We start from the raw sequence: 144,179 nt of genomic DNA on the forward strand, positions 1-144,179 counted from the left end.
CCAAGACCAGGGACGACGACGAGAACTGGTTGGACCAGGGCGAGAGAGCGCCAGACCAGCAGACTAGCTACACAATGCAAGCAAAGTGGGCGAAGCTAGGTAACAACCAACTAGCTTCATGATTTGTATCTCAACAGAGAGTGAGACTTCATTTGAGGTCCCACCGTGATCGCCAAAATGAGAGCACCTGTAGCACGGATAATGTGCAGTGCTCTCTACAGTGGGTAGTCCTCAGTGCAATGTGCATGACAATCTCACTCAAACAGACTGAAAAGAAAGGAACCAATAGACATCAACTGAGCTCGCAAAGACACAATAGCAGACCAAAACATATGACTCGACTATCTCAAAGAAGTGATACAGACTTTGGCATGGAAGCACACTCAGCTCCAGCCCAGGACTCACAGGTATAATGGGGGTGTCGAGGCTCAGATGTGCCAGGATGGTGAGTGTTGTGTGTATCAACTCACTCTAGTGTTAAGTATGGAGCTTGATTTACCCTTGTAATTTTTTGTGGTAAAAGCGCACATTTGTAAGGCCCCCATTATGAGGAGAAGCCATCGTGCGTGAAGGAAAATCACTCACCGGAAACCAAAATTTTCACGGATAAGAATCAGGGGCAACTTTAAAGGCCGGAATATTCTTTTTCGCCGGAATATTATGGCCGGACGGTGGCCGGAAAGTGGTCGGAAAACAACCGGTCGGTTGGCCGGTGGCCGGTAGTCAATGGCCGATGGCCGGTGGTCGGAAGTCAATGGCCGGTGGCCAGTGGCCGAATTCAATGGCCGGTGGCCGAATTCAAAAGCGGACTTGTCTTCTCAAGGGCGGCCACACATGGGCGGATTGGAGGGTCCGATTTGGACTTATTCGCACAAGGGCGGCTACACATGGCTGTCTCTCATAAGAGAGGGCAGCCCTTTTGGCCTATAAAAGGAGGCCATTTCTACACACATTTCATAGTGTGAAGTTCATGCAACAAGGTGAGTGTGAGGTGGTGAGAGTGAAGCAAGGCGGGAGCTCCATTAAGGGTATAATCCCTTTGTAAACTACTTCTTGTTTTGAAGTACTAAAGCCATTGAGTGGCTGCTTTCCCGTGGACGTAGCCCACATTGGGTGAACCACGTATATCGTGTGTACTCTCTCTCTCTCTCTCTCTCTCTCTCTCTCTCTCTCTCTCTCTCTCTCTCTCTCTCTCTCTCTCTCTCTCTCTCTCTCTCTCTCTCTCTCTCTCTCTCTCTACTCTATAATCTCGTGTATATAAATCTGTCTCTCTCCATTAAGTAATCTACTCAATTATCTATTTAGCTACGTCTTATTTCCTAACATCTAAACGACTACGTACAAGATAATCCTGACCAAGCCACTACTACTCATATATACAACCATAAAGAGCCACCAATGGCTCATAAATGATAGCATCTAAGTCTATCTCCATTGGGTGGTGGTGGTGACCTGACCACGATGTCCACTAAACCACCGTATCCCTGCCACATTTCACTGCCTAGCGAGCTCGTCCAGTGTGAACCGACTAGATCAAAGACCAGCTGTAAAGTCCAAACTGTACTAACTGTCCTATGAAACTGACATTGTAGCCTACTACACCACTCCTACTGGGTGGACTTTGCGTTTGTCAGCCAAAGTGACAGTAAAAGTGGCACTCTTGGTGGGCACCAAACCAAGCTCTCGCATGGTGAACTCTGGCATGAGGTTAATACCTAGGGTACCAGTGGGTAGGAAACCGTACATGACTCTTCAAAGGAAAGTGTTGGTAGATGCCCGCCACTATTTGGGCACGAGGGGTAGAGAGCGTGGATTTCCCTGAGAAGGTCACCCCTAAAGGTAGGGTCTATTTGGAGAAGTTCTTACAACGAGACGCTTTTGTAGGTGGTCTTTAGAATCTCCTCAGCTGGCAATGATGTTAACCAGTGTAGCCTTCCTTGTGGCAGAGCTTGGGCTTCCATGTCATGTAGGGCTTCGGTGTAGTCTTGCTCCAATGCCGATGGCATAACCGTATTCTGTAGCTCTGGGGATGTTTCTCCTTCTTCCACTTTTGATTGCAACTTAGTTGACACCTTCGGGGGTCTTGTCGGCAAAATATTTTTTGTGGGCAAGGAGAGGTTCTGGACTATTCTTTGAGCTCTCTTGAGTACTTTAGTAGTGCCCGAGATTTCTTGATCCAAGGATGCAAGTGAATGTGAAGGGTGAGGATGAGTGGATGGTGAGGGTAAAGTGGATACAGTGGACTCTTGTGGCAAGCACAGAACTTACCGAGATCATGTTGAGAGAAGAATATGGATGTTTCTTTGGGCAATCTCTCATGTAGTGATCTTTGGCATCTGGACAATTTCTGCATGGTAGGGCTCCTTCTGGTAAGGAACATCTAGTTCGGTAATAACCATATTTGCCACACCTATAGCACATCACCGGTCGGTTGCCTAGCCCAGGGTTGGTGAGGCATGGAGGGAGAGGTGATGTTGGAGAAAAAACTTGGTATGGGCTAGGGGTGGTATAGAAGCTCTATATCAAAGGACCACCATAGGGGAACACAATAGGTATAGTGGGGGATGGTAATAATGGTGGGGATGTACTAGGGCCTAAGTGGGTAGCCCAAGGTGAACCGACAGAGGGGCCCATGGGAGCAGTGCTCATGTGCATGGTTGAGGCCAAATTTTGGTGCAGATGGTGGACAGCCTTCAGATGGTAGCAATTCTTGGCTTCATGACCTCCTTTGCCACAGAACTGACAATGGACCATCATGAGGCATTCCTGAGGTGGGTGGCCGAGGTTGTTGCAATTCTTGCACCATACTTGGGCCCTGGACTCTTGTTGTGTTTTTAGTTCTTCTAGCTCCCTTTTGAGTTGTGCCACCAAATCTATATGCTGAGAGGACCGAGTCGAGGTTTCCAATGATGTCTTTTCATCTTGTAGTATCACTCTATGCCAAGTTTGGCCCACACATCAAGCTCCAAAGCCTTGATTGAATCCTCATGTTTTTGTGCTTGAAAACTCTCTTAAATTTTTGCTCATTTCCCTTAATTGTGTGTGTGTGTGTGTGTGTGTGTGTGTGTGTGTGTGTGTGTGTGTGTGTGTGTGTGTGTGTGTGTGTGTGTGTGTGTGTGTGTGTGTGTGTGTGTGTGTGTGTGTGTGTGTGTGTGTACGTGTGTGTAGCACTTCTAAATACATATATATATATATACACCTATATACACGCAAACGAACACTACAGTTCACAGACCACTAATTCTAGGACAAGACAATGGATTTGTACAATAATTTATTTGCAATTGAAAATAAATTTTGTACAAGGCAGTAAAGATATCAATGTAAATCATGGGATGCAGTCGTCCCCAATTTCGGAGTAATGTAGCTTCCAGTTAAGCGAACATCCATAGTCATCAATAACAGAACTGAATGCTTTAATCAAAGAAGGTAGCCCTCACCTGCACCCATAGCCACAAGAAAACAATTCATTAGCACGTGACTGTACACAGGAGATTCATACTTACCTTCTTCCAAAAAATAAGCATCCTCAGCCAGTCAGCACTACCCTTTCCTTAATAGACTGACTGCCTTCCAAACCACAATACATCCATACAGATAGATCAACAAGAGAACTGGCATTTCCAATCCACCAGGGTCAGATTTATCACATCCCAAAAATACCTTGATTTATAGAACCTGGAATTTGTTCCCACAATCTGTTTATAAAACGGAAATCTTCAGCTTTAGTCTAAGAGGCTTGTATCTTCCAACAGTCCAGTGGTAAACACATACCATAATTCCCTATATCAAATAAATCAGTTCCAGAACAGGGTTTATTTTAAAAAATTAAAACAAGACTACTTACCTTCAGTCTGTATAGTAAGCTAGAGAGAGTAAAAAACTCCATATCCTTGTTGGTAAACACTCATAACTCCAATTACAGAACAAAGCGAGAAGGAGTAAGTCACCCTTGAAATAACCATTTTTAGGGTTTCTTACCGTTGGTGAGTTACAACAATTCCTAAAAAGTTTCATTTTAGCCTCCAAATTACAACCAGTAAGCAACCACCCCGGCAAAAAGCCCTGTCAGAGCAGACACTTCAAGTTTTATACGCTTCAAATCAACAAACCATTTAATGATATGCATAACTTCAATATCCTCAGCACATTAAATCCCACTTTGCTGCCCTAAAGTCAACAGCTCGAGTCACAATCTTTTTTTTCCGTAGCAATATGCCCCAGCCATGATATCCAAAATGCCATCCAGTAACCAGTCAAAACACTTCCTCAAGCACTAGATCCAATTGAAAGAGCAGTTAATTTTACCAATGTTAACTGATATCGCAATCATATATTTGAAGCATTATTTCTCGTTAAGCACACAGGCAGATTCAGATTTACAATATCCCCTTTTTTTTAATTTAGAAACCAGCAGAAATAAAACCTGTAAATTTGATGCAGAAGCCTCCATGATAGCTTTCTCACTTTTTTTCGGCATGATGAAGTCACACAGCAACGCAGAATTGAATGCAAAACAGAGGTCACAAATCACGGTGCTAAGTGAGCATAGGCGCTCACCTTATGATTTATTTATAGGCGAGCTTCTGTCACGCTTCAGAAGGGCATGAAATCTGCACGCTTCCCCCATCGAGGCCGGCCTTCAAGACCATCCACTCCGGGATCATACTCAGCACGAGATCTAGGAATGTGAAGCCAGTAGAGAGCTTCAAAAAACGTCTCAGCACAATAAAGCAAAGGCATTCCTTACAAGCGGCAGAACGCCAGCGCGCGATATACACAACAGAGTACTGCAGAGAATATGAAACCTCATACAGGTGAGAGTTTTACAAGGTAAGTTTTCCCCTTTATGTACAAGGCGGTCCCCACCTTCACAATATAAAAACACTTTAAACTACCAAACCATATTATGTGTTAAATTGCAAGTGGCAGTAGATAGCAAGTGTATGTTCGCCAATAGTCGTAATACCGATATACGGTCTTCATACAAGCCAGTGCTCTCGATCTTGGGTGGATACAAACCGACAGTAATCCATAACACCTACACCTCTTCAAAGTCTATGGTAAAAGATCCGTCCACTAGGACAGATTTAGAGATAGAAGCTAAAGCAAACTAGACGAGGCATACGAAGTAAAGTGCTTTTCTTTTTGTTAAAAACACAACCATTGGGTTCAGTCACCACTATGTCTGTATAAGACGAGCATCTTTTTAACAAACCAGTGCATAGCAACTGTCGAGAGTAGCAAATTGAGAGTTAAAAGCAAACATCTAACATTGTCATCAGGTGTATTCTACATATTTATCTGTTATGACTCATAATGGGGATCAGGTTTTAGCAATATCTATTGCACATCTTTAGCAGTCAAGTGAGTCTACTAAGCGAGCCACACTCCTCCGTTATGAACGGCTTTTATTTTCTCAATTAGGAACATCTGTGTCTCAGACGAAGTGGTGGACATATCAGAACCGAGTGGCCAGGGTGACTCTTTGGGGTCGAGACCATTTTAGGAATAACATTCGTCTGGCGATGGTAACTGAAGCAATGGTCATAGGGCCACGATACTATTATGTAGAATATTCAATGAAGCAAGGTTTTTCAGAACGATTATATCTGCTAGCCCAGTTTCTTCCATCGCAAAAGGATTTTTTGTATCGCAGCTATGGCCAGCCACTCAGAGGGTATTTCAATATTACTCCACGAACCCTGGAGTATGGTGTAATCTTATCTACTCAAATCCTACCTTTGTCAGAATGTCCAAACACTTGTTTCTACTGTGACAGCTATTTGTGCGATCATGTCATGGATGGTCTACTAGACATGTAAAGGTGAAGAGCAAGGAGGGGTTTTTTTTTGTAAAAAATCAAGTTTCTTTCAAACTAAATAAAGTGGTGAGCCTTGAGAAACGACTCGTGTATTAGTGTGTGTCTGTGTGTGTGTTCCTCCTTTGAATGAATCTTTGTGGCCTCAAGGGCAAAGAGGAGCTCTTTAATACATTGGAAAAGCCAATTGTGGGTCCCCTAACTTCACGAGCGTCCAAGGCTCTTTGGAACCATCTACCCGCCTGTCAAATTCTTAGGGTTGGGTCCTGGGGAAACCTTCGCCAAATTAATGACACAGGCTAGATCCCTTGTAGCCAGGTTACCCCAACAACCAGGTGATTTCATGATCAAGAAGTGGGTGGAGAAGGCCTTGCCTGCCTCGACTCAATAGAAGCTTCAAGAAACATTGCGGATTGAAGCTACCATGGATGATTTTGTTGCGGCTGCCACAACAATCAAAAATGCATGACTACAATTTGTCCGCTCGCTACGTAACTCTTTGCCCACTGTTCTTCTGAATGACCCTACTACTGACACCCTGCTTGCTCTCAAAAAAGAGTTAGAAACTCTTAAGCTGCAAAGGGGAAAAGCTTGTGGAAGCCTCTACGCACACACATACATCTCAATTCAAGTTATGCTCTCAATTAAAGTAACTTGGCTTGGAGAAAGTAGGAAAATCAAACAACAATGCACACATAATCAAGAAAATGCAAAATGCAATGAAAGTACGATTACAACCATAAGGGAAAGAAGGAAACCGAGTGGTCTAGCAAGAAAGTGATGCTCTGAGGAGATCTAATGCTAACACTAATATACTAGGATCAAGTGAATGTGATAGGAAGTGCTAATCACACTCCCAACTCCCTGAAATCCACAAGCTCTCATGCTTTCAAACCATAGTGTTACCCAAGCAATATATCTAAGTCTTACTACAATCTGTGCTAAGAATTGTAGATAATATAGGCAATATCGTGTAAAAACCAATTTTGACATAGTGGTTGAGTTGGACAACTCATTCAGTGAATGAGAAAAGTGTCAAACCCAAACCTTTGTAGTCTTACTAAAATCTATGCTAAGAGTCATGTATAATAGGATTACACTCAAGCAAAAAGAGTTGAGCATAAGAGTCGAAGTCTACCAACAAGTCAATGGAGTGGTGCAGAATCCGACATATAGTTTGCAGTGTTATGGGAGGACATAAACCTTCAAAACCAGCTTGTAAAGACATCCCCTATGTGTTATACATATACCTTCTTTGTGGAGAATCAATTAAAAATCTTGCTCGCAAAGTATACTATTCTTGATGCAATTTTGTGTATTCGTACAGGATGTCTCATCATCATTGGGCCTATGCATTACTCTATGGTTGCTAATCTTCTATTGTTCGTATCCCTTGAGCAATAGATACCTTATTTATACTTGTTATGTCAAACTTTAATATATGTGTGTTTTGTTGTTTTGACATGTTTGGTTTCATATTGTTTTGAAGCTGCCAAAAGGAAACAAATTGGTTTTGTTGGACTATAGGGTACATAATATCTAGAGTTTGAGCATTTTTTATAGTAGCTACATATATATTTGCATTCAAGGGCACTGCATTATGAATCCTCAACTTTTGACCATAGAGTTCATTAAAAAGTCATAGGTGATAGGTACTTAGGCGCAATGAAATAATTGGTAACATGTCATGGGTCATTGGTATCCTTAATTCTTGCATGTGTGGTAGTTATCACATGTGAACAGAGAGAAGCCCTTTCTTTTGTGCTATAGAATTATGAAACTAGACATTAGATTTTCTATAAGGAAGAGGATGAGGTTTAGGAAGGCCTCTTTATTTTCCATGAGATTATGGAGGTGATTACATTTTGACAAATAGATGCATGCCATGTGTGCAAGAATGGTGGGTGTGTAAGAGAGGTGTAAGAGTGGTCAAATGTTGCACTTTTTTCTCAAAAAAAGAGGGTGCATAACTTTATGATTTTTGGCCTTTCATAACTCCTACATATGATTTTTTATTTGAGCGGATATTATAGATATGTAATCTACACGCCGAGCTCTTGCCGTAGCTATGTTACATGATATGGTTTTTCCCGCTAGATTTTAAATTTTATTTTGGGTAGAAAATTTGAATTCAAATAAAGTAATCGTTTTGCCTGTTTGAATTTAAAAGTTGTCCTTTGATTTCTTTTTTAATACGAGATGTTTGACTCCCTTAAACTGCCAAATAAAGAGGCCCCCTAGACCCCATTCTCTTCCTAATGATAGTTTGAATAGTTTTTTTGTCACATTGTTTTATGTTTGTTTAGAAACGTTCAGGTGTTTTGAGTTTCATTTCATTTTGAGGGAACAAAGTGGGTTTTCATGTTAATGTGTACTACAATCACGTAGGTATACCAAAGCTATTTATAGTTAATTCTTTATTACTCTTGTACATATTCAATAATAAATGATGTGCATCATAGTAGACATTATGTTGTTATGACTCAATTTTGAGCAATGTAAGAAACTCCAACTCAGTATAGAGAGAGGTAATTCTAAAAAATACAAAAGTAAATTTTTGGAATTTTATTTCTCATAGTACATACGTAAAAGTTTGCTTGATCACCTAAATGCATGCTTGTACAAAATGCTTTTTGAGAGCCCAATTGAAGTGTGCACAAAAAATCATCTCCATGAATCTTAATAAGTGATGTGATGTGCAATGAGAGAAAACACATAAGAGATGTTTTCAAAATACAAAAAGAATATCACAGATGCATCTGAAACGTCCAAAAACCTCAGGATAGCACTTTAAAACGCTCAAATCGGATGTCTCTAGCTCAAAATATAGCATTTTCCTAGCGAATAGAGGCCCAAGAGATCACTCATGGCCTCTATTCCTTTGGTTCTGACTTTCATATTCTTAAATAATACGCATCAATCGCTATCAAGTACACTTTATTCAAATTTGAATTGCGAGTAGCTCATTAAAATGTGATTGATGCTTGCGCGAGATGTACACGTTGGTGCAGTCAAAGTTGGCCTGTGCAGGGATCAGTAGGGATTGGCGGCTCTTGATTCTGAGCCTCGAGCATCGAGTTACGGCCTGGTAAAGTTGGAAGCACTTGGAGGTAGGGAATATACAGATGATTTTCTCGGTTTTTTACGATCTTCGATAGTGGGTTCGCAGAAGACCAAAGCCAATGGGGTTTGCTTGTGTTGGAGTTGGCAATGGGAGCTTCCGACCCGTTTTTACAATGAAGCAATTGGGCTTGTGAGCACCGAATTGTGGGACTCAGAATAGGTAGTGGGAACAATAATTTTTCTCTCATAAAATGGGTTTTTGGAGGCCTTGGAAGAACATTGAAGCTGAGCATGCCACGTGGCACGTAAAGGTCCCACATGCGGGGTTTTGAAGCGAACACTCAGGGTAGAAGTCCGAGGTCGTGGCCCATATGGAGGGTGTCCAAGGGAGAGAGAGGAAGCTCCTTGCATTGTTGAGCTGTGGCGATGGCGGGCCTCTTGAGACGCTACGTGTGGTAAAGGAGGCAGCGTTTTGGTGGCGTTGGGCACGTCCGACGGCTCCACTTGGCAGCCCAATGGATGCAGGTGGCAAAAATCGAGCAGGCGGTGTTGAGCGACTGATGTGTGCTGGTGGGCAGTTGTTCCCGTGTCCGTAAGGGCCCCGTTTTTAGAAGGAAGCCCCCCCCCCCCCCCCCCCCCCCCCCCCCCCCCCAACCACTAGGTCGCTAATGCATAGGACCTAGGGGTAGGGGATGAGTCCCACAGAGAGAGAGAGAGAGAGAGAGAGAGAGAGAGAGAGAGAGAGCCGAAAGGGCTTCCAAAGAGGGCAATTCCAAGGGAGGCTTCACATGAAGAGAGAGAGTAAGAGAGAGGGGATGGACGGGTAGAGCAAAGGGGCCCAAGTCAAGTCGGGCACTAAGGTGAAAAGGAAGGTTAAAGGATGGTCTAAATGTGAGAGAGAGAAAGAGAGAAGGTGTGGGAAGGTGAGTCTGGGGGTTTGTGAGAAGGCTCCAAGTCCAAGGGGGCAGTTAAGGGCTAGGCAAAATGGTCAAAAGAGGAGGTCAAAGGAGCAGTGCAAAGCCAAGCTTGCCAAAGGTGGAAATGAAGCAAAAAAAAAATTTAAAAAGCCTAGGGACACTAGCGACATCGCTAGTGCACCCCTCTCAAGCACAAGCAAAGAGGAGAGAGCAGATGCAAGGCGCCTACCCCCTCCAAAGTTGCCAAAAAAGAATGCCAAATGGGCCAATCAGAGGCCAATTTCCAAAATTGAAGGGTGCACCGCTATAAAAGTCATTTTTTAGTCATTTTTAGGGGTTCTTTTCCTGCCGTTTTTTGCAGGGGAGCCAAGGTGTATGTGGGTATATTCCTAAGGGATTTTTTGTACAGAGGTGTGTACCTGCAAAGCCCCAAGAGTGTTTTTTCTTTCCCGACGACCATGTGGGTGCGCCGTTTGATGTAAAAGAGTTATAAAAGGAGTGTGAGCAGTGGTGAATCTTCCATGGTGTTTCTCTCACATTGATTCCCCTGACCCCTTCTCTACTTCTTATGCTTGTGTGTGCGGTGCAAGTGCGGATGTGTGTGCCCCCCCGGGCCCCTTCTTTGTGTGTAGAATGGAAGCGAGAGTGTGGTTTCGTGTGTGGCAACTATGTGGCTCGAAATGCGTGGCTACCTGAGTGTGTGCACGTTTACGCGTCAGTGTGTGTGCGGGCGGTGGCTTGCTAGCACGTTTCGAGAGTTTCGAAGGTGAACTCTAGTGGATTGGGGTGATGTGTACGCCCTGGGCTATAGAGAGGCAGTTTGTTTGTGTGTCGGATGTGTTCTCCCATTTCCCCTCTCCATCTTCTGGTGCCCCCACGGAGGATCTGTCTAATGCTCCTAGTTGATGTCAAAGTGGTGCTTTGGTGATGCCAAAGGTGCGACCTTTGAAGCGCTTCTAAGGAGGTTTATGAGTGGTGGTTGAAAGGGATGCTGATAAAAGCGGTTGTGCAATGGGTTGTTGAACAGGTACATGATTTTCTAGAGGAGGATATAGCTTTACATGGTTGGGAGGGTGGGTCGCGTATGTCAGGTATGTTCAATGCGAGTGATGGTGCAAGTATGTCTTTGGATGGCGAGCACGATGGTGCTCTATTTGATGTGCTTGGTGATGATGTGCTTGGTGTTGATGTGTTTGAAGTGAGCGGTATGCCAATGAGTGCATGGAGTGGTAGAGATATGTTGTTGGCAGTTTGGGTGTTTAGCTAGTTATGTACCTTGGTGTGGCACTATCCACGGGTGTTACAGGTGGATGGAAGAGACCAGTGCAAGGTGTTTGACACCGGTGGTGACTATGCGATAAAGCAGGGCGTTAGGCAACCCGCTTGAACAAAGGCGGCGAGTAGCAGGTGCTAGTTTTTGTACATATGCTAGGTGTTTTTGTGGTGTACAGAGTGTGTGTTTGGAGTGTGTAGTTTTTTGGTTCAATAAGCATGTGTGTGGTTGAACATAAATGTTCAACTAGGGGGTGGGCAATGATGGTGCATCCAAAGTTGGTATGTGCAAGAAAGTGCTCTATGCCAAGCTGTGGGTGCTAGCAAGTGCAAGATAAAGTGTTAAGGCCAATGTGGAAGACCTGGGCAAGCAAATGTTAGGGGAGGTGTATGCCTTATGCGACTTTTAAGGCCAAAAAGGCTCTGAAATGGTCTAGATAGGATGATAGGTAAAGGTGTCCAAGATGTTGGTTTGAGGCCCTAGAATGAGGTCTTTCAGATGTTGTGCAAGCTGGTCCAGACGGCTCGTCAAACGGAGCCCTAGTGTGGAAGATATTGTAGTTTGAAGTTAGAGGGTTTAGCAGATCTGGGACGGATAGGGTAGCCGGGGACAAATGGCCAAAGTAGATGTTAGTAGATAGATTTGTAGTGCTCGAATCCTGGCACATGGTCATCTTTTCGGATTTCGAATCGGAGCTCTGGATTCCAAGTTATGGCCATCAGAAGATTTGTCGGGGGCCAGTTATGGGCCAAGTTGACTGCAGGGGGAGTCGTGCCATTTGGCCTTTTTTGGGCCTTGATAGAGTTTGAGAGGGTTCTATGTGATGTATTGGATTAGCAGGGATTGACAGCTCTTGATTCTAAGCCTCGAGCATTGCGTTACGGCCTGGTAAAGTTGGGAGCAATTGGCGGTAGGGAATATACAGATGATTTTCTTCGTTTTTTACTGTCTTGGATAGTGGGTTTGAAGAAGACCAAAGGCAATGGGGTTTGCACGTGTCGGACTGGTGTGCGCTCCTTGCCGCACTGTCAAAGCAAGGGACTTGCCGACACACCGTGTGCGAGCCACAAATGGCTCCAAGCACACAACAAGACTAATTTAGCAAGCTCAAGAGAGCAAAGGGTGTGTCACTCACCGCTCTGCGCTCGCCTTCTTGGTGGATTCCTCGCCACAATGAAGAAGAAGCTGCATTCGTGCCGCGCTCAACCGCTTCGCCGCCGTCGTGCCTTCGTAATGCTCGATCGCACACACACTCTCCCTCTCTCTCTCTCTCTCACATACACACACACACAAGGAGGTGAAGAAGAAGAAGATGGAGATGGAGATGGAGCAAGAGCACTCTTCTATTGCACAAATGAGAGAATGAGTGAATTTTAGGTTTAGTTGGCTTTTATATGAGCTCACCCCATTCACACTTGGGCGCCCATGCTTAGCCAACTAATCCCTTGAATGTCCCAGTTAGAGTGCGCCTCTCATCGGCGATCACTCTTACCCTTTTCCTATTGGTCCGACAAGCCCGGTACCTGACTCTACCAAATACATAATACACGTCCGTTGTAGGTGATGGGGTGTCCGTGAGCCGTGAGGGTTAACATGCCCCCCTTCCTGATGTAGATTCTGTCCTCGGAAGCTATTGAGTTGAAGCTCGTATGTCGAGGTGGAAGAGCATTTGAGATGAATGTCCTTAGGCTTCTTCAGTCACTGCAAAATCAAACAACATTGGCACAGTAATTGCATTCTCATAAGTGATTAAAAAGCATATGCAGTTTTAGGTAGACAAATTGATTGGTAAAAGAATTTCAAACAATTTGTCACCAATGAACATTAAATTGCAATGTAATCAAATGCATAAACAGATGTAAAGGTAAAAAATTAAACAAGTCTGGGGTCGCTAATTTGACGATCGAAAGGCACTAGAGATCGAATATTAATCCCATGGGTAAGCTTCTTAATTTTCTGTGGTCAATTAAGTTGTTTAATCGCGAGAGCCAAGTATTCATGTTCGAGGGCTGACTAGAGGCTATATCTAGAAGACCTTGTAGTTAAGCTACCATAAAAGGAATTTCTCATGAAATCGTCACCTGACTGATTACTTTTTCTTTGACCCCCCAAAGTCTTTTCACAGTGATTCAATTTTGATGTGTGTGCTTATTTTGTATGCCTTGGGTTTTTTGCTTTTCAAGTAAAAGCGCCCATACTGGGAACCTCTAGGGCTCTAGTACCATAGGCAATACATGTGAGTGAAGTACCAAATCAAGCTGAGATTTCTCTTCCAGCTTAAGATTTTATAGTGTGGCACTTTGATTTTTTGTTTGTTCATTTTCAGCATTTTAATTTTGTAACTTCGGGGGGTCATATAACACTGATACACCTCCCCAGGCTCATCACACTACTAAACTCCCTTTATAATACTTAAGCTAAAGGTCAATAGGGTCAAGCCCACTAGAAATCCCTAGTACATTTCACACAATGCTGCCTAAATCGGATTAAGAACCTAAGTAACCATTGATTATTAGGAAGGCATTCCCCATGGTATTAAGAGAAGATTTCTAACACCTAACTTGGTCAAACTAGCTTAGTCGGACTGCTTGATTTTTAAACCTAGACAAGTGATTATGACAAAAAATTACATTGAATTAAATGTTTGATACTAAGCAAATGCGGTGAATATTAGGCTACCAATCACAATTAAAGCAGACAATCATAGATGCAAAAAAGATAAGGACCAATGCTAATGGCCAAGAAACACCTGTTTGTGTCGATGGTCGCGCTTGATTTGAAGAGTGAGTCGAGATAAAGATTCAATGAAGGTCCGAATCCTACCAATAGCAACACGCTCCTGTACACAGTAGGAAACAAAAGGAATACCTCCAGGAGGCACATTAGTGGAAAAAGGTACCAACACTTATTGAACACAACAAAAAACATAAGGAACCCTAACCTAATTATTTGCACTCCCCCTAGAGAGTCAAGGGAATAGGATATTGTAGAGGTTGGGGGGAAACCCTAAGGCTAAACCCCTATCTTCGTCGTCGAGATAAACAAAGTCGTCATCCATGAGACCATATGTGCCATCCGTGTAGTCGTGTAAATTTTCTTCTTCATCATAGGTGCCCATGTTTACTAAGAAGGTCACTAGACGCCTATAGTCATCTTGGTCAAAAGGGTAGGCTTGTGCAATGGGAGAAATGCTCTCTACTAAGTATGGATCAGACGTGGTCAAGAGACGTATTAGCCATTCTAACTCCTCAAAATTCCTCTCACATGCTAGCGTACCTATCAAATCCCATTCACATGCAAGCACTGGAAAGACCATGTGAAATATTTGTGAAAAGTAACGAGGGTACCTCTCACCCAAGGCAGGAGTGGATGACTCTAGCATACTAGCCATATCTGTACACGCAAATAGATGATGGTTAGAGTGCAAATATTACAAGGGTCGTGTTCTTGTGCATAATTTGTCTTTATGATTTGTGTTATGGCTCTTGCTCTTTTACTTTTTTATCTTGTTTTTGTGAGTATAAGGCTTTATATATACATTCCCTAAGATTGGAGATTAAGAGGTCAGGGAGAAAGGGTGAGAGGGAAGCAAGTGAATGATGGATGTCCCTAAACACTCCCCCCTTCCTTGGGTAGATCATATCGTTTGAAATGATGTTGTCACCCTTTGAAACCAATTGTTCCAATTGGTAATAGGTGAGGATTTTTGCCAGTAGTTTTCTATTACCCTAGGTGCCTCGTCAAGTTGCAAGGGTGGTAAGGTACTCTCCCAGGATCGAACTTGAAGTGGTTCATCAGGTGATTCTTGAACATTGGGAGGTGTGGATTCTTTTGTAGCTTCATGGAGGTCCACTACTATAGATGGAGGCTGTGTAGAAGCTTTTACCTCTATGGATGTATTACATGAGGAGCTAGAAGGTTCATGGAACTCCCCCCTTCCTGAGCTAGGTGGAATAAATTGGTTTTGCCTTGGAGCCCAAACTAGCTCTGAACTAGGTGTGTAGCATTCTGTGATCTTTCCCTTCCCACGGTCTGCCATTGGCTTTAGCGTTACACTGTTTGACTCATATGGGTTTGTTGTCGATAGGGAAGGACACATTTTACGTTTAGGTACCCAAATTTGCTCATTTCCATCATAGTAGCCTTGGGCTTCTAATAGTTGTTTTGGAATCCATCGTGATTTGGTCTTGACTCTCCTAGGGCGTGCTCTTGGTTTTCCCGGGAAATTTTTTCTTGGAATGGATGGGAGGGTTGAGGTAGTTGGAAGTAAGGCCTTGGGGACCCATTGATATGTACTCTTAGGTTGTGCAGGTTGAGTACTTGCAATATTACTGCTTGCTGCAACTACAGTGTTGAAGTGCTAGATTCATGGGTAGCCGGCAAAGACGAGTTAACCACCTTGGCTTGTGAATGTTGGCTATCCTTGAACTTTGCTAGAGTTTGCAACGTAGGTGACTTTGCTTGAATGATAGGGGTAAGAGTCGGTGGTCGCGTAGTGACACTACCAGTATCCCAATCAATAGTGCATTTGGTTGCCAACATCCACGTGCGTCCCAGGTTTACGTTGCCTTCCATAGCTCCTGCGGGCATGACTAGAAACCTCTGCACTATGCTTCCATTGTCATAGACAACAGGGGTCTGAAGGACTCCAAGAATAGCAGTTTTCTTTTTATTAATGCCCTTGACTTGCATCGTACTCGGGGATAGGGTCGGTTTCCCTAATTGACACCAAACTCCATAGGATAACAAATTGTGTTTAGCTCCCGTATCTAATAAGGCATTGTATAGTACTTTCCCATAGGGGCTATTTAGCTCAATTGGGTATCGTAGGGGTGGCTCAGATTCTAATGAGTCGTCATCGGTGTCCTCGAAAAATGCTTGCGTGATTCCCAGATTAGCCTCTCGTTGGCATCTAAGACGTTGTTGTCGTTCTCGAGCCTCAACTCTTGCTTGGATTTTTTTAAGCTCTGCTTGTTCCTTGGCAGCCTTCTTTTTATGGATGGCTTGCAACTCTTCCTGGCTTAGAGGATCATAATATCTTTTGAATTTACTCCCATTAAGGAATCCAATGGTTTCAACTCCATCTAGAGTCTCCACACGAATGGTACCTTGCGGAGTAATTTCACACACTCGATATGGTCCCTTACCAGCGTATTTCAATTTCTTCTTTTCATTACGTACCCCGTACATAAGAACTTTATTACCAACCTTGATGTCTTTATCCTTTAAATGGCTATCAAACCACTTCTTTCTCCTATCCTTCTCCACTAGAGCATTTCGCACAGCTAATTGCCTTTCTTTATCTAGCCTTTCCAGGATATATAATCGCTCCACTAAGGGGTTACCATCCCAACCTTCTTGAGAAGCTACTCGAAGACTAGGAATCACAAACTCCCATGGCATAACTGCTTCTTGGCCATACACCATCTTAAACGGTGTGCAATTAATAGCAACTTTATACGCAGTACGATAAGCCCATAAAGCTGATGTAAGCTTTAGGTCCCAATCAGTGCGATGAGCCTCGACTGTCTTTGTCAAAATGGAGATGAGAGTTTTGTTGGTACTCTCAGCTTGGCCATTTGCTTGGGGATAATAGGGTGTAGACTTGTGGTGATATATCATGAATTTTGATGTGAGTTCTTTTATTACTTCATTTATAAAATGAGTTCCATTGTCACTCACAAGTTCAAAGGGGCATCCAAAACGTGTGATAATGTTCTCCAAGAGGAACTTAGCTGTTGTTTTTGCATCCGCCTACTGTGTTGCTTTTGCTTCAGCCCATTTGGTTACATAGTCGGTAGCCACAATGATATATCGTGATTGTGTGGTACGTGCAGCCGGACTAATCGGTCCTACAAAGTCTAAGCCCCACTTTTCAAATGGTTGGGTTACCTTGATGGGATATAGAGGCATCCTATCACTTCTTTGTGGCTTCTTGAAGCGTTGGCATTCATCACATCCCTTTGCAAAAAGTGATGCATCCTTAAACAGAGTGGGCCACCAATAGCCTGACTGTAAGATCTTTCGAGCAGTAAACTTTCCTGAAAAGTGACCACCAGCTACGCCCATGTGTGCCTCTTGTACAATATATAAATACTCATCCTCGCGGGCACAGCGTCTAAGAACATCATCTTTTCCTCTCTTATAGAGAGTTCCAGCCAGTAAGCAATAGGGTTCGCATTCCTTGATTAATTTTCGAGCTATATCTTTTCGCAGTTCTTTGGGTGGAAAACCATTAACTAAGAAGTTAACAATCTTTTCACTCCATTCACGCATTGTCTCAACAATGAACAAAGGAGTATCAGGCAATTCATCATCAACCCCCGTAGGAGCTTCGCCATTAGGGATACGAGATAAATGATCCGCCATGACATGTTTCCTCCCAGGCCTCACAACAACGGTGAAGTCAAACTCAAGAAGAATTAACAACCATCGTGTAATTCGATCTGTGGAACACGGCTTGTTTACCAAATATAGCAATGCTTGATGATCAACATAAAACACAAACTTGGTAGCAAGAAGGTAATAGCGAAATTTCTTTACTGCGTAAATCATAGCTAGACCTTCGCGCTCTGTAGTAGTGTAGTTCATCTCGGCATCATTTAATTGGCGACTTGCAAAGCTAATAGGGTAGTCCAATTTATGTTCTCCTGGTTGAGTTAGAACACACCCAACAGCAAAATTTGATGCATCAATATGCACATGAAAAGGTACATTCCAATCAGGTGTTCACAGGACTGGAGCACTTGTTAGGGCCTTCTTTAATAACTCATAAGATTGATGACATTCTTCCGTCCAGTGAAACTCGATAAGAAGCTTGTACAATGGACGCACTATCTCGGCAAAGTTTAAAATAAACCTTCGATAATAACCAACATGGCCCATAAATGTTTGAACTCCTTTATAGTTAGTAGGTGGTGGCAAATCGGCAATGGCTTTAATCTTACTTTCATCTGTGGATATCCCGTTCTTGGACACTATATGCCCTAGAATGACTCCATGCTTAACCCAAAATTGGCATTTGAAAGGGTTCAATGAGATGCGATAAAATCTGCACCTTTCAAATATTTTTCGTAGATATAACAAATGCTTCTCTCAAGAAGAATAAACACAAAGGTCGTCTAGGAAAGCTTCACAAAACTCCCTTAGAAATTCTGTAAACACAGTGTTTATTAATCGTTGGAATGTAGCAGGGGCATTCGTTAAGCCAAAAGCCATAACACGAAATGCAAACACTCCAAACTCTGTGATAAAAGCAGTTTTAGCTTGGTCCTCTAATGCAATTGTGATTTGATTGTAACCAGAGTACCCATCTAAAAAGCTATAAGCCTCCTTGCCCGCAACTCTTTCAAGCACATGTTCTGAATATGGCAAGGGATAATGATCTCTCCTAGTGGCTGCATTAACTTTCTTGAGGTCCACGCACACTCTTAGTTTCCCATTATTTTTTGGCACAATGACTATTGGAGAAACCCATTCTGAGTGCTCAATAGGGTATATGAATCCACATTGGATAAGTTTTCAAATCTCCTCTTGTACAATTTTGGCGTACTTAGGATTCATTGGATAGGGTCGTTGCTGGACGGGTTTAGCAGTGTTGATCATGAGAATTGTATGTTGCACCACAAAAGGTGGAACGCCCTTCATGTCATGATATGTCCAAGCAAAGATATCCTTGTATTCCTTGAGGAGCTCCTTAAGTACAGCCTCTTCAGTTTCGGTAAGGTCTTGAGCAATAAAGACTGGTTTAGACTCCTCACCTAGTTCTGCTAATTCTATCTCTTTAACTACCACTGGACCATCATAGACTCCACTACTTCCATTGGTAGGTATTCGTTGGGCTTTGGCATACACAACCTTTCGCTCCCCCATGGTATAAGATTTAAAATGTTCAGGAGCCGTATGTAGGTCAGCAGGCTCTTGTCCTGACGGAGTCCTTTCTTTTAGTTCTGCCTCCTTTTGTTGTTGTGCTAACTCTGGGTTTTGACGTCTTCTTATAGTTCGACTCAACTTCGGCTCTGTAACCTCCAATTGAGCGAGGTCAATGGGTCGCGGGCTGCACCACATGACACTCTGGAGATGTTCACCCCAATTTTCTACTAGCTTTCGATGAGCATCACATGCCCCTAGATAGCTAAGCCATTCTGCAGTAGATCTTTCCTTGTTTATCCTAGCTCTCACATTTGCTCGATATCGTCGTCTCTTATATGACCTTTGTTTCTTGTTAAGGTTTTGATTTTGGTAAATGTTTGAACTCGACTCGCTTGATAGGTCTTCGCTTGTATCTTCTTCACTCTCATATAAATTACCATAGATGGTCGTACTAGACCTTGAGTGTTCAGTTTCTATACTTGGCTCACTCGATGTTTCCTCAGGTTCTGAATCCATTTCTCCCTGAGATTCTGATTCTGATGTGTATTGGCCTGAAGCCTTTGAGGAATCATCGGTTTCACTCTCAGGTAGGTGTGCCTCTTTCTTATCATCGGATGCTACATGCGCTACACCTAACATGTTTACTGGTGCAATGTGTGGTATCTCTTCCCCATCTGGTGTTACCCAGGTTGTTCCTCTAGCTCCACATGTATCTATAGTTTCCGCTAGGTGTACCCAATCGACATTGTCTGACTCAGCCATTCCGGGTAGGATATCCATATAAGGAGAGTTCTCCCCAATATTCGTGTCTTCGTTACACGTGTAACAATATTGTAATGGAGCTGAGTGAATTGTTGTGTCTGATCGATTATCAATGATGAATTTATTTTCTAGAGGATGCGTTCGACCACTTAAAAGATCAACTCGAATGACAGGGTCTTGGAAATGTAAGTAGACATGGTTTTTGGACCAGTCATGCACCATTTTTGCTTCCCTCATGAATGGACGCCCTAAGATCATCTCAAATGACATAGGATGCTTGGAAAAATCTATAACAATGAAAGTCTGCCTTACCTTGTGTCCCAAGACCTTCATCCTGAGATCCTTAAGCATTCCAATAGGCGTAACAATAGATCCATTAGCCATTTTTACCACTACGCTTGTGGCTTCAAGGTGAGGTCGCCCCATAGACTCCCAACAACTCTTTGTCACCATGCTGACTCCCGCACCACCATCAAGGACTCCCTTTACAGTTAATCCTTTAGTAGTGATTGGCAGAGTAGCATTAGATTCATCACCTTCAAAGTATTGCCCCAACTTGTTAACGGGTACTTCAATTACAGATTCATGTCCCGCTAGGTCAGATGGTGGTGCTAAATGTTCCTCATCATTCATTACCGAGTCAGGTTTGTTCATATGTGCAAACTGTGGTAATTCGGCCTGTAATTCTCCATAGAGGAAGGCTCGAAGAGCTGAGACTAGCTCGGGGTCTTTATATAGTTTGGACATGATGGTGGTTCTAACTTCTGAAGACATGAAATCCATCAATTTGGCAACATTTAATGGCATCTTGTGGGACGTAGGACCCTGACAAGAGAATGGTGAAGATGGAATCTCCACTTCCTCAAGGGGGTCGGGCATTCCCTCACCAAACATTCTCTCTAGTAGGAAAGGTGTGTGTCCACTTTCAGATGTCCTACCCTCACTCTCTTCCTGAATGATACTGGGTATAGCTAACGGCCTATAGTTCTTGTGAGGTTGAACTTGTGTGGGAAACACTGTGTCCGACATCTGGATATGTTTGGGTTCAGGTTCTAATGTTCGTTGAGTTTCTTCCACCAAACCCCTCAGTTGTTGGACTCGTTCAATTTCCACTGTTGGGTTTTGATAGGTTCCAATCTTTCTCTTGCAATCCTCATTTTTCGTCTCTCGTGGCTTATCTTGGGGGTTCGCAACTGGGTGGTTTAACTTTGAGTACTCTTTTGGTGTTCGTCGTAGTTCCCTCTCGTGATCCTCCTCACTGGCTTTTTCCTTTGTAGTAATAGTTTTGGTCTCCGTGGTCTCTATCGAATCTGAGTCATCCTCAGGGTCATTCATATACACGGGATCCTCTCCTGTCCCTATGCTAGTCTTTGAACTAGGTTTTGAGCTAGAAGCATTAAGGGATTTCTTTCTTCGTGTTTTCTTCTTTCTCGCTCGGCCAATGGATGCAGCATCTCTCTCTTCGAGGATGTAATTTTGCTTTTGGATCATCGGCCGTGTGAGTGCATTCACTGGTGCTATGTTTATGGTTGGTGGTGTCCCATCAACAATCTCTATTAAGTTCAATGGTGTGATTTTCGGTGCGTTTGTATTGTTAGGACACTGTGCGATCAAATGATCTATGCCACAACGATTACAAATGAGTATTGGCATTGCCAATGCACTCCCTTGACTTGTTTGCATTAGTGCAGCATTCTTTTGCATTCTAATGGGGTACTCAGCTACTCGATGTGGTCCACCACATTCGTAGCACTGAAGAGGTGGTCTCCTGGCAAAACTATTAATGTTTTGGCCTCTTGCTGCTAGCGCAGTAGCTTGATATACCGGTTTGATTTGTCCCCAATGGTCTTCCATATAGTACATGGGACACTCCTCAAGCATGTCGACTCCATAGGTGATACTAGGGTCTATGTCCCTTCGCAATCTACATAAGTACTAGATGACTCGCAAACTATTTGGTTCATAGGTGTAACTCTTGGATGAGGGGGTTGCGGTCCTAGCACTGGAGGTGGCAACGGTGTGGTTTGGACCACATTTTGGGTTCTAGGGACCATGTGCTGTAATGGCAACTGTTGCTCCATGGGTGGGGTAGGCATCAATGCAGGAACTCGAGGTGAGTCTGCCCAAGCTATAGGCGGTCTATTTTCCATGATGCGTTTAAGCATTAGGCAATCCTTCGCTTGATGGCCATACCTACCACACACGTTACAAGTCCCGTTAAACTTTACTCTGAAAGTAGGGCATTCACTCGTAGTATGTGGGCCCAAGCAAATTGAGCACCATTGTTGCTCCCTTCTTGGATACATGTGAGTGTTTTGTGGAGCACGATTTACCCCTAAGGCTTTCTTGGATGGCCTTGGTGAGATCTTGCCAAAGTCATCTCAGATATCGTTGCTCTTTCACGATTGGCTTTATCTTCATGGCTATGCCCTGATGCTTGCGAGCTACTTGACTTCGGCTCGGCAACACTCTTTCTCCTGCAATCTTTAATTATCCTCCAAATTGGATTGCATTCATGGTGACTGCTTCCCAAGTAGTGATACCTCTAATGACTAGGCCATTATAGATACTTTCATGTCGTAGTCCCCTAATGAATCTATCGAGCAATTGGCTGTTGTTGAATCGCTCGTTTGGATTGCATCGAGAATTCAAATTCTTTAGGCGACTAATGAAGTCTCTCACGGATTCACCTTCTTCTCGCTGGGCTTTTTGGAGCTGAGAGGCTACACCCCAAAGTACTCCCTCTCGTATGTATTCTTTTAAGAACAGTCTCCTAAGAGTAGAGTAGATCGTTTTCTCTTCTACTCTTAAGGTTCTATACCAATCTCTAGCTTTTCCGCTTAGGGTCAAACTCAAAGCCTTACACTTATGTAGCTCATTGTGCTCTTCCAAGGAATCGCACACATGTTCAAAGACTTCCATATGCTTTTTAGCATCTCCGTCTCCACTGAATTTCTGTGTGAGCTTAGCTACTTGAACTGCCTTGCTCCTAGGCTCTCTATCAGGTACACTACGCATGTTTTCCGCAATAGAGCGACCGATAGTTTGAGCAAATGCTGCCAAATCTCCTATTTGAGTAGGTATAATGGGTGTATGTGCTCCTGGAACCACATGTGAGATGGGAGTTGGCCTTGGCCTTGGCATACGCGCGGCTTTGGATCCCAAATTTTGTATGGTGGTGTACCAAACGGTGGTCCAAAGTTTACAGGCGTGGCCCTAGGCATAGGGGGTGCCTGATATGGCATGTTATTATTAAATGGCATGGCTCCACTTGTATAAGAGCTTGGATAATTCCATTGTGGATTGTAAGCTCTTGGAATAATCGGAGGTGTAGGAGCTACATGAGGCTGAGGTACGATAGGTGCACATGATTGATACATACATGTAGGTATAGTTGGGGGCACTGTGCTACTAGGCATCGGCGCAGTGTTAACAAATGAACTCCATGGTGTACTTCTTGTCATGCTCACCATTGGGATATGCATGGTAGCCATAGTGTCATTAAGAGAAAGATGAGCTAGATCTGGGAAGGTAAAGCTGCCACTTGTGAGCTCTGATTGTACTGAGGCTCCTGGCGAAACAACATATGGAGGATCAATGGGGCTCACTGAGGGAGTCTCCATTTGTGACAGGGTTGGTTGGTTGGCCTTTCCCGTATCCAAGAATCTCATTAGGCCTGTTGAAGGCATGTTGATCCCTGTGTTCTGTCTTTCTAACTCGACAATCCTATGGAGGACATCACATACTTTCTGTTGTTGCTCATCTATGCTAGTAGCACCCGATGTGGATTGTAGAACATCTAACCAACCCACATGATAGGTGTGTCCTGTGTACCGATCAGTTAAAGCTTCAGCTTGTAGTTCATACTCCCAATTTTCGTTTAGGAATATCCCATCTAGGCCTGGCGTGCTGGAGGTTTCCCTTCAAGTGGAAGCATTATTGCTCCCCATAGCTTGCCCCTCCGTGACTGCTACCTTGGGAGCACTCGGTTGCTCGACTGGCATGATTGTTGTCATAGGAGCCTTTGTTTTCAGGGCTCGACTTTGTTCTAGACTTCGTAGGTTCTCAATTTCCCTCTCCCTTGTTGCTTGCATGTAGCGTTCGATCTCTTGTACTTCGGCAAGACTCCTACCATCGGGTAGTAAAACCTCAGAGGGAGATAGTCCTAAAGGATCAGGAGGTGTAGTGGATGGAACATTCACATGCACACTCTCAAGAAGCATAGGGTCCATTTTAGGCATGAATGACGAATTTACTTCCCCACTCCCTTCATTTATTTCATTAACCGCATGTTCGGAGCGAGTAGCTCTACTAAGGGTCTCTTTTAAGCGGCTAAACACGCTGGACCCGGGCCGTGGGCCCATGGCATGCATGTCTTGACTTGAACTATCAGGGTTTGGTGTAGGATACCTCTCCATGACTTCGTAGTCAGAGGAAGAATCACTAGACGCGATATGAGGATCTTGGGTCGCGCTACCTTGAGTCCCGGCCGAAGGTCCAGAACCTAGGGTGGAGGAATAATGGGTGCCCGCGTAAATGGAGGCACTACCAATATGCTCGTGCTCTAACACTCGTCCAGATCGTAGGTTCATATGACTTGGATCCCCTAGAAGTGTCAGTGAGGGCCCGTGAAGGCTGCTCACCTAGTAATTTTGGGTGTTTTGCAACCTAAGTCTTTTCTTATTTATTTATTTTTTGATTTTTTGGTCCTTTTTTTCTGACCCAGCTATAGAATAGAACGTATAATAGCTCAAAACGATTGTCTCGGTCAGAGGGACATGCCGTGCTTTACAGCCTTACGTTTGGTCACTTTATGCCCTCGGAATCCCTAAAACCGTCAATTTCTAGTAGGGAACTAGGCCCAAATTAGAACGTCTAAGGGAGCAAGTGGGAAGAGAAGGGACGAGAGTGGAGGACTTGCCCCACATGCTCTCATTCCCTCTTGAGGGGGTAGGGTATATATATAAGAGTGAGTCTAGTATATATCATAAGACTGAGGACTGAGGCCTGGGCCTGGGCTTGGGCTTGGGCTTGGGAAAATGATCTCGATCAAAATTTTAGTGTAGCCCCCCAGTCACTCACGCTTAAATATTTTCGGTTTTTTTAAATTCCTAAATTCTTTTTTATTTTTATTTTTTTTACGATGATCGCGCGCGGTTCAGGTGACCCTTTCTTGGCCACACACACTCTCACCTACCTAACCTCCCAGTCAACAGCTCACAGAGAGCTCACTACCTTATCTACTTGCTAACAGTGCTGCTAACCACCGACTAATCTGTTAACTGCTTATTGACAGTGAGCTAACTATCCACCTACTTCCTCTCTCACTACCTTGCTGTGCAAAGACTGTGTGCAGCCAAACCTTGACAGAAAACTGTGTACAAACTGTGTGCAAACAGAAATTGCTAACTGCCTTCCTACTTATTCATTCACTGCAAACAAGCTAACGACTACTAATTGTGCAAAGACTGTGTGCAAACAGAAAACACAACATTATACAGAAATCACAGAACTTGCAGACAACACAGAAATTAACAACTTACAGAAAAACAACTCATTCCTCTTCCTCCTCCTCTTTTTTCCTACTACAAACAACTCATAAGAGAAGCACAAAGTGCCTCTAGGGCTTAGTGCAAGGCGATTCCCCGGCAGCGGTGCCAAAAATGTGCGCTCCTTGCCGCACTGTCGAAGCAAGGGACTTGCCGACACACCGTGTGCGAGCCACAAATGGCTCCAAGCACACAACAAGACTAATCTAGCAAGCTCAAGAGAGCAAAGGGTGTGCACTCACCGCTCTGCGCTCGCCTTCTTGGTGGATTCCTTACCGCGATGAAGAAGAAGCTGCAGTCGTGCCGCGCTCAACCGCTTCGCCGCCGTCGTGCCTTCGTAATGCTCGATAGCACACACACTCTCCCTCTCTCTCTCTCACACATACACACACACACAAGGAGGTGAAGAAGAAGAAGATGGAGATGGAGATGGAGCAAGAGCACTCTTCTATTGCACAAATGAGAGAATGAGTGAATTTTAGGTTTAGTTGGCTTTTATATGAGCTCACCCCATTCACACTTGGGCGCCCATGCTTAGCCAACTAATCCCTTGAATGTCCCAGTTAGAGTGCGCCTCTCATCGGCGATCACTCTTACCCTTTTCCTATTGGTCCGACAAGCCCGGTACCTGACTCTACCAAATACATAATACACATCCGTCGTAGGTGATGGGGTGTCCGTGAGCCGTGAGGGTTAACAACTGGGAAATGGGAGCTTCCGGCCAGTTTTTACAGTGAGGCAATTGGGCTTGTGAGCACCGAATTGCGGGACTCATAAGAGGTAGTGGGGACAATAATTTTTCTCTCGTAAAAGGGGTTTTTGAGGCCTTGGAAGAACATTGAAGTTGAGCACGCCACGTGGCACGTAAAGGTCCCACATGCGGGGTTTTGAAGTGGACACTCAGGGTATAAGTCCGGGGCCGTGGCCCATATGGAGGGTGTACAAGGTAGAGAGAGGAAGCTCCCTGTGTTGTTGTTGTGGCGATGGCGGACCTCTTGAGGCGCTACGTGCGGTAAAGGACGCGGCGTTTTGGCCCCCCGCTTCTCTACTTATTCTGCTTGTGTGTGTAGTGCCGGTGCTGGTGCCGATGTGTGTGCCCCCCCCCCCCCCCCCCCCCCCCCCCCCTTTCCCCCCATGGGGCCCCTTCTTTGTGTGCAGAATGGAAGCAAGAGTGTGGTTTCGTGTGTGGCAATGCTGTGTGGCTGGAAATGAGCAGTGGAATGCGTGGCTAGCTGAGTGTGTGTGCGTTTACGAGTCGGTGTGTGTGCGAGCGGTGGCCTGCTAGCACGTGTCGAGAGTTTTGAAGGTGAACTCTAGTGGATTGGGGTGTTGTGTACACCGTGGGCTATAGAGAGGCAATTTTTTGGTGTGTCGGGTGTGTTCCCCCGTTCCCCCTCTCCAACGTACAAGTACCTCACTTTATAGGATAGCAAAAGTGGGTCATAAAAAGGCGTTCGGCGGTTGTGCAAGGTGTCACTATCAAGCGCCTTACTTTGTTGGTGATACTGACAATTTCACCAAAATGGTTTTCATACACATTTTCAAAAATAAGGAAGAAAACTTTTTCTACGTAACATTAGCCTTCTTCCTATTGACTACGGAGCATTCTCTCACTAGAGCTAAAAGGCCCAAGAATGAGTCCATTTCTTTCCTAATGCATGAGAAACATTAAACACTCGACATCAGTAGAGATCTATAGCTACACAAACCTCTCAAACCTATGCAAGAAAATGAAGCCCATAGAATCAAGCGTCTACTTCGAAAGAGACTGTCAACATGAATACATAGCTCAGCCTCTTAGGAACATTTCAACCTCCATAGGCACCTTTGAATTGTGCACAAGCATCATGAACACTAAAATTGGAAGGGGGGGATCTTAACTGGCTTCAATAGAGTTAACAACTTATTGTTAAAGCTCCACCAAAGTGAAAAGCACCAAGGTGGAGATGCACGGATAAGTCAAGGACTATAGATAGACTATGCTAATGCAGTCACTTATGGTAGAATCCCTTTTATTTTTCTAACAAAGCAACAATGAATAAGTGGATACATGCTCATTAAGAGGTCCATCTTGTAACCAAATACAATTCATGTGAAACCTTTGCCTTGGGTACTTGGACAATGCATTAGTGAAACCCTCGATATGTACATAAAGACACTATACAAAGTGTGAAAGGACACGGTTACATTGTTATGTCTAGAATTGTGGAGAGCTCTTGTGTGTGTGTGTGTGGCTATGGCTATGGAGACCTTAATTCTTTCCATGCTCCCATGGATTTAGATCTAATGCATTTCTCTTTCCTCATTGTTTCTCCCATTTTCAATGATTGTTTATGTGTGCATGTGGTTTCCTTTATGCACCCATAAAACCATGTGGTTTCCTTTATGCACCCATAAAACCATGTCAACCTGCTTCCAATAGCAGCTAAAACTTTTGTACTTAGTGCATGCCCAACCATTTGTGTCGTATTGCTTAGATGATGCCCATTAGTGACAACAAACATGCCATGCTCAATGCATCAAATCTTTGTCTTTTTTTAGGATTCCCAATAGTGAGGGAAGATGATCAAGGAACTAAATGATTGAAAATTCTTTATTTGAGGAATCAAGAATAGACTGATAAATGCAAGAAAATGCATGATCAAGTAGATTGAATCATCGATAACAAAGAGTTGCATGTGCACACATGAATGTGTGTGTATAGGAGACATGATACAAGAAGTAGCTTATAGTAGGAGGAATAACATAGTAAGACACAACTTGCCATAAGCTTTTTATTAAAACCATTTTCCATAGGGTTATAACTATGTGTGCATGTAGTTACAACCATGCCACCAACATAGGGTAAGGAAAGTCCCTATTACTTGCCACCAAAAACCGCAAGAAAAATTTTATATTGTTTAATGTGGAATATATGTTCAAAAAAAATTTATATTGTTCAAAAAAAGTAAAAGGTATTCCTAATGGCTTCAAAAACATTAAAAGGTTTTCCTCATTCAAAGATTCTCTCAATAACAATAGAAACGATGCGTTAGTCTAGCACGCAGCAACGGACAATGATGAAGTACGTAGATTGGCAATAGTATCAGCTAGACGTGAGAAGGACGGATACAACATTGAGAGAGAGAGAGAGAGAGAGAGAGAGAGAGAGAGAGAGAGAGAGAGCAAGGACACTTTAAAGAGAAGAAAATGCTAAAGGGGAAATAAAGGAGAAGAGAAACACAAATGGATCACCTCTTTATATGGACACAAAATGTCTTTTGACTTTCCACCTTCATATGTTTTTTGACTTTCCACCTTCATCTGTCTTTTCATTTCTTACACTCACCCTTCACTTACGCACTTAATATGTTTTGAAAGATTTATTTTTTTCGAGATTAGGGAGAGCTAATGTTTCAATGGGAATTTCCACTTGTTATTGATGCCCACTCTGTGTGGAAAATAAAGGCCAGGAGAAAGTTGAGTGTCTCTGCTCCATGGTTAGCCTTCAAGATGATGTGTAGGACCTTAGGATCTTCTCTATAATCTTACAATTCCTTAGATCTCTATCGATTATCCCTAGATAGTAGTGTTCTATCTTTGCCAATATTGGAACACTAGTTCTTTAGTCGCCATGCTTGCCTTTTTTGTAGCATCTCATGAGGTGGTACCAAGAGCACGTTTTCTTTATATAGCTATACGGGAGATTTTTTCATCATAGACTTTGGTGGCTATAAGGCGTGGAGTTTCCTAGGATGTCACAAGATGCTCCTTTATGATGGAATTTTATGTTTGTCTCCTCATTGGTTTTACGAGGTAAGTAAGGGGTGTATGTCCATATAAAGTAAAATTTTGGAAATTTTAATGGGTGTTGGAGTGAGTATAAGGGTTTTCTCACATGTGTAGGTGGCCCACCAACCTTCCCACACTACAAATGTCCCATTATTGGGGACACTAGATCCCTCAATAGGGGTGTAATGCCCGCCAATACTTACCCGCCTTAGAATTTCTTGGAAGTTGTAGGTATATCTACAATCCTTGCACCTTTTGAGGTATCTCTTGTTGATTCTCCATAGTGAGGGTCCTTCAAGTCCTTTTTGTCTATATAAAACACATATGTAATGATTGTCATGCATACACATCTCCGAGAAGTCAACTCTTCTTTTGAATAATGGGCTATTTTTTTATCCTAGTGTTGCGCAATTCTTGAAATGCTAAGTTACTTTGTGCATTATAAATCAAGAGAGTTAATTGCAATAGAGTGGGATTGGAACCTTCCTTTTGGAATCTTTGAGAATCTGCTCGTTAGATTCTAGAAAAGTACTAGCCATCAAATGATCACCAAGAAAACACGTTGATTTATGAATAGGCTCAGATGGATGCATTGAGGGACCCATGTGGGGAGGAGTATCTCTTTCCCTTGTCTAGTGTCATTCTTCTCTCCTCTCACTCTCTCGTCCTCTTTGCCATGTGCATGCATAGCACTCCGCTCTATGAGGTGTGCATGTTGATTTTCTCTCATCTTATGTTGGTGTGCTTCGGTGGTTCTATACCAAGCATTGCTAAAATCATTATCATTTCTACCTTATTTAAAATTCAACAACCATTTATTGTATCCAGAAACATAATCATTGACAATTCTATCATTTCTTAAATTTTAAATCTTCATTCTTGAATTTTCCTTCATAATATATTTGTTATTTAAATCTTAAATATTCATCTTCAATGTGAGCTTTCACTCTAGACATGATGAGGAATCACCTAATTTATATCTATATAGCCTTCAAGTGTAGGTAAACTCTACACATAGCAAGTAATTTCAAATCTCCTAAACCTACTTAAATGACGTCCAAGTGTGAGTCAAACTCTACACTTGACAAATAATTTTTAACTTACCCTACTTAAATCACTTCCAAATCTGAATCAAACTCTACACAAGGCAAGAGGTTACTACTCTATGTATAAATCACCTCCAGTGTAAGCATTGCTCTACACTTGGAAGCAGACATTTGCATAAGTTACTTTTATATGTGAGTATGGCTCCGTACAAAGAAGTAACTATAAATCTAAGTTAATTTAAATCACTTTCAAGCGTAAATTTCTTTTACACATGGTAAGCAATCACTAAATTTACTCTGACTAGTTTACTTCCAAGTGTGAGTGAAACTCTACACCTGATCTATTAACCATATTTTCTATTTGCTACACTGTTTCTACCTATCACACTTTGAATTGAACTGTAAAATTTTCATTTTTTACCAAAAGAGAAACTTTATTTCTAATTTAAATCTCAATTGCTACAAAAAAAATATTTTTTTGTTTTTAAGGTTTTTGAGTTCACCTCTAATGCAAACTCTAAAATTTTATTTCTAATTTAAAGCTCAATTACTCTCAAAAAAAAAATTGGGTTTTAGAGTTCAGTTTTGTAGTGAACTCAAGGCAAACCTTTCAAAAGAAATGCCTACAATGGCGAAAGGCTTGCAGATACCTCTCATATAGAAGTACATATTTTGATCAAAATCAATAGTTCAATCAAACTATATTTCGATCTTATTATTAGGAAATTATATGAAATGGTGCTTTTGCTAATACGGCACCATATAATACATTCGCTTAATTTGGGGTTTTGTATAATATGCCCAATTAAAGCGTATTATGCATACACTATATAATGTGCAATGCAACTTAGCCTAGGACAAAACTAATGTCTTGTGAGAGCCCACACATGAGACAAACTCTCAACCTCCACTCTTTTTTTGAAGTGCAGGGGTCATGCATCATGGAAAACATAGCCACGGTACCCTCCAAGGACTTTGCCACTAACCTAATTAACCCTGGTACCCAGACGAAGCATGCAAAGGTGCTTTCCATTGGAAAAGCGCTCTTGGGCCAAAGCGTGGATGTATTGCTAGAGAGTAGTCACACTAGAGGGAGCTAGAGCTTTTTCTACTGTTGTGGTAGTTACTACCTCATGTTGCTATTGTGGTTGTTGATGCTATTGTGTCTTGTGCTACAATCCATTATTGTGACTACTCTAGTGGCTATGACATGGTGCCTATTTTCAAAAGAAATCATGGTGTTAATTAAAAAAAAGTCATATGTACATGCAAATCTACTACAAGAACATATAATTATCAGTGCCATCTATGTAATCTTTTTGTATATTGTAGTGGTCCTTGGTAGATATCCCTACAATATGGTATTTTTCAATTTTTCACACTCTCTACTTCATCATCTTCATTAATATGCCACCCACGTGATTTATCATCCATTCTTAGTAAGTCTTAAATTGTTGTGATGTAGGCCATATGTCACTGTGTACCTTTGATGAAAATATAGTAGTGGCAAAAACCTTGAAATTTTTGTTTCAATTGCAAAAGCACAAAAAAAACTCACAAATAAAATACACTCTAATGAAACTAGCTTGGCCGTTGATGGATATGATGCTTTAGGAGTAAGGGGATAGCTTCACGGTGATGACCGTGTTGCTTGAACATAAAACTCCCATGGCTTCCATAGAAATTCTCCATGGATTGCAAATGATGAAAACCAATGGGACTCGTCTAAGACAGGGTTAACTTGAAACTTACGTCGAGACAAAACTCTAACTCTCAAGAGACTCATCATTTATTTATTTTTAATAACATGTTTGAGTAGACATTAAAAGGATATAGGAACCAAAGGATTTTAATGCAAAGAACATAGTCTAAATTTCACCTAGGACTAAGAATTTACTGAGAAGGTTGGAGGTGGATAGCCCTAGCATAACATAGAAGTTTATGTGTATAATTTTCTTTTGCTGGGTGGTAAAAGGCCAGCGCAGGTGTTTAATGAATGATGAAAGAGAAGATTGTACTTAAATCCCGTGTCTCTCTTGTTTAAGGACATTGTGGCATTTAAGATATATTTAATGTTATGATGAAAAGGTTTCAACTTATAATAATTGAGAGCAACACATATACTTGAATAAGGATCTCAATATTTGAAGTGTCACAAGTTTAGCTTCAGATGTCAGATGTATGTACTTTCATTAAGAAAAATATGAACTTTGCATGGGCTTTGAATAAATCCCTAATTTTAAGAGATTAAGGTTAATTTTGTGTAGAGTTTGGAAAACTGATGTATTTAATAGGCTAGTTTTGAGTAGAATTCTCTAACCTTTTTTTAAGGCCATATAGTTTGTGCTCCCTTTCCCATGCCACATCATCAAAACCATGCATAACCCTAACCTTAAAAATTGATTTTTTTTCAAAAAAAATTGTTTTCACCTATTTTTTTCTCAAAAGTTCATCTCAACCTATATACATATCAAAAAAAGTTTTTTTGACCTTTTTTGGACTTACACTCACTAGAACGACAATTTTTGAATTCTTCTTTTCCCTCCAAAAAAAATAACTCTCTCCCTCTTCTCTCCCAAGCAATCTCCTACCTCTCCCCTAACTCTCTCCCTCTCCTATATTTTCTCCCTTCCATTGCCTTGTCCCTTTGCATACTTAGGTTTAGCAACCATAGTGCTCAACAATATCACAAACCATGCATTCCACACACCATAAGTGTCTACATTTGCTTGCCCACAGAGTTTGCATCAAAAGTAGCACTTGTGGGTGACCAAGATCATCACAACAATGTCGTGCTACAGGTTGACACCAGCGTTGATCGTTGGGTAGATGTAAGTGATAGTCTATACACTCTAATTCATTTTATATTGTCTTTCTTTCTCTTAGAATGTTCAATTCAAATTTTAAACCATTTTTCACCAAAATCTCCTATGTGTACACACACACACACACACACACACACACACACACACACACACACACACACACACACACACATGCACTCACTCATCTCCTTCTCTTTCATTGTAGAGCTTGCATAACTTTATAATCTTTGACATAATATATCTTAAATACCACTTGTCCTCTAAAACAACCTTCTTTGTTACATCTTGCAGTACATCTTGCAGGTAGGTGCTTCAAGTCCATGCTTATTAGAGGTGGGTAATTTCATCATAATGTATATTTCAACATTGTTTATTCCCAATTAGATGGAAATACTTGCAAATTTGTACAGCATATTATACTTAGAGAGTGTGTTTGTTATATAACTTGCAAATGTTAAATTCATACATGTTTTTGTTTGAACAGGTTTCTAACACATCATGGTACAAGGTGACCTCTTACTATGTTAGTTGACTGGTGGTGTTTGTAACAATGGCTCAAAGAACTGGCATAACATAAACCTTTTACCGAGGCACAAAGCTCTCCTCAAGCAATGTGGCTCCCACTACACCAAGAACCATTATGCTAACATAGAGAGATCCCTAGTAGGACAATACAATAGCTTTCCATCAGCAAGACATCCTTTCCTAACATGAGGGCACCCCCACCAAAGATATTTTTATGTGATAGGTCACCCCATGAGGATACCATGTCATGGAATGGATGCAAGAACTATGACCGCACTACCCCTTAATATCTATTCATGAATGTATGTTAATCAATGTCAATGAGAAGAAATTTGGACTTTTTTGTTTGTTGATGTGTAAGAGCACTCTAGCTCTACCATATTTTGAGCTTATTTGGTAAGTTAAATAAGATTTGTAATCATTTAAAGTGTAAATTTGTTTTTGTTTGATAAGATTGTACGTGAGAAGACATGATAAAGTTGAAAAGATCTACAAATGATGTTTAAGGAATAAATCTCAGTGAGATTCCTACCATGCACTTGTGACATCAAAACTAATAGTATCATGTTTTTGAAACAATTGTGTTGCTTGACCACAACCAAAGTCCCATTTTCACTGTTTCTCTCCTTAAACCCTTTGATTTCTATTGTTGTGAGGGGGTCCAAAGGGAAGTCTATTTTCAAAGTTTTAGCAATAACTTTTGTCTGAAGGAAAATTTGGTTGTTTTAAAGTTTGTACACAATCTAGGAGTTCATTCTGATTGTTTTCCTTCAGTTTCAAATTTTGACCCATTGCACTCTTTGGAAGCTACTTTTGATAGTGCTAGAGTGAGATTTTGGGAAAGTTTTGTATGTAAAAAATATAGCCCTCAACACAAGGAAAAACATTGGGTCTTTGAGAATTTTCATTTTCCATGGTTTTGATGCTTGTTGAAGCACGTAGATTAAGGAAAAAGTAAGAAATACCTGTTTTATATCATTTTTGTAGAAATTGCCAACTTGCAGGTTGATTTTTGGAGAATTCGAGCAAGATATGACTTTTTAGCATCACATGATGGTTAAAGATCATGACGAGATGAATAAATTGATGTGAGACAAGCCCAGGCAGATTCAGAGCCGATTGGGAGCTGCAACTTATTGGGTCCCTGTTTGGCCATTATGTGCGCCCTTGTGGCCCCTCTTGTTGAGGGGCCCTGGGGCCTTAAAATGGAAAACATACCCTTTTTTTAATGCATTGCCATGAGATAGAGATGCGGTGTTTGATGTACTAAGAGCAAGATTCCCCCCCCGCGCGCCCATTTTGCTATGTGTTCAAAAGCCTCACAAATCTTGTGCACTTAACACTCAGTACTAAAAATTAGCCAAACAAAGAGCCAATTTTTACTTCCTTGTGTCCATCCCTTGTTCTTGGGAATGTTTTGATAAATACATTTCTTTGGTATTTGAAACCACGTGTGACCCCTATTGTTATAGTATCCAACCAAAGGTTTTTTCATTAGCAGTTTACATAGGCTTGAGTGACACATATCTTCTATGTCAACAAGATATGCATCTATGATTTATGTTTACACTTTCTCTATCCAAATGAGCTACATAGTAGAAGTCAAATCCACAATTTAAGAGGGTGGAAAGTGTTGTTTTTATATATTTTTTTTAAATCAATTTTTTGGGCTTTTTAGTGCACGTTTTTTACTTTTGAAGGTCAAAAATTCTTTTTTGACCATGAATTAGATTTGGGGAGCTTTTAAGGAGGGAATTTTAAATTTAGAATTTTTTTTTGCTGTATTTCTAAATCCGAGCCAAAAAATAGGGGGAAACAGGTCAAAGTGGTCCCTCCCCCCCTTTCCCTAGACACCTCCCTTACCTTCTCACTAGGCAAGAGGCCATTAAGAGATGTAAGGCTAGCTTGTTCCTCTACTTTTTTGAGGGTATAGAGTGTGTCCACCCCCCTCTTCCTATTGGTTGTCTGATTAACCTTAATTCTTTTAGAGGGTTCATATATTTCCTAATGTAACTCGTAAAAAACTATATAGTAGGCCTTTTGTAGATTCAAGCAAAGGATGGAGGAGGAAAGTGCCACTAGAGCTAGAGAGGGTGTGAAAACACAACTATTGAAATTAAAAAGCACCTATGGATATCCAATAAAATATGTCATGTTTTCAAAATGTCAACCATTGAACCTGGTTCTAGAATTGAACTAGTCAATAGAATGCATTGAGATGGATCTAGTGATCTTTAGAAGATCTAAATTTGCTCTGATCATGTTGGATTGGACAACCATGGCAACGCATGTGTATGATCTAATGTAAGTTATTGTGATGAGAGGATGTTTCTTCATAGTTTTATAAAATAAATTTGCCAGATGAAAGAGGAGGATAGAAAGGTGCGGGTCATGTTTTGGGAGATAATGAATGCAGTCATGTTAAGTAATGGCCATCCCCCAACATATTTTATAGGGTTCATGCTTACAAAGCTTCCCAAACTAGAGAGAAAATTGCATCATTTTTAACTAAGGGTTGCTAAATATTATGGATGGAAGAGAGTGTTTATGTTTGTTTCACTAGGAACAAAGACTCAAAATTCATACTACTCAATTTGTAAACAAAAATTTTCAAGAACACAAATGGCTATGTGAAATGTGGCATTGTGCTTAGAGAGAGGAAGAAGCAACCATGTATGGATAAATTCGTGCATGGTGAGCCATTGGCAAGGTGGCATGGACCACACATGACAAAATTTTCCCTTTCTCCACATTACCCAATGTCGAGGGAGAGAGCCAAACACATGGCACGTGGAGAAAGGGGGAAAAATTCATTAGGTGAATGAAATATGTTGGAGGATGGAGGATTTAAGATTCAAAAGCAATGATGATTGAGCCGACAAGCGTGCAATATCCTCCAAGTGTCTTTGTCGCTACCACTAAACAAATTGACTCTGTAATATCTATGGAAGCAACGATTGAGGGGCATGTTGTGATAGAGAAAAAGAACATGTGACATTTATGGTAGAGACTTCAAGTTTTCAAGTACGTGACGAGATGTATGAAGTGCATATGCAACGAACCCAATGTGTACTTGTAGAGACTTTTTCAATTGAGCAGCACAAGGATGGTCATACCTTTCCTGAAAACAGATTTACTAATTTTTTGTGTATCCTTGGATTAGATGAAACCCACAACATGTTTACCCATCCATGTAAGCTCACAAATGATAACCTTGCATGAGTATTCATGCTTGTCGCACATTATAGGTTGGACAAAAATTGGGATTTAAAAAGGGCATTTCAAGCGAGATCGATGCTCTATAAAAAAATTTATAGATCGATGCTCTATAAAAATTTTAACTTTCTTGATTTTCGTAAATGTTTTGGGATTCCCCCATGGTGTATAGTGCTATGGAAGCTATTGTGGTGAAAGTGAATATTTTGTACATGGTCAACTTTACCATGTTGTTATGTTCCGACCTTCTTGCTTTTGCTAGTAGATTGTTTGAAAGTAGTCAATGTTAATTGCTACTTGTAACCTTCTGTTATTACTGGAAAAATTCTTGAAATTGATTGGTTCGTCTATGGCATGTAATCTTTTTCTTAAACACCAAATGCTTATAGCAATGTGCAAAACAGGATGTACCTTTTAACCGTTACAAATATTTGATAGAGTATATATTAACAGGCACTATGTATGCTTTATGTGATTCTACACAGTGAGTTCATGCTCTTGTAAAGGTGTTCATAGTGAATTGTTTGTGCGTGGCCAGTTCCATGTCGTATTGCTAGGTTCCTACTTTATTTCCTCTAAGAATGTAAAGAAATTGATATTCCTCATGATTATTGGGATAATTTGATGGATCCCATAGCAAAGGCTATGGGAGTGATTATTGTGGCAGTAAATTATTTGAAAGTAATCAATCTTAATTGCTTATAGCATTTAGTTAAGAAAGTACTATTAACTGTTTGAAGAGAGGTCAAGGTCTTTTTTTGCCATATGGTCATGTTCAAAATTTATATCTTACAGCAATGTCAAAAAATTGATGCAGCATGTAGCATTCTGGTGTTACTAGAAAAAAGCTTGAACACGGTCAATTTGTCCATGATATGTCATCCTACTATCATGCTTAGATAAATGTCAAGAAAAGGGTGTACCTTCCAACCTTTATGAATATTTGATAGAGTATTTATAAACCAGCGTTATGTATACTTTTTGTATCCGTATAGTAAATCCGTGCTCTTTTAAGGTGTGTATGTGGTGGTAGGCATGTTTCTGTGTTGTTTACGCATGATTCCCATGCAACAATCTTCTAATTTAAGAAGCGAACTTTAAAAGCGAGCTTCAAAAGTGAGCTTTTTTTTAAAGAACATATCACATGGCACAAGAAAAAGTAAAAGCTTACTCAACAACTCACTTAGAAAGCTCACTCAAAACCTACACTCGCATCCACGTACATTCAAGAAAACACAAAAAGAATAATGGCCTAACGTCACTTAAGCAATCTCTATAAGCTTGTTGTTGCTTAAGCAATACAAAATCTCAAAGATATTTGCTATGTAGAAGCCACACTTGTGTGTCATTGATGAATTCGCTACCAATGGCATTGCTAACGCAACATTACCGTAGCAATGCAACAACTAACGACTTGACATCATTGCTTATGTAATCCTCAAGGGTCAGTAGACATTGATGCTCCTAGTAGTGCAGAGTTTGGTTGTGGTGATGACACAATATGGTGAGCAACAAACAATGAACACCTCACTAGACTTTTAATGATGGGCCCTAGCATGAAAAAGAGAATGGGTATAGAACAAGTAAAAAAGATCAACTGCTTTTGTATGCTTCACAACCCAAAGATTGCAAAGTAGCTTGATTGATACGACGATACAAAGCAGCAGAGAGAAGATACAATAAATTCTTTTTGAAGGATCAAACATCCACCAATGCACTTTTCCTAGGGAGCTTGAGGTCCTAGTTTCTTTCATGAGTGTTAGATGGCTACATGAGGCTTTACTCTCTCAAGTTCCATCTTTGTAACTTCCACCACATGCATATTTGGATCCATCAATGGTGGAACTCCGTCTGCTCCTCTCCGTGTGAACCTTGATAAGCTCTAAATGCTTATCCGTCAATGCATCCCAAATGAGATGATAATTCACCTCAATGTGCTTTGATTTGGACTGGAACATGGGATTCCTTGCCAAAGCAATGGCACTCTAATGATCACAATGCAAAATTGGAACATGCTAAATGTCTAAGTCTCCCACTAGACGTGCCAACCATATAGCTTCCTTGGTGGCATCTGACATTGCAATGTACTCGGCCTCTGTAGTGGAAGAAGACGTACAATTATGGAGAGATGGCCTTCAAGAAATGGTTCCTCATGAAAATATGAATATGTAGCTAGATGTAAACCTCCTATTGTATTTTTAATCCACATAATTTGTATTTGTATACTCCTATTCTCTTTGTAATCCACAAAATATGTATCCCTGTAACCAACAATAGATGCATCACTATTACCGAAGCGTAAGGACTTGCTCATTGTACCCTTCAAGTACTTGAGGATATGTTTCATTACTATCTAAGGTTTCTTGCCAAGATCAGCCATATACAGACTATACACTCCCACTACAACTGCAATTTATGGACTCGTAGCTACCATAGCATACATGAAACTATCTACAACTGAAGAATAGGACGCACTTTCCATTTCTTTTCTCTCGACATCTAGCTTGGGAGAATCTGTTTTGCTTAGTTTCAAATATGATGATAGTGGGGTACTCACTACCTTCTCCCCATGTATAGTGAAATGCTACAAGATTTTCTGGATATAAGATTCATGAGACAACTCAAGAATGTCATTTTTCTTCTGATAAGGTGTGAAGGAGCAGTAAGATGTCTCTTAATACCTCTCTTGCTACTAAATTCTCAAACTCCTTAGAAACATACTCTCCACCATTATCAGTCCTCAAGCTTTTGAGCTTCTTGCCAAACTGATTCTCTACAAATGCTAAGAATTTATGAAAAGTAGAGAAGCGTTGATCCTTATGATACAAAGGATAAACCCACACCTTCCTAATGGAATTATCTATAAAGGTCACAAAATAGCTAGATCCTCTGAAACATTTGGTCGGAATAGGATCGCAAATGTCACTATAAACAAGTTCAAGTGGTCTCACATATACTTTGTATTCAATGGCGGTGAAGTGTTCTAGTTTGTTTGTCGTGGATACAATGCTCACACATAGAAAAGTTGAAAACTTTACATAGATAAGTCACCAAAACGTGCTAATGTTTTCATTCTCTTTTGACTCATATGGCCTAGCCAGCTATGCCACAACTCAGTAGACATTAGCTTGCCTATGGATATACACTCCTTTTTTAAATACAATACATACATGGAATAGAGTGTTCCATGCTTATGAACTCTGAGAATCACAAGATTTTCCTTTCTGATCATCCATGAACCATTCCCAAATGTTGTCATGTAATCCATGTCATCAAGTTGACCAGCAAATATCAAACTCTTCGCTAACTTGGAGACACGTCTGACATTGTTGATTATGAACTTCATGTCACTTTGTAGAACCAACTTAATGTCTCTAACACCATGTATGTCAAGCTCATAATCATCTCCGAGATTCACTATGCCACATGCATGTGCATAAGAAGAGAACCACTCTCTATGAGGTGTCACATGGATATTGGCTTCAGAATAATCTATGACCCAAGTCTTATCAAAACTGGCATCTTCTACAACAAGGGCATCTAAACTAAGATCTATTGTAGAGACTAGAACGTCTGAGAAAGATAAGACCTCAATCACATCTGAATCTTAAGAGACTCTTCCATATTGAGGTCCTCAATCTTAGCTTTTCCATTTCCATCATTGTCAAATTTCGTGTTGTCTTGAGAATTTTTCTTGTCTCTTTGTTATGCACGAGAGTCTTTCGTTAAATGCCCTTTCTTGTGGAAATGATAGCACTCAACATTGCATAGAGAACCCCTGGATTTTCTCCAAGAGTTCTCATGATCCTTGCCCTTTTTTGTGGCAATGATAGCACTCAACATTGCGTAAATAACCCCTAGATTTGCTACAAGATTTCTTTTGATCCTTTCTTTTAACACAATTATGAGTGCGATCTCTCTATATTTTGCCACTAGAAACATACCAGGCTTCATAGACTTCCTACGAATCTCTTCACTGCGTAGACTAGCAACTATGTCATCATACAAAAAAAATTCCTCAAGAAAAATATGTCCCATGAGGAAGGTAAAGAGCATAACAAGAAGATAGGCCGCACCTCGTTGTCAAAATCGAGTCCCTATGATGTCAATTGATTGAAAAGTACGTTGAATACATTTAAGAGTTCAAAAATTGTGTCACCTTCTTTCATGCAAAGCTTGAAGAGCTTCTTCATCAAGTAAACTTTGTTACTTATGCTCTTGCTCTCGTATGTATTGCACAACTTGTCCCATAAGGCTTTAGCAGTAGCTTCATCCACAATAGTAAAGTACATAGACTCTGTGAGGTGTAGGTGAATAGTAAGCCTAATTTTGGTATAAAGCATTTTTCACTCTTGAACCATGTAGCCATTTCCCTTAGGGCACTCAAAGATTGGATTTAATTGAACTTTTTTTATTAGGACGTTTTGAATTTGCTCTTTTCATATGAAAGCCATCAAACGTCTTAATGTTGTAAATGTCTTTCTTAGAAGAAGAGGCCATAAATGCAAGACTTTAACACTATGGCGAGAATCCTGGAGAAAGCAAAATCTTCTGTGTAACAAGAGCATTTCTTCTCTGTATGAGGAGCAAAAACTCAACCCAAATTATGCATAAAAATTACCATAAATTAACAAGAAGATAAGTTGTGCATAAATCAAGTCAAAACTCAAATACATCATCAGCTCAACATAAAATGCACCTATCTCTCTCTATACATAACCTATGGTGAGACCTCATAAAAGGGAATCTCCAACTACCTTTATCATTGAAGGTGTCGCAACATGCAAGAATATCCTAGATTAAAGAAAACCTCACCAATGATCCTCCAAAAGGCTTAGGAGCCACAACTATACTTCAGTCTCAGAAAGAGCTTTCTTCCACACTTAGTCTAAGAAATGGCTATCTAACTACCAAAAAACTAAACCAAAATTGGCTCTACAATGGCATACAATAGGCAACGTCCGCAACTCAACATACATGAGTAAATTGCGCACAAACAAACACCAAAATTGATGCAATAGTAGACCAAATCCCTACGAGGATACCTACTCTCAAAACACCTCACTAGCACTCCAAGTGCTCACAAAAAATGCATATGTCAACACATAAAACCTCCCATAATAAGATTGTAGTAAAAATCACTGCCAAAAGTGTGTGTGAAAGTCTCTAGAAGTGTTGAGTGAAATACCTATAATATGTACCTACTTGTGAGGAGCCAACTAGGCTATATGTATGTAGATCACATATTTAAAGTCTCAAAAAAGCTGACCATAGATGTCATACATCAATGCCATGCATATGGCACATCATCGCAACCTCTATGAAAAACTGAGAGAACAAGTAAAAATCTATGACCACAAAAAATGTATTGGTGGGCTATGTGCCTCCCTTGTAAGCTATAAGCCTATGACCTTGTATGTCGGAGTAGACTCAAAGCCGACGTCGTACCTCCGTTGCCGAACGCAACTGCTAACTAGCTCGTTGAGAAGATACCAGCTTGCCGATGCCAGGAGCCGCTCGGGTGTCAAAAAACCGAAGCCGAAGATGAATCGACCATGTGTGTGTGTGTGTGTGTGTATAGTACACACAATCTGTGTGTGTGCGCGCGCGCAAGAGAGAGAGAGAGAGAGAGAGAGAGAGAGATACACGCACACCTTCCAAAAGCTTCGCTCTCCCAAGGCTTTCCTCTTCTGGTACCACAAAAGCTTCACTCTTTAGGACTACACGCCCTGCTTTGTGTGTGTGTGTGTGTGTGTGTGTGTGTGTGTGTGTGTGTGTGTGTGTGTGTGTGTGTGTGTGTGTGTGTGTGTGTGTGTGTGTGTGTGTGTGTGTGTGTGTGTGTGTGAGAGAGAGAGAGAGAGAGAGAGAGAGAGAGAGAGAGTTGGGGGCACACACACCCTTGCTCAATGCTATTGCACTACAAAATACTCCCATGTGCTAAATCTTCCCACACTCCACGGCTACAGCAATTTGATTTCCCCACATCAAACTGGAATGAATGCCATATCTATGGGTCACGCACCCAAATGAGAGATGAAGCCGATCTAGAAGCTATTATCTATTCTAGAAGTCAGTGCTATAATTACAGATAAGTTGCATTGACGACTAGCTAGAAAAACACCAAAGGTTAAGCTAGAACAGGAGGGGGTTTATCAGCAAAGGCTCACCACAATGAGCAAGTGCTTGCCCCCTCATAAGATGCTCCTGCCCAAAGATGCAGGTGCAACAAAAACGCAATGAAGGGAAGGGATTGATCAACCAGACGTGGCTAGCACTATGTCAACACCTCCAATCACAAGGGCAAGGAAGGTAGGGCAATCACCCAACAAAAAAACAAATGGTGGAAAACCTGAAAACCCCATAAATATGTGTACAAATGGGATCCCCACCATCTGGCTCAAAATATCTGGATGGAGCCACTTAGAAGGCTCACACCATGTAGTCTACATGGAAAATAGCCGGTGGCCAACTTGGAACAACCAATCGCATTACAAGAATGCCGAAAACAATTAAGTGGTGGGGATGAAACTCCTACCATGGTTTGTTTCTTGTCTTGGCCTACCAAAAGTCACCAAGAGTGCATTAGTAGTCCATTAAGAGACCGATCATAACAAAGGGTAGGCAATGCTAGCTAATGGCCTTGACAATGTTGGGGAGGTGGGAATAGATCTAGACATTGGCAACCCCTAGAGAAGTATTGGCTCTATTAATGTTGTAGTTGATGGGATTGCAGAAGAGACAAATAGCAACAATCATAATAGAAGGTTAACACTAGAATGGTAACCTAACAGGACATAAAAGTGTCCTTTCAGGGTTTTGGAAAAAAATCCAAAACCATAGTAGATCCACTCATTTTGAAAAATCCTTTCATGAGCTTATAGTTCAATAACTACTACATATGGAAAAAAATGAGAAACTTGTAATTTTTCTCATCCCTTGGTCACTACAAGCCTCCAAAGTTGATGGGCCAGTGCATTTTGCCCAAAACAGCAATTTCTTACGGTTGATTGCATATAAATAAGAGTGGGGATTTTTGTAGGACATGAGATAAAATGCCCCATTAACTTCAATGGGTTGGTGACCAAAACATATAGTTGCTTTTACCTCACTATTTTTTTTTTGGGCAAAAACAATAGGTACAAAAAAGTTGCATTTTTGCCATTCTACGGACCTATCATCAAAGTTTCTATAGACACGCTCAATACAGATACTATATACATGTTTTGTTAGTTCCCTTTGGGCCTTTGGATTCAAAAGGAGCCATGGAGCATATCAAAAGGATAATGGATCTCTTACAATTTGAACCTTAGGGGCAATGTTAAAGTGCTAAATACAGCAAACATGAAAAAATTGGGTTTAGCATTATGATCTCTAGAAACCCATAGAAACTACGCAATATCTAGCCAAGTTTGTAGTCTATGATTAGATATGGTTACTACCTACAAAATACACACAATTGGCCTAAGAAACTAGAAATATTGAGAAAGTTATACTTGCTACTCTAAAATGTATCGTATTCTTCAGCAATCAAAACACTCAACCATCATCATACACTATGCTATATAGCATATTAGGTCCCCCAAAACTCAAGGAAGATTAGCTTTATGTTATACATTACACTTACACAATCAAAATTGAATTTGGATATCAACAAAGCCACCAAAAAAAACATAAAAGTGTTAATTTTGGCCAAAAAATGGGATTCTGCAATTCTTGTAAATTGGTCACAACTTTCAATTTTAACACTTCGCTCTTCCTACAAGCATCAAAACATGTTGAAAACTATGAAGGACTAACCTCTAGCCATCTAAACCTCACAAACATGAAGTTTAGAGTGGTATAGTTGCCAAAATTTGAAAAAAAAACCAAAAACAGGACACGTTTTTTCACAGAGTTTAAGTTCAAAAATGTTGTGCAAGGGTAAGGTTAATGGTGAGATCGATACTCAAAAAAAAATGCCAAGTTTTTTTCAGCTCATAAGGAAAATTTGTGGATATATAGCACCTAGAAATTCATTTTCATACTCTTCAAATAATTCAAGCAAAATGGTCACTTAACAAGACACAAAAGTGTCCTATTACCATTCTAGTGTTAACAATGCTGTTGGATATTGATCTTGATGGTAGCTTCCAAGTGGCAATAGATCATGTTCTTCTTGAAGATTTTCCAACACTGACTTAGTTACATAGCACATTAGGGGACCTTAAGGTCATTAACAAGGACCAGGACTGCATGGTATGTTGTATAGCCATGTAGCTACCACACTAACAATGTTGTAACTACGAAAGTGCGAGAGGAAAAATAGCAACATCCCAATCATTGGTGTCAAGGCAATGTTTGAGGATGCATTGAATTTTTTTTAGATTTCCTCTTACATAGTGAAAAAATAATTCACAAAATCTTTTCTTTTTTGGCCTGCCCCAAAGGGATCAGTCCTTATTGATGCCTCCCCTTTTTGCTAATGAAAAAGAAAAGGTAATTTTTTAGAAAATTCTTTTAGGATACTCATTCACATCGGAACCGAATCATGGAAATGAGAGCTGCCACAATTGTGTATATGAATTCAGACAGTTCCAATTCACGTCATTGGTGACAAATCATGAAGGTCCAAGGATCTCTCTCTCTCTCTCTCTCTCTCTCTCTCTCTCTCTCTCTCTCTCTCTCTCTCAATTCTTGATTTTTCAACATGAAACAAAGCAATGCAATCCGTGTAAAGATGCCATCATGGCAAGGATGCCTTGGGCTAGGGCATGCCCTCTCTTGCATCTTTGTGAGCTCATGGACTCTTGCCTATGACTCCAGGTCCTTTGAATGCACTTTCTATCGAGCAATGAGCATACCATAACAGGTTGGCATACCACAAGGCATGGGTGTTAGTCTCCCAACTGAGGTGGTCGTTGTGACGAGCTGCATTTTCAGTGGCCCGTATAACCTACGAAAACCACCCCACACAGTCAACCACAACAACATAAACTACAGAGAAGTGAGGTTGTTGCCTTATAAAAAGAGAGTGCCTCACAAAAACTAACGAAGGGTGCGCTATTGCTATATCTCTACTCTACCATCAAAGCAACGCTTTTTGTGGCAGGTTTACTTTCACCCCTATGTCAATCTAAGGGTCCTTATCATGCGTGATTGTTTGAGTGTTACGTGTATGCGCACACTCACACACACACACACACAGAGACTATGTTATAATGCATGAAACAAAGTAAGGTTGAGCAGGCTAGCTATGGTATGTCATGATCAAACCCTTCGAGCAAAAGAACCTCACCTTTGTGAAACATACCTAATTAGAGAAGCTTCTTATTTTGGTTGCTTGGTAGGTGGGGCCACAGGAGAACTCCAAGGCATGGTGTTTATGGCACAAGAAATGGCAGGTGGGACCACACGAGAACTCCAAGGCATGGTGCTTATGGCACAAAAATGGCATGTGCCCTTTCAAAAATCATACAACATGATGTTGGTCAGGTAGTATGGGTCATGGTTATTAGGTTGTGCACCTATGAAGCAGCCACTATATGTTGCTCAATTTCTTCTCTCCTTCCCCTCTTGCAACTCATTTAGATCCTTGAGCTTTGATCTCCCATGCCTTCCTTCATCAAACAATAAGCTGATGTGCTTGGCAATGTGATTGCTTTTATCACAAATTATTGAGCTTGCATAAGGTTTTTCAGCAAGTGAAAATAGTGATGAATTATAAATAACTCTACAGGCAAGCCTCATGATTTTCTCACTTGTTTTGCTTGACAAGGCATTATTGCTGTAACTTACAACGATCAAGAGGCACGTACCAAGGTCCTAGGGCTACTATCGATGCTAGAGTGTGGGAAGAAAATGGTTGGAAATGTACCAAAGGATAACAATGTTGGATAATAGCCATGTCAACAACCAATGTGGGGGCTTTCAATGAGGACTGATGGAGGATCAAGCCATTTGGCAATGCCTTGGGGACAAAAGGTTTGACCAAGGCTCCAAAAAAGGTAGAATTGTTTTGTCCAAAACCCATTCAAATCAAAATATGATGGTATCAATTTTTACCAAAAAGGATTGTAGTCCGACTCCACTTTCAAGTATTATAGTTGAAAAGTTCAAATTTATGAAGAATTTTCCTTCTCAAATATGGTTTTCACATTCTCATGAAGGGGTGAAAAGGATCCAAAGCTGTCTCTGTCAAATCATTTTCCCAAGCTCTAGGTTTGACTCGTGTAGCCACAACACTAAGTAACACCGGCATTGAATGAGGGGATCGACGGCCGGGACTAGAACGCAAAATCTCAAGGTGGGTTAAACACAAGCAACGCAAAGAATGAGGCTGTTTTAACATGACATCTATGACTGCAATTAGAATGAAGAACGGCTTCACAAGGCCTACAAAATAGCTAACATGCAAACTCTTCTCCTTTCCCTTTTATAAGTTGAGCTCTCTCTCACTGTGCGCATAGATACATTGCAATGGTTTTTAAGCAAAAAGAATCCCTAATACATTTTACCATGAATATGGGTGCTTCTCTATGGGATGCATTCTTGCACGGTTGTGTTTAATATTCCTTCATGAGGTGGCTACCTTAATTTCCTCAATGTAGCACAATGATTTCACTCCCATATTTTCGAATGCAAGTGCCTTTTCACCACGTCTACCAGTGAGTACATGCTATCGTAGCTATGGATGGGTTGGTTCATTCTCTATTGAAAGGAGAAAGTCCACAAGGAGTCTTTTCTTTTGCCGTCGGCATGCAAAGCACATAAAGAAACTCATTGGTGCATGAAATTAAATGAAAAACTTCTCCCAAAAAATGATTAAAACCTCATTGCAATTTTAGCCACGGTATGCTCTTTCAAGAATGGTCATATATTGTACATCAAAGGTTCTCATGTTTAACATTGTCCTTGACTAAACATGTTGAAGCTAGCTTTTCCAATAGTGTGAGATATGAATATTGATAATCAAAATTTCAAAGAGAGTATTGGAGTTTTATATTCTCGAAAGATTGGGAATACAGCTTTGGAAAGCTATAAAACATCATGGGACAGATTTCATACAAACAATTCATGCAAATAGCTGCCCATTTGTAGGATGGCAACTTCTGTAAGTATGACAAATAACCTTGTCCATCCTCACCTAAGCAAGCCTATGAAAGCAAGAGCGGTGAAACAGCAAAAAAGCGGAGTTTCGGGTAACTAAGACACCCACCCCTTACCATGCCAATAAGAGAAGGCTTCGCCTATGATGATATTTCATAGCATCAGTAAGTCCTGAGAAGAACTGCAAAACAAACCACCTTGTCAGGATTGACAATGCATGACTTCCTCCATGATTGTACAATTCAGACAAAATTAAGCTTCAAGTTTTCATCCTTGTAATCAAACTTCCTCAAAAACATCACTTGTGAAGACCAAAATTGAAACTTCTTCGATTCTCTAACTGAGAATGTTCTTCCATTTGCAAAATTCTGCACATTTTCGCTTCCCTAGGTATTGTCGCAGTGTTTAGTACTGGTATTTGTCCTAGCCAGTTCTCACCCCCGTCAAACTTCAAAGTTCAGGGTCGGGGAGCAGCAAATCGCAGCCCTCCGTCTAGCGTCGTTTCTCCTGCAGAATCCACTGTTGCAGCAGCCCTTGGATGGGCTTGCAAATGATTGTCTCGCACGTCAGCGGTGGGAATATGAACCAGCGTTCGCCATGTCAGCACCTGGGAATACTAACCATGTAGCCAATCATTGCTTCCGTAATCTGCTTGTTTGCGCAACTGTGTCGCCTTTCTGCGCAGCTGTCGCCTCCCTCCCCTGTGCAGACTGTGCTTTGCCATCCACGTGTAAACTCTTTACTGGCCCCCACTCCCCTGGATTTGACGGCCGGGAATGCTCGCCCACTGGCCATTCCCATAGTCAGGGCTCCCAGCCTCCGCCGGTCGCCCATGATTAATGGGAATGGTCAGTAGGCGACCATTCCGTACACCTTAAAAGGTAGTAACACAAAATACGAGTTCAAACTTCATCTTTCTTCTCTGTTGCCTTTTACAAGAGAGCCTTTCCAAAGAATTGCATACTGGTTAGCGACATTTGCAATGGCTATGCTTTATGACCATTTGAGTTTTTTGATAAGAGGAGAAGAAAAGTTAAAGTTGAAAGGCGAAGGAGCTGGGGGAGGGGGGGGGGGGGGGGGTTGTGTGTAATATCATGGAAGAGAGAAAGATGTAGGCACAGAGAGAGAGAGAGAGAGAGAGAGAGAGAGAGAGAGAGAGAGAGAGAGAGATGTTTTCACTCTGACGAGGAGCCACTTTGGAAACTGTGGACTTGGCAAGGAAAGCCACTTGTTCAGTTGGAGTGGGATCCTGGTGAGTGGCAGTGGCCTTCGTTGAGCCATGCCCCACTATCCTTTTTTCAGTACTCTGTTTCCCTTGGGAGGAGACTTCTTTTGCAGACTCAGGGTCACCGTCCACGCCAGTCAAAGGTTTGGCAAGATCAATGCATCCTCCCCGCCTTCCAAAGACAGTTCTGTTCATGCATATGGACCCTCCAAATCAGCCGCAGGATATGGTTTTTCATGTGGATGATAGCAAATGCAGGATTGCCTGTTGGTATTTGATCGGCAGTCATTGGTCATGACCCGACTTGACCCTGAGTCTTTGAGGCACTGTTTCTGGATTTGTCCTTTCGCTCAGCCGGTGTGGATGGCAGTTTGTTGTTTGTTGATTCGGTTTGTGACGTGGGGGGCAGTTGCATGGCTTTTGCAATTTCCAGGGTCAGACACCTTTTTCCAGGGCTTGCCCAGACTCCCTTGGGTTATAGACCGAGCAGACGATCCCAGATGCAAGTCACCAGCTGGATTTATGCCAGCCACACGTAGTATTCACCACAATATGTAGCATCACGCTTTGGACCATGTGGAAGGCTCGATGCGCCCACATTCTGAGCTCACAGTCCTCCCCTACGTTCACCATTTGACAAACATCTGGACAGAGCTGCTGCATACTCTTTCGCAATCAGTGGGATTCTTCAGCCAGCTCCTCCAGGGCAACGGAGCAGCGTCGATGCCTCTTTCTCCACACATGGGCACCGTCGTCAGTTTTTTTCCGTCGGGATCTAGGTCACATCACATGGCGTTATGCACCCCCACAATGGTTCATTCTACATTCATCGTACAGACCACCTTGATGTTTACATAGCCTACACATTGTCACTCCTCTTTTGTACTTCCTCTCGGAGATAGGCCATTGAGCATCTCACGAGGTCTCTTATGTACACATAATATAGCCCCTTTTCTCCCAAAAAAAGAAGAGAGAGAGAGAGAGAGAGAGAGAGAGAGATTTTATTATCGTCTTGGGAGGCCAAATATGACCTATGGGACCAAACATACATGTGATGTACTATGTGTGGGGCTGATAAGTGATTCTCAACGCTCAAGGATCGTGGTGATGAGAATCAAAATAGGAGCCCACACTTGCTGGGAGAGGGAAGCATATAGGTCTAGGTCATGGCTGAAAATGTGAGGGAAGCAAGTTCTGATATGAGCAAAAGCTGAGCACTTTAGTAGTGTGTGGTACTCAGAATAATGTGCATAGTCGATGGGACTCTTCTCCATTGCCCAACACATCGCCGACAAGGGTATGGGCTCAAGCATATGAGGGTGAGTACGGTTTCCTCTCTCGACGAAGAACATGGTTTTGTAGTTAGGGCCACTATGGGTGGTGTAATGTATGGAACGTGACCCACCGGATTCCTCCCAAGCTGTAATGCATTGGTGTTGTAGAAAAGCTTCATTCACTTGGGAGTCGATTGAGGCATCATATGGCGAGTGTAATGCATCCCATCTCCCCAACCACTTATTTATGTCTTGCATCCAGCCTGTGCTCAAGGTCTTGCTTTTAGGCCTATGCATCTTTTGAACCTTTTTTGCTTTGTTCCCATGCAATTGTAGGAAGTCGATGTCAGGGGTTTTGACAGATCTTTATCATGTACTCCACAACATGTGCGAGTTGGGTGTGTGTGGAGTTGGTTTTGTATGCTCTATTTTCTTCATACTCTATCAACCGACTTTGGGGTGAGTGAGTGCATGAGGGTGGGTGCGTGGGGGTGTGCGCGCGGTGTGTGTGTGTGTGTGTGTGTGTGTGTGTGTGTGTGTGTGTGAGAGAGAGAGAGAGAGGTGTGTGGTGTGTGTGTGTGACACACCTCTCTCACAGAGAGACGAACCTGATCTCTGTGTGTGCCCTTGCGGCGCCCACCTGCGCGACCTCCAGCAGTGTCCTCAGCTCATCAACGCTTGCTCCCTGTCGCCTGCAGAAGACCCTACGTTCTGCTACGCGCCTGGTTCCACCTCTGCGACCTGCACATACTGCTGCTACAGCCGGCCAGCGTGCGTGTGTGTGTGTGTGTGTGTGTGTGTCTGTGTGCGCGCGCACGCATGTGTGGGTGTGTGTGTGTGTGTGTGTGTGTGTAGGTGTGGTGGGTCTATATACCTGCAGGTGGTCAGAGTACAGGGCATAGTTCTAAGTTCGCAGGACTTTGTACGGCTAGGAAATTTGCAGCTGCCTGTTCGTCAGTTGTGGATACATGTAATTGTTTTTGCGGCCTCTGTACAGAGCTACAGCGTTACAGGGATTTTGGCAGTGCTTGGTTTCTTAGGGGTTTGCTCCTTGAGTACGGTGTTTTTGCTGTATGTTCGATTCCTTGTGTTTGTATTAGTGTCGGAAAGCCATGGGAAGCTTCTCGGCGGCTACGTCCGAGATCAAGGCTTGTTTACATGAGGACTTTGAAGAAGCTCGGAAAACTTGGAATGCTCCACCTTCTCCTCTCGAAGTTCGTATTCCTGTGCAAGAACTCATGGATCCAGTTGCGCAATATGCCATGCATGCAATCATTCTGTTTTTCCCGGGAAAGATGCCTACTGCACAGGATGTTGGGCAATGGGTTGAGTGCTCAAACGCCAAGCTTTCCGGGGGGTTTACTTTGGTGCTCGAGGATTTTACAAAGTCCTGCCAGAAACTTGTTGTTGGAAATGTCTCCATTGTTCTTTGGTACGCAAATGACTCACGTCCTGCCGTGGGCATTGACCAAGGACTATCAAAGTCATATTCGCTACAAATGTCCGGTGTGGGTGGGAGTAGTGGATTTCCCCAACACATGGAGACACTTTCTACCAGTGTTGGCCGCGCAACTCGGGAAGGTGGTTTGTCCCCCGAAACTGGTTGCGAATACCAACAGGTTCTGTATTTTGTGGGACACTGACAGACCTACACAGGAAGGCATCATGGTTGATTCAGGAAACCTATGGGTGGGTAAGCGCCCTTTTAAACTTAAATGGGGCAAGTCTGCAAATTCATGTTTCCGATGTGGAAAATTTGGGCATATGCAGTCTAAATGTCCTGAACCAGTTTTGCAACCACCTCCTTCAGCAGTCCCATCACTTGCTTTTGCTTCTATTGGCAAACCTCTTGGTGAGGCTAAGCAAAAAGGAAGCTTGGTTGTTAATGTAGCTCCCGATGTGGAAAAAAGGAAAGCCAAGCCTTCGCAGTCTACAGCTCCGGGTAATGGCAATGCTATGAAGGGTAAAAATGTGGGGTGCGAGTCTGGTGCTTGGGTGGTACCCAAAAAGACGGTGAAGGTTCGCACTCCTCCCTCTTCTCGTAATTATGTTCCACCTATGAATACAAATAAGAATGTATCGTTCAAGCAGCTTCCATGTAACGACAATCGAACGTTGATTGATGCATGGGAAAAAGCAATGCACTCTTATAAAGATGTACTCAATGATGAGACTCCTACCCCACATTTGAATCCCGCAGAAACCTATTCTACAATGACTCAACGCATTGGCTCTTGCACAAATGTGGTAGAAGAAAACGTGCACATGGGCACGTCTACATAGTTCCTCCTGTTTTGTTGCCTTTGTACATATGATCTCCCATGCTTGATCACATCAGATGTATCTCGTTAAATGTGCGTGGGTTATGCGACCTTGATAAATGGCGACTAACCTGGCACTATGTAAATACATGTAGGGCTGATATAGTAGTTTTGCAAGAACATTATCAGCATGAGTTTGCAGGCCAGTGCTCCTATTTTGCGGGTTATTGGATTGCGTATGCTGGTTTGCATCATTACTCTGGAGTAATGATATTATTTTGGCATGAGCTTCAGCCAATTCTAGTGAGTAATGATCCGAGGGGTCGTTGGATGGTGATGCTATGTTTGTTGAATGGTTACATTTATGAAGTTGGAGGTGTATATGCATATACAGCTTCTAGGCAAAGGGCTGCTCTATGACGAGATATCTCTTCTTATCCATGGACATCCAATGCACTCCTTTGTGGTGATTTTAACAACACTCCTGACCTATATGATAGCAACACACGTAATTCGCATATGTTCCTTGTAGAAAGACAAGCATGGGTTTAGCTCCTTGCTTCTACGCAAATGCTTGATTTATGGCATTCCCTCCATCCGGATCTCCAGGGTTTTACTTTTCAGCATACTGCTCATCACTCATATCGTGCACATCTCAATATATTGTATGTTCTCCACAGACAGTAGTATGATGACTTAGTGTGTGATGAAGATGGATTGCACTTTGCACTTGTCATATCATCATCCTGTGTGTTGTTGAATTTGTACTTTGGGCAATCACTTTGTGATAGGCCTCTTTATCGGACGTGTCTGCTACATATTAATAATGCTTCTCTTAAGCATGACACCTTTCAAGATATGATTTATAGGCTTGTTCCTCCCTTGATTGCTCACATGCATCTTGATCTGGTGTGAGGTGCAACGGAAGTGAATGTTGAACTTTGCTCAAGATGAGTGCTCCAAACTGTGCTCAAGGTTCCTTTTACTTACGGAAGGGAGAGCCTTCCGTTCCTTAAGTGAGAGAGTGCAATGGACACAAACAAAGTGATGAGCACTGTGAATGAAGGTGCTAAGACTGAGAGATAGAGAGAGAAGAATACGACACCAGAGGAGATGTCAAACCCTCCTCCGAAGGCCCCACTCTCTATGGCGAGAGTGGTCTACTATTGATTGCACAAATCTCTACAATGCTTTGGACTTGCCGACGATGTCGACGACGATGAGGACGACGACGAGACGGGCTAAAATCTGAAAACGCTAAGGGCTGAAATCTGCAAATCTTGTATCTGCTGAATTCTGACTCTATGTTGATGATGATGATGCACTGAAAACGCAGATGCTGAAATCTGCGTTTTTCAGCATCTGCGTTTTCCGGGCTGAATCTGCAAACTACGCTGGATCTGACCGTGCGGCGAGGACCTGCTGCGGGAAGGTGAGATCTTCGAGGTTTGGGACTTCTTCTGCGATGTCTAACTGCTGAAAACTGAAAACACTGGTCCTATTGTAGATCTTGTCGCGAAGATCTGCAAAAACGCTGAGGTATTAGGCTGATGCAAAAACGCTAGGGCTGAAAATCGTCTGCTGCGGTGGGAATCTGCTAACGCTATGGCTGATCTGCAAACCAAAACGCTAGGGCTGAAAACTGTTTTCTGTTGCAAAAATGCCAAGGTTCCTGCTGTCTTGCTGTAGCCGGCAGGCTGATCTGCTGTACAAAACGCCAGGGCCGGTCTTCATCCAAAAACGCCAGTGTTGATGCTGTGTTTCAAAAACGCTAGGCCTTACTGGGTGTGGGGGGGGGGAGAAGAAGAAGAGTATTTTAACATCGTAGGAAACTATCCCAAGAGACCTTAAAGATCTATCCGACGAGGAGAGTTGAACTCAAGACCTGTTATTCAAGATGGAAATGGCATAACCGAGAGAGAGAGAGAGAGAGAGAGAGAGAGAGAGAGAGAGAGAGAGAGAGACCCCATTGGCCCTTTCCCACCCCCTTTTCTAAGTGAATGTCATGACTTCTTGGACCTACACTCTACCCTCTCAAAAACCCTTTGTCTCGTGCATCTTACCCAGTCGATTTATTTGACTGTTGCAAGAGTGTACAAGGAAGGAGCGTGCCACATAGAGAGGGCCCTAGAGACTAGGACCTTTCGTACCGCAATGGATCTACCATGCATTAGTTGGAAGCAACCTAGTAGAAAGAGAGCAATAGTTGAGAGAGAGTGTGTGTGTGTTACCAATTTACTTGTTTTGGACAATCTTAAGCATTTAGACTATGATTTGTTATTTCACACGTCAATATTCCTTTGATTCTTGCAAACAGTTGATGGACACACAAGCAATCTCCAAATCGCGCGCGGCTTTTTTGGAAGCAATCACACTTTGGAGACTCCACGAGGTAGACGAGCGATCCGGGAGTATCTTGATCAAGCGACCGAGTGTCCCCCCCCCCCCCCGTCTCCCCCATCCGTTGGGCATATCCTAGGCAACAAGCTCATCAAGAATTGTTTGTGCTTTTGAGAGAATGCCACACTTGACATACACGTAGAAAAATCCATTCCACGCTTTGCCACCTTGTGTTCATAGGCCATTAACTTGTTGGTCGCAAATGTCGACCGGACACCTCCTTATATTTGCGATTAGATCATGAGAAAATCATAAGCGATAAATATCATAAAGATACCACCTCATGTCTAACATCAAATTTCGGAGCCCTAGGTAACGATACCACCATTGCCAAGCATCTAATTGCACAAGTCACCAACTGCGCTCACCTTGGGAGAGCACCTAAAAATGAACAAAGATAAGGATTATGTATGTTGTTGAGGACACACTATTCCCTAAAAGACACGCCACCCTTTCTTGCCATCTGGTGTTTCTTATCTTTCCACGCTTCACTTTGCACTGGCCTTGAAACTCCCTTGTAATGTGATCCCACCAAAACCTGGTGGACCAACAACTACTCATCTTGGTCCAACACCATCGCCACAATCTCCTCCCACATGATAGTACTAGTGTCCCATTGTTAATCAGCAAAGAATAGAAACCAAATACATGACCACAACAAAATGACCATGTCGCCCATGTCAATCTGCTTCGCCATGTAAAATCTCTTTCTACAATACCTACATCTTATATGTATTTTTGCATGGATGTCAATCTTGACTAATCTAAGTTATTCTATTGCGCTTGAAAAACAACACTTTGCCGGGCATATCTACTAATACATTGATGCCAGATTGTTCCAAATCTTCTTGGCATTTATCATCACCTTCACATGTTCTTGATATTTTGTCGTATAGTTCAAGATAATGAGCGCCCATACTTGAGCCGAGAACGTTTTGACACATTTCCTCACAGCCCCCAATACCTCCAAATCCAACTTCTTCATCTCGTGCCTGATGAAAATCCGAGATTGTAGAAGTCGAAAACCGCCATCATCATCATCCACCAAAACTAGACAAACAGTTGAAACCTTTTCAAAGACACCATTTAATGGGAGATTGTCAAAAAGGAAACAACTCAATCCGACTAAAAAGCTAGCGCCCTTACAATGAGACTAATAAGTTGATCACAAGCTACACAGTAAGTGCTTTAGGGGACCATAACATCAAACAACAAGATTTGTCTCCTATCACTTGGCAACTAAAACAAGGAGATGACTTGAAAAAGTTACTTTTCTTCACAATCCTACTAAGAAAAACAAGATCTTGATGTTGTTCAAGTTGGTTCTTGCAAGTTGCAGGGTGTTAAAAAGATGTAGATTCAAAGAAAGGGTCCACATTTAGATATCTTCAAGCACATTGCATACAGGAAGATGAGGCAAGTAAAAGAGCGCATTCACATTCTATTTTCTCTTGAAAAGAGAGCAAAATTTTGATTAAAAACCTTGTCTTTGTGGGATAAAAAGAGAGCATGAAGCTTAAGTGCATTCATGTCATAGAATTATGTAGGCAAAGATGGAAAATTTGCATCATGCACACAATACCAAAGACCATGTTGATAGAGGTTGTGCAAACTCAAAGAAGTCACTTACCAAAAGATACAAGAAAACAACACAGCTTAAACGGAGGGCAAAAACTGACACATACACAAGAAATGATGTCAATAAGGCAAGCACAGACAAACTCTCATGAGTCGAGAGGGTGCCGAAATTGCAAGCCCACTTATAGCTTATAGCTTGTTGCTGCAAAGCTCCCTCTTCGGCCTCTAGGCATTCTTCAACTTCAACATTTTCATGTGCTGCTTGTTGCATAGGCCACGTCTGCCTCACATTATGTTGCTTGTTGTACTGGCACTTTTTCTAGCTCTTTGCTTTTCTTCGATGCGCTTGTGTTGTTGCTCTTACCCACATGCACCTCACTCATGCTGTCCTTGGCGATCACTAGGCTTGCACTTGGTACTCTTACTACGTATAGTGTCACAAAGTGATGACGTGTCTGCCCGATAGCATTATAGCTTGTTGCTGCAAAGCTCCCTCTTCGGCCTCTAGGCATTCTTCAACTTCAACATTTTCATGTGCTGCTTGTTGCATAGGCCACGTCTGCCTCACATTATGTTGCTTGTTGTACTGGCACTTTTTCTAGCTCTTTGCTTTTCTTCGATGCGCTTGTGTTGTTGCTCTTACCCACATGCACCTCACTCATGCTGTCCTTGGCGATCACTAGGCTTGCACTTGGTACTCTTACTACGTATAGTGTCACAAAGTGATGACGTGTCTGCCCGATAGCATGCGGGAAACCCTAGCCTTGATTGCTGCTGAAAACCCTAATTTTGCGAACCCTAACCCTAAAACCTGCAAACCCTAAAATCTGCCAAAAACCCTAACCCTAGCAGCAGGAGCACATTTCCGTGAAATGTGCTGAGCATGATAACGTGGCACTGTACGGCCCTGCCCGCTTTTTCCGACAGAAATTACGGAAAATAAGGGCAAGCTTTTGGCAGCAGCTTTTCAAATTTGCTCTAGCAAGAGAGAGAAAGAGACTGCTTTATTTGAAAACCAAAAGAGAGCTTCAGAGAGAGGAGCTTTTGGCTATTATCTTTTTATGCTTTTGATATGAAGCTTTTGGGGCTCTGGTTTTGGCATCCCTTGTAAACAATAAATAAGCGGTTTGGGCTCACTCTGCGGAGCATATGGACGCATAGTCTGAGAGTGAAACCCTAACCGCTCTCTTGTACTTTGATTTGATAATACATAAAGAAATACCGAAAGGGGCGCCAATCTTTGGGGCCAATATCTCTAGGCACGGAACTCCGCCGGGCCACTCCAAATCTATTGTGATCTGTGAATTGTTTTGAAGTGGTTATTTGGTGCTGTGGTGATTAGTGTCCAAGTCTGTTACAGTGGTATCAGAGCACGGCCGATTTCTCTTCTACGGGAAATCCGATCCCCAATTTTTTTTCTGCGGCACCTATGGCTTCACGCAAGGATCAGTTGACTCCCTCTGCATCTGGAGATGCGGACAGGGATCACAACGAAGATTCCGGCAGAGAGTATGGCCCGCCTCGGCCTACTCAGGCGGAGCAGCAAGAGATGAAGCGTCGCCAATTGATCGGCGATGGAACAAAGATGATGCTCAGTTTGCAAAGGATCCGAAATTGGCAAAATATATGAGCGAGAATTCTTTTCAGGAAGTGCATGCGCACTGGCAGAAAACCACTACACCACCCCAGAAACCCACTCTCAAGAAACCTTCTGATCACAGGCAATATTCAGAGAAGAAATTAGAAGAGGTGGTTGATGCACGGATTGCTCAGCTTTTTGACGCGCAGAAGAAAGCCAAAAAGCACAGCAAAAAGCAGAAGAAAGGCACTGACTTCCCGGGTTATTTGGGTCGTCAGTCGACATTTGACAAAGCAAAGAAACAGAAGAAGCATGTTCGTTTTGAAGGAGTACCCAGTTCTTCTTCTTCTTCTTCTTCTTCTTCTTCTTCTTCTTCTGACAGTTCTTCTAGCTCTTTAGATTTGAGCGAAGAAGACACAAAAGGCAAAAAGCGAAGCAAGAAACAACGCTTCGAAAAGGGCAAGAAAAAGGCAACGAAGTCTAAATCTCGCCGAGTGACTGACAGTTCTACAAAGGACTCGTCTACAGACAGTTCAGACTCCGATGACGGAAAATTTTATGCGAACAAGAAGAATTTTTACAAAGCCAACCAGTATGACTTTCTAGAAGATAAAAGCAAGAAAGTCCGAGAGTTTAAGGAAGGTGGACAGTCGATCAAATTTGACACTTTTTCAGGATACCAAGATGCTTCAAAGGCTTTGTCTTTTATACAGCAGTTTGACATCGCTTTCGCGGGAGGACGCTACTCAGAGCACTCCAAGATTTGGAGAGCTGCCTCTTACTTTAAGGGGAATGCTCGAACTTGGTGGTCCACGCTTCTTTTAAACAAGACTGCGCCAATTAAATGGCTGAAATTTAAGAAGCTTTTTATTTCTTCTTGGTTGATGCAAGTGAAACCGGCCTGTTCAATCCAAAAAGGGCGGTAGACTTTACTTTAAACCTTGATTTAGCTTTCACCCATTATTAGTCGTCTATTTTACCTGTACTTTAGTGACACAAGAGAGGGGAATGGGATACAGATGCTAGAATGCACCTGTATGAGAAGACCGACACCAGATTGGCCCCTAACTTAGGCGCCCCTTTCGGTATTTCTTTATTGTTCAAAAGAGGGAATAAACGCTGTGGTTCCCTACAAGCTGCCCCGCACAAACTCGGCTGAATTTCCATTGTTCCGGCCTGATTTCGGCAGCATAACTGTACTAGGACACTTCACAGTCAGTATTCCCACGCATTAAATGACTTTCCCGATGCATACGGGCACTTTGCAAAACCTGGCGAGAATCTGCAGCACGCTGAATTCTCTGTTTTCAGCCCTGAAAATGCGCCAGATCACCTGTACAGCGGTCCCCTTGCGTCCCCGAACCTCCTGGGGGTATTAGGGTCCGTTTAGGGCCAAAACCCTAAACCAGCAAAAATACACAGCAGGCTGTAATTTACTGTTTTGGGCTCCGTTTCGCGTGCCGGTCGCATCCCTAGCAAGTCCTCGAGCTCCCGCACCTGTAGGGCTACTTGCCCTTTGAATCGGACGAGATTTCTGGCGTGAAACCTCTCCGAATTCACCTGTACCTGCGGGGGGATTAGCCGCTAGCTAATCCAGTACCTGTGCAAGAGGCTCTTGCCTCGGCAATCTCGCATGAACCCACACAACTGTACATTGGTCAAATGAAAAGCCCACTAGAGGGGCATAACATATTGCCAAAGGGGAGAGAGAGGGCAGTGCGTAGCGTGCAGGGCATCACTCCTGGCACCGCACTGTGCATAAGAGGGAAAGCAAGCACTCCATAGCTCTTAACCTGTGACAAAATCTGAAAATGAGGCTCTCTCCTCTTCAAATTCAGCGCCACTTCTTGTTGCATAAGGCAAGTGCACCAGAAGGTGCCACTTGGCACTTTTACAAGCATTTTCCCGTTTCGGGGTTGCCGCCTAAAAATATCCCAACCGGTTGCCCAGTTGACTTCACGGCAGAGTAAGAAAATGTTCCCTTTGTCATTCCGGAGGTAATGACGCCAACACATTTTCAGGTCCCAAAATAGCAGTTCCCTAAATTTTAGGAGATGCTGCCATTGTATCTTTCTAGGTCATCCGACCCTCTTTGTACACTACGGCCACATCCAGAACTGAAATGTAGCCTCTGTAGCAAAGGATTCCACTTTGGCTAGTCAATGACCCCACTTGGCTAACCATAGTCCTTGTCCAACCTTAGTGCTCTCTTGCCCTCAGGCCTGGACTCCCTCTGGACAGTTCCACACTAGCTATACAATGCAGGGCAGTTAGATTTCCCGAGGGGTGTTTCCAAAAAGTGAAAGTAAATAGATAATAAGAAAGAAATCAACAAAAAGAATAGATAGTAGTCACACGCTGGTGACAGCAAGAGTATGAACGCGATATACGAGCTGCTTGGAACCATCTTCGGATGACCAAGAGAGATACAATGAATGCTTACTGTGAGAGATTCTAGAGCTCTTTTCTACCCGCCTCATTTAAGAAGATCTCGTTCAGAGAACAGATTGAGCGGTTCACCTTGGGTCTACCTACAGAGATCTAAGATCACTGCTTGGAACAGAAGTCAGCTTCTATTCAGGAGTTGATGAGTCATGCGAAGCGGGGCTTTGCCATTCACTCTGGCAGTCTGACCTACCCCACCAATGAGGCCATGACACACCGAGCCGAACAGACTTCTGGGAATGAAAGTAGAAAGAGAAAGAGCAACACAGAGAAGAAGGATGCACGACCCAAGCTTACTCCTTAGGAGAGAGCTCGCTTCATCAGAGAGGGTAAGTGCTTTGGATGCAGGGAACATGGACATATCTCTGCGAAGTGCCCTAAAAAGGCACAGAAAGAACAGAATGATAGGACGACGACAGGCCTAAGAGTTCGAGAGCAGCTGAGGAACGTGGAAGAAAAGGCAAGATGAAAACAAGACTCTTTCCAGATTGTGTGGGTACCGATCCCAACACCATGGACGAGAGTATAGAACTTTGCCGAGCTTGGGGCAAAGTGAAAGATCAAGAGGCCCTGATCTTCTTTGATGGAGGAGCCAAGGCCAACTTCATTTCACCGGAATTGGCGACGCGGCTCGAGATCACTCCCGATCGGATGGGACCACTTGCGGAGGCAGTTCTAGCGGCACCCGACAGGGACGTAGCCATTACACCTGTCATTGGCAAACTTCGGTTGCATTGTCAGGGGTATTTGGGGCATGAGGACTTTTTCATAATGCCTTTGGAGGGTTGTGATGTTCTCTTAGGGATTCCCTCGTACCACAAGAACAACGCCGTGATCGATTATCGAGCGAGGAAAGCGATAAGGATAGGACAAATATGTCTAAACTTGATAAAGAACGTTAAGATTTTCTCCACTCTCACGCCGATTGCTTCTCGGAGGGCCTACCAGGCAAGTTACCACCTGCTCGTCCTGAAGATCATACCATAGATCTGATACCTGGAAGCACACCACCGAACCGGCCACCTTATCGTGTGAGCCAAGCACAGAATGAAGATTATGAACCAAGTGAAAGACCTCTTGGAAAAGGGTCTTGTCCAGCCTCGTACTTCACCGTATTGCTCTCCAGTGTTGTTGGTTTTGAAGAAAGATGGATTTTGGAGAACGTGCATCGATTATAGAGCTCTCATCAAAATCACCATCAAGAACAGATTTCCGATTCCTAGGATCGATGATATACTCGACAAATTACAGGGATCCTCGTGCTTTAGCAGGATTGATCTGAAGAGTGGATATCATCAGATCAGGATCGCGCCGGGAGACGTCTACAAGACAGCTTTTCCGACAACTTTTGGGCTATTTGAGTTTTAGGTGATGCCTTTTAACTTAACCAATGCTCCTGCGACATTTAACCGGATGATGGATAGGATTTTTCGAGAGTACAGGCTATTTGTTGGCACTTTCTTTGACGATATTATTGTTTTCTCCAAGAATGAGGCAGAACACAGAGATCATCTGCTTCAGGTCTTTTAGGCATTACGAGATGTAACAAACTGCTGACGTGTCAAAGCCTAAAGAATGGAGCCAGCTTACAGATGTGGCCGAGGGGCCTAAACTGTCACAAATTGATGACGTGGCTGCCCGAGAGTAGAAACCCTAACCCTAAATTCTGCCAAAAACCCTGACTGCTGAAACCCTAATTCTGGAAACCCTAACCCTAAAACCTGCAAACCCTAATTCTGGAAACCCTAACCCTAAAACCTGCAAACCCTAATTCTGAAAACCCTAACCCTAAAACCTGCAAACCCTAATTCTGCTGCCAAAAACCCTAAAACTGTCCCTAACCCTAAGGCAACAAGGAGATTTCCGCGTTTTGCATTGGCTGATGACGTGGCAGGCTGTACAGATTTCCGTGATTTACGTTGGCAGCTTTTTGGCTTTGCTTTTGGACCAGAAGCTTTTGAGTTTTGAAGGCTTTTCACTGTAATTGCTTTTTAGGCCAAGGGCCTTTAAATATGAGGTTAGGGCTCATTCTTTGGCATGCTTCCTGGCGAAGGTGCAGAGTCTAGAGTACCCGCTTGTACTGTGTTGATGCAATATAAAGAAATACCGAAAGGGGCGCCAAGGTTTGGGGCCAATACTCTCTGGGGTGGAATTCCGCCACTCCGTGTCGCGTGTCGTCTCTCTCTCTCAGTTCAATTGTTATTGAAGTGATAAAAGTTTGTTCAGTCTGTTCTTTTCTATTGGCACATGGTGCCCGTCGTGACAAGAGATCACAAGTTAGTGATTAATGCAAAGAAAAGTGAATTTTTCCTACCAAAGATACACGTTTTGGGACACATTGTCTCAGCAGCAGGAGTGCAAATGGATCCGGCCAAGATAGAGACTATACGTGATTGGCCTGATTTAAAGAATGTCCATGAAGTTAGAAGCTTCTTGGGACTGTGTTAGTACTACAGGCAGTTCATTCGAAAGTTTGCAGAGGTTGCTTCCCCTTTGCATATCTTGACACAGAAAGGAGGCCCTTTCTCCTGGGGATCCACAGAGGTGACTGCCTTTCAGACATTGAAAGAGAAATTGACTACGGGACCAGTTTTGACTTTGCCGGACTTGCACAAGTCATTTGAAGTATATTGTGATGCTTGTGGTCGTAGTCTGGGTGCGGTCTTAATGCAAGAAGGCCATGTCATTGCTTACGAGAGCCGATTGTTCTCAAGGCCGGAGATGACAGCACAGATTTATGAGAAAGAGCTTTTGGCAGTTATCCATGCTCTTACTCAGTGGCAGCATTACCTACTCGGAGCGGATTTTACTGTCTTTACAGACCATTAGAGTTTGCGCTACTTCTTGTCACAGAAGCAGCTTTCGGAAAAGCAGATGAGGTGGGCGAACATCTTGTCACAGTTTCACTTCCAGATTGTCCATGTGCACGGACAGAAGAATGTGGTGGCAGATGCTTTGTCTCGGAAGCCGTTGGTTCTGGCTATTTCCGCGATACATCATAGGAGCTTCGAGGATATGGTTGACCAATATGCCACAGATACAGATTTTGCAGACGTTTTCACACGGATACGGGATGGAGAGACAGTAGCGGGATATTCCATTTGGGAAGGCTACTTGAGGAGAAAAACCATGTTGTGCATTACACAGCCATTGAGGGAAAAGGTTATGACTGAATGCCACTGTCCACCTTTTACGGGTCACCGCGGCATTGCTACCACCATGAAAGGGGTAGAGAGATACTTCTTTTGGCCGAGACTCAAGAAGGATGTCGAAGAGTTTGTGAGCAATTGCTTAGTATGCCAGAAGGTCAAGTTTGACAGGCATAAAGCACAGGGATTGTTACAGCCTTTACCCATACCCACCCGACCCTGGGAAAGTATTGCAATGGATTTCATTTTTGATCTCCCGAGAACACAGAGTGGTCACGATGGTATCTGGACTGTTATTGACAGATTTAGCAAACAGGCTCATTTCATTCCAATAAAGAAAACAGTCAAGCCGGATCACTTAGCGAGACTGTTTGTGGCCCAGATCTTCAGATTACATGGCATGCCTGAGACGATTGTCTCCGACAGAGACCCCAGATTTACCAGTTTGTTTTGGAAGGCAATTTGGGAGAACATTGGCACGCGGTTGCAATTCTCTTCATTGTTCCACCCACAAACTAATGGGCAATCTGAGATTGCAAATTCAGTGGTTTTAGATTTATTGAAGTCTTATATCTCGGATCAGAAGACTCCATGGGAAAAGTACCTACCATTGGTGGAATTTGCCTACAATAACACGATACACTCTTCGACGAGAAAGGCGCCATTTGAGATTGTTGAAGGTGCTGCGAAGGTTCCACCCTTCCTAAGCAAGAAAGATAAGATTTATGAAGCGGATGAATATACGCGAGACTTAGATACGGCTTTTGCCAAGGTTCGCGAGACTTTGCACAAGTCTTAAGAACGACAGAAAAAGGCAGCGGATCGCCATCGTCGCGACTTGAAATTGAAGGAGGATAATTGGGTGCTCTTACGTTTTGAGAAGGCACGCCTGAGAAAGAAAAAGGGAAAGGAGAGGCTTTTTCCAAAGCTTAGTATCCGATACTACAGACCTTTCCAGATCACTGAAAAGATAAATGATGTCTCCTTCCGACTGAAACTGCCAGATACTTGGAGGATTCACAATGCATTTCATGCGAGTCTCTTGAAACCTTTTAAAGGTGATGTGCCTGATGATGGGGAGCCTGATGAGCAATCCGAAGTGGAAGAAAACGAGGAGATCCTTGTTCCTGAACAGATTTTGGCACATAAGGATACGAAGAATAAAGGTAAAGTCCGAAGACGGTTCTTGGTTAAGTTCAAGAACTATCCTGCATTGGATGCGAAGTGGATGGAGGAGGAGGACCTAGCAGATACTCCTCATGTAACCGGCCTGTTCAATCCGAAAAGGGCGGTAGACTTTACTTTAAACCTTGATTTAGCTTTCACCCATTATTAGTCGTCTATTTTACCTGTACTTTCAAGACACATCAAAGGGGAGAGGGATACAGGCTGCTAGATTGCACCTGTATGAGTGGACAGACACCAGATTGGCCCCTAACTTAGGCGCCCCTTTCGGTATTTCTTTATTGTTCAAAAGAGGGAATAAATGCTGTGGTTCCTACAAGCTGCCCCGCACAAACTCGGCTGAATTTCCACTGTTCCAGCCCGATTTCGGCAGCATAACTGTACTAGAACCCTTCACGGTCAGTATTCCCACGCATTGGCCGACTTTCCCGACGCATACGGGCACTTTACAAAACCTGGCGAGAATCTGCAGCACGCTGAATTCTCTGTTTTCAGCCCTGAAAATACGCCAGATCGCCTGTACAGCGGTCCCCTTGCGTCCCCGAACCTCCTGGGGGTATTAGGGTCCGTTTAGGGCCAAAACCCTAAACCTGCAAAAATACACAGCAGGCTGTAATTCACTGTTTCGGGCTCCGTTTCGCGTGCCGGTCGCATCCCTAGCAAGTCCTCGAGCTCCCGCACCTGTAGGGCTACTTGCCCTTTGAATCGGACGAGATTTCTGGCGTGAAACCTCTCCGAATTCACCTGTACCTGCGGGGGGATTAGCCGCTAGCTAATCCAGTACCTGTGCAAGAGGCTCTTGCCTCGGCAATCGCGCATGAACCCACACAACTGTACATTGGTCAAATGAAAAGCCCACTAGAGGGACATAACATATTGCCAAAGGGGAGAGAGAGGGCAGTGCGTAGCGTGCAGGGCATCACTCCTGGCACCGCACTGTGCATAAGAGGGAAAGCAAGCACTCCATAGCTCTTAACCTGTGACAAAATCTGAAAATGAGGCTCTCTCCTCTTCAAATTCAGCGCCACTTCTTGTTGCATAAGGCAAGTGCACCAGAAGGTGCCACTTGGCACTTTTACAAGCATTTTCCCGTTTCGGGGTTGCCGCCTAAAAATATCCCAACCGGTTGCCCAGTTGACTTCACGACAGAGTAAGAAAATGTTCCCTTTGTCATTCCGGAGGTAATGACGCCAACACATTTTCAGGTCCCAAAATAGCAGTTCCCTAAATTTTAGGAGATGCTGCCATTGTATCTTTCTAGGTCATCCGACCCTCTTTGTACACTACGGCCACATCCAGAACTGAAATGTAGCCTCTGTAGCAAAGGATTCCACTTTGGCTAGTCAATGACCCCACTTGGCTAACCATAGTCCTTGTCCAACCTTAGTGCTCTCTTGCCCTCAGGCCTGGACTCCCTCTGGACAGTTCCACACTAGCTATGCAATGCAGGGCAGTTAGATTTCCCGAGGGGTGTTTCCAAAAAGTGAAAGTAAATAGATAATAAGAAAGAAATCAACAAAAAGGATAGATAGTAGTCACACGCTGGTGACATACCCCCCTCCTGAAATCTCAAACGTCCTCGTTTGCATCTATGTCGTACATGCTTACTGTCAACACTGATGTATTCAACACCTGTCGACACATATACGACACATACATGCTCATTGTCAACCCTGGTGTATTCAACACCTCGTCGACTCATGTATTGCCTGCGTGTGAACCCTGTCCCAATGACATAGTGGTAGCTTCGCACTCTGCCATTGCTTGAGTCACTAACGTTCCAATGACAAAATGGTAGCTGCACATTTTGCCACTGTCTTATAGTACACGTTGGATCCCGTAACACTTTCGAGCATACCCAAACCGACAGTTTAAGAATGCAGTTACACATGTACTCTTCAATAGAAGCAATCACTGTATCCTTGACAAACTGACAAGAAATACTCACTTCTATAGCACTAAGCAAACTTTTGGACATTCCATAAGAGCAATTGCCAAACTGACAATCTGTACAGCTCTAACATTCATGTAACAGGTATTTCATTTGAGCTCACTTTAAATACCATGTACATCATTTGTTTCAGAAGCCATTGTCACACTGACAATCCATTTAGCTTTGAAACTCAAGGGGTCAAGGTAGGTTGCAAATCGAAGGCTTCCAGGTAAAGTGATAACACAGTTGGTGACTCTGCAAGTTCACCTTCTTCCATCCACTTAGCATCCATTGGTGGATAGTTTCTGAACTTTACCAAGTAACGCCTAGCAACCTTGCCTTTCACTTTCCTTTCTTTGTGTGCCAAAATCTGTTCAGGGACCAAGATCTCGTCAAGTTCCTCGACTTCCGGCTGATCTTCAGCTGGTATATCTTCTGGCACATCACCCACATAGGGTCTGAGAAGACTCACATGAAACGCATTGTGAATCTTCCAACTGTCAGGCAATTTCAGCCTATATGCAACATCACTGATTATGTCGCACACTTGAAAAGGCCCATAGTAACGCATGCTGAGCTTTGGAAAGAGTCTTTCCTTGCCCTTCATCTTCTTTAACCTTGCCTTTTCAAACCGTAGAAGCACCCAATCACCAAGTGAATATACCACTTCACGACGGTGACGATCAGCTGCTTTCTTTTGCTTTGCCTGAGTCCTTTCTAAGGCCACTTTGACCTTCTTGTACATTTCATCCATGTCTTGAACATACTTATCTGCTTCAAATATCTTGTCCTTTGTATGCAGTATGGGAGGAACTTTCTTGCCACCTTCAACTATCTCAAAAGGTGCCTTGCCAGTTGATGAATGCACTGTATTATTGTATGCATACTCCACCAATGGCAAATACTGCTCCCACTTTCCTTTATGCTCTGACACATAGCACTTCAGCAGATCTAGGACAGTAGAATTTGCCTCTTCTGACTGCCCATCTGTTTGAGGATGAAATGACGAAGAGAATTTGAGCGTGGTACCCATATTCTCAAACAAGCCTTTCCAGAACAAACTAGTCATGCGTGGATCACGGTCGCTAATAATCGACTGTGGCATGCCATGATACTTGAAAATATTGCTCATAAACAAGCGTGCCATCTGATCTGGCTTTATCTTCTTCCTGACAGGAATAAAATGAGCCTGTTTGCTGAATCTGCAAATAATGGTCCAAATACCATCATTTCCTGTCTGCGTTCTCGGAAGATCAAAGATAAAATCCATAGCAATACTTTCCCATGGTTTATCTGGAATAGGTAGTGGTTGCAATAACCCTGGTGCCTTTTGCCTGTCAAACTTGACCTTTTGGCATATTAGGCATTCTCGCACAAAGGCATCCACATCCCTTCTCAATGTAGGCCAATAGAAGAATGTCTCTACCGCTTTAACTGTAGCATCGATACCACGATGCCCTGCATACGGTGGGACATGACTCTCTTCCATAACTTTGCGTCGCAATGGCTTTGTGACACACAATCTGCCATGCATCATCATGAACCCATCTTTAAGAAGATAGTGTTCATGATGTTGTCCATCCATTAGTTGCTCGAAGACCCTTGCAAAATCTTCATCATTTGCATACTGTTCTCTCATATCATCAAGTTCATGATGATAAGGAATCGACACAGCTGAAATTTGTGGCTTCCTTGACAAGGCATCAGCCACAACGTTCTTCTTGCCTTCCACATGCACAATCTGAAAATGGAACATGGACAAGATATTTGCCCATCGCATATGCTTCTCAGATAACTTTGTCTGTGTCAAGAAGTATCGCAAGGTCTGATGGTCCGTTTGGACAACAAAGTCTGCACCTAGCAGGTAGTGTTTCCAACTTAAGAGCGCATGAATCACAGCCAGTAACTCTTTCTCATAGACCTGCATGGTCATCTCTGGCCCTTGCAAAATTCTGCTCTCATAGGCTACTACCCTGCCATCTTGCATTAGCACAGCACCAATGCTACTACCGCAGGCATCACATTGGACCACAAATGACTTCCTAAGATCTGGCAACACAATGACTGGATCCGAAGTCATCTTTTCCTTTAAGAGATTAAAAGCTGAAATCTCTTTTTGTGTCCATCTAAAGGTGACTGCCTTCTTTTGAAGAGCATGTAAAGGTGAAGCAATCTCAGCGAAATTTCGGATAAACCTTCTGTAATAGGAGCATAGTCCCAAAAAGCTTCGGACATCATGCACCGTCTTCAAATTTGGCCATGACTTGATCGCTTCGACTTTTGCAGGATCCATTCTGACACCGTCCTTTGAGACAATGTGTCCCAGAAAGTGAATCTCTTCCAGAAAAAACTCACTTTTCTTTGCATTGATGAGCAACCTATGACTGCGTAGCTCTTTGAACACAATGGCCAAGTGATGCCTATGCTCCTCTTCATTCTTTGAGTAGACTATCATGTCATCAAAGAATGTACCAACAAACTGCTGGTGTGGACGGAAAATTCTGTCCATCATCCTATTAAACGTAGCAGGAGCATTTGTGAGACCAAAGGGCATCACTAAAAATTCGTAAAGGCCAAACGTTGTTCTAAATGCAGTCTTGTGCACATCCTCTGATCTAATGCGGATCTGATGATACCCACTCTTTAGATCTATCCTGCTAAACATAGCTGCTCCTTCTAATTTGTCCATAATATCATCAATTCTAGGTATAGGAAACCTATTCTTGATGGTATTCTTGTTCAGTGCACGGTAGTCGATGCACATACGCCATGAGCCATCCTTTTTCTGCACCAACAACACTGGAGAACAGAATGGAGATGAACTGGGCTGAATCAGCCCCTTTTCTAACAACTCCTGTACTTGGCCCATTATCTCTTTCTGCTGAGCCGCACTAACCCTGTACGGAGGCTTATTTGGTGGGCTACAGCCTGGCACCAAATCTATCGCATGGTCCTCGGGTCTCTCTGGCGGTAATTGAGACGGTAATGAATCGGAAAAACAGTCACTATACTGTTGTAAAAACATTGACCTTTCTTTATCTAGCACAGATAAATTTGATTCATCAAAATCTGACACTTCACGTGCAAAAACCAAGTACGCAGAAAGATGCTTTTTCATTACAGAAGTAATAGCAGAAGCTGATACAGTAGGAATAGACTCCCCTTTAAGCTTTACATCCAGAATGTGAGTCTTTCCCCTGCTCTGTACAGTGATCTTTTTGTTGTAGGCATCCATGATTCCCTGTACACGAAACAACCAAGGAATACCTAACAACACATCACATCCGTCCAGTGGCATGATGTAAAATTCTTCAGCATCTACATAGGACTGGATATGTAGACGCAACTTTCCAATGATGGGTGTCACAGCCTCTGTATGGCCAGGACATGCCAAACCTGCCTCTGCTGTATACCCCATCTCTTCAGGTCTGATTCCCAACTTTGAAGCCAATTCTGGGGAAATAAAGTTGGCTTTGGCACCTGGATCAAAGAAGATAAGCACTGTTTGATCCCTAACCTTTCCCCATGCTCTGCAAAGCTCACTTGCATCTGAATTTGGCTTGTCGCCCACCATATCTGGCACTAGACCAGCCATGGGCTTCTTTCCCTTCCTGTCCTCCTTGTCTTCAGAATCAGCTGGCCTTTTCTTTGTAGGACAGTTGTAAGCAATGTGGCCAGGCTGCTCACATATAAAGCATTTGTTCTCTGTCCTCAGGACCTTCTTTTGCTCTTCTGACTTGCGAGGAAAACGTCTTTTCCATTTCTTTGCGGGTCCTTTTTCTGATTCAGCCGTAGCTTTGTCTTTCCCTGCGTTGGCCGACTCCTGAGTCCCTTTAGGAGCCTCATTGGGAACGTGCTTCTTGGCTGAATTTTTCTTGCCTGATCCTGCCTTGACGCCAGTGTTAAATTCACAATCTTCTCCCTTGAGCAAACCATTGCCAGTGTTTGCTACCTCGATGAGCTGCGTCAAAGTAGTGACTTTGGTCTTTGTGCAGTATTTTCTCAATCCTTTGGGTAGGCCACAACAGTATTTTTCTATCTGTTCTGTCAATGGCACAAACCTATAGGAAGTTACTGGAAGTAGAGCTTTCCAAAACTTCCGATTGTAATCATCCAGATTTCTGCAAGTGGCAGCATTAAGCTGGTGCCATTCTGTCATGACATCTGCTTCGAAATCATCAGATAACCAAGCTGCTGCAAAAATCTGCTTGAAGTAAATCCATGTGGACGGAGCTTGCCCTTGAAGCAATAAAGTTGTCCACCATTGTCCCGCATTCCCTGTCAAGAAAGTGGCTGCCTTGCGGACCTTTGAAGCCTCTGTAAAGTTTCCCCCTGCATAGGCCTTGTCAAACTGCTGGAGGAATGAGAGAGCCTTCTTCCTGTCATCAAACCCTGTAAAGGTCGTGAATGACACTCCTTTGCCACCTTCTTTGTACGGAGTTGGCCTCTCCAGCGGCGTTAAATTGTCATATGGAAGTGACTGAAACATGGGAACACTAATAGGGTTCATCTGTGTTCCTTGGCCGCTATTAACTTGACCTGGAAATGCCATATTTGGCTGCTGATTTGTAATTCCAGCCATACCAAAATTTGCTTGTGGCATCCCAAATTGTCCCTGAGTGCTTTGAAACCCTGGTTGCATACCCATGACACTGTACATGGGGTTAGGCATCATCGTTTGAGCACCCCCGAACACTGTTCCTGGCGTATAAAACTGATTTCCAGGTGCATGACCAGCCATGCTTTGGAATACGGATCCACCTCCAAAATAGCCAGGGTGTACTGAAGGTGGTGGGAAGACCTGTTGCATAGCCTGTAGGTTGCTTCCCTGCCCATTAGAACCAGCTATAGGCTGCTGAAAGGTGGCGGGCTGAATTGGTACAGCTTGAAAAACTGGCATCTCAGCCACCTGTTCTTGCACCTTAGGCACAGGTTGTGGAGACTGCATGTTCTCCGTCAAGTGTACAGGTGTTTCCATTGACTGTGCGGTATGAATCACCTGTGCTCGAGCCTTAACAGGCTTTTGAATATGATCCAGTGACCCAACTTGCTGAGACGGAACAGGAGGTTGCAGAAAGGCTAAAAACCGTGGGTTCTGCATTACTTGTGTGAACATAGCCACAGCAGTAGCCAACTGGGTCCTGAATATATCATCATCAGTCTGTGGTGGTCTTGAGGACTCACCCACTTCATGTGTCTGTTGACCCTGTGAAAAGGAAACCTCTTCAGTCACATCATCTGGTCTGTCAGCCATAATTACAATTCCCTGTGTCTCGTCTATGATCCCCTGTGTCTTCAAGCCCAAAACTGACCAAGGCTCACTTCTATGGGAAAAAGTGATTTAATCCCGTCGATGGAACCATGTAACCGGCCTGTTCAATCCGAAAAGGGCGGTAGACTTTACTTTAAACCTTGATTTAGCTTTCACCCATTATTAGTCGTCTATTTTACCTGTACTTTCAAGACACATCAAAGGGGAGAGGGATACAGGCTGCTAGATTGCACCTGTATGAGTGGACAGACACCAGATTGGCCCCTAACTTAGGCGCCCCTTTCGGTATTTCTTTATTGTTCAAAAGAGGGAATAAATGCTGTGGTTCCTACAAGCTGCCCCGCACAAACTCGGCTGAATTTCCACTGTTCCAGCCCGATTTCGGCAGCATAACTGTACTAGAACCCTTCACGGTCAGTATTCCCACGCATTGGCCGACTTTCCCGACGCATACGGGCACTTTACAAAACCTGGCGAGAATCTGCAGCACGCTGAATTCTCTGTTTTCAGCCCTGAAAATACGCCAGATCGCCTGTACAGCGGTCCCCTTGCGTCCCCGAACCTCCTGGGGGTATTAGGGTCCGTTTAGGGCCAAAACCCTAAACCTGCAAAAATACACAGCAGGCTGTAATTCACTGTTTCGGGCTCCGTTTCGCGTGCCGGTCGCATCCCTAGCAAGTCCTCGAGCTCCCGCACCTGTAGGGCTACTTGCCCTTTGAATCGGACGAGATTTCTGGCGTGAAACCTCTCCGAATTCACCTGTACCTGCGGGGGGATTAGCCGCTAGCTAATCCAGTACCTGTGCAAGAGGCTCTTGCCTCGGCAATCTCGCATGAACCCACACAACTGTACATTGGTCAAATGAAAAGCCCACTAGAGGGGCATAACATATTGCCAAAGGGGAGAGAGAGGGCAGTGCGTAGCGTGCAGGGCATCACTCCTGGCACCGCACTGTGCATAAGAGGGAAAGCAAGCACTCCATAGCTCTTAACCTGTGACAAAATCTGAAAATGAGGCTCTCTCCTCTTCAAATTCAGCGCCACTTCTTGTTGCATAAGGCAAGTGCACCAGAAGGTGCCACTTGGCACTTTTACAAGCATTTTCCCGTTTCGGGGTTGCCGCCTAAAAATATCCCAACCGGTTGCCCAGTTGACTTCACGGCAGAGTAAGAAAATGTTCCCTTTGTCATTCCGGAGGTAATGACGCCAACACATTTTCAGGTCCCAAAATAGCAGTTCCCTAAATTTTAGGAGATGCTGCCATTGTATCTTTCTAGGTCATCCGACCCTCTTTGTACACTACGGCCACATCCAGAACTGAAATGTAGCCTCTGTAGCAAAGGATTCCACTTTGGCTAGTCAATGACCCCACTTGGCTAACCATAGTCCTTGTCCAACCTTAGTGCTCTCTTGCCCTCAGGCCTGGACTCCCTCTGGACAGTTCCACACTAGCTATGCAATGCAGGGCAGTTAGATTTCCCGAGGGGTGTTTCCAAAAAGTGAAAGTAAATAGATAATAAGAAAGAAATCAACAAAAAGGATAGATAGTAGTCACACGCTGGTGACACCTCAGATTTGTGAAACTTTACCTCGATGCTTTTGGTTTAGCATAGTCTACTCCAAATGGAACCCAGTATTCAGCTTGGCCGGAGATCTGGTGCAGTGGGATGCACAAGAGGGGAGTCACTCCGCTCCTTTGTCAACAGATGCCTTGATTTAGATACTAGAGTCACTGATATATCTTTGAGCTTCAAGGATATTGAAAGCTGACAGTATTCTGCTGTATGACTTTATGAAATGAAATTCTTGATTATGATACTGATTTGTTCTTGACTTCTTTTAAGTGCAGGAACTGATAGACGAAATGACTACAGCATTTTGGTCTGATTGATCTCGAATAGACATGGTTGCAATAGGGGTTAGTCAATTGGACATCGATGAGGTCCCGATTGGATCTAGATGCGATTGCTAGCTAAGATCCAAATGAATGTTGAATGTCATGTGATGTCATGTGATGTCTAGTGATGTTCTGTCGATTGGTACATGTGCTAGATGTGTGTTCCTAGTACGTAGGTACTAACAGTCAGTGTCTACTAAGACGGTTTATGGCTTATGTCTGTTTTGCAGGCGTAATCGAGGGCGATTACAATGCTTTCAAGAGGGGGGTATGTCACAAAGTGATGACGTGCCTGCCCTAGAGCATGCGGGAAACCCTAGCCCTGACTGCTGCTGAAAACCCTAATTCTGCAAACCCTAACCCTAAAGCTTGCAAACCCTAAAATCTGCCAAAAACCCTAACCCTAAAACCTGTTCTAAACCCTAACCTAGCAGCAGGAGCACATTTCCGTGAAATGCGCTGAGCATGATGACGTGGCACTGTACGGCCCTGCCCGCTTTTTCCGACGGAAATTACGGAAAATAATGGCCAGCTTTTGGCGGCAACTTTTCAAATTTGCTCTACACAAGAGAGAGAAAGAGACTGCTTTATTTGAAAACCAAAAGAGAGCTTGAGAGAGAGGAACTTTTGGCTATTATCTTTTTATGCTTTTGATCTGAAGCTTTTGGGGCTCTGCTTTTTGCATCCCTTGTAAACAATAAATAAGCGGTTTGGGCTCACTCTGCGGAGCATCTGGACGCAGAGTCTGAGAGTGAAACCCTAACCGCTCTCTTGTACTTCGATTTGATTAATACATAAAGAAATACAGAAAGGGACGCCAGCCTTTGGGGCCAATATCTCTAAGCACGGAACTCCGCTGGGCCAGTGCAAATCTATTGTGATCTGTGAATTGTTTTGAAGTGGTTATTTGGTGCTGTCGTGATTGATTCTTGACTTGGAGTGTCCAAGTCTGTTACATATAGAACGTAGTACGAGCGAAGGGTTGGGGCTAAGTAGCCTTTTCTCGTACTATTATATGTACGAAGTAGCAAGGTGTAAGCAAGTACAAAATTGTTCCCATCAGAAAGCAAAAATGACATGCCGAGTGTAGACGAAATGATGTCAGTATGGCAAGCAAAGACAAGCTCTGATGAGTCAAAAGGGGGTGTCGAAAGTGCATGCCCGATCGTAGCTTGTTGCTACGGAGCTCCCTCTTTGACTTCTAGTATTCTTCAACTTCGGCATTTGCGCGTGCTGCTTGTTGCAATGGCCATGTCTGCCTCACATCATGCAGCTTGTTTGTATTGGCAACCTTACACAAGAGGAGAATTTGAGAGATTGAACTAACTTTTACTATTTTTACACTGATTTTTCTCAAAACCAAGACAAGGTTTTTCCTTTTCCTCTTGGCGTTTTTGATTTTCGAAGCGACACGATTGTAAGTTGAGACAGACTTTTCCCAAACCTTTGAAGCCAACGAAGCACTTAGAAGCTCCTTCAAAAGTTACACTTTTGGCTCTTTGATTGCTCTCTCCTACTATCAATCTCTAGAAAAGACCATGATGCCGAGAGAGAGAGAGAGAGAGAGAGAGAGAGAGAGAGATTCTATTAACGTCCTTTGGAGGCCGAACTCGACCTATAGGACCAAATAAATATATCGTTGGTTACATTCCAATCAGAGCATTATAAAAAAGAGAGAGCAATGCAATGCAAGTCCACCACAAACACTAAAAAGAATCTACGTTGTCATTTAAGTTTCCTTTTTCTAAATAGAGAAACTTTAACGGGAATCTTACAAAAGCACACTAGACAATCATGTAGGATACATATTAGTGCATCTCTCACATTGATCTTCCAAAGTCAAATTTTTGGAGGTCGCCAGATACACATACCAAAGTGTCTAGTTGTGGTCCTCTAAGTGAAATTGAGGATTTCCCAATCAGCAATGATTTTGTAATTTGAGAGATAACTACGACCAAAAATATAAATGCAAGCTTGCAATGTCCTCGAAGCATGAGGTTTGGTAGACAAAGAACTACACCACTACATAGCATTGTCCTCCTTAAATGTTGCTGCTTGAGAAATTTTGGATTCTTCTATGTAATGTCTAATAGAGTAAATATTGTCAAATTGATCTAGAATTGCAAAAGTTTTGTCTTAAACTTCAGAGAAGTAAAAGAACTTGATTGTGGAACCACCGTCCTTGAAGCCTAAGGTTGAGGAGGAGGAAGAACTAGTGGCAATGGATAATATGGGTATTGACCACAAAGATTCTAGTTTTGGAACATGAGCAATGGCAGTAACAAAGGCAAAGGTGGTTCAAGTGGAGCTTGGAGGTCATGCAGCCATCAGTCGTATAGTAGCAAAACTCTCAGATTCTATGTTAAACTTGGAAACCTAAGGCATCATATGATTTAAAAATTGTTTAAAGTTGTGGAAGTGAGGTAGACTCCCTTGTCTTTGAAAGAGCAATGCTTTCAATAACTTTAGCCAAAAAGTGACCACCACCAAAATCTACCATGTAACCCCTATCCGTACAATGCCACATCAACAGCCCACAATCCCACCACAAATCGCAGTCTTAGAATTGGCTCGGCTCTTCCATTCATGTACGGGCTCAGATCTTCCTCTTCTCCTCTAGTCCAATATGAGTCATGCCATGTCACCAAGTTGTGATAATACATATCGACCAAAACACCACCAAGAACGACATCTATCTGCATCAGCCTCTAACTAATAATCTCATCATGAATTCTCTCATCTACCTAAATATGCATCTTTTCTGAAGTAACCCACTATTGCGAAGCTCATGGTGTATCTTGTTGGCTTGGTACTATCACGCGCACATGGCTCTGTGTGCCACATGGACATGCTTCATCAACTTCCAAAGCAAGATTTCCCCTTCTTCTTAAATAGGATTGTCTAGAATCCTACGAGGATTAGTACTGGCGATTTGTGAGCCTGTTCACAGGGCCTGCATGTCCGAACGAGTCTATTAGATTAGGTTTTCCAGTTTTGGAACCCTCTTGCATAAATGGTTTGTACACACGTTTTGACAGGTGTTGTTACACTACGGTGGGCATCTGGCATGACGTGCATATAGTTCTAGGTTTGAGGAATCCAACGAGACATTCCCCGTGTCAATCAAATTCCCAGATGGACAGATGTGCGACAATTTCACCCAGAAATTGAACCCCTATCCAAACTTATTGATAAATCATTTTTACGATTTATTTGTTGGGTTTGGTGGACATTTTGCCCTACCTAGCCCTTGACAGATTTATAAACCAAATTCCTAGCCTATAAAGGAAGCAAGGAGCCTAGCATTTTCAAGGACTTGCAGATAGCGCTAGCTAAGGGAGCAGCCAGCAACCAGCATTTTTGCACAGATCAGCCTGGCGTTTTCTGCAACAGCCTCCAGCCCTAGCGTTTTGGACTTGCATCAACAGATCAGCCCTAGCGACTGCAAATCTGCCATTGTTTTTGCATCCCAGCCATAGCGCCAGCAAACTGCAACATTCAGCCTAGCGTTTTTTGCAGATTTCAGCATAGCAATAGCACCAACAGCAGATCAGCTGACAGCCTCAGCGTTTTCAAATTTCAGCCCTTCCCCTCGCCAGAAAGTGGCTCGGATCTGCCCCCACAAGTTTCCCGTTGCGGTCCGGTACTTTGGCGGCCCATCGAGCCTCACCTCGGCTTTTCCCTCGCCAACATCGAGTGCTCCATTGCTGTCCATCATCGGCATCGTCAAGATCTGCGTTTTCAGCCCTTCATTCCTCTCACGTCGAGAGCCCGAGATCTACCCCATTGGTGGCCATTTGCAATCCCACATCAAGAAGGATCCAAAGGTGCATCAAATCAGCCCCAGAGGTGCCTCGTCTTGAGGAGTTACCGCGGCGACAGTCATCATTCGAGTGAGTAGAGTCTGCACTTGCGGTATTGCATGTGTGTACAGTCCATTTACGCAATCAAAAGCAAATACCACATCGGCAACGGTGTGAGAGGCCCTTGAGAGGGTTGGTTGGGACCCCATTGGGTGTCATTCTCCTCTTCTCTCTCTTTCTCTACACATCTCTACCCCACTCTCATCCCTCTCTTCAAGGAAAAGTAAAAGGAACCATCATTCAAGCTAAAAGCAATCATTAACACGAGGAAAGAAGTAAGGATTTGTGGGAGTGTAAAACCTAGATATGTGTAACAGACTTGGACACTCCAAGTCAAGAATCTACCACGACAGCACCAAATAACCACTTCAAAACAGTTCACATTTCACAATTTAATTCAACACTGGCCCGACGGACTTCCGTGCCTAGAGATATTGGCCCCAAAGATTGGCACCCCTTTCGGTATTTCTTTTTATATTAATCTGAGTTCAAAGTACAAGAGTGCGGGCAAGCGCTCACACCCAGACTCTGCGTCCAGATGCTCTGAGTTGTGAGAGGCCTGCTCACTTACTTAAAGTTACAAGGGGTGCCAAAAGCAGAGCCCCAAAAGCTGAAAATCAAAAGCTCAAAAGCTTGTAAAAATAAAGCAGAAGTTTCTCTCTCTCTCTCTCTCTCTCTCTCTCTCTCTCTCTCTCTCTCTCTCTCTCTCTCTCTCTCTCTCTATCTATAAAATAAAACGAAGAGACTTTCTCTTGCTAAACATAAAGCAAGAGGCTTTTTTCTCTCTCTCTCCAAAGCATAAGAAAAAAGCAACGCCAAAAAAGCAACCATAAACCGTCTTAGCAGACACTGACTGTTAGTACCTACGTACTAGGAACACACATCTAGCACATGTACCAATCGACAGTCACATCACACGACATCACAAGACATCACTAGAGATCACGGGACATCACATGACATTCAACATTCATTCGGATCTTAGACCATGATTTATCGGCAATGTAGCTAGCAATCGCATCTAGATCCAGTCGGGACCTCATCGATGCCCGATTGACTAACTCCTATTGCAACCATGTCTACTCGAGATCAATTAGACCGAAATGCTGCAGTCATTTCGTCTATCAGTTCCTGCACTTAAACAAGTCAAATACAAGTCAGTTTCATATTTTCCGGAATTCCATTTCATAAAGTCATCCGGCAGAATACTATCAACTCTCAGTATCCCTAAAGCTCAAAGAGACATCAGTGACTCTAGTCTTCAAAAATCGAGGCATCTCTTGACAAAGGTGCGAAGTAACTCCCCTCTTGTGCATCCCACTGCACCAGATCTCCGGCCAAGCTGAATTCTGGGTTCCATTTCAAATACACTATGCTAAAACAAAAGCTTCAAGGTAAAGTTTCACATTCCGAGGAATATCTGCTAGGTCTTCCTCCTCCATTCGCTTCGCATCCATTGCGAAGTAGGTCTTGAATTTAACCAAGAACCGTCAGTTCGCTTTACCTTCTTTCTTTCTTTCTTTCTGTGCCAATTTCAGTTCTGGAACGAGTATCTTCTTGTTTTCATCCAATTCGGGTTGCACATCTGGCTTCCCATCATCGCGCACATCACCTTAAAAAGGCTTTAAGAGACTCACATGAAAAACATTGTGAATCCTCCAAGTATTCTGGCAGCTTCAGTCCTAAGGAGATATCATTTATCTTTTCGGAAAATCTGGAAAGGTCCACACTATCTCATGCTAAGCTTTCAAAGAAGCCGCTCCTTTTCCTTTTCTTTTTTTTCTTTCTCGAGAGTGCCTTCCCATAATGTAAGAGCACCCAATCATTCTCCTTCAATTTCAAATCGCGACAATGGCGATCTGCTGCCTTTTTCTGTCTTTCCCGAAATTTTTGCAAAGCCTTCCGGACCAAGTCCCTCGTGAATTGGTCGGCTTCAAAGAAAAATCTTATCTTTCGTGCTAAGGGTGGAACCTTCGTAGCAAATTCAAGAATCTCAAATGGCACCTTCCCCATCAAAGAGTTAAACGTGTTTCTATAGGCATATTCCACCAAAGGTAAAAACCTTTCCCAAGTAGTCTTTTGATCCAACAAAGAAGACTTCAACAAATCCAGTACCACTGAATTAACAATCTCTGATTGCCCGTCAGTCTGCAGGTGGAACGATGACGAGAACTGCAACTGCGTGCCTATGTTCTCCCAAATAGCCGTCCGAAACAAACTCGTGAACCTGGGGTCCATGTCGCAAACAATCGTCTTAGGCATGCCATGTAATCTGAAGACCTGGGCAATAAATAATCGTGCCCACGCTGTGTACTCGGGAGATGAAATCCATTGCAATACTTTCCCAGGGCGGGTGGGTATGCGTAAGAAGGCTGTAACAATCCCTGTGCATTATGCCTGTGAAACTTGACCTTCGGGCATACCAAGCAACTGCGCACAAACTCGTCCACATCCTTCTTGAGTCTCGGCCAAAAGAAGTCTCTCTCTACCCCTTTCAAGGTGGTAGCAATGCCGCGGTGACCCGTAAAATGCGGACAGTGGCATTCAGTTAGAACCTTTTTCCTCTGTAACGCACAACATGGTTTTCTTCATTAAGTAGCCATCCCAAATGGAATAGTCCGCTACTATCTCCCCTTTCTGTATTCAACTGAATACATCTGCAAAAATCTGTTCTGTGGCGTACTGACCAACCATATCCTCGAAGTTTTTATGATGTATCGCGGAAATAGCCAAAACCAACGGCTTTCGGGACAAAGTATTTACCACCAATTTCTTATGTCCCTGCACATGGACAATCCAGAAGTAAACTGTGACAAGATGTTTGCCCACCGCATCTGCTTTTCCGATAGCTGCTTCCATGACAAGAAGTAGCATAAACTCTCATCATCTGTGAAAAACCGTAAAATCGACTCCGAGTAGGTAATGTCGCCACTAAATAAGAGCACGGATAGCCGCCAAAAGCTCTTTCTCACATATCTGTACTGTCAATTCCGGCCTTGAAAACAATAGGCAATGACATTGGCCTTCTTCTTGCATTAAGACCACATCCAGACTACGACCACAAGTATCACAATATACTTCAAACGACGTCTGCAAATCCGGCAAAGTCAAAAACTGGTCCTGTAGTCAAATTCTTTTTCAATTCCTGAAAGGCAATCACTTCTGTAGGTCCCCACGAGAAAGGGACTCCTTTCTGTGTCAAGGTATGCAAAGGGGAAGCAACCTCTGCAAACTTTCCAATGAACCGCTTGTAGTACGAACACAGTCCCAAGAAGCTTCTAACTTCATGGACATTCTTCAAATCGGGCCAATCACGGATAGTCTCTATCTTGGCCGGATCCATTTGCACTCCCGCTGCTGAGAAAATGTGTCCCAAAAAGTGTATCTCTGGTAGGAAAAATTCACTTTTCTTTGCATTAATCACTAACTTGTGATCTCATAATGCTTGAAAGACCTGAAGCAAATGATCTCTGTGTTTTGCTTCATTCTTGGAGAAAACAATGATATCGTCAAAGAAAGTGCCAACAAATAGCCTGTACTCTCGAAAAATCCTGTCCATCATCCGATTAAATGTCACAGGAGCATTGGTTAAGCCAAAAGGCATCACCGAAAACTCAAATGACCCAAAAGTAGTCCGAAAGGCTGTCTTGTAGACATCTCCCGGCGCGATTCGGATCTGATGATATCCACTCTTCAAATCAATCCTGCTAAAGCACGAGGATCCCTGTAATCTGTAGAGTATATCATCGATCAGAAATCTGTCCTTGATGGTGATTTTGTTGAGAGCTCTATAATGGATGCACATTCTCCAAGATCTGTCTTTCTTCAAAACCAACAACACTGGAGAGCAATACGGTGAAGTACTAGGCTGGACAAGACCCTTTTCCAAGAGGTCTTTCACTTGGTTCATAATCTGTTTGTTCTCGGCTCGGCTCACATGGTAAGGTGGCCGGTTCGGTGGTGTGCTTCCTTGTATCAAATCAATAGTATGATCTTCAAGACGAGCGGGTGGTAACTCGCTTGACAGGCCCTCTGAAAAGCAATCGGCATGAGTGTGGAGAAAATCTTGGCGTTCTTTTGTTCAAGTCTCAAACATATTTGACCTTAATCCATCGTTCAGTTCTCTCCTGAAAAAGTGAGTAAAGAAACTGAAATTCATCAAGTACAATCTCTGAGCTCTTGATTTGTCAAAGTCACATTCTCGGCCCGGTAGTCAACCACGGCGTTGTTCTTGTGGTACAAGGGATTTCGAGTAGAACGTCACAACCTTCCAAGGCAATTACGTAAAACTCCGCGTGCCCTAAACACCCCTGTCATTGCAAAAGAAGTTTGTCAATGCTCGATGCAATGGCAACATCCCATCCGGGTGCCACTCGAACTACGTCCACCTGTGGCCTCAACTTGTCGGGCGTAATTCCAAATCGAGCCGCCAATTCAAGAAGTTGGCCTTGGCTCTTTCAAAAGAGCTTCTTGATCTTTCCTTATTGCCCTAAAAACGGCAAAGTTTGTACTTTCATTCATTTGATTCGGTTCAGGCCCCACACAATGTGGTACCAATTCTGCTTTTTATCTGCCTTTTCTTCCACGTTCCTCGGCTGCTCTCGAACTCTCACGTCTTTCGTCGTCCTTGTCGTTCTGTTCTTTTTGTGCCTTTTTAGGGCACTTCGCAGGGATATGTCCAGTTTCCCCGCATCCAAAGCACTTCCCCTCCTTGATGAAGCGAGCTCTCTCCTGAGGAGTGAGCTTGGGTCGTGCATCTTTCTTTTCTGGGTTGCTCTTCCTCTTTCTACTTTCATTCGTCGAAGTCTGTTCTGCTCTTTGTGTCATGATCTCATAGGTGGGGTAGGTCAAACTGCCAGAGTGAATGGCAAAACCCCGTTTCGCATGACTCATCAACTCTTGAATAGAAGCTGACTTCTGTTCCAAGCACTGATCTCGGATCTCTATAGGTACATCTGTAGGTAGACCCAAGGTAAATCGCTCAATCTGCTCTCTGAACGAGATCTTGAATGAAGAGGCGGGTAGAAAAGAGCTCCAGAATCTCTCGCAATAAGCGTCCACTGTATCTTTCTTGGTCATCCGAAGATGGTTCCAAGCAACTCGAATATCGCGTTCATACTACTCTCAAGTCAGCCAAGAAGAAATAAAAAGCTTCTTAAATTTCAGCCATTTAACTGGCGCAGTCTTGTTTAAAAGAAGCGTGGACCACCAAGTTCGAGCATTCCCCTTAAAGTAAGAGGCAGCTCTCCGAATCTTAGAGTGCTCTGAGTAGCATCCTCCCGCGAAAGCGATGTCCAACTGTTGTACAAAAGACAAAGCCTTCGAAGCATCTCTTTATCCCGAAAACGTGTCAAATTCAATTGACTGTCCACCTTCCTTAAACTCTCGAACCTTCTTGCTTTTATCTTCCAAAAAGTCATATTGGTTGGCTTTATAAAAATTCTTCTTCTTTGCATAAAAGTTGTTGTCATCAGAGTCTGAACTGTCTGTAGACGAGTCCTCGATAGAACTGTTGCTCATTGGGCGAGATTTAGACTTCTTTGCCTTTTTCTTGCCCTTTCCGAAGCATTGTTTCTTGCTTTGCTCTTTGCCTTTTCGGTCTTCTTCACTCGAGTCAGATGAGCTAGAAGAACTGTCAGAAGAAGAAGAAGAAGAAGAACTGGGTACTCCTTCAAATCGAACACGCTTCTTCTGTTTCTTTGCTTTTTCAAATGTCGACTAACTACCCAAATAGCCTGGGAAGTCAATGCCTTTCTTCTACCTTTTGCCGAGCTTTTTAGCTTTGTTCTGCGCGTCAAAAAGCTGAGCAATCGCGCATCAACCGCCTCTCTCTCTCTCTCTCTCTCTCTCTCTCTCTCTCTCTCTCTCTCTCTCTCTCTCTCTCTCTCTCTCTCTCTCTCTCTCTAAAGTAAAGCAAAGAGGCTCTCTCTCTCTTGCTAAAAATAAAGCAAGAGGCTTTTTCTCTCTCTCCAAAGCATAGGAAAAAGCAACACCAAAAAAGCTGCCCAGCTTTCCGTAAGTCACGCTGATGTCAGGGTTAGGGTTAGGGTTAGGGCAGAATTAGGGTTTCTGATTTTAGGGTTAGGGTTTCAGCAAAATTAGGGTTTCTGGTTTTAGGGTTATGGTTTCAGCAGAATTAGGGTTTCTGGTTTTAGGGTTAGGGTTTCTGGCAGCCACGTCATCACTTTGTAACAATATTCACCATTTCAATTCCGTTGCACCTGACATTGGTATATTGCGAAGCTCAATGTATCCTATTGGCTTGGTACAAAACATTCTTTTGAGCACAACCTTTTAGTCCGATCGGAAAAGAAAAACTCGTTGCTTAAAATTCCTCATCATGCTCTTCATCTTTATGCTTGGCTTGCGTACCAAATATTTCTTTTTCCTCAATTTGTTAGTGAATTTTCCATTGTTTTGTTCACACAAAACCAATGATGCTTACAACATATTCATAAACCACTAAAAAAGAATTGTGTGCACACATGTAGCTATAAGTGTGTACGTCTACGTGAATGAGAGAGCAAAAAACAAGGAGAAATAAACCCAAGAGAAAGTGTTTCTTACCTTGACAATGTCGTCTTGTAGAGGCGACTAACATAGCCCTGCACTTATCCCTCATATGCAGATGCAAAAGGATATGAGAACAACGAGCCATCGACGGAAGACACTGCTAGAGAACAAGACCCCCTATATCTGATCCAACCATTGCCAAAAGACAACGCTAGAGAATGAGACCCCTTCTGGATGAAGTTTTTTTTTTTTTTTTTGGGGGGGGGGGGGGGGGGGGGGGGGATCTAGGGACCTAATATGCCACCCTCACAATGAGAAGAAGTGTTTGTTTTTTTGACACCCTATAGGATGCATAAGCTGCTCTCTTTTATTAGGTCCAAATTTGCAACGAGAAAATTTATTAAATAATTAGCTAGTTCGTACAAATTTTCATGGCTCTCTCTCTCCTCACACACATGCGTGCGCACGCACACACAATATATATATATATGTGAGGATCTATGGAAACTTAGATGCTTTCTCTGCTCCTCTTTCTAATTATTGCCTATTGTTCAATTCTATAAACAGGCAATAGGCGAAGTGTTCAAGACGAACCATGGTGGGTGTACTTATTGCCCTTCTCCTCAACTCTAGCTGAATAAAGAGATTTTATTATCTTGGAGCTGCCTTTTCTGTCGCAAAGCTAGCTTTCTTAATCTTAGAACTTGCTTTCTATGTCTTGCCAGTAACTTGTCTCTTGGATTCGAAACCTAAACGTATTGCAACTTGGTGTCCTCAAAGAGCGCTTTCACCCTAGGAATCTTCTCTTCCATCTTGGGCACTGCTTGTCCCCTATAAATCTCCTCGATTCACCTTGGAAAACGCTTGTTGCACCCTAGAAATCTTCAGCACTAGAGAACTGCGTCACAATTGATAACACATCTCTCAATGTAGCCCGTTACTTTTTCCAATTCGGACATGATATCTCAACAAAGAGAGGTGCGGCAAACGATGGCAATTATCAAAAACATTTGGCCCTAATCAATTTGACCTAAATGCCTACATACATTAAGTTCATTAATAAAAGTGAATGTATCTGACTAACAATCTCATCATGAATTTGCTCCCCCATCCAAAAGGATTTTATTGATACTACGGACATTCAAGATGCAAGTAAAGATGCTTACATCGAGAGAGAAGCCATCACTTTGCATTCTTTTGAGAACATTCCACAACGTCCTTGCCTTGCCCCTATAGACTGACATGCATGACTTGCAAAGAATGCACTACAAAAGATGACATTTAGTCTTTCAGACAGAAGCTTGTCAAACTCATTTTGTGTTTATTACAAGAAAGACATCACGTTTGGCATACATGTAGACCAAAGGATTACATAGCACCATGTCTTTTCCCAAGAGCACGAACTAGCAATCTTCTCATGACTTTTTTAAAAATTATGTCAACATTTTGCGTAATCATGCCCATTGCGTGCCTTCAAGAAGCAAGCATAGATGATTGCATTGGGGAAAAGCCCTTGCTTAACATCCTTAGAAAACAGCCCAAAGTTTCTTGGCCCTACTCATGTTGAGCATATCCTGCAACCAATGCACTCCAAGAGACAACATTGAGAACATGGAGCTCATCAAGCACATTTGTGCTTTCATTAATTACATCACTTGGTGAACATTCGATAAGAAAGTATCACCAAGCTCGACCTCTGTTCCGAGAGGCATTGACTAACAATGTCATTATGAAATTGTTTACCTGAGTTAATGTCTTGCCTAATGTCACCACAAGCATTCAAGATGCAAGGAAAGGTGATTGCATCTCAAGAAAATCTATCCCAGCTTCTTGAAAGAGCTTGCTCTACCCCAATGTGCAATGAATACACTCAAAGGAGAGATCGTGGACAATAAGCTCGTCCAAAACAGTTTGTGGTTTTACACTCAAAGGAGAGATCGTGGACAATAAGCTCGTCCAAAACAGTTTGTGGTTTTACAAGGACACCACATTCCGCATGTGTGTCAACTAAAGCATTCCCACATACCATGTTTTTTCCAAGGGTCCCCCCTGACTGCAATTGTTTTCGACCATTTCATCGTCTTGCGTAATTTCACATGCCTTAAAGATGCTAGCATAAGTCGTTGCATTTGGAGAGAAGCCCTCACTTCACATCCTTTGAGAATAGCCCAAAGCTTGATAGCCGTGCCCTAGTTGGGCATATATTGCGATCCATGTATTCCAAGTGATGACTTTCCAAACATTGGAGGTCATCAAGAAATGTCGCATTGTTGGGTTTTTAGGGTGGATACACACATGTAGCATTCATGTTGCAGACACAAAATGAGGAGAGATGAGAGAGATGCCTATGCAAGAGGAGAACTTACACCATTGAAATGAACAAAATGACTAGTGCATAAGCAAAGCTTGTAAACTACAAGTGATGTCTAGAGCTTGTGGAGGGTGCCTTCTTATGTAGGCTCTCATGAGATGTTCTAGAGTGTTCTAGGGCTAGTTCCCACATGGCTAAGAGATGGAGTGAAGGCATGTGTTTAATCCTTACAAACTCCCCCTTAAACTCATGCTTGGAACTCCTAAGGTTGCACAAAGGTATGTAGAAGGTTCATACATTTTGGATACATCATTTTTGGGTCTAATGTGGTACATGATGGTTCTCATATGGATACAACATTATGCCCTACATTGATACAACATGAAACGGTGCTCAAAGAGATACAAAGCATCATCACCCTTAGGATACAACTTAAGGAGTGGGTAACTAAACATAATGGGCTGAAAATGAACATTTAGTAAATATCATCATACTCATAATTGGATTTGGATTTTGAGCCATATTTGAGGTTACCCTCCACATGCTTTTTATTAGAAAAACTAGAGGAAGGAGAAGAGATGGTTGAATGGATGAAGTTGATGCTCTCGGCATCCTCGTTGTCGTCATCTCCATCGTCATCATCATCACTATGCATATAGTGAACCTTGTTGGAAGACCTTTTACCTCGTTGAATGTCGCAGGTAGTGTCTGTGTTGAGCCCATTGTGGTTACAAAATTGAGACGCATGCCCCACTTTACCACACTTCATACACTTCTTGATTTTGTAGCGATTGAAAGACATATGATCTGTCTTTCCACAATGCTTACATGCTTTGAAGTTCTTTTTAGAAGAAGATAAAACATGCAAAGCTTGTGAGGTGTTCTCTTCTTTATGTGTGTGTTTCTTCTCTTGTTCTTGTAAAGAGTTGACAATGCTCTCAAGTGAAGGAATTGGTTCCTTCTCTTTTAAGACCGTCACGATATTATCATATTGCAATGGAAGAGACTTAAGTAATACGGCAATTTTGTCTTCTTCTTCAATGTTGCATTCTATGTAACTTAGTTGCGTGCAAATGCTTTTTAGTCTATTGACTAAGCTAGATAAGCTTTCACCCTCTTGCATAACTAAGCTATAGAGTTGCATTTTAAGAGAAATCTTAGAGTGTTTTGATTTTGCCCCAAAATTCCTCTCAAGTATCTCCCATGCATGCTTAGCAGTAGTGGATTGGTCTAAATAGTGAACTATCTCATCCGCTACACTTGTGAGAAGAATGCCCAATGCTTTTTCATCCTTAATTTGAAGTTCACGTTGTTGTGCACGTGAAGGTGGGTTCTCTTCATCAATATTAGATGTGATTATGCTCCATAACCCTTTCTTCATTAGACATCCCTTTACCTTAACTTGCCAAGTGTGGAATCCTACCCCATTAAAGATAGATAGATTATCATTACCCATAGTGTATGATGGTAGGTGAATATGCAATGGCAAGAGCGGTCCTATCAAGAGACTCTCTTGATGTTGTCTTGGCCCGTTACAATAGCATACAAATGAAGCAAGTAAAATGTAGCATATAGAGTTACAAAATGCTTGTTTTGGGTTACCAAGTGCGGCAATGTATTGCCACTTCAAAGTAGAGTTGAAGCGTCCTTTTCCCCCTTTGTTGAAGAGTGTGGAATGATGAGAATTCAGCCTATTGCTTGCTGTTTTTGCTGATTTGAAATATCCCCCTTTGTTGAAGTAGAATCGGCCTTGAACTAGTGATGTGGACGCTCCCGATTGATGTAGTCTTTGTCGGCAAGTGTCGTAGAGTGTTGCCCAAGCCTTAAGAGTGCTTAATAGAGCATAAAAATTAGATTTAAGGGCCTGTTTTCCACTTTTAATTCTCTGATATGAAAACAGAATTAATGAAGCTTAAAACTCATGAAAATGTGACTAGTAGCTAGTGACTAGTTAGCTAGTCTTGTACTATTAATGTACGGAGCTTTAGGCATCAAAGGAGCATGAAATGGGGCTGATTAGAGCAAGTAAATGGACTGTTTTTGAAGAAAAGACAGTCATGGAAACTTCGAGAGCTTATTTGTGAAGTAGAGGATAAGATAGACGAAGATAGGAGCTAGTAGAAGCCTAGTCTTGCAAGAATGAAGCAAGTGAGAGTAAGGAGCATTGAGATCAAGCTTGGGGCTGATGGAGAGCTGAAGCTTTCCATGAAAGCTTGGTGGGAAGAAGGAGAAGCTCCTAGAGGAGAGAGAAAGTAGGTGGTTGAATGAGCAAGAATCAAGTGAAGAGCACTTTCCACATTTCAAGGCCACTTGTCCACTTGCATGCCCACTTGTGAGGCTTGACTTTCTCCTCTTTTGGCTCTTCCAAAAACGTTTTAGAGAGAGAGTGTGAGAAAACCACCTAAAAGTGAATGCTAGTGTGTGCTAGTGAGCCCATGAGGGTCTTTAATGCTCTAATACCAGTTGTTGGGTTTTTAGGGTGGATACACACATGTAGCATTCATGTTGTAGACACAAATTGAGGAGAGATGAGAGAGAAATAAAATGCCTATGCAAGAGAAGAACTTACACCATTGAAATGAACAAAATGACTAGTGCATAAGCAAAGCTTGTAAACTACAAGTGATGTCTAGAGCTTGTGGAGGGTGCCTTCTTATGTAGGCTCTCATGAGATGTTCTAGAGTGTTCTAGGGCTAGTTCCCACATGGCTAAGAGATGGAGTGAAGGCATGTGTTTAATCCTTACACACATAACAACGCGTTTCGTCTCCTCGTACACAAAAAGCTTCTTCCTAAGACTGTCTTTCCTGACAAAGTTCAACCCTTACGTAGAATAGGGTTGCACCCTTGTATGCATTCTAGGAGCTTTTATTTTCCTTATAACCCCATGCATTGATGAACGTTTGGCAACTCGATGGACTGTGCAAAGTTACAAATTATAGATGGGGCAGGAAAGCTTTTTCAAAATTAATGCAGCGAAAGGGTGGCCGCCTTGTGTAGAAGAGTAGTGTATCTTTTGGTAACCTCAAGCTATCACTGTGGGAGTTTTTGGCAACTTGCTTGCAAGATGAAGCATTGTTCTATATAAATTTATTTATTTATTTACTTATATGTATATTTTCTATTTTTATTTCGAGAGGTAAGGTTCAATTGCTAAGAACTGCTAAGTAATAGTGCCTAGTCTGCCTTCTTGGCGATCCCCTCGTTTCAACATTCATGTACTTCAATTCCAACAAGGGAATAGATACCTTAATTTAAGTCACAAGTACTTCCATTGTTGTGTGTTTTTTGTGTGTGTATGTGCGTGTACAACAAGGGTCCAAACATAACCATGCAAAGATCCCATGTTGTATGGTACTAGGCACAAAACATGAGAACAGATTATTGCTTCAAGCATAGTCACCCCAAAGCCTTCCTAGATGGATAGCCAAACCAATCCACCTTGTGTCAAAGCCAAGCACAGCATGTCCTTCTCTATATATGAGCATACATGTCCGTGAGAGACACCACCGGGAACGGCAACGGGATTTCCGCGGAACGGGGGAACGGCTAGGGGTCCGGAACAGGAACGGTGCAGAACGGGAGGTATAAAAAACACCCAAATAGTGCATTTTTTAGCTCCTTGTGTTTAAATACAAGGAGTATTAGAGTGCTTTGACTCTAATACTCACAAAAAACTCGTTTTGAAGACCATTCAACCTTGCCATGACTAGATGATGAGAGAGAGAGAGAGAGAGAGAGAGAGAGAGAGAGCTTGAGAGAGTGAGAGGGAGAGACTCGAGAGAGTGAGAGGGAGAGGGAGAGATTTGAGAGAGTGGGAGGGAGAGGAAGAGAGCTTGAAGGCTTGAAGCCTTGAGCCTTGAGAGAGTGAGTCTTGAGAGGGAGAGATCTTAAGAGTGTGAGAGGGAGACTCGAGAGCTTGAGCCTTGAGGATTAGCTTGTGGAGAGAAAGGGGGAGGGGGGTGCATTTTATGAGTCCTTGAGGCCTTGCACACTTCAAAAAGAAGCCCAAACATTTACTTCAATTTTTGCCAAATTTGTTTGTAGCTGTTGGCCATTCCAGGGGCATTCCGGAACGTTCTGGGGGCGTTCCGGAACGGCCGTTCCGGTTTGCACTGGCCACCCAGAACGTCAGACGTTCCGAGACGTTTCGGAACGTTCGGGAAGGGAACTGCCCCCCGGAACGCCGGAACAAGGGGCTAGGGGGCGTTCCCCGGTAACTCTGACATAATGAGCTTTAGAGCTTTACATTGGTGCTAGAGGCACCATACTTAGCTTCCAAACAGGATATTTGACAAGACTTATTTAAATGCTTGATTACCTGCGTAATGTCAGATACGTGCATGCCAAGTGAGATGCTCTTTACCGAGCGGTATCCAAGCAGTGCTTGAAAAAAACCTGGGTTTAGTATATCCCACCTACAAATTTTGAGATTTACCTTAACTTTTAAATTTGAAGGTGAGAAAACCTACAAAAGTTAAAGAAATTTAGTGCAAAAACCTTTAAATATAGTCGATTTACCCAGTAAATTTTTTATATGTAGGTTTTCCAAGTTTTTGGAGAAATGGTTTCTTCGAGCTTTGTGTCCGAGAGAGCTCCCTTTCTATGATGTCATCTCTTTGGGTGCTCTAATTAGAGAGCATGCTCAAAACGGGTTCGAACAAGTGTAACACAACTTCCTACTAGAGCAAGTCACCTATGCGTGCATCCTCAAGGCCTATACTCTACAATTGAAGCCAAGACAAGGGAACAAACCACAACAAGATTTTGAGGCACAAGATGATAATGTGCTAGGTAATGATCTCACGGACATGCATGTCAAGTTCCTTAGATAGTGTCCTAGAGAAGGTTCCTTCTCTTAATGTCATGTTCAAACGCTTGATCGTAGGATGCGTTCAAAACACGCAAAGCTATGAAGATTTGGGCTAAATTGAAAAACTGTGATGTATACTTACCCTCTTGAATGAAATGACCCAAGTGTGGATCTCGAAAGCATGTGCTATGACCCGAGCCATTGCAAAGGGAAAAAAATAAAGATAAAGAATTTCCAGGCAAGAACTATTGAAGCATAATGTTGGTAGGTTGATGCTCTACCATTAGGCCAGTAACTCTACATCATCGCTTGAAGATAACCTAAGTTCAGGGCAATCCCGTCTACAAATTTTGAAATTTACCTCTAAAACTTTAAATTAAAAAACCTATTGAAATTGAGAAAATTTGGTGTATTAAACTTCACACATGGTCTATTTACCTCTAGATTTATCCACACGTAAGTATTTCAAGTTTTTAATAAAGAGCTTTTCCGAGCAGTGCTCTACAAGATCTCAAAAAAATCCATTCCTATTAATAGGCTTGCATCTTGTAAGGCCCCTCAAGTTCAAACACAACTCATCAAAAAATTTGATATTTGTTAAAAAAAAAATCATACTTGCTTGTATTAAGTCTTCTTAAACTGATGCATTGTTCCATAAATCACCAAAGTTAGCAAGTTATCGATATCAAACCTTTGTATAGCTTGAACAATATAAAATTTTATTTACCACCAATATATTCTTTCCAAAAACTTTAATGGGACCAACCCATAGATGAAGGTTTTTTTTTTCCTTTTTTTTTTTTTTTTGGGGGGGTCGGGGGCAGGGGGATTTGTTATCCTAATATTGATGCTTTCATCGTAATAAATCTCCTCGTATGGAGGAGATCATTGATCTTATGTCTTAAAGGGCATCATCACCGAATGAAATCCCCATTGCAAGTCTGCTATCCAAGTGACTCAAAAACAGAACTTAGAAGTAGAACAAATCATGCAAGCCCATCCTGAGTGAGGAAAGAGATTCCTCACCTTCTATGATGGTGTGGTGCTATTCAACTTGACGGTTGCATCTCCCTCTTGGGCCTTGGCAGATCAAATCTTCAGTTTAAGCTGCACCACCAGCGCAAGTTACATGATTGTTGCAGAATGAGAAAACTTGCATAGAATCAAAACTTGTGAGTGCGTGTGTGTGCACCCTACCTTGCTCGCAATTGACACACATACTGTGACAAGAACGCCAGACTGGCCGGGTACCTCCCAAAGAAATTTGAACCAAAATGGGACCTGCTCAATCGAGCAGCAAGCTTCCGGAGCCCATTCGCAATCGAACCCCCACCTCATGCTCCACTTCAGCCCACCTAACCCTCGCGCTGAAACGAACTGCCTGCGTACAGCTCGCCTTAGCACAGCCCCAGGCATGTAGAGTGCCGCACACACAGTTCCCCAGCCTCACAGCCTCCCTCACACGCATCCCGCCACAGCTAGATCGGGCGCGGAGAGAGAGAGAGAGAGAGAGAGAGAGAGAGTTCAGTGAGAGATGCCTTCAGGTATAGGTGTCTACTGGCTCTAGTTATTCATTCATTAGTAAGATTCCTCCAACCAATCACTAGGGAACCTTATTACTTTTCGCCTATATTTATCCACAGATTTCCCTCACTAAAAAGTCCGTTGATGGTTTCGAACCCAATACGTATGTGCCTACAATTTTGCAAGCAGCTCTCGTTAGCGGGAATCTAGCAAGATCCTCTCAAGCCTTTGAGAAAAAAAACAGAGGAGATGGGACGTGTACAGATCACTTTGCAGGTGTCCTCTCTCTCTCTCTCTCTCTCTCTCTCTCTCTCTCTCTCTCTTTTTTCTGTTTAGACGGGTCTTCTCGAGTTGGGCGGTTCCCTCAGGCTATGTGACGCCCCAGAATGTGGGCGCGTCGGGGAGGGGACGTTTTCCTTTGCTCTGATACCAAGTGTGACGCCCCAGAATGTGGGCGCGTCGGGGAGGGACCGTTTTCCTTTGCTCTGATACCAAGTGTGACGCCCCAGAATCTGGGCGCGTCGGGGAGGGGACGTTTTGGGCCCGGCTCGGACGGGACCGGCTCGGGTCGGGGTGTTTCTTCAAGGGGTCCTCGCGCGGACGGCACCGGCTCAGGAGGGCCGGGCTCGGACGGGACCGGCTCGGGTCAAGTTGCCTTCACGGGGGCCCGGCTCGGACGGGACCGGCTCGGGCGTGGTTGCGTTCCCTGGGTCGACGGCCGTTTGCGTTTCGCGGGTCTTCGCGGGTCTTGCGTTCCGGGTCCCTAGCCCCACGTAGCCTCAGGCTCCGCCACACTGACGGAGGGTCATAGCGTGCCCCGGGGAACCTTGCGTGGAGTCCCCACGGTGCGCGAGTGCGTGGAGTGAGGCTACCGTGTCTAGGTGGGGGGTCCCCTCCCGTGGCCGTTCTCGGGAGGCTCATACCCCTTATATACACCCCCGGTTGAAGAGAGTTCGACGACCGCGTCGAACGTGGGAAAAAAGTGCTTGGCTATGCATGAGGCCGTGGGGACAAAGGGGTGCATATAAGTGCAAGTGATCAAAACTGTTCCCAAATGCAAGTAAGTAGGCATGCTTTGTTTTTGTACTTTTGAGAATGAGTGTGTGTGTATTTTTGGGGTTTTGGCAGAAGGCTGAAAAAGTATGCTTTGAACACCCAAGTAGAATTCCCCATACTTGAGCATTCCCCGAATAGGTAACCCAGTGTGCGCAGAGCCACCTGCTGCGTTGTCCCGCGCGGAGGCTTCTTGAAAGCCGAATCTGAAGTAGCGTTCCGTCGCAATGCAGCACTTGCGAGTTGGTCCCTGTTTGGACGTCATTTGGAGGGCAAGCTCGGGGCCCTGTGGTCTCTTTGTAGACTTGAATGGGTCTTCAGCTCAGCATGGGCCACATAAGTGGCCGGGGCGCGACGAACACCGTTGGCTTGGTTCGTCGCGTTTTTGGTCTTTCTCTGTTTTTGTTATGAAGAGCCCTGTCTGGCTCGCATCTTGCCTTTTTCTCATGTGGAGAGCCCTGTCTGGCTTGCATCTTTGCTTTTTGTGTTTGGAGGTGCCCGGCTCGGATCGGGGCCGGCGCGGGTCACGGGTGACGGCCCGCGGGTTGGGCGCGTCCTGGAGAGCCCTGTCTGGCTCGCATCTTTCCTCTTTATCATGGGGGTGCCCGGCTCGGATCGGGGCCGGCGCGGGTCACGGGTGACGGCCCGGTGTTCAGGACGCGTCACGGGGACGGAGGGCGTGTGGTTGCTTTCTGGAGCTCTCTTCACCAAGATTTTGACGACCCGGGCCATTGCGGTTGGAGTCGTCGTGAGGATCGTGCGCGTCGGGCACGTCGGTCTTCAGCTCGTTTCCAGGAGCTCTTTTCTGGAGCTCTGATACCAAGTGTGACGCCCCAGAATGTGGGCGCGTCGGGGAGGGGATGTTTTGGGCCCGGCTCGGACGGGACCGGCTCGGGTCGGAGTGTTTCTTCAAGGGGTCCTGGCGCGGACGGCACCGGCTCAGGAGGACCCGGCTCGGACGGGACCGGCTCGGGCGTGGTTACGTTCCATGGGTCGACGGCCGTTTGCGTTTCGCGGGTCTTCGCGGGTCTTGCGTTCCGGGTCCCTAGCCCCACGTAGCCTCAGGCTCCGCCGCACTGACGGAGAGTCATAGCGTGCCCCGGGGAACCTTGCGTGGAGTCCCCACGGTGCGCGAGTGCGTGGAGTGAGGCTACCGTGTCTAGGTGGGGGGTCCCCTCCCATGGCCGTTCTCGCGAGGCTCATACCCCTTATAGGCTACGCAGGTTGCATCCCCTAGCCGGACTACATGGGCACGAGGTAGGTGCCATGAGAGACAGCATAGGAATAGAGTGTGCGCAGGTGATAGAGCGCACGCATGCGACTCTCTCTCTCTCTCTCTCTCTCTCTCTCTCTCTCTGAGTCAGTAATAGGAACTGCAAGCTGAATGTGTCTGTCAAGACCATGGCGGAGAATTGTGCGTAGAGACAAGAACTGCAAGTTGAATAATATCATACAATGGCTTAGGGGACAATTCTGCGCAGAGAGTTAACCTTCTTCGGGGAGTAGCGTGCAACAAGGCTACAGAGCCTGGACGAGATCATGGGTGAGCTAATGCAAGACAAGAGCCATCTCATGTGCTCAAGGAGGTGCAGGGCAGACATGAAGGCTGGCGTGCCTCCATTGTCATCTTGGTTGAGTGGTCTGCTCTATCGGGCAGGAGCGATGGGCGCGCGGCGCATGAACCGGATGCTCTATCGGGCAGGAGCGATGGGCGCGCGGCGCATGAACCGGACAGAAGCGGTAGCCTTTACATTTCCATCAACACTTTCAAGCGACGGCATACACCAGCATACCCACAGGCGGTTGTTGAAATCTGTTTCGTTATTTGTAATAAAAAAAAGGTGCACTGCACAATGACAGCAACTCTACCATGGCTCCCCAAGCCCTTCTGCGCTTGTTATGTCCCGTCACTCCCGTGGCTTCCTCTCAGGATCTGGCCACCTATTCCCTGCTAACACGCATAGCTTCCACCCCTTGCACGCCTACTTGTGCTCGTATCCTGCGCTAGCTACCCCCATACTCCCCCCGTCTCACAGTTCGTTTCTATTTCCTAGAGCTGCGAACTCCCCTACGCGCGGTTGTCGCCTCACATCTCCCCCCCTTCCTCCTCCTCCTCCTCTCTCTTTCTCTCCTCCGCGCGTTGGAGTCGAGATCTGCACTCGCTTTTTCTGCATCTGCCAAGATTCTCCTTCATGTTCTTTTTCTACAATTGGGTACCCCCGACTAGAGATTGTGTGAAATTATGAATATTTGTAAGAAGTGCACGCCTGCTTGGTTGGCCTTGTTTGTGTTTGAAGGAGTATGAATCCATACTATGTTAGCTATGTTTTGCATGAGAGTGAAGGCAACGTTCATGTTGATGTCACAACAATTTATCGTTTCACCTCAACACTGCCTTCTATATGTAAATGTGTTGAAAATGGCAAAGTTGAGCTCCGAGCAACATCATTTTGGCAGGTGACCTCTTTTCTTGGGCGAAGGGTGATAAGCCCACTCCTCTTTAGCGTCGAGAGAAAAGACAAAGCTACTGATGACAGCTAACTCTACCACGTTGCTTGTGCGAAAGCGCTCTTAAGAAGTGGTTATGCAATGCATAGTTATCAGTTACTTTTAAAATAATTGAGCCTCATGCATGGTCACAAAAGCGCTCTTAGGAAGTGGTTATGCAATGCATAGTTATCAGTTACTTTTGAAATAGTTGAGCATCATGCATGCATCATTTATTTGTCTTTTATGCAACTATGCAACGCCTTTTGTAACTATGCCAATTTTGGCATAGTTGCATCAATTAGATCTTAATGATAATTGTGCTTCGCGTAACCATAACATTACAGGGGCCAATGGGATCTACAATTGGGAGCGTGTGGGCCATCCGATGCAGATTTGTAGATTCGAGAAGCTTTGCAAATTTGGATCATTTCGCATCCCACTGTTTTGAACCTAACATGTCATGTGCTCTAACCACTACACCCACACTTCGCGGAGATATGTCCATGTTCCCCGTATCCAAAGCACTTCCCCTCCTTGATGAATCGAGCTCGCTCCTGAGGAGTAAGCTTGGGTTGTGCATCCTTTTTCTTTGGGTTGCTCTTTTTCTTTCTACTTTCATTCCCAGAAGTCTGTTCGGCTCGTTGTGTCATGGCCTCATCTGTGGGGTAGGTCAGACTGCTACAGTGAATGGCAAAGCCCCACTTCGCATGACTCATCAACTCTTGAATAGAAGCTGACTTCTGTTCCAAGCAGTGATCTCGGATCTCTGTAGGTAGACCCAAGGTAAACCGCTCAATCTGTTCTATGAACGAGATCTTCTTGAATGAAGAGGCGGGTAGAAAAGAGCTCCAGAATCTCTCACAGTAAGCATTGGTTGTAACTTTCTTGGTCATCCGAAGATGGTTCCAAGAAGCTTGTATATCCCGTTCATACTCTTGCGTCAACCAAGAAGAAATAAAAAGCTTCTTAAATTTCAGCCATTTAATTGGCGCAGTCTTGTTTAAAAGAAGCATGGACCACCAAGTACGAGCATTCCCCTTAAAGTAAGAGGCAGCTCTCCGAATCTTGGAGTGCTCTGAATAGCGTCCTCCCGCGAAAGCGATGTCAAAATGTTGTATAAAAGACAGCCTTCGAAGCATCTGAGTATCCTGAAAAAGTATCAAATTTGATCGAGTGGCCACCTTCCTTAAACTCTCGGACTCTCTTGCTTTTATCTTCCAGAAAGTCATACTAGTTGGCTTTATAAAAATTCTTCTTGTTCGCATAAAAGTTTCCATCATTGAAATCTGAGCTGTCTGTAGACGAGTCCTCAATAGAACTGTCAGTCTTTGGGTGAGATTTAGCCTTCTTTGCCTTTTTCTTGCCCTTTCCGAAGCGTTGTTTCTTGCTTCGCTTTTTACCTTTTCTGTCTTCTTCGCTCGAATCTGAAGAGCTAGAAGAACTATCAGAAGAAGAAGAAGAAGAAGAAGAATTGGGTACTCCTTCAAAGTGAACACGCTTCTTCTGTTTCTTTGCTTTGTCAAATGTCGACTGACGACCCAAATAACCCGGGAAGTCAATGCCTTTCTTATGCTTTTTGGCTTTCCTTTGCGCGTCAAAAAGCTGAGCAATCCGTGCATCAACCACCTCTTCTAATTCCTTCTCTGAATATTTCTTGTGAGCAGAAGGTTTCTTGAGAGCAGGTTTCGGGGGTGGTGTAGTGGTTTTCTACCACTGCTCATGCACTTCTTGAAAAGAAGTCTCGCTCATATATTTTGCAAATTTTGGGTCCTTCGCAAAATTGAGCATCATCTTCGTTGCATCGCCGATCAATTGACGACGCTCCATCTCTCGTCGCTCCGCTTGAGTAGGCCAAGGCGGGCCATACTCTGTGCCAGAATCTTCGTTGTGATCCCTACCCGCATCTCTAGATGTAGAGGGAGTCGACTGATCCTTGCGTGAAGCCATAGGTGCCGCGGAAAAAAAATTGGGGATTGGATTTCCCGTAGACGAGAAATCGCCCGTGCTTTGATACCACTGTAACAGACTTGGGCACTCCAAATCAAGAATCAAACACCACAGCACCAAATAACCACTTCAAGACAATTCACAAATCACAATAGATTTGCACTGGCCCGGTGGAGTTCCGTGCCTAGAGATATTGGCCCCAAAGACTGGCGCCCCTTTCGGTATTTCTTTATGTATTAAAATCAATGTCAGAGTACAAAGAGCGGTTAGGGTTTCACTCTCAGACTCTGCGTCCAAATGCTCTGCAGAGTGAGCCCTAAACCGTTTATTTATTTGTTTACAAGGGATGCCCAAAAGCAGAGCCTTAAAAGCTTAAAAATCAAAAAGCAATGTCTCTCTCTCTCTCTCTCTCTCTCTCTCTCTCTCTCTCTCTCTGTGTGGCTTTCATAAAGATTTAGCTAGTGTCCTTCTCTCTGTCTCTCACAACATATTGCGTGGAGAAAAGCAAGAAAATAGCGTCGCTCAGCTGGGCTTTTTCCACCTCTATATTTTAACACTAGAAACATACCAGGCTTCATAGACTTCCTACGAATCTCTTAGACTTCCTAGAAACATACCAGGCTTCATAGACTTCCTAAAAACATACCAGGCTTCATAGACTTCCTAAGAAAATAGCATCGCTCAGCTGGGCTTTTTCATAGACTTCATACCAGGCTTCATAGACTTCCTACGAATCTCTTCACTGCATAGACTAGCAACTATGTCATCATACAGAAATTTTTCCTCAAGCACAGAGTTGTCTATGGCTATGCAAAATATTTCCCATGAGGAAGGTAAAGAGCATAACAAGAAGATAGGCCGCACCTCGTTGTCAAAATCAAGTCCCTATGATGTCAATTCATTGAAAAGTACGTTGAATACATTTAAGAGTTCAAAAATTGTGTCACCTTCTTTCATGCAAAGCTTGAAGAGCTTCTTCATCAAGTAAACTTTGTTACTTACGCTCTTGCTCTCATATGTATTGCACAACTTGTCCCATAAGGCTTTAGCAGTAGCTTCATCCACAATAGTAAAGTACATAGACTCTGTGAGGTGTAGGTGAATAGTAAGCCTAATTTTGGTATAAAGCATTTTTCACTCTTGAACCATGTAGCCATTGCCCTTAGGGCGCTCAAAGATTGGCTTTAATTGAACTTTTTTTATTAGGACGTTTTGAATTTTCTCTTTTCATATGAAAGCCATCAAACGTTTTAATGTTGTAAATGCCTTTCTTAGAAGAAGAGGCCATAAATGCAAGACTTTAACACTATGGCGAGAATCCTGGAGAAAGCAAAATCTTCTGTGTAACAAGAGCATTTCTTCTCTGTACGAGGAGCAAAAACTCAACCCAAATTATGCATAAAAATTACCATAAATTAACAAGAAGATAAGTTGTGCATAAATCAAGTCAAAACTGACCAAATACATCATCAGCTCGACATAAAATGCACCTATCTCTCTCTATACATAACCTATGGTGAGGCCTCATAAAAGGGAATCTCCAACTACCTTTATCATTGAAGGTGTCGCAACATGCAGGAATATCCTAGCTTAAAGAAAACCTCACCAATGCTCCTCCAAAAGGCTCAGCAGACACAACTATACTTCAGTCTTAGAAAGAGCTTTCTTCCACACTTAGTCTAAGAAATGGCTATGTAACTACCAAAAAACTAAACCAAAACTGGCTCTACAATGGCGTACAATAAGCAACGTCCACAACTCAACATACATGAGTAAATTGCGCACAAACAAGCACCAAAATTGACGCAATAATAGACCAAATCCCTACGAGAATACCTACTCTCAAAACACCTCACTAGCACTCCAAGTGCTCACAAAAAATGCATATGTCAACACATAAAACCTCCCATAATAAGATTGTAGTTAAAATCACTACCAAAAGTGTGTGTGAAAGTCTCTAGAAGTGTTGGGTGAAATACCTATAATAAGTACCTACTTGTGAGGAGCCAACTAGGCTATATGTATGTAGATCACATATTTAAACTCTCAAAAAAGCTGACCATAGATGTCATACATCAATGCCATGCATATGGCACATCATCGTAACCTCTATGAAAAACTAAGAGAACAAGTAAAAATCTATGACCACAAACAATGTATGTGTGGGCTATGTGCCTCCCTTGTAAGCTATAAGCCTATGACCTTGTATGTCGAAGTAGACTCAAAGTCGACGTCGTACCTCCGTTGCCGAACACAACTGCTAACTAGCTCGTTGAGAAGATACGAGCTTACCGATGCCAGGAGCCGCTCGGGTGTCAAAAAACCGAAGCCGAAGATGAATCGACCATGTGTGTGTGTGTATAGTACACACAATCTGTGTGTGCGCGCGTGAGAGAGAGAGAGAGAGAGAGAGAGAGAGAGAGAGAGAGAGAGAGAGAGAGAGAGAGAGAGAGAGAGAGAGAGAGAGAGAGAGAGAGAGAGAGAGAGAGAGAGATACACGTACACCTTCCAAAAGCTTCGCTCTCCCAAGGCTTTCCTCTTCTGGTACCACAAAAGCTTCACTCTTTAGGGCTACACGCCCTGCTTTGTGTGTGTGTGTGTGTGTGTGTGTGTGTGTGTGTGTGTGTGTGATGGGGTCACACACGCCCTTGCTCAATGCTATTGCACTACATAATACTCCCATGTGCTAAATCTTCCCACACTCCACGGCTACAGCAATTTGATTTCCCCACATCAAACTGGAATGAATGCCATATCTATGGGTCACGCACCCAAATGAGAGATGAAGCCGATCTAGAAGCTATTATCTATTCTAGAAGTCAGTGCTATAATTACAGATAAGTTGCATTGACGACTAGCTAGCAAAACACCAAAGGTTAAGCTAGAACAGGAGGGGGTTTATCAGCAAAGGCTCACCACAATGAGCAAGTGCTTGCCCCCTCATAAGACGCTCCTGCCCAAAGATGCAGGTGCAACAAAAATGCAATGAAGGGAAGGGATTGATCAACCAGACGTGGCTAGCACTATGTCAACACCTCCAATCACAAGGGCAAGGAAGGTAGGGCAATCACCCAACAAAAAAACAAATGTGGAAAACCTGAAAACCCCATAAATATGTGTACAAATGGGATCCCCACCATCTGGCTCAAAATATCTGGATGGAGCCACTTAGAAGGCTCACACCATGTAGTCTACATGGAAAATAGCCGGTGGCCAACTTGGAACAACCAATCGCGTTACAAGAATGCCGAAAACAATTAAGTGGTGGGGATGAAACTCCTACCATGGTTTGTTTCTTGTCTTGGCCTACCAAAAGTCACCAAGAGTGCATTAGTAGTCCATTAAGAGACCAATCATAACAAAGGGTAGGCAACGCTAGCTAATGGCCTTGACAATGTTGGGGAGGTGGGAATAGATCTAGACATTGGCAACCCCTAGAGAAGTATTGGCTCTATTAATGTTGTAGTTGATGGGATTGCAGAAGAGACAAATAGCAACAATCATAATAGAAGGTTAACAATGCTGTTGGATATTGATCTTGATGGTAGCTTCCAAGTGGCAATAGATCATGTTCTTCTTGAAGCTTTTCCAACACTGACTTAGTTACATAGCACATTAGAGGACCTTAAGGTCATGTAGTATAGCCATGTAGCTACCACACTAACAATGTTGTAACCACGAAAGTGCGAGAGGAAAAATAGCAACATCCCAATCATTGGTGTCAAGGCAATGTTTGAGGATGCATTAAATTTTTTTAAGATTTCCTCTTACATAGTGAAAAAATAATTCACAAAATCTTTTCTTTTTTGGCATGCCCCAAAGGGATCAAGCCTTAGTGATGCCTCCCCTTTTTGCTAATGAAAAAGAAAAGGTAATTTTTTAGAAAATGCAATTTTTTTTAAGGATACTCATTACATAGACAAAGAAATATATTCACATCGGAACCGAATCATGGAAATGAGAGCTGCCATAATTGTGCATATGAATTCAGACAGTTCCAATTCACGTCATTGGTGACGAATCATGAAGGTCCAAGGATCTCTCTCTCTCTCTCTCTCTCTCTCTCAATTCTTGATTTTTCAACATGAAAACAAAGCAATGCAATCCCTGTAAAGATGACCATCATGACAAGGATGCCTTGGGCTAGGGCATGCCCTCTCTTGCATCTTTGTGAGCTCATGGACTCTTGCCTATGACTCCAGTTCCTTTGAATGCACTTTCTATCGAGCAATGAGCATACCATAGCAGGTTGGCATACCACAGGGCATGGGTGTTTGTCTCCCACCTGAGGTGGTCGTTGTGACGAGCTGCATTTTCAGTGGCCCGTATAACCTACGAAAACCACCCCACACAGTCAACCACAACAACGTAAACTACAGAGAAGTGAGGTTGTTGCCTTATAAAAAGAGAGTGCCTCACAAAAAACAACGAAGGATGCGCTATTGCTATATCTCTCCTCTACCATCAAAGCAACGCTTTTTGTGGCAGGTTTACTTTCATCCCTATGTCAATCTAAGGGTCCTTATCATGCGTGATTGTTTGAGTGTTACGTGTATGCGCACGCGCACACACACACACACACACACAGAGACTACGTTATAATACACTTCCTATACATGAAACGAAGTAAGGTTGAGCAGGCTAGCTATGGTATGTCATGATCAAACCCTTCAAGCAAAAGAACCTCGCCTTTGTGAAACATACCTAATTAGAGAAGCTTCTTATTTTGGTTGATTGGTAGGTGGGGCCACAGGAGAACTCCAAAGCATGGTGTTTATGGCACAAGAAATGGCAGGTGGGACCACACGAGAAATCCAACGCATGGTGCTTATGGCACAAAAATGGCATGTGCCCTTTCAAAAATCATATAACATGACGTTGGTCAGGTACTATGGGTCATGGTTATTAGGTTGTGCACCTATGAAGCAGCCACTATATGTTGCTCAATTTCTTCTCTCCTTCCCCTCTTGCAACTCATTTAGATCCTTGAGCTTTGATCTCCCATGCCTTCCTTCATCAAACAATAAGCTGATGTGCTTGGCAATGTGATTGCTTTTATCACAAATTATTGAGCTTGCATAAGGTTTTTCAGCAAGTGAAAATAGTGATGAATTATAAATAACTCTAGAGGCAAGCCTCATGATTTTCTCACTTGTTTTGCTTGACAAGGCATTATTGCTGTAACTTACAACGATCAAGAGGCACGTACCAAGGTCCTAGGGCTACTATCGATGCGAGAGTGTGGGAAGAAAATGGTTGGAAATATACCAAAGGATAACAATGTTGGATAATAGCCATGTCAACAACCAATGTGGGGGTTTCAATGAGGACCGATGGAGGGTCAAGCCATTTGGCAATGCCTTGGGGACAAAAGGTTTGACCAAGGCTCAAGAAAAGGTAGGATTTCTTCGTCCAAAACCCATTCAAATAAAAAAATGATGGTATCAATTTTTACCAAAAAGGATTGTACAGTCCGACTCCACTTTCAAGTATTATAGTTGAAAAGTTCAAATTTATGAAGAATTTTCCTTCTCAAATATGGTTTTCACATTCTCATGAAGGGGTGAAAAGGATCCAAAGCTGTCTCTGTCAAATCATTTTCCCAAGCTCTAGGTTTGACTCGTGTAGCCACAACACTAAGTAACACCGGCATTGAATGAGGGGATCGACGGCCGGGACTAGCGAGCAAAATCTCAAGGTGGGGTAAACACAGGCAACGCAAAGAGTCAATCCCGTGGTTAGAGTCAATCCCGTGGGGGAGAGGGTAGTGGGTTCAAGTCCCGGATCCGAGAAAGTGGGAATCTTTTGCATTCCGTAGGAAATCCAACGGTCACGATCAACTGATGATCGTGAGCCATTGATCCCACCTCCAAATGGAGGTGTCAATTAGTGACGAGGGTCGCCTCCCTCCCCTGTGCAGACTGTGCTTTGCCATCCACGTGTAAACTCTTTACTGCCCCCCACTCCCCTGGATTCGACGGCCGGGAATGCTCGCCCACAAGCCATTCCCATAGTCAGGGCTCTCGGCCTCCTCCGGTCGCCCATGATTAATGGGAATGGTTAGTAGGCGACCATTCCCTACACCTTAAAAGGTAGGGTAAAGGGGCAAGTAAGGGGCCACCTAAGGTTTTAGGAGGGTTGAGGTGTCAAAATGGTAAAATTTGGGGAACTTAGGGTATTGACTAGGTTGGCTAAGTGCTCCTCTAACTGTGGGGGTGGATTAATGGCAATCTGGTGAGAACAGGTGGATGAAATGATGGTTTTTTTGGTTTCTTTGTTAAAAAAAGAGGGTTGAATGGGGAGATAAGGAATCCCCACTAATGTGCCAAGCTACTCTCAACTGGGTGCAAGCTAGGGCCAGTAGTGGGATGGACACTTGCCCCTAATATCTCCTTAAAGGATCAGTGAAAACCCACTAAAGAAGGCACACGTGTCGGACATATTTGTATTTATGCGCATCCATCCGATAATGAAGGCCACTAGCCTACCTACCTAGCCTCGAGCTGCCGTAATGGCCGTGTACTGACCCTACTCTCATGCTGCGTCCTAACGTGCATAATCGCCTTTGATTTTCGCGTTCAATCACCAGTGGTCAGCTGGATTCGAGCTCGCCATCATACCTGCAAAGCTTCAATGGCAGATACCGGGCAAGACCATCACCACTCAATCGAAAAAATGCTAGAGGGTGCTGTGGCACATGAGAGCCACACTGTGCTCAGCTTGTTGGAGACAACAACAAGCAATGCAAGCAGGAAGACAGATTCTGATGAGTACGATTGACAGATTAGTGCGGTGTCACCAGTAAATCCAGTAATGAGTGCTGATGGTCTTGCGGTCCCACCATGTAGTAAAGTAGCATAGCCTTTTCCACCTGGGAAAGCTTGGATTTGACGCACATGACACAAAGTTGAACCATGGTATTGTTTGAAATCGGCTGACAGCAACTACCTAGCAGGGAACAGAGCAGGAAGAAGAAGGCGACGTGTGTGCACAGTCAATGATTGAACTGGAGAACGCAGATAAAATTGGAGGTTAAATAAGCTTGGACTGGCTCCTCCTCTCTCCTTTTTGTGGGTTTCTCTTTCTCCTCCTCTCTCCTTTTTGTGGGTTTCTCTTTTTGTTTTGACTAATGACATTGTTCGATGCAGGCACTGGTCGACAAGATTAGATGCAGGTGCTGACAACAAAACCTATTTTTGACATGGTGAGAACATTTGTTTCTCACTCAGCAATCATAATGCTTGTCTTTCTTTGTCAGCATAAATACAAATTGTTTGGAAGCTTGCTGCTAACACACATAAACAATTTAAAAGATGCTGTAAGATATGCAAAATGCCGTTCTTGTAATGAATATAGTCAAACATTATCCGTGGTAAATACCTAGCACTACTATATCAAAGTGAAGGATTACAAAGGGGTGCCCAAAAACTTATGGATAGTTTGCTTTCAATAGCCAAAATCTGGCTACAAAATCAGCAAGAGTTGTTCATAATGTTTGAAGTAGACTGGATGAACTTGTAGCTAGTGTGGTGGTTGGCACTAAAGTTGTTGTTGCTGTCTTGATTGTCTAATCTTCTCCAATCAATGTCGTCGTGCAAAAGCATGATATGGTTGGTCCACATGCAATGGTCGTAGAAGTAAACCTCGGGTAGAGCCATCTTCCCATAAGATTGACCGTAATTGTTGCTCAAACTGTTGTTGTTGAACCTCCCAAGCCCTTCTTGAAAGCCGTGCGTGTTGTGCCTCTGTTCGCCTTTGCTGAGCAGCATCCCTATCTGCTTGTGTTTGCTGCTTTTTCTTCTCTTTTTCTAACTTTTTATCTTCCTTTGCTTTAGCAAGTTCATCTTTCTTTGCTGTTTTGGCCTTCATGCTTTCAATATATTGGTCTGAAGTGAGAATCAAGCTGTTGGTGTAGTCAACAAATGCCTCGCGATGAACCTGCCTGATGCACATCTCTGTTGTTGCAGGGACTTGAAGAAGATTTATTATGCGATTTTGATCTTCGATCGCTTTGTTTTGAGCTGAAGAAGAGGGTGGGATGTTCTCATCAGCAAGTGGTTGATTTAAAGCTAGATTGGGTGTTGAAGATGAGGCATTTTGATGATGAAAACTTATGTTTTGCTAGTTAGCAGCATGTGAAGTCGTGTGATGCCTGCGTGATGGTTCCCCAAGTTCCATGATGTCTTCTTGCTCTAAGAGCTGAGTGAAACTTAATTGATGTCTGACATCTGCTTGTGCAACAAACATGCTTTCTTCAATTTGTGTTGCCATGTCATTCAAAGCCATAATGGCCTCATCCTCTATCTGATCTTGTAGTGGTGCAGTTGGCACTTGAGAAACCTCCTCTTCAATGACTTGCTTTGAATTGTCGATTAGGCTAATGTGGTTACATGGCATACCTTTGAAATCTACTGCAGATGGATTAAACGGTCAGATGCCGGTCGTCTCGAAGCCTGCCTTGATGTTTGATTCTGTGAAAGAGGTTTTGATAAACTTTGCCACAATACTTGCCAATTCCGCTTTTGAAGCTTGTCGTGAGGTTGTTCTTTGCTGCCATATGTCTCTCTCTTTGCGAAACTGAACCTTCAATGACTTGAATACAGAAACGTCCAAGGGTTGTAATTTGTGTGAAGTATGTGCTGGTAATGTCATTATGTCAATTCCTGCTGCTTGTGCTTGTTCAGCAACCTCTAGTGATACATGGCTGCCATGACCATCAAGTATTAATAGATGTCTGCTGTCCTTTCCTATGCTTTTAGTGATTGCATTATCAAAATGTTGAAGCCATGCTTTGAAGAGTTCTCCCATCATCCAAGCCCTCTTTCGCATTGCCATTGCCGCTCCTTCTTCACAATCTTGAATGTGATTGCTTGTTATGCGGCTGCCTTTGAAAATGTAGTATGCTGGAATGGACTGTCCAGTAGCATTTACACAACACAATACAGTCATCCATTCTCGAGAGTCACATGTGATTGCGTAGACAGATTTTACACCTTTCTTTGCCAGGACCTTCATCCCCCTGTCTCTGGAGCCTTGAAATCCTGTTTCGTCCGCATTCCATATGTGGGTGGGTGGGTAGTTATGCTCATTGTAGAGTTTTTTCAGATTTTCATGGAGAGACTTTACTATTTCTGGGCAAAATCGTGTGGCTCTTGATTGGTCCAGGCCCTCTGCTACTCTGAAGACTAGGGAAGGATGTAGCCTCCAAAAGCTATCCCACCAACTCTTTCCTGGGATACCGTTTGAGAACAATGTGTGCCTTGTTTGACAGATTTCTGCCACTTTGAGTCTCACATCCATAACTGATACGCCATGTCTGGCTTCGCCCTTCATGTAAATCCATTGAAGTAGAGCTTTCTATTCGTCCTCCGACAGTTGCGTTGGCGGACCTCGCTTCTTACTTTGAGTTCTTCCTTCCTCCCAATTTGAAATGGCAGTTCTGCTGATGCCAAACTGCAATGAGCATTTGTGTAAGGACATGCCATTTTCTCTTGCTTCAAGTGCTCTTGCCATGTCTTCTTCGGTCCATTGAAATTGTGTGCGCTTTTTACTCCTTGCTGGCGTGTTCGGAGACTCTTGGTTGTCTTCAGAAGCTAGATTTGTAGACCTTTCGACAGGCACTCTTGGTTGTGTTGACTGCTTTTTACTCCTTGCCGGCGTGTTCGGAGACTCTTGGTTGTCTCAAGAAGCTAGTTTTGTAGACCTTTCGACAGCAGGCACTCCTGGTTGTGTTGACTGCTTTGGCTTGGGGAATGTAGGTCTAGCCATGACAGCAAGAGGAGGTGTTTTCGTTGATTTGCGCTTTCGTGAACCAGCTTTAGGGTTTGGCTCGGCCACTCTCTTCTCTGTATTTCTGTCCAGTTCTGCTAAAGGGGTTGTCTTGTGCGATGCAGATCTTAAATCCTTGCTTGATGTGTTTGTGTGTATTGATCGACCAGGTATGGTTTGCTTTCTCCTTGCCATAGTGCTCCTGTATATTGAAGGCTGATAGGGAGTCAATACATGATAATGAGGTGAAAGACTTACATATGATGCATGATACATGAACCAAGAAACTTACATATGAGATCAGTTAGAGGTTGTGCTCCTCGGGAGTGTCTTGGAGAAGATGAGCGTACTCCTTTACTGAGAACTTGCTCTTGGGGGCTGAGCTTGAAGGATTTATTGCTGGACTGTTTGGTGTCGGAGTTGGAGTTGGAGCTGGCTTCGAAGTGGATAAAGTTGCAGCCTTGGGGGAAACGAATCGACCTTTCCTTCGTGGTAGGTTGCACATAAAAACGGGCATTACGTGCACCCACCCACAGCAGCAAACACGGCCTCCATTCTTGTGAAGCAAGAGTGATGTACAAAGCAAGCCTTCAAGTGTCGGATGTCGCTCTATTAGGCATGCCTTGCATTCGCAAAGTGCGGGAGCAGCCATGAATAGTTCTGCTTCATTACCTGTTGCAAAGACACCTTGTTAGGGGAGTTGTGGCATATACATGACTTGTTGATTCCTCAGATATATAGGATTCAGGCTTCATTACAGTAATTCAAAAAATCAACAGCAAGTAGAAGAATTAAGTGCCAGTCATGAGTGCTTTTGCAAATTGTATCGGTATGTATCTTCATCTAGAAAGCTGTTTTCATGTAAAAATTAGTAGAGTCAGCAGTGTACAATGCTCAAGATTTCTGTGCATGGGCATGCTTGTGCCAATAGGATTTTACAAAAGGGGTACTTCTCTGTGCACTTCAAGTGCTCAAACACTTCTTGTAAGATGAAAAAGACCAGGCATACGGGAGTCTTAATGACATACATTTAACAAGGATCAGATGTGACATCTACGCTTGCCAGCATGTTTCTTCGTGTACCTTATCTGATTAAGTTGTCCTGTTTTAACTGAACATACAAGGATTGATTTGCAAGCTTAAAATGACCGTACAAGGACATGGCACATCCTGCATATTAATGGGAGCTCCTTAACATTGCGAATTCTTGGATCTGATGAGTAAAGTCACCTGTTCTTGCTCCTTTAAGTCATTCCATTCTCATAAAATCACCTTAAAATCTACGTCTAGTAGCAAAATGTTGGCAGAGCCTCATAACTAGTCATACCTCTAGTGATACATGGCTTCAGTACCTGTTGCAAAGCCACCTTGTAAGCTTGTTGTGGATTCGTGGAATAAGACTACTTGGTTCACTGGTTAAACAAGTGGAGAATTGCTGGTGCAGTTTAAGCAGGGTTTCTAATGTTTTCAGCTTGTGCAGGTTGTTCACACAGTTGCAGGTGTGTCATACACAGGAGGGTTTTATGGATGGTTTGCAGGTTTGGGATAAAGAAGGGCGAGACTGCTCTGTGAGGTGGTAGTGAAAGGGGATTGTTCAAGAGAGGGCTGGGGTTCTTAAAGAGAGGATGTGGTTATTGAATTTTCTGATTTGGATGCTTCTGATCGGCTGCGTTTGCTTGTTCCTGAGATTGATTGCTCTCAGTACGTAATTGAGATGTTATAATTTTAACTGGGGTGGCCGATTTGCATTTGTGGTCAATGCTGACAGAGTGCTTATTGCAGGTTGTGGCTTATGAAGGCACAGTGGTGGATATGATGAAGGTGGGTGCCTATCTGGATTCGGCATGGGTCTTCATGAGTACTGGGGAGTTGTGGAGGATTATGACGCGCGGTGGAGCGTGAAGTCGGTGGTGGCCCAAAACTTTTCTTATTCCTTTGCTGCTTATAATAAAAGCAGAAGGCCACATTGTAAAAGTGTTCCCATTTTGGTTTTAATAGGAAATTTTTTTGGCCTTTCCTTGTACCCAACATCTGTCCCACTACTGGTACCCAAACCCTTACTGGCCCCTTTACCCTAGTAACACAAAATATGAGTTCAAACTTCATCTTTCTTCTCTGTTGCCTTTTACAAGAGAGCCTTTCCAAAGAATTGCATACTAGTTAGCGACATTTGCAATGGCTATGCTTTATGACCATTTGAGTTTTTTGATAAGAGGAGAAGAAAGTTAAAGTTGAATGGCGAAGGAGCTGGGGGGGGGGGGGGGGGGGGGGGGGTTGTGTGTGTTCCGCGGGGGTGGGGGGGTGTTTGTGTGTAATATCGTGGAAGAGAGAAAGATGTAGGCAGAGAGAGAGATGTTTTCACTCTGACGAGGAGCCACTTTGGAAACTGTGGACTTGGCAAGGAAAGCCACTTCTTCAGTTGGAGTGGGATCCTGGTGAGTGGTAGTGGCCTTCGTTGAGCCATGCCCCACTATCCTTTTTGCAGTACTCTATTTCCCTTGGGAGGAGACTTCTTTTGCAGACTTGGCATCGTCCTCACCGTCCACGCCAGTCAAAGGTTTGGCAAGATCAACGCATCCTCCCCGCCTTCCAAAGACAGTCTTGGTCATGCATATGGACCCTCCAAATCAGCCGCAGGATATGGTTTTGCATGTGGATGATAGCACATGCAGTATTGCCTGTTGGTACTTGGTCGGCAGTCATTGGTCATGACCCGACTTGACCCTGAGTCTTTGAGGCACTGTTTCTGGATTTGTCCTTTCGCTCAGCCGGTGTGGATGGCAGTTTGTTGTTTGTTGATTCGGTTTGTGATGTGGGGGGCAGTTGCATGGCTTTTGCAATTTCTAGGGTCAGACACCTTTTTCCAGGGCTTGCCCAGACTCCCTTGGGTTATAGACCGAGCAGACGATCCCAGATGCAAGTCACCAGCAGGATTTATGCCAGCCACACGTAGTATTCACCACAATATGTAGCATCACGCTTTGGACCATGTGGAAGGCTCGATGCGCCCACATACTGAGCTCACAGTCCTCCCCTATGTCTACCATTTTGACATCCATCTGGACGGAGCTACTGCATACTCTTTCGCAATCAGTGGGATTCTTCAGCCGGCTCCTCCAGGGTAGCGGAGCAGCGTCGATGCCACTTTCTCCACACATGGGCACCGTCATTAGTTTTTTTCTGTTGGGATCTAGGTCACATCACATGGCATTATGCACCCCCACAATGGTTCATTCTACATTCATCGTACTGACCACCTTGATGTTTACATAGCCTACACATTGTCACTCCTCTTTTGTACTTCCTCTGGGAGATAGGCCATTGAGCATCTCACGAGGTCTCTTATGTACACATAATATAGCCCCTTTTCTCCCAAAAAAAGGAGAGAGAGAGAGAGAGAGAGAGAGAGAAAGAGAGAGATTTTATTATCGTCTTGGGAAGCCAAATATGACCTATGGGACCAAACATACATGTGATGTACTATGTGTGGAACTGATAAGTGATTCTCAACGCTCAAGGATCATGGTGATGAGAATCAAAATAGGATCCCATACTTGCTGGGAGAGGGAAGCATATAGGTCTAGGTCATGGCTGAAAATGTGAGGGAAGCAAGTTCCGATATGAGCAAAAGATGAGCACTTTAGTAGTGTGTGGTACTCAGAATAATGTGCATAGTCGATAGGACTCTTCTAATTCCCCAACACATCACCGACAAGGGTATGGACTCAAGCATATGAGGGTAAGTACAGTTTCTTCTCTCGACGAAGAACATGGTTTTGTAGTTAGGGCCACTATAGGTGGTGTAATGTATGGAACGTGACCCACCGGATTCCTCCCAAACCGTAATACATTGGTGTTGTAGAAAAGCTTCATTCACTTGGGAGTCGGTTGAGGCATCATATGGTGAGTGTAATGCATCCCATCTCCCCAACCACTTATTTATGTCTTGCATCCAACCTGTGCTCAAGGTCTTGCTTTTATGTGTCTTGAAATTTTTTTGCTTTGTTCCCATGCAATTGTAGGAAGTCAATGTCAGGGGTTTTGACAAATCTTTATCATGTACTCCACAACATGTGCGAGTTGGGTGTGTGTGGAGTTGGTTTTGTATGCTCTATTTTCTTCATACTCTATCAACTGACTTTGGGGTGAGTGAGTGCATAAAAATATAGAGAAATCGCACTCATAATTTTGTGAAAAGCAAGGATCAAAAGAAATCTTGTAGCAAATCTAGGGGTTATTTACGCAATGTTGAGTGCTATCATTGCCACAAAAAAGGGCAAGGATCATGAGAACTCTTGGAGAAAATCCAGGGGTTCTCTATGCAATGTTGAGTGCTATCATTTCCACAAGAAAGGGCATTTAACGAAAGACTCTCGTGCATAACAAAGAGACAAGAAAAATTCTCAAGACAACACGAAATTTGACAATGATAGAAATGGAAAAGCTAAGATTGAGGACCTCAATATGGAAGAGTCTCTTAAGATTCACATGTGATTGAGGTCTTATCTTTCTCATACGTTCTAGTCTCTACAATAGATCTTAGTTTAGATGCCCTTGTTGTAGAAGATGCCAGTTTTGATAAGAATTGGGTCATAGATTATTCTGAAGCCAATTTCCATGTGACACCCCAATATTGGCAAACATAGAACACTACTAGCTAGGGATAATCGATAGAGATCTAAGGAATTGTAAGATCACAGAGAAGATCCTAAGGTCCTACACATCATCTTGAAGGCTAACCATGGAGCAGAGACACTCAACTTTCTCCTGGCCTTTATTTTCCACATAGAGTGGGCATCAATAACAAGTGGAAATTCCCATTGAAACATTAGCTCTCCCTAATCTCGAAAAAAAATAAATCTTTCAAAACATATTAAGTGCGTAAGTGAAGGGTGAGTTTAAGAAATGAAAAGACAGATGAAGGTGGAAAGTCAAAAAATATATGAAGGTGGAAAGTCAAAAGACATTTTGTGTCCATATAAAGAGGTGATCCATTTGTGTTTCTCTTCTCCTTTATTTCCCCTTTAGCATTTTCTTCTCTTTAAAGTGTCCTCTCTCTCTCTCTCTCTCTCTCTCTCTCTCTCTCTCTCTCTCTCTCTCTCTCTCTCAATGTTGTATCCGTCCTTCTCACGTCTAGCTGATATTGTTGCTAATCTACGTACTTCATCATTGTCCGTTGCTGCGTGCTAGACTAACGCATCGTTTCTATTGTTATTGAGAGAATCTGAGGAAAACCTTCTAATGTTTTTGAAACCATTACGAATACCTTTTACTGTTTTTGAACAATATAAATTTTTTTTGAACATATATTCCACATTAAACAATATAAAAATTTTCTTGCGGTTGTTGGTGGCAAGTAATAGGGACTTTCCTTACCCTATGTTGGTGGCATGGTTGTAACTACATGCACACATATTTATAACCCTATGGAAAATGGTTTTAATAAAAAGCTTATGGCGAGTTGTGTCTTACTATGTTATTCCTCCTACTATAAGCTACTTCCTGTATCATGTCTCCTATACACACACATTCATGTGTGCACATGCAACTCTTTGTTATCAATGATTCAATCTACTTGATCATGCATTTTCTTGCATTTATCAGTCTATTCTTGATTTCTCAAATAAAAAATTTTCAATCATTTAGTTCCTTGATCATCTTCCCTCACTATTGGGAAAAGACAAGGATTTGGTGCATTGAGCATGGCATGTCTGTTGTCACTAATGGGCATCATCTAAGCAATACGACACAAATGGTTGGCGATGCACTAAGTACAAAAGTTGTAGCTGCTATTGGAAGTAGGTTGACATGGTTTTATGGGTGCATAAAGGAAACCACATGCACACATAAACAATCATTGAAAATGGGAGAAACAATGAGGAAAGAGAAATGCATTAGATCTAAATCCATGGGAGCATGGAAAGACTTAAGGTCTCCATAGCCATCGCCACCCACACACACACACACACAAGAGCTCTCCACAATGCTAGACATAACAATGTAACCGTGTCCTTTCACACTTTGTATAGTGTCTTTATGTACATATCGAGGGTTTCACTAATGCATTGTCCAAGTACCCAAGGCAAAGGTTTCACACGAATTGTATTTGGTTACAAGATGGACCTCTTAATGAGCATGTATCCACTTATACATTGTTGCTTTGTTAGAAAAATAAAAGGGATTCTACAATAAGTGACTGCATTAGCATAGTCTATCTATAGTCCTTGACTTATCCTTGCATCTCCACCTTGGTGCTTTTCACTTTGGTGGAGCTTTAACAATAAGTTGTTAACTCTATTGAAGCAAGTTAAGATCCCCCCCTTCCAATTTTAGTGTTCATGACGCTTGTGCACAATTCAAAGGTGCCAATGGAGGTTGAAATTCAAAGGTGCCAATGGAGGTTGAAATGTTCCTAAGAGGCTGAGCCATGTATTCATGTTGACAGTCTCTTTTGAAGTAGACGCTTGATTCTATGGGCTTCATTTTCTTGCATAGGTTTGAGAGGTTTGTGTAGCTATAGATCTCTACTTATGTCGAGTGTTTAATGAATGCTCCTCAGTCAATAGGAAGAAGGCTAACGTTACGTAGAAAAAGTTTTCTTCCTTATTTTTGAAAATGTGTATGAAAACCATTTTGGTGAAATTGTCAGTATCACCAGAAAAGTAAGGCGCTTGATAGTGACACCTTGCACAAGCGCCGAACGCCTTTTTATGACCCACTGTTGCTATCCTATAAAGTGAGGTACTTGTACGTTGGAGGAACGGGGGAACACACCCGACACACCAAAAAATTGCCTCTCTATAGCCCACAGCGTACACAACACCCCAATCCACTAGAGTTCACCTTCGAAACTCTCGACACGTGCTAGCAAGCCACCGCACGCACACACACCGACGCGTAAACGCACACACACTCAGCTAGCCACGCATGCCACTGCTCATTTCCAGGCACACACAGTTGCCACACACAAAACCACACTCTCGCTTCCATTCTGCACACAAAGAAGGGGCCCCGCACGGGGGGGGGGGGGGGGGGGGGGGGACACACACATCGGCACCGGCACCGCACACACAAGCAGAATAAGTAGAGAAGGGGGGGCCAAAACGCCGCGTCCTTTATCGCACGTAGCGCCTCAAGAGGCCCGCCATTGCCACAACAACCACGCAGGGAGCTTCCTATCTCTCCCTTGTACACCCTCCATATGGGCCACGGCCCCGGACTTATACCCTAAGTGTCCACTTAAAAACCCCGCATGTGGGACCTTTACGTGCCATGTGGCATGCTCAACTTCAATGTTCTTCCAAGGCCTCAAAAACCCCTTTTATGAGAGAAACTTTTTTGTCCCCACTACCTCTTATGAGTCCCGCAATTCGGTGCTCACAAGCCCAATTGCCTCACTGTAAAAACTGGCCGGAAGCTCCCATTGCCCACTCCAACACGTGCAAACCCCATTGCCTTTGGTCTTCTTCAAACCCACTATTCCAGACAGTAAAAAATGAAGAAAATCATCTGTATATTCCCTACCGCCAATTGCTCCCAAATTTACCAGGCCGTAACGCAATGCTCGAGGCTCAGAATCAAGAGCCGTCGATCCCTGCTAATCCAATACATCACATAGAACCCTCTCAAACTATATTGAGGCCCAAAAAATGCCAAATGGCACGTCTCCCCTTGCAGTCAACTTGGCCCATAACTGGCCCCCGACAAATCTTCTGATGGCCATAACTTGGAATCCAGAGCTCCGATTCGCAATCCGAAAAGATGAGCATACTACAGGATTCGAGCACTACAACTCTATCTGCTGACATCTGCTCTGGCCATTTGTCCGCAGCTGCCCTATCCGCTGTTAAACCCTCTAACTTCAAACTGCAATATCTTCCACACCAGGGCTCCGTTTGACGAGCCGTTTGGACCAGCTTGCACAACATCTCAAAGACCTCATTCTAGGGCCTCAAACCAACATCTCATACACCTTTACCTATCATACTATCTTGCACAACATCTCAAAGACCTCATTCTAGGGCCTCAAACCAACATCTCATACACCTTTACCTATCATACTATCTAGACCATTTCAGAGCCTTTTTGGCCTTAAAAGTCGCATCAGGCATACACCTCCCCTAACACCTGCTTGCCCAGGTCTTCCACATTGGCCTTAGCACTTTATCCTGCACTTGCTAGCACCCACAGCTTGGCATAGAGAACTTTCTTGCACATACCAACTTTGGCTGCACCATCATTGCCCACCCCCTAGTTGAACATTTATGTTCAACCACACACATGCTTATTGAACCAAAAAACTACACACTCCAAACACACACTCTGTACACCACAAAAACACCTAGCATATGTACAAAAACTAGCACCTGCTACCCGCCACCTTTGTTCAAGCGGGTTGCCTAACCCCCTGCTTTACCGCATAATCACCAACGGGGTCAAACACCTTGCACTGGTCTCTTCCATCCACCTGTAACACCCGTGGATAGTGCCACACCAAGGTACATAACTAGCTACACACCCAAACTACCAACAACATGCCTCTACCACTCCATGCACTCATTGGCATACCGCTCACTTGAAACACATCATCACCAAGCACATCAAATAGAGCACCATCGTGCTCGCCATCCAAAGACATACTTGCACCATCACTCGCATCGAACATACCTGATATACGCGACCCACCCTCCCAACCATGTAAAGCTAGATCCTCCTCTAGCAAATCATGTACCTGTTCAACAACCCATTGCACAACCGCTTTTATCAGCATCCCTTTCAACCACCACTCATAAACCTCCTTAGAAGCGCTTCAAAGGTCACACCTTTGGCATCACCAAATCACCACTTTGACATCAACTAGGAGCATTAGACAGCTCCTCCGTGGGGTCACCAGAAGATGGAGAAGGAAAATGGGAGAACACATCCGACACACAAACAAACTGCCTCTCTATAGCCCAGGGCGTACACATCACCCCAATCCACTAGAGTTCACCTTCGAAACTCTCAACATGTGCTAGCAAGCCACCGCCCGCACATACACCGATGCGTAAACGTGCACACACTCAGGTAGCCACGTATTTCACTGCTCGTTTTGAGCCACATAGCTGCCACACATGAAACCACACTCTCGCTTCCATTCTACACACAAAGAAGGGGCCCGGGGGGGCACACACATCCGCACTTGCACCGCACACACAAGCATAAGAAATAGAGAAGGGGTCAGGGGAAACAACGTGAGAGCAACACCATGGAAGCTTCACCACTGCTCACATTCCATTTATAACTCTTTTACATCAAACGACGCACCCACATGGTCGTCGGGCAAGAAAACACACTCTTGGGGCTTTGCAGGCACACACCTCTGCACAAAAAAGCCCTTAGGAAAATACCCACATACACCTTGGCTCTCCTGCAAAACGGCAGGAAAAGAACCCCTAAAAATGACTAAAAAATGACTTTTATAGGGGTGCACCATTCAATTTTGGAAATTGGCCTCTCATTGGCCCATCTGGCATTCTTTTTTGGCAACTTTGGAGGGGGTAGTCGCCTTGCATCTACTCTCTCCTCTTTGCTTGTGCTTGGGAGGGGTGCACTAGCGATGTCGCTAGTGTCCCTAGGCTTTTAAATTTTTTTTCTTCATTTCCACCTTTGGCAAGCTTGGCTTTGCACTGCTCCTTTGACCTCCTCTTTTGACCATTTTGCCTAGCCCTTACCTGCCCCCTTGGACTTGGAGCCTTCTCACAAACCCTCAGACTCACCTTCCCACACCCTCTCTCTTTCTCTCTCTCTCTCACATTTAGACCATCCTTTAACCTTCCTCTTCACCTTAGTGCCCGACTTGACTTGGGCCCCTTTGCTCTACCTGTCCATCCCCTATCTCTTACTCTCTCTCTTCATGTGAAGCCTCCCTTGGAATTGCCCTCTTTGAAAGCCCTTTGGGCTCTCTCTCTCTCTCTCTCTCTCTCTCTCTCTCTCTCTCTCTCTCTCTCTCTCTCTCTCTCTCTCTCTCTCTCTCTCTCTCTCTCTCTCTCTCTCTCTCTCTCTGGGACTCATCCCCTACCCCTAGGTCCTATGCATTAGCGACCTAGTGGTTGGAGGGGGGCTTCCTTCTAAAAACGGGGCCCTTACGGACACAGGAACAACTGCCCACCAGCACACATCATCCGTCGCCGAACGCCGCCTGCTCGATTTTTGCCACTTGCATCCATTGGGCTGGCTAGTGGAGCCGTCGGATGTGCCCAACGCCACCAAAACGCCGCCTCCTTTATCGTACGTAGAGTCTCAAGAGGGCCGCCATCGCCACAGCTCAACAACGCAAGGAGCTTCCTCTCTCTCCCTTGTACACCCTCCATATGGGCCACGACCTCGGACTTATACCTTGAGTGTTCACTTCAAAACCCCTCATGTGGGACCTTTACGTGCCATGTGGCATGCTCAGCTTCAATATTCTTCCAAGGCCTCAAAAAACCCATTTTATGAGAGAAAAATTATTGTTCCCACTACCTATTTTGAGTCCCGCAATTCGGTGCTTACAAGCTCAATTGCTTCACTATAAAAACTGGTCGGAAACTCCCATTGCCAACTCCAACACAGGCAAACCCCATTGGCTTTGGTCTTCTGCGAACCCGCTATCGGAGATCGTAAAAAACCAAGAAAATCATCTGTATATTCCCTACCACCAAGTGCTTCCAACTTTACCAAGCCGTAACTCGATGCTCGTAACCTTTTAATGAGCTACTCGCAATTCAAATTTGAATAGAGTGTACTTGATAGCGATTTATGTGTATTATTTAAGAATATGAAAGTCAGAACCAAGCGAATAGAGGCCATGAGGGATCTCTTGGGCCTCTATCCGCTAGGAAAATGCTATATCTTGAGCTAGAGACATCAGATTTGAGCGTTTTAAAGTGCTATCCTAAGGTTTTTGGACGTTTCAAATGCATCCGTGGTATTCTTTTTGTATTTTGAAAACATCTCTTATGTGTTTTCTCTCATTGCACATCACATCACTTATCAAGATTCATGGAGATGATTTTTTGTGCACACTTCAGTTGGGCTCTCAAAAAGCATTTTGTACAAGCATGCATTTAAGTGATGGAGCAAACTTTTACATATGTACTATGAGAAATAAAATTCCAAAAATTTACTTTTGTATTTTTCAGAATTACCTCTCTCTATACTGAGTTGGTGTTTCTTACATTGCTCAAAATTGACTCATAACAACATAATGTCTACTATGATGCACATCATTTATTATTGAATATGTACAAGAGTAATAAAGAATTAACTATAAATACGTTTGGTATACCTATGTGATTGTAGTACACATTAACATGAAATCCCACTTTGTTCCCTCAAAATGAAATGAAACTCAAAACACCTGAATGTTTCTAAACAAACATAAAACAATGGGACAAAACAACTATTTAAACTATCATTAGGAAGAGAATGGGGTCTAGGAGGGCCTCTTTATTTGGCAGTTTAAGGGAGTCAAACATCTCGTATTAAAAAATAAATCAAAGGACAACTTTTAAGTTCAAACAGACAAAATGACTACTTTATTTGAATTCAAATTTTTCCCCCAAAATGAAATTTAAAATCTAGCGGGCAAAACCATATCATGTAACATAGCTATGGCAAGAGCTCGGCGTGTAGATTACATATCTATAATATCCGCTCAAATAAAAAATCATATGTAGGAGTTATGAAAGGCCAAAAATCATAAAGTTATCCACCCTCTTTTTTTGGAAAAAAAGTGCATCATTTGACCACTCTTACACCTCTCTTACACACCCACCATTCTTGCACACATGGCATGCATCTATTTGTCAAAATGTTAATCACCTCCATAATCTCATGGCAAATAAAGAGGCCCTCCTAAACCTCATCCTCTTCCTTATAGAAAATCTAATGTCTAGTTTCATAATTCTATAGCACAAAAGAAAGGGCTTCTCTCTGTTCACATGTGATAACTACCACACATGCAAGAATTAAGGATACCAATGACCCATGACATGTTACCAATCATTTCATTGCGCCTAAGTACCTATCACCTGTGACTTTCTAATGAACTCTATGGTCAAAAGTTGAGGATTCATAATGCAATGCCCTTGAATGCAAATATAGTAGCTACTATCGAAAATGCTCAAACTCTATATATTATGTACCCTATAGTCCCACAAAACCAATTTGTTTCCTTTTGGCAGCTTCAAAACAATATGAAACCAAACATGTCAAAACAACAAAACACACATATATTAAAGTTTGACATAACAAGTATAAATAAGGTATCTATTGCTCAAGGGATACGAACAATAGAAGATTAGCAACCATAGAGTAATGCATAGGCCCAATGATGATGAGACATCCTATACGAATACACAAAATTGCATCAAGCATAGTATACTTTGCGAGCAAGATTTTTAATTGATTCTTCACAAAGAAGGTATAGGTATAACACATAGGGGATGCCTTTACAAGCTGGTTTTTAAGGTTTATGTCCTCCCATATCACTGCAAACTATATGTAGGATTCTGCACCACTCCATTGACTTGTTGGTAGACTTTGACTCTTATGCTCAACTCTTTTTGCTTGAGTGTAAATGACTCTTAGCATAGATTTTAGTAAGACTACAAAGGTTTGGGTTTGACACTTTTCTCATTCACTGGTTGAGTTGTCCAACTCAACCACTATGTCAAAATTGGTTTTTACACGATATTGCCTATATTATCTACAATTCTTAGCACAGATTGTAGTAAGACTTAGATATATTGCTTGGGTAACACTATGGTTTGAAAGCATGAGAGCTTGTGGCTTTCAGGGAGTTTGGAGTGTGATTAGCACTTCCTATCACATTCACTTGATCCTAGTATATTAGTGTTAGCATTAGATCTCCTCAGAGCATCACTTTCTTGCTAGACCACTCGGTTTCCTTCTTTCCCTTATGGTTGTAATCGCACTTTCATTGCATTTTGCATTTTCTTGATTATGTGTGAATTTTTGTTTGATTTTCCTACTTTCTCCAAGCCAAGTTACTTTAATTGAGAGCATAACTTGAATTGAGATGTATGTGTGTGCGTAGAGGCTTCCACAAGCTTTTTCCCTTTGCAGCTTAAGAGTTTCTAACTCTTTTTTGAGAGCAAGCAGGGTGTCAGCAGTAGGGTCATTCAGAAGAACAGTGGGCAAAGAGTTACCTAGCGAGCCGACAAATTGTAGTCATGCATTTTTTATTGTTGTGGCAGCCACAACAAAATCAGCCATGGTAGCTTCAATCCGCAATGTTTCTCAAAGATTCTGTTGAGTCGAGGTAGGCAAGGCCTTCTCCACCCACTTCTTGATCATGAAATCACCTGGTTGTTGGGGTAACCTGGCTACAAGGGATCTAGCCCGTGTCATTAATTCGGCGAAGGTTTCCCCATGACCCAACCCCAAGCTTTCCAGCTGGTCCAAGGCCTTCTCCCTATAGTCTCCCGGTTGAAACTCACTAGTGAAGGCCGCTTTGAGGGCATTCTAGTTAGTGGAGTGGACCTCTGCAAAATGACTATACCACTTGTTAGCCAGTCCCTCTAGGGTGGAGAGAAAAAGAAGCATATAAGCATCTTCTCGGTTTAGCCCACAGCTTTGGTAGAGTGACAAGAATTGCCACACATGGTCGGCGACATCCTCAGAAGATAGTCCCTTAAAAGTAGGAAACTTGATGCTGGCCATCAAGAAGGGTTGTCAGTTCCTCCGCCATGACAGGCCTGATGAGAGAAGTGGGAGGTGGTTTTGAAGAATAGGTCAAAGAAGAAGATGAAGGTGGGGATGGTGAAGGCAACCTTTGTGATGGAGGGGGGCCAAGGCTTGGACGAAGGTAGAGGCAAAGACTTGGACGAAGGTAGAGGCAATGGTGCAGGCGAGGTAGCAGAAGGCGAGTATAAGTGACAATGGTGATGAATCTTCATAGGACTTCTTAGACGTGCTCCACTTGACTTAGAGCGAGTAACAGACATGCATGGATGCAAAAACAAGGTTTCCTAAATTTTAGGGTAAAATTTAGGGCAAATGGACGGAGTGACTGTAGATTTCTATGGCACCCTAGAATGTGGCCACACTATCGGCTTGCCTCAATCTAACTTCCCAAGTGACTGGGCTAGCCTACAAGACCCCGATAGAGCTGTCCCACCGGGCGTGCAAAAAATGAGAGCAATTGTAGATGGAAATGGTGCACAATGCTCTCTACTGGTGGGGTGCTCTGGATGCAGTATGCATGCAGACTCACAAGATAGCTCAAAACCGACAGACAATGCAAAAACATGGAAATAGAACTAACGATGAAATGAACAAGAACTGAAAACAATATACTAGACAACCACAATCCCTCCAAGGCAACACCCTGTACATAACCAAATGACCATACAAAACTAGCCTTGTTGCAGCCAACTTTGTCCAATCCACGACTACACAACAAGGAACAATGGAGATGTAGAGGCTACAGTGCAATGGAGAGTGCATTGGGTGCAAGGTACAAGACACAACTCAAAACCACAATGTAACTAGACAATAGGACTACAAGGCTCACAGTCTCGTCTGCACACAACCAAGGTGAAGTGCTCCAAAGGCTAAAGCCCAAGAGTGCAAGGAAAGTGCTCCAGATGGTGACCCACACAGATGAGGCTGTGGAAAGACTATGGCAAGACTCACAAAAATCTGGCTGACTCTCAAGACTGTCTCTTTGTATATATCCACGAGCCAAGGCCATCGCACGACCACCACATATGTGCTGCTATTGGAAATATCTAGCCAAGGTAACTCCTGGCAACTGCAAATATCTGCTAGTGGTGGCCTAGTAAAGCCACTTGTGAGTCGGGCCTCTAGTTGAATGGCTAGCCACTAGACAGCCTAGCCTACTGACCCTAGTCCACTATTGCCCCAATTACTAAAGAAGTGATGTCTGGTAGCTCTTGACTGCTCTACAAGGGGTGGCCATTGGTTGACCACACTTTGCATGGTGAAAGCTACTCTTTGATCAAGGTGGTTTAAGCCCGGCCTTGGCCAGTCGGTGTGTCCACACTGGGTGAAGCGGTCCAAGAGTGCCTAGACGCTCGAACCAAGTATGGTCCAAATCGAAGATGGTGTCCTCTGGAGCACGTCCACCAAGGTGGCCATGCAAGCTGAGTCCTACGTAACTCTGTAACCCCGCTACAAGGGGAAGAGAATGTGAAGCTTAGGCAAAGCGAAAAGGAGCCCTTGCTTGAGGCAAAACTGAAAGAGGGTGTACTGGAGTTGAGGAAGGCTTTGGGGTTTCAGGTTGAGGGGAGGAGGTCATTATGCACAAGAACAAAGGCCAGTGGACCCTGAATCCACCTATAGTGTGAATTTGAAGCAGTGTGCCGGTTCAGTCAGATGATCAAAGTGAGACACACAAAAAATGCTTCTGGTTAGAAACATTAGGAGCTTGTAGGGGCGTGCCAATGAATTCGACAGGCGGGCAGATGGTTCCAAAGAGCCTTGGACGCTTGTGAAGTTAGGGGACCCACAATTGGCTTTTCGAATGTATTAAAGAGCTCCTCTTTGCCCTTGAGGCCACAAAGATTCATTCAAAGGGGGAACACACACACACACACACACACACACACACACACACACAATTAAGGGAAATGAGCAAAAATTTAAGAGAGTTTTCAAGCACAAAAACATGAGGAGTCAATCAGGGTTTTGTAGCTTGATGTGTGGGCCAAACTTGGCATAGAGTGATACTACAAGATGAAATGACATCTTTGGAAACCTTGACTCGGTCCTCTCAGCAGACAGATTTGGTGGCACAACTCAAAAGGGAGCTAGAAGAACTAAAAACACAACAAGAGTCCAGGGCCCAAGTATGGTGCAAGAACTGCAACAACCTTGGCCACCCACCTCAGGAATGCCTCATGATGGTCCATTGTCAATTCTGTGGCAAAGGAGGTCATGAAGCCAAGAATTGCTACCATCTGAAGGCTGTCCACCATCTGCACCAAAATTTGGCCTCAACCATGCGCATGAGCACTGCTCCCATGGGCCCCTCTTCCGGTTCACCTTGGGCTAGCCACTTAGGCCCTAGTACATCCCCACCATTATTACCATCCCCCACTATACCTATTGTGTTTCCCTATGGTGGTCCTTTGATACAGAGCTTCTATACCACCCCTAGCCCATACCAAGTTTTTTCTCCAACATCACCTCTCCCTCCATGCCTCACCAACCCTGGGCTAGACAACTGACCGGTGATGTGCTATAGGTGTGGCGAATATGGTTATTACCAAACTAGATGTTCCCTACCAGAAGGAGCCCCACCATACAGACATTGTCCAGATGCCAAAGATCACTACATGAGAGATTTCCCAAAGCAACATCCATCTTCTTCTCTCAACATGATCTCGGTAAGTTCTGTGCTTGCCACAAGAGTCCACTATCCACTTTGCCCTCACCATCCACTCATGTCCTCACTCCTCACCCTTCACATTCACTTGTATCCTTGGATCAAGAAATCTCGGGCACTACTAAAGTACTCAAGAGAGCTCAAAGAATAGTCCAGAACCTCTCCTTGCCCACAAAAAAGCCTTTGCCGACAAGACCCCCCAAGGTGTCAACTAAGTTGCAATCAAAAGTGGAAGAAGGAGAAACATCCCCAGAGCTACAGAATACGGTTATGCCCACGGCATTGGAGCAAGCCTACACCAAAGCCCTACATGACATGGAAGGCCAAGCTCTGCCACAAGGAAGGCTACACTGGTTAACATCATTGTCAGCTAAGGAGATTCTAAAGACCACCTACAAAAGCGTCTCGTTGTTGTAAGAACTTCTCCAAATAGACCCTACCTTTAGGGGTGACCTTCTCAGGGAAATCCACGCTCTCTACCCCTCGTGCCCAAATAGTGGCGGGCATCTACCAACACTTTCCTCTGAAAAGTCATATATGATTTCCTACCCACCGGCACCCTAGGTATTAACCTCATGCCAGAGTTCACCATGCGAGAGCTTAGTTTGGTGCCCACCAAGAGTGCCACTTTTACTGTCACTTTGGCTGACCAACGCAAAGTCCACCCAGTAGGAGTGGTGTAGCAGGCTACAATGTCATTTTCACAGGACAGTTAGTACAATTTGGACTTTACAATTGGTCTTTGATCTGGTCGATTCACACTGGACGAGCTCGCTGGGCAGTGACATGTGGCAGGGATACGGTGGTTTAGTGGACATCGTGGCTAGGTCACCACCACCACCCAATGGAGATAGACTTAGATGCTGTCATTTATGAGCCATTGGTGGCTCTTTATGGTTGTATGTATGAGTAGTAGCCGCTTGGTCAGGATTATCTTGTACATAGTCATCTAGAGTGACTCCATACACACAGCACTCAGCATCCCGGCACATATGAGCCTCAACACCCCCATTGTACCTGTGAGTCCTGGGCTGGAGCTGAGTGTGCTTCCACGCCAGTGTCTGTATCAATTCTTTGAGATAGTCGAGTCATATGTTTTGGTCTGCTGTTGTGTCTTTGTGAGGTCAATTGATGTCTATTGGTTCCTTTCTTTTCAGTCTGTTTGAGTGAGATTGTCACGCACATTGCACTGAGGACTACCCATTGTAGAGAGCACGGCACATTATCCGTGCTACATGTGCTCTCATTTTGGCGATCACTGTGGGACCTCAAATGAAGTCTCACTCTCTGTTGAGATACAAATCATGAAGCTAGTTGGCTGCTACCTAGCTTCGCCCACTTTGCTTGCATTGTGTAGCTAGTCTGTTGGTCTGGTGCTCTCTCGCCCTGGTCCAACCAGTTCTCATCCTCGTCCCTGGTCCTAGTCCAGTCCTCCTAGTCCTGGTCCAGCTAGGTGGTCTAGTCACTTGCCCTGGTCCTGGACCAAGTGGTCTAGTCACTGTCCTCACTTGTCCTGATCTAGACCTGTGTTCGTTCACTGTCCTCATTTGTCTTGGTCTAGACCTATGTTCGTTCACCCCCACAGTTAAGGGTCTTCTTGCCCAAAGCTTGGTTGGATTGGTGGTCACTGCATGACACATACAAGGCGGTCAGTCGAGCGTCAAAGCACACTACTGAGCCCTCTGAAGTACTATAACAGAAGACGACCTTTGGTACCTAGTAGAAGTCCATCAACCTCATCACCCATACCTCCACATACGACATCACTCATTCCTTCATCCGGTTCCACCTCTTCCAGATCACCTTCTCCAGTAAAGCTCTCTCCTATTCTGCTACAACAGGCTCAGCAAGGGGCCATGAAGGCGTTGGCTAGTGTTTTGGCCAAGGTAAACATCAAGTTCCCTACCTTCAAAGGAATCTCTTCAGAAGATGCTGACTACCATGCAAGGAGGTTTGTATCTCTCTGTAGGGGTCGTGGTCTTAACAGAGAAGATGCTTATTTGGTACTCTTTCCATCCACCTTGGATGGCTTAGCAGACAAATGGTACAACCAGTTTGCGAAGAACCATTTTGCAACTTGGGTAGCCTTAAGACAACAGTTTTGTGCAGCTTTCAGGCCAGATGACTACCAAGAGAAGGTGTTGGTTGAGTTGGCCAACATGGTTCTCCAGCCAAAGGAGACTTTTGCAGAGATTATGACTAAAACCAAGTCTCTGGTTGCCAAGCTTCCCCAACAACACGGTGAATTCATGGTTAATAAGTGGGTGGAGAAGGTGCTCCCCAAAACTTCTCAGCAAAAACTCCGAGGGAGTCTCCTACCCGACGCCACTCTGGAGGAGTTCATCGCAGTTGCTACTAGGATAGAGGGGACTAGGAAGCTGTTCAACAACTCACCTCACATAGAGACTCCCTCTGTGTTCTTGGAAAGTACTCCTGCTGATCCATTGACTTCTTTGCACAGAGAACTTGAATCCCTAAAACTACAACACGCTCTCCAAGAAGAGAAATCAATCTCTCTTAGACAAGAGAAACCACCACATCTTGAGGCTTTGGATCAAATCAAGAGAGAGCTACAAGAGCTTCGGTCTCAGCAGGAGACTAAAGCTATGGTATGGTGCAGCTCTTGTCGCTCTCCAAGACATCCTCCACAGGACTGTCCCCTTTGGACTTATTGCCACTTCTGCAAAAAATTTGGGCACGAAGACAAGGATTGCTACTATATCAAGGGATTGCAGAAAATACAACAAAGTCTAGGTCCTTCTCTCCAACAAGGGCTAGCACCTGCATCCAACATGGTCTCACCCTATGGCCATCAAAACCCATTGCCACCTCTGCAAAAAACACCTCCTATGCAGCAAGGTATGCACAACAACTTTGCATCTCCCAGCTTCAGTTCCCCAAAGCTTCTACGCTTCAGCCTCCAAATCCATGCAACAACAAGTGCAGCGACCACCTCATCCCCCATTTCCTCCGTCTAATTGGCCCATCTTATGCTACAGATGTGGTGAATATGGGCATTACCAAAGTAAGTGTCCTTTACCTGAAGGGTCTCCTCATTGTAGACATTGTCCGGAGTCTAAGGACCACTACAGTAAGGATTGTCCTAAGCAAAGGGCATCCTCATCTTCAGGCCCGACTCAAAACCAACAAGAGTTCACATTCCCAAAGATCAATCTAATCACAGTGAACACCACCCCTCAACCAACACCTGCTACTCATACAGTTTGGCCAAAACAAGTGGCAGAGCCCGCTGGTGTGCTCACTCGGGCACAAAGAGCAGCCTGAGTTTAAGCTTGCCAATAGGACCATCTCGTCCATCACTTCCGCAACCTGATAAAACTGTCGAACCCTTAAGTGGGGAAAAGAATAGGCCAATCTCTATGCTTTCGAACATTGATGGAGCCTTCCTGGTAGAAGTGGTTGACTTGCAACAGGTCAAATTTTTCGAGGAGGCACAGATTGTAGGAGCTAAGCCCACATTGGAAGCAATCTTGAAGAACACCTTTCAACAAGTGTCACTTTATGAGATGCTCCGGCTAGATGCAACCCTCAGAAGTGACACCCTCTCAGTAATTCAGTCTCTATACCTTGGTGTAGGGCCTAGTGGCGGGCACCTACCTGTGCATCCCTTGGAGTCCTACATGATTTCATATCCAGCTGCTCCCCTCATCGACTACAAAAGTCCTTGTCTCACTGTGTCTATTTTGGGGCATCAATTCTCAGGCGTCATTGTGGATGGTGGATCTGGGATCAATCTGATGCCAGAATTTACTATGTCGGCCTTAGGTCTGTAGCCTACCCGCCCTGCTCCATTCGCTGTTACGTTGGCAGACCAGAGGACAATCTACCTGGTTGTCATAGTAGAGAAGGTGCCTCTAAGGTACAAGACTTCACATTTAGCTTGGATTTTGTGGTGGTCAGTCTTCCTCAGGTGGAGGGAGGATTTCCTTTGCTGATTGGTAGACCATGGTTGTGGCATACTAAGGCACTTCATGATTGGGGAGACGACGCCATGTGGATACATACTCCTGGCTCCCCCATGCAACCAATTTGGCTAGAAGGAGGGATGGATCCAGTGGTTCATCACAACTCATTGTTAGTACAGTCCAACTCCGACCTGGAGCAGCCCATCCCACCTGAGGGTGTGACGAAGACCTGCTGCAGTGGTTGGAAGCTACCACCGCGATGCCATGCTATGTGGTCTCTATTCAAAGCTCACCTGTGCCGGTAACACTCTCTCTCCCAACTCCTTAGGCGGACACAAATGTCCCAAGAAGTCCTACAGCAGATAGTAGTCCTACAACAGACAGTGTCCCATTCGAAGCAGTAAGTGTGTTAGCCCCTGATTCTCATGATTCAAATGATCCTCTGATGGAAGCCGTCAGCCTCGAAAACCCATAACACATCACCAAAGGGGAAAGAAATCTCCTCTGCATGACCTCGCCAATGATTCCCCCCTCCCTCTAACATCTCCCAGGTTGGACGCCCCGCCCCTTAAAAAGCACTTTGTCTGTGTCTGAAGATTTGCCCTTCGAGGATCTTCCATCAGGATGGTTACAAGAAGAGTATGCGGAGTTTCCAATCGATCAAACACCAGCACATGATGTCTCAAAGCTCCAAGAGGCAGCTCACTTCTCAACTTCTGAAGTACCCTCCACAGTTACACCTCCTGACCCGGTCAAAAAAGTCAACCTGGGCGACCCTGACAACCCTTAGCACGTCTTCTTAGCAGCTTGGTTATGGGAGCAACCCGTATTACTTGATCAGATAGTTTCTTTTATTTACTCTTTTAAGGATGTTTTTGCTTGGTCCTATAAGGATTTGGAAGGGATCCCACCAGAATTGGGTCTACACACTATCCCCCTAGTTGAAGGGGCTAAGCCGGTCAGAGGCCGAGCTTACAAGATCAACCCAAAATATGCAGAGGCTGTCAAGTCAGAGCTTGAAAAAATGCAAGAGGCAGGGATCATTGTACCTTTGGAGCACTCTCAGTGGTTATCACCCATGGTGATAGCGCCTAAGAAGCAATCCAATAAAATCCATGTGTGCGTAGATTACCGCGCTCTGAATAAGGTAACTATCCCAGATGGTTTCCCCACACCTTTCACTGAGCGTGTGCTTGAAGACGTAGCAGAGCATGCATTGTACAGTTTCATGGATGGGTTTAGTGGATACAATCAGTTGGGCATCCATCTAGGTGATCAACTGAAAACGGCCTTTGTGACTCCCTGGGGTATTTTTATCTACACTAGAATGTCTTTTGGTTAAAAAATGCTCCACCTTCTTTCAATAGGGCAGTATATCTCATCTTTTGTACTCTGCTTACGGATCATCTTCGCATCTTCATGGATGACTTTTCGACCTTCTCAGGTGCTCAATGTTCAACCCCAGTGGAAAATCTAGAGGAACGCCTCGCTAAGCTCTCTGCTGTCTTCCTCAGGTGCAGAGAGGCACGCCTAAAGCTAAATCCTAACAAATGTCATTTTTTGGTCACTGAGGGCGCACTTCTAGGCCATGTGGTGTCTGCTAAAGGTTTAGCGCCTGACCCAGAGAAGATCGTGGCAATCTTAAAGTTACCACCTCCCATCAACCCAAAATGGGTGCAGAGCTTTGTAGGCCACACAGGCTATCATCGCAAGTTTATACGCATGTATGCACAGGGGCTCAACCTCTAACCCGCCTAACCAGTGCTATTGTTTCCTTTCAATGGTCAAATGCAGAGGCTGAAGCTTTTGCATACCTCAAAAAATGCCTCACTGAAGCGCCTATCTTAGTAGCTCCCGATTGGTCTCTTCCTTTTCATGTGCATACTGATGCCAGTCAACTGGCTGTGGGTGCGGTGTTGACTTAGCCTAGTAAGGACTACAACCTGGATCGCCTTGTTCACTATGCGAGTCGCCTACTCACCAAGGCATAGTGCAACTATAGCACCACAAAAAGGGAAGGTTTAGCTATTGTGTATGCTCTGCAAAATTTTTGGCATTATTTATTAGGGGTCCACTTCACAGTTATTACTGATCACCATGCCCTGCGCTATCTGCTCAACAAGCCGCAAGTTGCAGGATGAGTATGGCGATGGCTACTCTTATTTCAAGAATTTGATTTCAAAGTGGTACTCAGGCTCGGCAAACACCATGTCCTTGCCGACCACCTCTCTTGCATTCACACGGGTGAAGAAGCAACGGGGGTTGCTGACGACTTTCCAGATAGCAGTCTCTTTAACGTGGATACCACTCCGAAATGGTACGGTGATGTTTTGCATCTGCTTTCTACTGGCGTGTACCCAGAGAACGCTTCTCCACTGCAGAAGAGACGACTGTTGTTGAAGTCTAGGCCATTCACTCTGATTGGGGGCCAGCTGTACAAGTCAGGACATGATGGTGTTCTGAGGCGGTGTGTCTCTCCTCATGAAGTGGAGTATATTTTGGAGGATACCCACAGTGGTCCCACTGGTGGCCATTACCCTGGTCATATTACTTCCCAAAAGATTCTCCAGTGTGGCTTATGGTGGCCCTATGTTTTTCGAGATGCAATTGCCTATGTAAAAGTATGTGATGTTTGTCAGCGTGTGGCCCTAAACCAAGCAAGCAGTCAAACCGTCCTCTGTAGGTCTCTATGGCATGGCAGCCCTTTGAGAGATGGGGCATTGATTTTGTGGGTCCAATTACTCCCTCCGCCCAACCAGGCTATTGGAAGTATCTACTAGTGGCTACAGAGTATGCAATAAAGTGGGCAGAGGTACTGGCAACAACGGATTGCACTGGCACTACTGTAGCCAAGTTTCTCTACCAAAATATTTTGTGCAGGTTTGGATGTCCCCTGGAAATCACCAGTGATAGGGGTACTCACTTTGTGAATGAAACAATTTCAACCTTGCTTGCCAACTACAAGATTTTTCACCGAAAATCTTGTTCCTATTACCCTAGAGCGAACGGGCAGGCCGAGAGCACTAATAAGATTCTTATAGCACTTCTGCGGAAAGCATATCATCTTCATCCTGCAACTTGGGCTCAAGCTATCCATGACACTCTTTGGGCATACCGAACTTCTTTCAAAGCCACAACCAATCATACCCCATTTCAATTAGCTTTCGGTTTGGAAGCGATAACACCCTTCGAATTAAACTCAGGGTCTTCGCGAGTCGGTAGTCTGCGTGTCAATGGAGATTTGGGGTCGGCTTCGGTCTCTCATCTTTACCTTCTGGATGAAAGCCTAAGTTTGGCTTCCCTGGCTCTGGAAGCAGAGCATCTTCGTTGCAAAGCATGGCATGATCGCCATCTCCGAAAGCCAAAAATAACGCAAGGTTCCCTGGTGTTACTCTATCAAGCGAAATATCTGAAAAAAGCAAAGAAGTTGGTTCCAGCCTGGGAGGGACCATTCAAGGTGCAGGTAATTCTACCCCAAGGGGATGTACAATTAGCCACCCTTGAAGGAGTTCAGTTGCCTTTAGTCAATGGATCTAGGATCAAATGCTATCATTCTGTAAGCTGACAACAATCAGAAGTCAAGGTTCTCGAATGTTCTTAAGTCAAGGGGTGATCTTACTCACTGCTTCCTCAACCCTAGATGATCTTATACAATCTCGATTTCCACATCACTATCTCCCTCTCCTTCCATATCCCTCCTTCTGCTGCTTTAGTGGGCATGCTTCTGGATTCTATAAAGCTCTCTCTTTCACTCTCTAGTAGTATCTCAAATAACCTCTCTGGTGAGCATGGTCGTATTACAGTTCGTCACTCTTGTTGTGGTTCACTTTAGGTCTTAAATTATTGTTGAATATTCTTCAAATGATTAACTTTGTTCACTTGGTATACTTTATTGGCCTAACCACTATCTCTCCTGACTAAAAGCTTCTGATGATGTCTGGCTGCCTATTTAACACTACCTGTTTTTGATAGTTATATAAGTCTTTGAACTCTCCCTTTGGGTATATTGTGGGTGTGCCTTTACACGTGCATTAGCAATTTACTACTGCATTATCATCTAACACAAATTATCAATATGAGTTCGATTACCTGATTAACTGTATTCATCTTTCCATGCTATTGTGTTGTTGCCTGATTGATGATGGTGGTGTACTAACACATGCTGAGGATTTGCCTTGCCTTGCCTTGCTGGATTTGGCCTCACTCTGGGTTCTCGCCATTTCCCTAAGTCATCGACCCGAGTACTCATCCTGGCCCTCGCCTTGAGTCCTCGTCTTGGTCCTCGTGCGCCTGCTGTCTGTCGGCCTCGCCCTCGCCTTAGCCATGCTGGACATTGCCCTTGCCAAGCTGCCTCACGTACTCACCCTACTAGCCCTTGGTCTCGCCATGCTGGCCTCGCCCTTGGGCATTGCCCTCGCCCTCTGTTGGTGGCTGGTCTCACCCTCGGACCCCTCTCCCTTGCCGAACCTTGCCTCGCCCTCGCCCACGCTGCTCGCCCTCGCCCTCGCCTACACTGCTCTCCATGTAAGTCACGTAAATTAATTAAAGCATAAACTTACCATGCTCTATTTTCCAACTCAACAAAAATCAGATACGAAAATCAGCCTAAGTTTATAAGGGGAAAAAAAAAACAATGCAGGCAACAAACGGCAATCGTTTTCAGCCAGGCATCGTTTTCAGCCAAAGAACTTACCTTCAATCAACTTCCATCGCCACCAACTTTGTCCATCGCCATGCGTTCCTCTCTCCAGCATCGCCAAGCCCAACGTTCCTCTCTTTGTGCTCTGTGCTCCGTGGCCACCCATAAGCTAAAGATGGCGGCTTGACCTTGCTACATGTATTTGATTGTGGTAGCAACATGATGTATCTCAGTGCAGCTTAGAGAAATTGTATCTTAGTGTGGATTACGGTGCCAACTCTCCTTAATTGCAAAAAATGTCTCAGGTGAGAACTTAAGAACACAGGTTACAGGTTTTTTAATTTCATCAATTGCAGATTCAGTACAAAATATTCTCTGGTATATTTTATCAAAATGGTTCGCACTCAGAATCGGGAGCAACACCTACAGTCACAGGAAGAGTCCTCTACCTCCTCGGGGGATAGCACTGACAATAAATCAGACTATACCCCTAGTTTAGAGCAACTTTTTTGAGAATCTTCAAAAGAAGATTCACCCCAATCAGTCACTGCTGGCAAGGTCACCACTCGTGCCTTGTCCTTCTGGTGCCATCTCGAAGGTACCGTTACTAATGATCTATCATTTACAGGCGCCAAACCCGGCACTCAAAGATGTGTTCTCTCAGCAGCAAATGATACACCTGGGTCTCAAAATTTGGCTCATGCCGATTTGTCTTGCACAATCTCCAGTGCCACAAAAACCTTCAAGAATCTCTTCCGGAAGACACTACAAATGCGTGTCAAGAACTGTTGCTGCAGTCACATGGAGACTATCACAGGAATCAACAGTTGTACTCAATTTTACAGTATTATTTTTTATTGCACGCATCGAAAAGAGCAGTAGTTCCATCTTCTCCAGCTTCTCCTGGAATATGCGATGCATTTTTTTGTCTCTGTCATTGCCTGTCATATCCGTTTCACCATCTGTTGTTTAAGGCGCTACAGGACAGGGCAAAAAGATTTCGGACTCAACGTAAAGGAAAAGCAGAGAGGTTCAATTGCTATGCAGCCCCTATGATGTATTGGATAGTGCAAATTATGCAGCAAAAAGCAGATGCAACCGTTGTTCTCACTTTGCAAGGTGATGCCAAAGAACAAGGACGTTCCAAAATGGCAAAAGGGAAAGGCACTTTACGCAAGAGGGCAAACGTACTAGAGGATTCGACAGAGGAGCTAGCAACACTACCCTTCTCTGAATCACATGTTAAAGTCCCTGATGTCAATACCGCAAACCCAAGAGTGAGCATGACTACTTCAGTGGCCACCTCTATTTTTACACCACCTCTTGTGAGTAGTGTTGTAGGTACCCAAATACACTCTCCACTGGTGTCGGCAGTACCACCCACTACTACTACTCCTAGTGCAGGGGCACATAGGGGTACTGCAGGGGCACGGGCATCTAGCTCTGGCACACCTAACTCTGGGCAACCTGACATGTTTGCCAATTTTGCACCTTAAGCCGACAGACTTTTAGATGCAGACAGAAGAGCAATTTCGACCATTATGGATGCAGACATCTCATTGCAAGGTACCAACGGTTTGCATCGCACTGTCTATGACAGTATGCAAAGGGAAGTGCGTAGCCACCTTCAACGATCGATGGATAGGGACATGTTAATTGCTCAGGGTCAAGATCGGATAAAGATTCTCACTCAACAGGTAGTGGACCTCAAACATATTGTCCGCACTCAACAAATACAGTTAAAAGAGGCAAATGATATGGCATCAGTTCAGGACCTTTCTCCTGTGGTACATACAGTGTGTCCCTCATGTGCCAAATACCAATCTGTAGCCATTTCACAAACAGCTACAACTACAACTACAACTCTGATTTCTACGCACTCCTGCTATGGCAGGACTGATACAGACGAATGTTTCCAAAGCCCATTAAGGGGATTCTTAAGCAACTGATAAAACAAATCCTACCACTATGGAGTCTAAGCCAGCAGGATCAGCCTCATCAGAGTTTCATGGAACCTCTATGGCCTCCCCCTCCTAGTCCACCTCTTTCCCTCAGCACTTCTACAGCTTCCCTGGATTCCAACCACCTGTTCCACCATCTCAGCCTACTCATTCTTTTCCTGGGTTTCCCACCTTCTCAACCTACTCAATCTTTTCCTGGGTTTCCACCTACTCACCCTACTCAGTCTGCTGCTGCTGCTCATGGGGTGGCCACTCCATATCCAATGTACCCTCCTCATGGCCACTACCCCCCATCATACACATGGCCTCCTTACCCACCTTTCTACCAGCCTCCTCCTCCTCCTCCATCATCCGACCACCAACAGTAGATATCACCTTTTGGAGTTTTACCAGTAGTAGCCTGGTTTTGCCGATCTTTTAGTTCTTCAGTTTCGCTCTCCGGGACGGGAAGCAGTCTTGTGGCGGGCAACTTGTAACAGGCTACAATGTCACTTTCAAGGACAATTAGTACAGTTTGGACTTTATAGTTGGTCTTTGGTCTGGTCGGTTCACACTAAACGGACTCGCTGGGCAGTGACACGTGGCAGGGATACGGTGGTTTAGTGGACATCATGGCCAGGTCACCACCACCACCCAGTGGAGATAGACTTAGATGCTGTCATTTATGAGCCGTTGGTGGCTCTTTATGGTTGTATATATGAGTAGTAGTAGCTTGGTCAGGATTATCTTGTACATAGTCATCTAGAGTGAGTCAATACACACAACACTCATCATCCCGGCACATCTGAGCCTTGACACCCCCATTGTACCTGTGAGTCCTGGGCTGGGTCTGAGTGTGCTGCCACGCCAGAGTCTGTATCAGTTCTTTGAGATAGTCAAGTCATATGTTCTGGTCTGCTGTTGTGTCTTTGTGAGCTCAGTTGATGTCTATTGGTTCCTTTCTTTTCAGTCTGTTTGAGTGAGATTGTCACGCACATTGCATTGAGGACTACCCAATGTAGAGATCACGACACATTATCCGCGCTACAAGTGGTGAAACAAGTCCCAATGGTAGTAGAAGACTTCACTTTTTGGCTCGATTTTGTGGCGGTCTAGCTATCAAAAGTGGATGGCAGTTTCCTTTGCTGATTGGTAGGCCTTGGCTACAACATATTCGTGCACTTCATGACTAGGGTAATGATACGATGTGGATCACCACACCAAGCACAGGGTATAGACAGATCCAACTGGAAAGTGGAGCCAACCCAACCAATAGAAGGTCTTCCCTCAATATTGCACAACATGATGACCAAAAGAAAGAAGCGAAAGTGCGCGAGGAGACCCCACAAGAAGAAGAGGCAACCCTCATTGTTTTGCAGTCCTCACATGAATTGAAGGAGACACAAAGGCCATAGAAGAAGTAGAGTCTCTTGGCTTAGGAGAACCGATCACTCACCACATGCACGGTAAGAAGTCTCCCCTACAGGTGCAAGAAGAAGAGGATTCAGAGCATGAAACTGACACAGATGATTCTTCCCAATCCAAGGGCAAGGCTAGGACTGATCCCACTCCACCAGAGAGTCAGCAAAAAAGCTCCAATAAAAGTAGAGGACTTGTCTCTGGATGAGCTTCTTCATAGAGGTTACATGAGCAAGCACAAGACTTCCCTATTGATCAGACTCCTACTCATGATGTGGAAGCATTGACCAAAGCTGGCCAGGATGTGGCTGAAGAGTGGAACCTAGACAACTAACTATCAAGATCCAGTCAAGGAAGTGAACCTAGGTGTCAGGACAAGGGCAAGGCCGGGCTAGGCAGTGTGGAAAGGGAGTCCAACTAGGTCAAAGGGCTAGGAGCCATGCTATATAGTGGGTGGTTGGGAGGTGGACTCCTAGGTTCTAGTTCCCCTTGTCTAACATTGGTATCAAGAGCAAGGTTCCTATTTTTGGGAAGGGACAGGCGTGGTGTTGGAGAGCCACACAAAGCTTTGCATGTTTTTTTGCATGTCGAGGTCAAGAGCACCGTGAAGCTCACCCCCTGTGAAGAGGACGACGAGGAGGACTGGGTGGGCAACCCCGCTTGCTAGGAGAAGGGGCGGACACAGGACCTGCACCAAATTGCCTCCTCTCGGGCTTGACGGCATCGCACGAGCCTGCTGAGCACTTCGCGTGCTTGTGGAAGGTGATTTTGACCACCACCCAAGGAGGGGTGAGCAAAACTCCCACCTCACGTTGCCTGCGAGCCCGCCATCGTTGTGTTGAGTTTTTTTTCACACCCAGTGGGCGCCCAACCCTTTGGGGTTAGTGGCTACACTATTTTTTTTTCCCAACCAAGGGACGATACCCACAGCAGGGTACCCCCCCTCCCTCTTGTGAAGCTTCGAGCGCAGCTAGGCATATTGACAGGGCCAAGCAAGGGCAAGGCAGGGAAATACGAAGGGCAAGTTGCTAGTTCTGTTGCGTATACCGCATATTATTTTTTCATAACTTCATTCAAGTCGTCTTCAAGTTATTCAAAATACAAAGACCGGTACTCAAGGCAAACACACCTCCCACACACCTACACTATCGGATTGTTTTCATGGAACCCGGAGCAAGATTACATCCTCAGCGGCAATTGGAGCACAAACAAAATTAGCAAGGCTAATTATCGGTATCAACGGGATTCTTTATCGGTATTTACCGGTTGCGGTACATCAAGTATTTTTCTTGCTATTCCTTGCAATGCACTATGTCATCGTGGATTAGAATATCAATATGACTTTTGATTTCGAGAAAAATACGGCTGATCCTGCCCATGATGGCTCGCAGCTGGATGCTCTCACGGCGAGTGCCCACGACGCTACGATAGGTGACGACACTTATGAATTGCTTGATATTCAAGAATTTTGTGCACTTCAGACACGCATCTTAGTCATGGAAGGAAATTTTAAATCTTTAAATGAAAACGTCACTAAATTATCCACGTTAGTGATCCAATTAATGCAACAACAGTCTAAGTGTCTTGCGGACATGCACATGCATGAGCATGTTACTACACAACGGCAAGGTCCTTCTAATCATGGACAAGGTCCATCTACCGATGCTTTGGACACTCTCACTGCAAAAGAGGGTGGATGAGTTGTTGAAAAAACACCAAACCACCGACTTTTAAGGGAGAAGACCGAGACCGCAATAAGGATGCAGTGAATATCTTTCTCAGCAAGTGGGATGGAATTCACGCCTTACGTTGTACTCCGAACGTAGTCAGAGCACTGCAAAAAAGTTTAACTCTGGAAGGCAAGGCCTACAAATGGTGGATGTCTCTCAAGGAGAAGAATATCATACCACAGAGTTGGGCAGCTTTTGAAACTATGTTTCGCAAAGAATTCTTGCCTACAAATGAGGCAGATCGGAATTGGACGGCTTGGGACATGTGTTCCATGCGCCAATATCCATCCTTACTTGAATATGTATCTCACTATCGGGATGTTATCCTCAAATTGGAAGGCTTATATAACTTTCAGCAAGTACGGGGGTTTATACGTGGTTTGACACCAGAGGTTAAGAAGCACGTCAAGATCCAAGACCCTAAAACACTTAAGGAAGCCATAGTGAAAGCACATATTCACAATGATCCAGATGAAAAGAAATCACATCATAATCATGTGCCTGCTAATACACATGGTAATACACGCACACAGTATGGGCACAATAAAAGGAAATTTATAGTAGCCAATTCAGAAGCATCTAAAAAACCCAAGGGGTCCAGAGGTCCTCTCTCTCCCGAGGACTTTGATAAAGCTAAGAAAGAGAAATTATGTTTTTAATGTTTAGGAAGCGGTCATGGCAAAAAGGATTGTCCCAAGGGGAAATTTTTTGCTCATGGCAAGGAGAAAGTAGTGCACATGGTGCAACTACTGCCTCTTGAGTTTTCCTCACGATTCTCTACAGTGGAAGTAACACACACCGAGGTGGTGCATGAATGCTATCTCACAGCTTCCATGTGGCAATAGACCTTCAGACCACATGAGTTAGTACGTATGCACGGATCTCTGCAAGGGCACAAGGTGTGCATCTTGGTAGATGACGGTGCTACTCACAATTTTATCAATTATGGATTGGTAAAAAAACTCAAATTGCCTCAAACTCCGAGTACCCACCACTACAAGGTAGCAATGATGAATGGGCATGACTCAAGTCCAAGCTGTTCCGTTGGAAGTACAAGGCAACTCCACATCCTTGTATTTTTAGGTTATGAACATGGAGAGGGCAGACGCGGTCCTTGGCAGGGAATGGTTGCATAGCTTAGGACCATCACTGAAGCGTAGCTATGAGCACAACAGCTTGATGTTCGAATCCCATGGCGCACATGTGTTGTTGTTAGGAGAGAAGGATGTACCTTCTTCACCATTGATCTGTACAACTGAGCTTATGCAGCTCGTTTTTGATAATGAAATAGATTAAGTTTTATTGTGTTACTCATTATCTCATTTTCTCTCTAACATTGAATCTGTTGAACATTCCTCAACGCCGCATGCTTCTCTCTCATCTCTTCCACCAATGGCTATTTCCAAACAAGTAAAAGTTGCTAGTGAGTTACAAAATTTATTAAAGTAATTTCACGATGTTTTTCCTAATGGTTTCCACCAGGATTACCGCCGACACGAACGGTGAAACATAGCATCGATGTTGTTGCACGCAGTAAACCTGTCAGTAAACTGCCCTACCGTATGAGTTACACTAAAGCTACTGTGGTGAAATGTCAGCTTGCTGACTACCTTAGCAAACGGTTTATCCAACCCAGTTCTTCACCATGGGCTTCTCCTATCCTATTAGTGAAGAAAAAAAACAGCAGTATGCGCATGTGCGTAGACTACCGTGGCTTAAATGCAATTACTGTTAAGAACAAGTACCCATTGCCACGCGTGGATGAGTTGTTTGACAAACTCACTCACGCTCGCATTTTTATGAAAATAGACTTGTGGTCAGGCTATCACCAAGTCTATATTTGACTGGCTGATATACCCAAAACTGCATTCTAAACAAGGTTTGGACACTACGAGTTTTGGGTTATGCCCTTTGGTTTAACCAATGTGCCCGCAACATTCATGACACTTATGGATAGTGTCTTGAAGCCATACTTGGGCAAATCTAACATTGTTTTTCTGGATGACATTCTAGTTTACAGTGTTTTTGAAGAAGAACACTTACAACATCTGAGGAGGTGTTCGAATTGTTACGACCAAATAAATTATATGCCAAGGAATCTAAATGTTATTTTTTGAAAGAAGAAATTCACTATCTTGGGCATGTTATTTCACCTAATGGGTTATATTTGGATCAATCCAAAGTAGAAAAATCTGGAAGAGTTACATATGTTTTAAGGATTTGCAGGTTTTTACCGAAGGTTCGTTAAAAACTATGCTAATATTGATGTTCCCATGACGGATCAACTGAAAGGCAAAGGTAAAGCTTTTCAGTGGGGACCCGCTCAACATCACAATTTTGATACGCTCAAGGGTGCATTAGCTATAGCTCCCATACTAGCTATTGTAGATCCTTTGAAACCATTTGTTTTGGAAATGGATGCCAGTGACCGTACTATTGGAGCAGTCCTGTTACAAGACGGACGACCAATTGAATTTGAAAGCAAGAAGCTTGATGTAGCTCAACAGAACTACTCTGCTTATGAGCGCGAACTTTATGCAATAGTGTCTGCCTTAAAAACATGGCGGCATTATTTGTATGGTGCTCAGTTTGAGATTGTGTTTGACCATGAAAGCATAAAATGGTTTACACAACAAACGGATTTGAAGGTCGGAAAGCCAGGTGGGCCGAGATTCTTCAGGAATATGACGCCAAGCTCCGGTATCGTAAAGGACGATACAATGTGGTGGCTGACGCTCTAAGTCGTATGCCAGAGATCAATTCTCTCTTCTTCATGGAACTTCATACTGAATTTTTGGATTCTCTAAAGGGCAAATATGAGCCTAATGAAGCATATTCCAAAGTGTGGAGCCATGTACAAATGAAGGATCCTTCTCACTCTAATGAGGGGTAGTGTAACGTTAACCTCCACACATAGTTCTCCTCTATCGAGTGATGAACTACAACGATGGAAGCATTTCACCATCGACAATGGGTACCTACTCCATAAAGGGAGAGTTTGTGTATCGACGGACACAGACATTCGGCGCCAAATTCTGTATGAATGTCATGATAGTCCAAGTGCAGGGCACCCGGGTATTTGAAAGACCTATGCTCTCGTACGATGACAGTTTTACTGGCCATGTTTACATGGCTTTGTTCAAGCTTATGTCTTGCATTGCCAAAAATGTCAAGTTAACAAAGCAGAGCGCCTGAAAGCAGGAGGACTCTTACATCCTTTGGAGATTTCCAATGGAAAATGGGAAAGTATCTCTATGGACTTTATTGTGGGTTTACCAACCACTGTACGAGGTCATGACTCGGTATGGGTGGTCGTAGACCGGTTGACTAAACTATGTAAGTTTATTCCAACCAAATCAATGGTTAAGACTCCAGAACTAGCCAAGTTATTTGTGGACAATCTATACAAGTTGTATGGTTTGCCAATTAACATTGTCAGTGATCCTGATCCCAAGTTGAACAATCATTTTTGGAGGGCTGTGTTCAAACGATTGGGTACACAACTAAACCTCAGTACAACCGATCATCCATAAATAGATGGTCAGACTGAACGAGTTAATCAAGTGCTAAAGGATATGCTAAGAGCATACGTTAGCAAGAAACAGTCAGAGTGGGAAGAATATTTACCTATTCTCGAGTTTGCCTACAATAGTGCTAAGCATGTCACAACTGGATTTAGTCCTTTCATGCTCATGTATGGGTTTTAACCTAGGTAACCTGTTACGGTGGGGTTGGCAACCGAAAAGCTCCAACAGGTTAAGGATTTTCTCCAAGACCACATGGATATGTTGAAACTCGCTCGTCAGAATGTCCGACAAGCGCAAGATCGGTATAAGAAGTACGGTGATGACCTGAGGAAGGTGCCACTTGGAAAAACATTAGTGTTCTTAAGAAGAAGTTCCCCACTTTTGTTTTTGAGGACGAAAACTCTTCTTTAAGTGGGGAGTAATGTCAGGACAACGGCAAGGCCAGAATAGACAAGGGCAAGGCCGGGCTAGGTAGTGTGGAAAGGGAGTCCAACTAGGGCAAAGGGCTAGGAGCCATGCTATATAGTGGGTGGTTGGGAGGTGGACTCCTAGGTTCTAGTTCCCCTTGTCTAACACTAGGTACTGTGGAAGAACCCCACCCAGTGTTGTTGGCTGCATGGCTCTGGGATCATCCACAATTACTCGATTTGATGGTTTCATTCATTACGAGTTGGAAGGATGTATTTGCTAGGCATACAAGCTCAACCCTAAGTACGCAATAGGATTCAAGAAGGAAATTGTGGATATAGGTATCATTGAGCCCATTGAACACACACAATGGCTCTGTTCGATGGTTATTGCCCCTTCAAACAAGATTAGGGTTTGTGTGGACTTCAGAGCACTCAATAAGGTCACTATCCCAGATGGATTTCCTGTCCCCTTCTGTGAGCGAGTATTGGAAGATATAGCTGGCCATGTTTTGCTCACTTTTATTAACTCTTTTTGTGGTTACAATTAGGAGATGACACGATCAAAACAACTTTTATTACTCCATGGGGAGTCTTTTTCTTCAAGAGGATGCCCTTTGGCCTAAAGAATGCACCAACTTCTTGGAACAGAACAACTTACATTGTGTTTAAGCCCTTCCTCAATAAGTTTCTCTGGATTTTCATGGACGGTTTTTCTTGCTTCTCAGGCCAAGTCTTTGAAAGTCCAGTAGAATGCTTCCAAGAACACGTGGAGCAATTGGTCCTCATTTTTGCTCGTTGTAGAGAGGTAAATCTGAAACTCAACCGTAATAAATTTCATTTCATGGTCACCCAAGGCACTCTATTATGTCATATTGTTTCTGCTACAGGCCTTGCTCCTGACCCAAAAAAAGTTACAGCCATTTTATGCATGCCTAGGCCAATTAATGCTAAAGGAGTGCAGAGCTTTGTAGGCCACACCGGCTACCACCGAAGGTTTATTCGAATGTATGTGGCTATTGCCAAGCCTCTGTCTTGCCTCACTAGTCTAGCCCAACCCTTCCACTGGATCTCTGCAGAAGAGCTAGCTTTCAACTATCAAAAGAAACTTCTCACACATGCCCCCATCTTAGTCACACCGGATCGGTCACTCATTTTTCATGTACACACTGATGCTAGTATCACAGCCGTAGGTGCAGTCCTTACCCATCCTAGCAAGGAGTACAAGCTAGACTAGCCTATTTGCTATGCAAGTCAACTACTCACCAAGGCAAAAAGAAACTATAGTACCACGGAAAGAGAGGGTTTGACCATTTTCTACGCTCTTCAAAAGTTTAGGCATTATCTTCTGGGTGTCCATTTTGTAGTAATAACTGACCAATAGGCTCGCAAGTATCTCCTGAACAAGCCTCAAGTAGTCGGACAAGTTTGGAGGTGGCTATTGATTTTTCAAGAATCTGATTTTGAGGTTGTTCTTCGCCTTGGCAAAGAGCATCAGATGGCCGACCATCTCTCTAGGATTGAGTCAGGGGAGCTACGGGGGTAGAAGATGACCTTCTAGATAGTTTTCTTTTTAAGGTGGACACTGCCACACACTAGTACTCGGACATTATGCATCTTTTGTCCATAGGTTGTTATCCACCATATCTGTTAATCTTGCAAAAGAGGAGACTACTTATCAAAAGTAAGCCACATACCATGATTGGTGACACGCTTTACAAAAGTGGTCCGGATGGGATTCTTCACTGTTGTGTCTTGCCACATGAAGTTCAAACCATTCTAGAAGAAGCTCACTCTCGTAGCCCAGGTGGCCACTACCCAGGGCACATCACTCTCCATTGCATTCTACATACTGGGTTGTGACGGCCATACATGTTTTGTGATGCAGTGCAATATGCTCGGTCTTGTGATTCATGCCAATGGTGTGCCCCAAAACCAACTCGCCAAGCCAACCGTCCCTTGCAGGTCTCTTTGGCATGGTCTCCTTTTGAA

At 43.7% G+C, this 144,179-nt stretch overlaps 1 protein-coding gene and 1 pseudogene across 1 annotated transcript; both read right to left on the reverse strand.

Moving 5' to 3' along the window:
- Positions 1-47,554: 47,554 nt before the first annotated feature.
- LOC147429312 (uncharacterized) lies at positions 47,555-92,958 on the reverse strand. The gene is made up of 3 exons (XM_086495441.1): positions 92,619-92,958; positions 92,448-92,528; positions 47,555-47,906 (listed from the first exon to the last, which is right to left on the reverse strand). Exons 1-2 carry the CDS (start codon positions 92,835-92,837, stop codon positions 92,511-92,513), a joined length of 237 nt encoding a protein of 78 aa, XP_086351567.1. The 5' UTR covers positions 92,838-92,958; the 3' UTR covers positions 47,555-47,906; positions 92,448-92,510.
- A 13,016-nt stretch (positions 92,959-105,974) lies between these two features.
- Positions 105,975-107,993, reverse strand: LOC147429313 (uncharacterized; annotated as a pseudogene).
- Positions 107,994-144,179: the final 36,186 nt, after the last annotated feature.

Source organism: Adiantum capillus-veneris, chromosome 22 (genome assembly GCF_014529385.1).
Source record: "Adiantum capillus-veneris isolate H3 chromosome 22, ASM1452938v2, whole genome shotgun sequence".
NCBI lineage: Eukaryota > Viridiplantae > Streptophyta > Polypodiopsida > Polypodiales > Pteridaceae > Adiantum > Adiantum capillus-veneris.

Excerpts from the sequence above, each read along its gene's own strand:
- LOC147429312 (XM_086495441.1), bottom strand. The coding sequence starts at position 92,837 with ATGCCTGGGGCTGTGCTAAGGCGAGCTGTACGCAGGCAGTTCGTTTCA.